The following is a 144179-nucleotide window of genomic DNA, read 5'->3' as shown; positions in this document are numbered from 1 at the left end:
CCCTGAATTCCAGTAGACAGCTTTTGGGCTAGTATCCTCAGACCATAGATTAAGGACACTGAGTTTTTGAAAATGGTGTGAGAGGGGAAATCCCTGTAATCCAATAAAGACTGCAGTTTTAGGGGAAGTGAAAGAAAACAATAGGAAAGACAGACAGCGTTCCTTTAGAGCACTCTGGCTCAGAGAGCTTTGCCTCGGCATTTGTTTGACTTTTATTTTAAGCTGTTTCTGGCTTATCATTTCAACCAGCTATTGAGGCAGCATGGTTTTTGTTCCAATTGTTGCTGTTTCTTTAGGACAAAAAGGTACAACTGATTAAAGGCTTCTATTCTTTTCACCTCAGAAGGTAAAAGAGCTGAGATCTTTAGGAGCAAGTTGTCCTTGGGGAAAATGTCTAATGTGTAGGGCAGGGAACTGGAAGAAAAGAAGGTAATGGCTTGAATAGAAGAAAGGTGAGAAGTTAAGCTTATTTTCACCATTTAATTCCAAACTTGGAGGAGCTTTGCAATCCTTAAAACTTGTCAGTAGAAGTAGGATTGAGTAGGAGCAAGCAAACATGATGAAATATGGAAGAAAAAAGGAAAAAAGAAAAACCAACAAACACAGCAAATGAGATACAGGGGAAAAAAATGTTAAAATTATATGAAAGGCTTAATAGAAGAAACTACTACTTAGAGCGGATATGACATGCTAGCAGTTAGAAATAAAAATATGCTGTGTCTCCAGACTACAGGAACCACTGCAAAGAGTAGATGCTTTGATTGGAGTCACTGTAATTCAGCAAGCCCCAGGGTTTCTTTTTGGTCCCATACAGCCTGCAAGGACACAAAATTTCTTCCTGGAGACTTCCAAAGATTCTGCCTGATTTTCACCACTTACCAACCTAAACAATGACAGGGTGTTATCGTTTATTTAGCACTCCCACTGTGCCGAACATTGGTCCTTATACACGATTTCCCTTAATCCTCGCAACTACTCCAAGAGGCAGGTGGTGGGGGGGGAAATGGAGGATAAGCAAAGGTTAACTTTCTCAAAGTCAAACAGCTGATGAATGCAGAGATGAAAGGATTTCTTCGCCCAGCATGCATGGACCTGGAATGCATTGCAGCCTGAATTAACTTGTTAGCTGGTTAAACTGAGACATGGAGTCTGGAGTGTAAAATGAATTTCCTAGCACTATGACAGGCCAGACAATGAAAATAGTCCAGCAACTAAAAATCATTTCAAAGTAACGTAGATTCTTTATTTGAGTAATGCTGCTTAAGCTCCCATTCCCTCCCACCCATCTTCTTACCATCCTGCAGCTGCTCTGGTCCTGGCTTCCACTAACTACCTAAAAATCCTCCTTTGTCAGTCCTTGCCATCTTCTTTCTGGCCTCTTTCCTTTTTCTTCTCTTGGCTAGACGTTTTATGATTCTCCTGATTTTGAATCCAGAAATCCAACTACACAGATCCTGTGTGACAGTGGGATAAGCATGCCGCCCTGGATGGACCAGCACCTCCTGGTAGGCTGCTCACCCAATAAAGCTCAGGCCCAGGTGGCTTTGGGAAACCTCCAATCTACAGCACTGCCCAGCAGCTGTCACAGGACAGTGGAAGAACTTTCCTGAAAAGAAAAACAAGCCTGGCTGGAGTGGCTCAGTCGTTGAGCATCAACCTATGAACCAGGAGGTCACAGTTCCATTCCCAGTCAGAGCACATGCCCAGGTGCTGATCTTGTGAGGAGTTCTGGAGATAATGGCCTTTCCAAGTTGTCCCATATTGTGCTGAAATGCCTGAGCCTTTATATATCAGTCAGTGAATGTGGGCCACCCCAGGAAGAATATGCACTTAAGTCAGGCAACAACACCGATAGCAGAGGAATGACTTTAAGAGAACAATATCTGTAGTCTAGCTTCTCACCACCTCCAGCAAGACTTCCTTTCAGGGGCATCTGAGTGGTGTGTTTTCATGTCAATCACATATACTTCCTGGTCTCGTGGAAGCTGCACTGTTTTGGACACTTGCTTGGAATCCAAGCACCAGCACTGTGACTGCCCATACTAATAATGCCTTCCGAGGTCTGTAGGCTTGAAAAGTACTGCCTTCCACCCAGTTCTTTTCAAGCCTATAGGCATCAGGTGGGTGATTTTCATGAAGTACTGCTTATTCTAGAGTACATTAGCTGTAGCTTGTACCAGTCCTTTCCACCTTCTGCCCCTGTGTCCATCCTACTGAAAAGAGTCAGTTCTCTTCATTTAACCATATTCTTGCTTTCTGCAGCATTTGCTCCCAGTAAGAGCAGCAAATTCTCTATTTGGAGACTGTTGCTATATACACTCATATGGTCACAGTTAGCCCCAGCATATTCAGGCGCCATTCTTTAATTCTCATAGGCACTACTCAAACATCAGGTTGCAACAGATTGTGTACAGATGATTGGGTCAGATGGACTATGATAGGAAGGGAGAATCTTGTGTCCACTTGGCAGGTTTAGTTACTTTAGGCAGAGTTCATCTTTCTTCTTTTATTTCACTGGACTGTTTGTCAGTAGAACGTTGGATAGGTTAAATTCCACTGGGAATGCTATACAAAATAGAAGTATATTTTATAATGCATTCCCACTTAATATATAACAATAATGTGCTAGCAAAACTGGTACTTTAGGAAAATTGTTTCTCTAAGCAGACCTTTAATGCTATTCATTACCCAACTTCTTTTTTTTTTTTAAATATATTTTATTGATTTTTTTTTTACAGAGAGGAAGAGAGAGGGATAGAGAGTTAGAAACATTGATGAGAGAGAAACATCGATCAGCTGCCTCTTGCACACCCCCTTCTGGGGATATGCCCACAACCAAGGTACATGCCCTTGACCGGAATCATACCCAGGACCTTTCAGTCCGCAGGCTGTCGCTTTATCCACTGAGCCAAACCAGTTTCGGCTCATTACCCAACTTCTAATCCCGTTTTGTTTTTTTGTTTTTTTATCTGGAGGGTGCTTTCCTCCACTTCTTTTGAAGCCTCTCCAATGGCAGGGGCTGGGAACTGGAGGTGAGGAGGATAATGATCTATACTAGGAGGCATCTTGGGCTCTGAGTGTAGGCATTGAGGTATATCAAGCACAGGAGTTTCCAGATTGAGGGACTTTAAAGGCCTGAAAATTTTCCTAAATTAGAACACAAAGATAAAACTGCCTTTTAATTTTGCTAATAAGAATATTAAAATAAAAACTTCTACCTACTATTATTATTTCATAAAATACAGGACATTTTAATAGCAACATAAAAGAAAAACAATTTTTAAAGGCCCAGTTCCCTCCTTAAGGGATGTGAGGAGGTCCTCCAAACCCTGGCACAGATTATCACTATTACACATAGATTAGTGTGGAAACCACAAATCAAAATACTATAGATCATCTTTTCTTCACAGGGGAGAAATGCCACAGATTTTACCTCAATAACATGAAATCACACACACACACACACCCGTCCCCTTATCCTGCATTGCCAGCATTAAGTGGAGACTTCTTATGACTTCTGTTTTGGAGTACTCATTTAAACAAGGGTGAAAAAGATGTGTAACTTTCTTGGGCCGTTGCTAAAAGGATGAACCACAGATATTACAAGCCTGCAATGGAGCAGTCACTCCAGCTAAAGAGGGATTAGAGGAACCTCAGTTACTGTTCTGTTACCCTGATAATTAGCTATTTTATCAATATTAACCAGTGGCCTGGTGCACAAAATTTGTGCACAGAGAAGGGGATTCCCTCAGCCCAACCTGTACCCTCTCTAATCGGTGACCTTTGGGGGATGTCCAACTGCTGGTTTAGGCCTGATCCCACAGTTGGATGTCCCCCTGGCAATCTGGGACTGCTGGCTCCTAAGTACTCACCTGCCTGCCTGCCTAATCATCCATAACTGCCTCTGCCTGCCTGTCTGCCTTATTACCACCAACTGCCTCTGCCTGCCTGATTACCCCCAACTGCCCTCCCCTGTCCACCTGATTTCACCCCCAATTGCCCTCCCCTGCTGCCTGGTTGCCATAAACTTTTCTCCCCTGCTGATCTGATCTTGCCTCCAACTTCCTGGCACTCCCCCACAGGCCTGATCTGCCCCCCAACTTCCCTCCCCTGATGGCCAATTTGGTTCTGATTGGTCAGTTTCTGTGACAGTCAGCATCAAAAGCTCCATCTCCAAGGCAGTGTTGACTCTTCACAGTTGACCCAGATTTGGTTCTGATTGTTTGGTTTCTATGCCAGTCAGCATTTCTGGGCCTATCTCCAGGCCTGATCAGAGAGATGGGGCTGATCAGCAGCCCCTATGGAGGCTCACAGAGAAACAGAGGCACACGCAATAAAATTGGGTGATGTAGAGAAGATGTGTTTCTGTCAGTCTAACCTGGGGAAAGTAATTGGCGAGAGGGGTGGAAGCAATGCAAGTGCACAAAATCTGAAGAATTCATTGCTTAAACTCCTAGTTAAAATTCCCAGACAAAGAGGTCTCCCTCTCTTGTTCCGCTTGCTTTGCTCCTGCTTCCTTGCACTGGTTTGCTCCATGAACACACTAGCCTGCCATGTAGCCCTAGTCCACACAATAGATTACAGCTGGGAACATGAACTAAGCTAGCCACATGCTGGACTGTATTGGATTTTGATGGGGAGTAGAAACTCTGGGCAGTGGCTTTGATTCTAGCTCTGCTAAAGACAAAATGGGGATTTTTCCATAGAGGGACAGAGGAAGACAGTACCTTGGAAGGAGACTGTCTAACTGTTACATCACCATAAATCTTTACATAGTACCTCACTCTCCTGTGAAGGCCTCAGGAGATTCTTGTCCGCAGGGCACCCCAAGAATTCTACTTCCACCAGCAACAGGTAGGGATGCATAGGAGACCCCATGATAACAGTTCCACATGTAAGGGACTTGGAAGTAGTCCTAACTATAAGTGAGGACCTAAACAGACTGAAAAATCAATAACATTTTTGGATCCATAAGAGAAAAGATGTCACAGATCAAACTGCTGCTCCCAAGATTGGAGAAACTGACAGGTGAACAAAGGGAGTCTTGGGAACCAGTGCAGAGTTAGGAACACCTGACCAATAATGGACTATTGCTAGAGGCTCAGTGTGAATAAGGCTGCATTAAAATCTCCAAAGGACTGAGTCAGGGGGTGGGCGTGGGGGGTCGCAATATTGTGAGATTTATTTCCAGGAGTTTGACCAGACTTTCGCAGTGAATATCAAAGGAAACTTCTCCCTTCCCAGGAGGAGCAGGGGAAAGGCACCACTTTGAAATATGCCAGAGCACCTTGATCTTAACAAAGCCTGCCCACAGAGGGATCTAGTTAACCAGAGGATAATCTGCTGGGATTTTATTAGAGCCTAACTGACCCTATGAAGGGAAACACCAACTCCAGGCATCCTGCCCCATCAAGAGGAGGAGAAAACTCTGAAGTTCACAGTCAGGAGTCACAGACTCACTAAAAGACTAAGACCTAATCATAAAAACTTTAATACTTCCCCTACCCCCACACCTCACTATCACATGATTTAAGCCTCTGTACAGCAGTCCCTTGGACCTGGCACATCATGTCTGGCTATTAATTAAAAATTACAAGGCATACCAAAAGGCAAAACCACAATGTGGACAGACAGAGCAAGCATTAAAACTAGACATGGCAAGGAGGTTGGAATTATCAGACTGGGCATTTAAAACAACGATGATTCATATGCTATAGAACTCAGATAGATAATATAGATGTCATGCAAGAACAGATGGGCAATATAAGCAAGCACACGGAAATCCCGAGAAAGAGCCAGATAGGAATGCCACAGATAAAAAGCACTGAAGCAGAAATGAAGAATGCCTTCATGGGCTTATTGGTAGACTGGACATGGATGAGGGAAGAATCTTTGAACTAGAGGACATACCCACTGAATCCTCAAAAACTGAAAAGCAAAAATAACAAAGACCCCTGAAAAAAGAAAGGAAGGAAAGAAGGGAGAAAGCAGAATATCCAAGGACAGTTGGACAGCTGCAAAAGGTATGACAAACACATAATGGGGATACCAGGAGAAGAAAGAAAAATATATATTTGACTATAATAAAAAGGTAAGGGATTGCTAAAAGTGAGGGCAGGGGAGGATAGACGAATAGGCCGAGCACAGAGGATTTTTAGGGCAGTGAGAATACTCTGTATAATTGGGTCTGTTCAGGCTGCTGTAACAAAATATTATAGACTGGGCAGCTTATAAACAACAAAAATTTCTCTCTGGAGGCTGGCAGTCTGAGATCAGGGTGCCAGAATGTACAAGAGAGAATCCTAAGGTAAACTATGAATTTTTTGGAAGACAATAATGTGCCAGTGTAGATTCATCCTTTGGAAAAATATAGCATCCTGGTGAGTGATGTTGAAAATTGGAGATACTATTTATGTGTTGGGGTAGGGGGTAGATGGGAAACTTACCTCCCTCTTAATTTTGTTATAAACCTAAAACTGCTCTAAAAATATTAAGCTTTGCCCAGCCAGCATGGCTCAGCGATTGAGTATCAGCCTATGAACCAGGAGGTCATGGTTTGATTCTGGGTCAGGGCACATGCCCAGGTTTCAGGCTCAATCCCCAGAGTGAATCCCAGAAGGCAGCTGATTGAGGATTCACTCTCATCATTGATGGTTCTATCTCTCTCTCCTCCTACCTTCCTCTCAGAAATCAATTTAAAATATACGTATTTTTTAATTAAAATATTAAGCCTTTTAAAACAAAAGTGTGTTGTTTTTTAAAAAGAAGGATTTAGAGTCCGTCTTCATCTGTCTCTGCAAGAGAAACCACAAGGAACAGAGCAGAACACGTCCCCATTTGTGACACCTAGTGGCTCTGCCTCTGAATGACAACCTCTTAGTCAGAGAAGGAAATTCTGCCCTGAAAAAAACACCACAGCTCTCCTAACTTCCAGAAGAGTTCAGCAGTGCTCCAGTTTAAGAACCAAGTATATTAAAATATAACACGTTTGTCTCTGTGTGGAGCATTTATCTGGGTTCAGCAAAACACAGAAGCCAAAGTGCAGCAAAGTGTAAAAATAATGACAATAGAGAACTCCTGTACTGAAAACCTGCTTCTCATCCTCAGGCTGTTCCTCAGCGCGAGAAAGACGATTAAGGAGCCAGCCATCTGCCATTGCACCGTCTGGCAGAGAGGTGGGAGGCCACCTTCAGAAGGAAGCTTCAGGCAAAATAGCTGGTGTCTTCACGGAGGCTGGCTCCCTGGGAAAGACCTGGGCAACGGACTTGGTCTTAAATCTTTCTGCAACCATGTTGACTTGGCTAGTTGCTATCCTCTTTGTGCTTTGCTAAATGGAGAAACTATTACAAAAATGCATATATTATCTCACTAAATTTGATCCTCATAACAACGCTATAAGGTAGGTCTTTTCACTTCCTATTTTGGTCAGTGAGAGTGCAAAGGCTCAGGGAGGCTAAATAAAACTCACCCTACTTAGAGCTAGGAAGTGGCATTGTTGGCACCTGATGCCTCGTCTCTTTGGCTTCAGGAGTACATTTTTCTCTCTTATCACATTTATCTAGATCGTAGTGTTAATAAACTAACTGATATTCTTTGTTTTGACTCCCTCCCCCAGTATATATTCTGGGTTCATTGCCTCAGGGGAGGGATGTGGCAAAACAGAAAACAAAAAAGAGCCAGGAACTATTTGGGATTTGTATCCCAAAAGTCTGAGTTGGGGTGTTAGAGGATCAGGGCATCAATAAAGACTACAGGGAGAGGGCCAGGAACTGAGGTGGAGGGAAATGGCTCTAATATTGTCTTGTGATTGCAGAGGGGGGTAAAGATGAAACAAGAGATGCAGGTCTGGAGAAAAGAGGCCCCAAAGCCCTCTTCCCCAGCAGAGCCATCGCGGCGATGACACACTCAGTGTGGAAATGCCCAGAACACGTCACTAGGGGCACATGAGTGTAAGAGGCCTGTCTCAGACCCTCCTGCCCTGTGGAGGCTGGAAGTTGCTAGAGTCATCAGAGCTGCAGAAGCCTGGGTTAGGGTTAGCTGTGCTCACCTTGTAGCTGACACAGCCCTGGGGCAGGGGGTGGGGGATGGGGCTAAATTACCTGTGTTGGTCAGTCATTACCCCCTTGAAGAACTGAAGCACAAAATAATGTCATTTTCAAATTCCAGAACCATAAAATCATACTTAGTACAGCCTTGTATTCGTTTCCCAGGGTTGCCACAATGAATGATCACAAAATGGGTGGCTTGAAACAACAGAAACTTATTCTCTCCGTTCCAGAGGCTAGAAGTACAAAATGAAGGCGGCAGCCAGGCTATGCTCCCTCCAGAAAGCCAAGGAGAAACTTCTTCCTTGCCTCCTCCTAGTCTCCGGAGGATGCCTGCATCCTTGGCCCCTGCCTCACTGCAGCCTCTGCCTCCCTCTGTCTCTACATGGCCTTGTTCTCTCTGTGTCCTTTTGAGTCCTCTCTTCTTATAAGAGCATCCATCCGTCACTGACTTAGGACCCACCTAATCCAACAGGACCTCACCGTTACTTGATTCCATCAGAAAAGATCCTATTTCCAAATAAATTCATATTCACTGTTACCAGGGATTAGGACTTGAATATATCTTTTTGAAGGCGCTCAATGCAACCCACTGCAACACCTGAATCTGTGGTCTCGTGGGAGGCAGTTAGGCAGACATGAGCAGAGCAAGGACGATGGACCAGGAACAGAGGGCACCAGGGAGGAAAACCCGGTGCCCAACAACAGGCAGAATTAGAAGAACAGAGACCTCACGCCCAGGTTGACCTTTTCTCCCCTCACATATCCTTGGCCACGTGCTCTAGACCCCTTGACCTTTCAGATCGCTGGTGTTCGCACACCCCTGACCTTTTCTTCCCTGGCAAGTGGCTAGTCCTGTGGTAGACCCCCTTGGAGGAGGGAAAGGGGCCAAAGAGTGGCCTCATGAGATTCCCATTCTTGCCCTTTCAGGACAACTCCCTTAAGCATTAGCCCCTTAGCGATAATATCTAGACCTCCCGTTTGTTTCAGCTCCGCAGACAAGGGATGCCAGGTCAGCCTTAAGGACCAGCTGCATTGACCAATGACCAATCAGTGGAGACCATGACCCTAAAGGACACACCAGGGAAGCTGATGAGGACTCTATTGCAGCGGTCGCCAGCTTTCGGACCTCACAGACCACCAGAGGTCCGAGGACAATCGGTTGGCCACTGCTGCTCTATTGAGATCCTCTCCTGGGGCCTCCCCTAAAATCCCTTAGGAGGGATGGAGAACCCAGCATGGTGTTCTCTCTCTCTCTCTCTCTCTCTCTCTCTCTCTCTCTCTCTCTCTCTCTCTCTCTCTCTTTCCCTCTCTCTCTTTTTCCCTCCCCTCTCACTTCCCACCATCCCCTTTTTGGAAGGCTATTTCTTTGGAGCAGGCCCAGCCTTTCCCCACCCCTTTGCCCAGACACACTTTCCTTGCATCTCTCTTTCTCCTAAGCTCCAAAGGCCCTTCTTTTGCCTCTGTCACTTGTTTCCTGAGCCTGTTTCTTCTATGATTCACTTCAACTACCCCTGTGACTTTCCAGATAAACTTTCTCTTACAGTTTGAGTATTAGCTCTGAATTCTTTCCTAGACAGAACTCAAGCATTGAGGTTGCAGGACCGGGGTCTGGTCTGACTGCACCTGTCTAATACCTGGTGCCATTTGGCTGCCAACAATCTGGGATGTATACCACCTACACGCGTGGGTTTGGTATGGAAGGGGTGACACTTGCAGAGTTAAGAGCACTGATATCAGCATGGCTGGTCCTGCTCAAATGCTAAGGTGATTTGGGACCTTAAGTAAGGCAATCAGCCTCTCGTGGTCTTGATTTCCTCATCTCCACAGGGGCTGGGATGTTACCTATAGTCCTTTCTGGCACTGATATTTAAGGGTCCTACCCTGAGTGAAGGAGTAGATGACTCTGCCTCCTCGCCCCCTTCTGCCCCCAGTGTGGTTTAAGAGTTATCACAAGATTCTGTGATCTGAAAACACTATCCGGCCACCTAGTGCTGCTTCCTTCCCTCCTGGCCTGCTCTGCGCACCATTAGAATCACAGAGATTAAATGACATATAGACAAATACCCTGTTTCCCTGAAAATAAGACAGTGTTTTATATTAATTTTTGCTCCCAAAGATGCGCTAGGTCTTATTTTCAGGGGATGTCTTATTTTTCCATGAAGAAGCATACAATACACATTTATTGTTACCGTAAATGAAAATAAAGGAAATTTATTAACTGTATACGGTACAGTAGTACGGTAGTTGTCAACACAAACCAGACAAATTGTGAATCCTACAGTATCAAGAATTTACTCATTTATTCAATGACAATCATGTCATCATCTTCTGGCACATCATCATAACAATCTAATTCCTGAATTTCCTGGTGAATTTCTTGTGACTCCATTTCTTTCAGAATCAGTAGACCAAATCTCTCATGTTTAGCCTAGGGGGGGCCTTATTTTCGGGGGATGCCTATATTTCACTCAGAAGGAAACCTGTAAGTAGGTCTTATTTTTGGAGGATGTCTTATTTTCGTGGAAACATGGTACATTATCTCCTGAGGCCACTGCAATGATAATCTGATTCTGAATTACAAGCAGTTATATTGACAACAGGGTTCAAATATATTGCTAAAGCTGCAGGTAGACCTGCTTTGGAAGAAGAGATGGGGTAGAGCTACGTGGTTGCCAAGGGAAACCAGGACATGATTTAGAGGAGAGCACACTAAAGAGGCGACACAGGGCTTAGAGTCTGCATGATTTTCTTTGTTATAATTGCAAGAAAGAAATCAATGACAGAGAGCCAGAAGCCAAGGAACAAAGGCTGGCCTAGGTTCCCGCTATTCATCTCCAGAGAGAGCTAGAGGGCTGCTAAAGTGACTGAATCCAGCCTGCACCAGGAGGCCACGGAGATGTCTCACTCTGATAAGGAGACAGTCTCAAGGCCTCCCACTGCAGACAGATCTGGCTGAAATCTGGGCTGCTTTTCAATGCCTATCAGCTTCGTGAGTAAGAAAGCAGCAGCCACTGTGAAAGAGGAGAGGAACTCAGGATCACAGAGCCTTCTTGGTCGGAAGCTTTGTGCCTTGGAGACAAGCAGCCCAGATGCCACATTCACTAACTCTGTGAGTTCAGACCAGTTTTTACCTTTTCTAAGCCTCAGATAAAATGAAGATTATTACTTTGCCATCTACCTAGAGGTGTAGTTGTGAGATTACATGAGATGGCGCAGGTCAAGTGTTCCACTGAGTGCTTGGCTCAAGAGAAGTATCTGTAAGTGTTACCTACGTTACAGTTGCAGAGCCAAAGCTGAGAGGTACTAAATATTAAGTGGCACTAAAACTACACAGGTAAACACCTCTGAGGCCCGACTCCAAGGTTCCTCACTCCTCAGTTCTTTCACAAAACAATAGAGAAACTAAACAGAAATAATCCAGGAATGCTGTATTTACAAACAGTTATCTTGTTTGCCCTGTGCCAGGCCCTATTCTGGGCACTTTATGAATACCAAGACATTTAAGCAACCAAAGAAGAAGGCACTATTATCATCATTTTATAAAAGAGGAAAATGAAGACAAAGTAGGTAAGTGACTTGCCCAGGGTCACTTGGTGTCAGCAGTACTATGCTGTGTCTAGAGGGGTTCTGAAGCAAGTTTACTCTGACATGTAAGAGTATCATTACTTAGACCATTTCTATAGAAATTCTTTAGCTAAAACATAGTGTTATTTTTAGTACATATTTTAATTCTCAAAACATACAATACGCAAAAATCTAAGACTTCCAGTTATCCATGACTAAGAAAAGAGCCTACAATTTTGGCCTATGTAGCGTAAGTTGATAGTCTATAGTATACATTTAGTAGACTCTATACAATTAATAGCAGTTTCACAAATGACTAATACAGTTCTATGAGATGATAACTATTTTCTGTAAGATAGCCTTACAAAATTTACTTAATAACCCACCTCAATAGCCTCCATATTTTTATAGTTTTCTCGACATTATTTAAAAATTAATCATAAATGTCCTAAGCATCTAAAAGAAAGTATAGAGAAGATAAATTAATATTTATTTGATCTTTTCTGTGAATTTCTATATCTACCCTATGCTGAGTTGAGATATGATGACATTTCATGGTTCACAGCCCCTACACCTTCAAATACCCCGGGGCTCCAAAACTATGCATTTGGCCCAGGGCAAAGCAAAGATCAGCCAGCAAAATAAAATATATGCTCATGAAGTTGAAAGTCTGAGCAAAAGATGAGCTGCTAAAGCCTGATGTTTTAAAAATGAGAGGGAAGCCGAAACCGGTTTGGCTCAGTGGATAGAGCATCGGCCTGCAGACTGAAAGGTTTTGGGTTCCATTCCGGTCAAGGGCACGCACCTTGGTTGTGGGCACATCCCCAGTAGGGGGTGTGCAAGAGGCAGCTGATCGATGATTCTCTCTCATTGATGTTTCTAACTCTCTATTCCTCTCTCTTCCTCTCTGTAAAAAATCAATAAAATATATTTAAAAAAATAATAAAAATGAGAGGGAAGAATCAAGGTTATTCCCAAGTGCCCGGCAAGAGTTACAGGTGGGAGAATGGGGGTAGAGAATGGTGTCCTTTACTGAAAAGGAGCCTTTAGAAGAGGGGGTGGGTCAGCACACAGCACAAAAGTAGTTCAGCTTCAGACGTACAAAATTTGAAAATCCTTCAGTCATCCAAGTGGAGATTGCAAGTCAGTCATTAGATCTATGTCAGGAAGCTAAGAAGTATGACCTAGACTGGAAATATAAATGTGAAAGTTTCCAGCTTATTGTGGCAACCATTAGTTTGAATGAGAACCTCCTATGTAGAGGTTGTTGAGTGAGGAGGGAAGAGCACCTACATCTCCCCTCAGAGGAGCTGAGGAACTCCAATATTAAAGTTTGGATAAAGAAGAATTAAGTCAACAAAAATTACTGAGAAAAAACTTGATCACAGAGGTAGAAGTAATATCAAAAGCATAAGGTATGAAAGCCAAAGACAAAAAATAGTTTAACTGTGTTAAGTGTGGCTAAAGAGATAAAGTATCTGAAAAGAATCCGTGGAAGTACCACCATGGAAGCCTTTGTGACTCTAGCAAAAGTGTTTTCAATGGAGTAGTAGGATGGAAATTATATTATAGTACTAGAGGCCCAGTGCACAAAATTTGTGCACTGGAGCAGGGAGGGGGGTCCCCTCAGCCCAGCTTGTGCCTTCTCACAGTCTGGGAGCCCTTGGGGGATATCCAACTGCTGACTTAGGCCCACTTCTCAGCAGTTGGACATCTTTAACGCTTCCAAGGAGGTAGAAGAGGCTCCCGCCACTGCAGCTGAGCTTGCAAGCCATGAGCCCAGCTTCTGGCTGAGCAGCATTCTTTTGTAGGAGCACACTGAGCACCAGGAGGCAGCTTCTGCATCGAGTGTCTGCCCCCTGGTGGTCAGTGTGTGTCATAGTGACCAGTCGTTCTGCCATTCGGTCAATTTGCATATTAGCATTTTATTATATCGGAAGTTGAAGAGAAAAGGGAGACAATTCTGGCCTTGGCAGAGTATCATACTGGCTAATCCTAGGATGAAACTATTACAAAAACTAAATGTACATCTATAAAATATAATAAATATAAGTCACACAAAAATATACAGAACCACTGGTTGGCCCTAAAGAACCAACAACACAAATGCTGTAACCCCTGTGAGAAGAAATCATACACAGTGGGCTCCACATTACCCACCCCTGGCTTTTCCTCTAAGGTAGGTTTCCATGTTCAAACACGGAAAACAGAGCCGAAGCGGAGTGTGACTGATGCAAATTTGAAGTGTGAGAGAAATTCAGGAAAGAAGCCCAGAAAGTGACGTACATATTCCCCACACATTGTTGGACAATGCCTAAGCTGCACATGAGTCAGGTGAAACTCCACAAACCCAGATGAAAACAGCAGCTGGAAAGCTAAAAGCTGATCACAGATTTCAGCAGCATGCAGCCCTGAGACAGAGGTTAGAGTTTAATCCCTACCGAAGAGGAGGTGCGCCAGTAAACATCACAAAATTGTAGTCAGAATCTCAGATGGACATGTCCTAGGAACAGAGGAAACCCAAAAGGAATAAGATCTGCTCAAGAAGGTCAAATAAGGTAAAACAAATTAATAGTCTCTCCCTAACAAAGCCTAAATTCACACCTCAGCAGGATCTATCTGCCTGCCAAAAAAAATAATTAAATAAATAAGACTAGCTCTTTCTGAAAGAAAGTAACAGCCTCTACATTTTTTTTTTTTAATCCACACTATCCAAATTTACGAAGCATGCTAATGCATAGAATGCACTAGGCTTACTAAAAAACAAGAGAGGTGGGGGAAGACCCATGGGTGATTCAGATATTAGGAGAAAACGTTAGTTGAATAGTAGAAAATATGAAATAAGCAAGAGTTGGAATCTATAAAAATCAAATGAACATTTTAGAATGAAAAAAATACAATATTTGAAATTAAGAAATCATTGGATGGGTTTTACAGCAAACTGAATACACTTTTAAGACTGGATTCCAGGTGAACTGGAGAAATAAAAAAAAAAATAGAGGAACTAAAGTAGAAAGAAACATGTAAGGCACAGTCAAAAGACATGCATGGTATAATTGGAGTACCTGAAGAAGGCAAAGGGGGACATGGGAGAGAAGCAATATTTGAAAAGATAATGATCTGTGCTACATTTTTCTCCCTGGTTTTGAAGTCATCATTGTATCCTGAAATGATGTTTTTTTGCTCAAAGTCTGATATCTGGAAAACAGTCTCTTGTATTTTTGAATACCTGCTGTCTTAGTCTGCTTGAGCTGCTATAACAAAATGCCATAGACTGGGTGGCTTGAAACACAGACATTTCTTTCTCACAGTGTTGGTGGCTGGGAAGTCTAAGATCAGTTCCTACTGAGGATCCTTTTCCTGGCTTGCAGCTAGATGGCTGGCTTCTCACTGTGTCCCCAGATGGAGGAGAGAAAGAAAGCTCCGGTCTCCCTTTCTCTTCTTATCGTATAAAGACACTAATCTTATACAAGGTTTTACCTGATGACCTCCTTAAACCTTCCAGGCACCATCACTTTTGGAATTAAGACTTCAACATATGGGGTTTTTTTTGAGGGGAGACACAAACATTCATTTCATAACACTTGCTATGTGCGCTGAGAGAGCTGAGCTTAAGGTCAGGTCTGTCTGATGTCAGAGATTAAGAATTGCTCTTTCTCCTGTGCTTTGATGCACCCTCCTCACATACTTACGGTCCCAGCCCCCAAGCTAATATATTCTCTATCTTCTATCATAAGGGTAAGCAAACCAAAGCTTGTCACAATTGGTCTTCCATGTCATAATACTCCCTCCCTTTCCTACCCAATGAACAGCTAGGTCTCCTGGAGATTTCTGGTGAATGAGATTTTCACAGGTCCAGTCTTCTAAGCAACTCATTAAACAAAATATTACAACAAAGCTAGCACCTAAAAGCTAGAGACTGATATCAGGACACTAGGGTAACGGAGTACTGTGGAACAATAAGTTTAGATATTCTATTTACATCTAAATCTCAAGTTATTAAAAAAAAAAATCACTAGTTGCTGAGACCGGTTTTGCTCAGTGGATAGAGCGTAGGCCTGCGGACTGAAAGGTCCCAGGTTTGATTCCAGTCAGGGGCATGTATCTTGGTTGCAGGCACAGCTTCCAACGTGCAGGAGGCAGCTGGTCAATGTTTCTCTCTCATCTATGTTTCTAGCTCTATCTCTATCCCTCTCCCTTCCTCTCTGTAAAAAATCAATAAAATATATATATTTTTAAAATCACTAGTTGATATTCCCCATTTGTATTAGAGCTGGTTGTTAAGTCAAAATTGTTGGGAGGCTTTTTTCCCCCCTCCGTTCGAGGGTATAATTAGGTTCTTTATGTCTTATTTCTATAAGTATAATAAAAATACATTAACTTCCTGGCTCCAGACCAGGTCTGAATGCAGAAATTGGCACCACAATCATAACAATTACCAACAACAAAGACTTTTTCAAAGTTTTTCTCCTCTATTTCCCTTTCATTACACAAAGGATTAATAACAAAAAAAATTTTTCTATGCTCTAATAAAATCATCCATCTTTAGCTTTTTAACTGATGGAGAAAATTTGTTTTTTTCTATGTAAAAATAGAAAGCATTGATGCTAGCAGATGCATTCATATATAATTATCCACTTCTTAGTGTGGGGAAAAGCAATCCCAGGATATTTAAATTGAAATATTTTCCCTAGAAATCAATGTAATAGAAGCATGGTTTTCTATAGAAAATATTTCTTATTGTTTTGAGTCATATTCCAAATTTCCAAGTGTAAATGTCCACATCTACTCCATTTCAGTATTTAAATATAGTTCTGGCAGAACTGCAGGACTCTCGCAACAAAAACTTAGGTTGATTCTTAGGAACAATTAAATTCTTGCCGATATTAACTTACTGTGTTTCCTTTCCTAGCTTTCAGGTTTAAAACAATTTACCTGGTTTAGTGAAAAATGAATAGGATTTGTTCAAAGCACCTTGTAGGTTCACTTTCTTCTTGGACTCTGAGTCTCCCAGAAGTAATCTATTCTGAGACCTGACCCAGTTTTTCAATCAATCAGATCAGAAATAACAGAGTTGAGTGCTAGGAAAAGACAAAGGAAATTATAGACTCTTCAAATTTGTATTCACACAACTCCCAACGTTATGCATAGTGTGCCAGGAGGGTGGCATATTGATGAAGGACCTGGCATAGGAATGGAGAAAGAACGCAATAATTTGTATGAATTGCCTTTATGAGAGATACTCTTCTGGAAAAGTCCATTCGACATACAAACAATCATTCTGGGCCATAAAAATCATGGATGTGGAATTATTTAGTTTCATCAAGATAGGGAAATGGAGATTTACTCTTTTGTTTTAAACAATCACACTCCCCAGAAAAAAAAAAAAGATAAAATATATAAAATGACGGATTTTAGATATTGAAGAGCAGGCAGCACTAGACAGAAACCCCTGAAAGAGGAAAAACAAATGAAGCAAAAAAAAGATGCCTTCCCATCTGTATACTAGCTGAAAAGTAGAAATAATTCAAAAACTTCATTCTTCTTTCATTTTTAAAATGTGAAAAAGCATCCACTTATTCATCAAATATGTATTGAGTCCTAGTATGCTACATTTATAGACACTCAGGGCTGGTAAGGGAGACAAGCAATAAACAATTAAACCAAAGGCCATGACAGAAGAATAAGATCAAAGTCTGGTAGATAATTAGTCCAGAATGGCAGGTAAAGGCTGGATCATGGAGGGCCTTGAGGGCTGTGGAAGAAGCTTAGTCTTTTATTTCAAGTGGATTTACTTTCAATCTTGGAAAGTTTTGAGCAGTTGAATGACATGACTAAATTTTCATAACAAATAATTCACTTGAACTTCGGTATGGAGAATGTATTGGGATACAGTTGAGTACATAAAGACTAAATAGAAGGCAGTTTTGGGAGCAGAGCAAGAAGTGATGGGGGACCAGAATAGCAGCTCTAGATGTGGTAAGAAGCAATTGATTTCATGATACATGTTCATATTTATATTAAAACTAGAGGCCTAGTCCATGGAATTCATGCATGCGGGGGATTCCCTCAGTCTGGCCTGCACCCTCTCCAATCTGGAACTCCTTGGGGGATGTCTGACTGTTGGTTTAGGCCTGGCGGGATTGGGCCTAAACTGGCAGTAAGTCATCCTGCCTCCCTGCAATCTAGGACCACTGGCTCCTAACTGCTCACCTGTCTGCCTGCCTGATCACCCCTGACCCCTCTGCCTGCCAGCCTGATCACCCCTAACTGCTTCCCTACCAGCTTGATCACTCCTAACCGCCTCTTCCTTGGCCCCCCGCCACCATGGCTTTGTCTAGAAGGAGGACCAGACAACTGGAAGATATCTGGATGACCTGGTCTAATTAGCACATTGCCCTTTTATTAGTATAGATAATTGCCAATACTGTGCTAAGTACATTCATGCAATGGCTTGTTTGATAACACAGCAACCATACAAGGTAGGCATTATAAGTAGTATGCCCATTTTATAGATGAGGAAACTAAAACATGGAATAGTTAAGTACTTAAATATTACAAACTATTAAGAGGTGAGACCTGGATTTGGCCTCATGAGTCTAGCTCTAGAGCTCTAAGCTCTTACCCATTATATCCTTGCTGTAGAACCCATAGGAATTGCCAATTTTTCACCTGTCACACTGCTGTCTTTTGGTTTATCCAACATGTTGTGTAGCTTTTGTTGAAAACAAAATACTGGAGGTTAGGGTTTTCAAGCCCCGACAAAGATATTAATGGGCTAGAACTGTATTTTGTTGCCAGTGCCCCAAGTTGCAAAACAGAAGCTGAGAAAGGTATAAAAGCTGTTATTTTCATAGCAGTATGACATGCCCATACTAGGAAAATGCACACTGCAGATCTCTGGAGTCTTTCCTGCAGCTCACAGAGCTATGTTTACCAACAGCTGATACTTAGATCATGCTTTTAGAAATCTGCACATTTTTTTCTGCTCTTGTACAAGATGTATCGGTATAAGGGATGCTACTACAGGATCCAACACATCAGATGAACAAATTTAGAAGCAAAAACCAAAAAGGAAATTATAGAGACAGAGATAGATAATTTATATCATATCAGTGCATATTTATCATATAAACTATATTATTTATGTTACATATTTATTATATTTACTATAGGGTGTATTTATGAACTTTTGGTGATCTGAACCCCATTGTTCTAAATGAGACATTTTTCCCATTAAAAAAAAAAATAGGTGATCAAATTTTATAAAATAACATTCCATTTAAAATTAAAATACATTTCATATTATTTTAAAAGAGTCACCATTTCCATTGAGGTTTGTGTTTGCAATCTCAGAATATTAATTCCGTAAAGAAAATTAAATATTAATACTAATGTGGGATGGATTATTTTTTTTCTTTCTTGGGTTTAGAGCTTTGTTCTGATTTTCATGCTGAATACATGAGGTGAATGTAGATGAGCCAAAAAAAAAATTAGACATATTAGCATGTCACAATTAATACCAAATGACAAAAAATAATTTCTGCATGCCAACTTGAAATGAGATTTTTTTGGACCCATTTTAATTATCAGTAGTTTCAGTTTTATTATTAACTACCAACTGCTGGAGCTGACTACAATTGGCTTCATTTGCGTTTTAAATAATTAGTGTTTAATAATGTATTATGCGTTACACAGATATTCATAGAGAACCCGAGTTTCAATTACCTGTCACTTCAAATTATACGTTCCCAGTAATTAGCTTCTGTCACATAACCTATAATGGAACCAACCAAAGTTAATAGAAAGTGGGAATAAAACTATATAGCCAGTTAGGCATGAGTAGATTTCAAAATTAACCAATTTGTGTACCTTTTAATATATATCTCTGCAAGAATTAAAGAGTTGTCTGGTTAACCTTTCTAAGTCTCCCTCATTTGTAATAAAAGAGATAATAAAGACAGTGTCTGTCACATACAGATTGTTCATTATCCATACAAAGGAGTCTTGTTCAGTTGTCAGGATTTCATCAGTGATCTGCTTTAAAAGTCTTCTGAGTCATTTCTAAAAGCAGAGATAACGAGTACATATTTAGAATAAAACCTGACGTCCTCATCTGACCTATGAGGCCTTGAGAATGGGGAACCGGGAGTGGGGTAGATGGGGGATGGGGAATGGGGAGGGATGGAGATGCCTAGCCTGAGAATGCTTTGTACGTTTGCCAGATGTGGCCAAGTTTGAGGGTCACCACCATACATGATCATGTCCAGAGCTGTAAAGCACATGTGTCAAACACAAGGCCCGCGGGCCAAATCCGTCCCGCCAGGCCTTGCAATGTGGCCCGCACCGCGCTGTCATCACTGCACTCCGCTGCGTTTCCATCACAATGACAGTTTATGACTGTTCAGTAAACCATTCGGCCCGCGATTTAGGCTGGATTTTAGATTTTGGCCCCTTCTCTGATTGAGTTCGACACCCCTACCAGTGTAAAGCCTGCAAAGCTATTAGAATGCACATCCCGAGGCCCCACCCAAGATGTACCCAATCCGAAACTGAGAGCAGGGCACAATGTCTGTGTTCATTAGCAAGCACCCTGGCGGGTTTGGATGCCCACTGCAGATCTCTGGACCCACCGCTCCAGGATCTTGCTATTCATGATGTGTTTTACCTGCAGCAACATCAGCATCGCCTGGGTGCTTGTCAGACACGCAGAACCTCAGACCCACCCCAGATCTCCGGAAACCAAATGTGCAGTTTAACAAAATCCCTGGGTGATCGGCAGGTACATGGAAGTTTCAAAGCACTTCGCTAAGACAGCGGTTCTCAGTCTTGGCTGCAAACTGGAAGTGTTTGGAGGGGCTGCAAAAATGCAGATGCCTGGTGAGCTGAGCAGGCAGCTCCTGGTTCTCCCCACTTTTATCCACTTTATGTACCTGTGTTTGAGATAAGCTTTCACTGTAAGAAAGGCTCTACCACTACTAACCACTTTTGGCTTCAGCGACTGCCCTTTTCACTGGAACCACCTCAGAGAAAATCATAATCGATAAAATACCTAAATTAGTCTGATCCTGGCCTCTTTAGAGCTCACAGCGTCCTTAGCTCCCACATAGCCTCTGCTTCTTCCTGGGTGTCTGGACATTCTCACTCCTGCTGCAATATGTTCCCTGCAGCCCTCAATGTGCCAGGGCCTCTTTACTCGCCCTGCTTCTCCCCTTAACTACGGGCCACATGTTGTCCCCTTGCCCTAAAGCACAGCACCGCACTGCCTTGGTTTCGGAGTCTCTAATAAAAAGAATCCCTTCAGCTTCTGCCTCAAGTGACAGAGTAGGAGGGGTATGTCCCTGCCCCATTCTCTCACTTCCTCACCATAAGAATGAACCAGGAAAGCCACCCCTTAGTGGGAGCTAAACAAAAACCCATAGGAATGTGTTCATGAAACATGATTCCTGAGAATCATGTCTTCATGCTGCATCTGTCATACCACAGCCTAAGCACCACTTAGGTCCTGCTGGGAGCCAGCTGCATTATGTGAGCAAACTGAGTCTCACAGGGACTGAGTCTCTAGAAGCCCCGTAGACAGTAGATGGAGAGGACTCCTCTGAGTCCTGGTTCAGGCAGATCTGCTTTTCACCACATGAATATGCCCTGTTGCCTGTGACCTGGCATCACTCCCTGCCCCCGGGGCAGTGTATCCTCTGCCTGGAGCAGAGGTAGCCAGTTCCTCACTCCCAGGCAAGAAACTGGGAGGCGGGAGAGAAGTTGCTGCAGCACCATGTCAATAGACTGTAAAAGTCTACATACCATATGGTGGATGACATGCGCTTAAAAGAAATATTTGAGGCAATGTTTTCAAGATTTTTGTGCCACGAAATCATTGCAAACTACTTGTTGCTTGAATAACAAATCTTCCTTTCTACCCCCAAACATTTATTTCCATTCTGAACTTACATGTTATTTCTCGTTTCCAACAAAGCTTGCTTTACTATGAAATGTCATTCATCCTGAGGCCAAAAAAAAAGAAGAAGAAGAATGTAGAGTATTTTCAGGTGAAAGATATTTTCGAATCGTGTGTGGACAGCTGAAAACTTTTCATGTTTCAGGAGCAACAACTGAAAACCACCAGAGCCTTGTCTCATTGTGGTACCAATGTAATAACACTTAAGACATTATTATAAAAACAAGAAAATTTGTGCTTTTACATTAGTTTGCCTAACTCTAGATATCAAAGGTTGTGAAAACTTGGAGCACATTATTTCCATATTTGTTTCTGCTCTACTTTCTTTGAAAGCAAAAAGGTGGATATTTAATCTCTACATTTACTTCAAAAATTCACATATTCACACACTCCCATAAACATTCTCAGGACACATGGTAAGAGCATACCAGTGACTGCTATGAACGCTGTAATGGGGGCTGTATTTGCTAATTTCACACAATAATTTATTGATATCCGGACCAAGTTCAATGGCTGCATGAAAATATGCTACATATTTTCCAATTCTGTTTTGATGGAAATATCTACTTTGCTTAAATAGGCGAGAGTGAAAGTCACAATATACTGACATCCAGCATGAACTGACGCTGACATTCACTCTGACTCTGCAGGCTCAGGTAGGCATAGAGTGCAACTGTGTTTTTCTAAACATTCTCTTGTCTGATGATTTAGAGATCCCAGTCATCAGTATAATTCTCCTCTGCTAAGCCATCTCATCTGCATCAGCCACTGACTTAGGTGACAGACAACTGTGGAAGGCATATTTCTGGAGCAGAGTGGTGAGACAGGGACAAATGCTCCCCCCCTTCCCCTCCCCCCTTTTCTCCCTCTGCTTCTGATATTGCTGGTTCATAGACCTGCTCAATGAATATAACATAACAGGTACTTGATCACACCTGTGGCAAGGAGGTTAGTTTCAGTATGGTGTTATTAACCTCATCTTGCTGACCTCTTTTCAACAGGCTCTCTCTCTAGCTAAGGAGGACCAGCCAAATATATAAAGTCCAAAGTCAGACTTGCTGGGTGTAGATCCTACCCTGTTTCCCAGAAAATAAGACAGTGTCTTATATTAATTTTTTCTCTCAAAGTTGCGCTAGGTCTTATAATATTTTCAGGGGATGTCTTATCTTTCCATGCGCTAGGTCTTATTTTCGGAGGATGTCTTATTTCATTGTAATCTTGTGCATCTGTGTCTCCAGCAGTAAATGGGAATGCCAATAAAATCAACTTGAATAGTAAGACAGGTGATTGAGTCATTCAGTGAGCAATTATCAAGTGCCTGCTGCATGTGGAGCACCATTGCAGGCGTTGGGAACATAGCGATAATAAAAACAGGGGAGTCCCTGTGCTCATAGAGCTTACATTCTTGTGAAAAGAAACAGAGGGCAATCCACGGATGAGCGATATTCTTTTGAATATTTGCTTTTCTACTTGTGCTTTCTGGATTTTCCAACACAATTTCAGGGAACAGGCATCACTTTGGTGAAATATTAACCAATACCTAAATGTGCTTCCGTGATGTCTAATAGATTTGTGATTCAGATAATGATTCAATAGACATTACCTGCCCATGCTGTTTTCAGCCTGGAAGCATATTTTCCAGCTTTAGCACAATGGCCCATTCATTCTGTTATTTCAGCATCTCTCATTCTTTGGTCCAGTCTCTCTCCTGAACCTTCTCCTTTGTGGATGGACCTGACCATCATTGTTGTGTTTCCAAACCCTCATTTAATGAAAAACTATTCTATTTTTCCATCTCTATACAATCAGAAACTCTCAAGCAAACATTATTGCTAGTGAGCTTCACATATTTCTTGTGGTTTTTTTTTTCTTTCAGGTAAACTGTCTCATTTTTAGCATGAATGATTTTTAGTATTTCTGTTTTTCCTAACTCTGTATGTAGAATGTTATAATTAATATTTTTCTTCTTTCCTCCTTTCATAATCTGAGCATCACCAAATCCCGATGCCTGCTTTTTAATGACATGTCTGTCTCTAAATAGATTAGCACAAGCTTCTAAAATCCCAGAAAGTCTTCTTCCTTTCCTAAATCCTTTCCCAAAACCGTGGTATTACTGTATTACTGTCATTCTTCTGGAATTACTTGGCTAATTTTCTTCCATTTATTTTGCTGGGTTATTTTATTTTTTTTGCTTGCTTATGATATTCACTTTTAAATTCCCCAAATACTATTTTTGCCATGCATATCCTTATACAAAATGAAAGTGTCTGTTAATTTACTTCATATTTTAAGAAGAGACTCAAAATTAAAAATCAAAAGTATTACCATATGTTAAGCACGGGAGATGTTACTTACAACAAAGCCTATGTAGGACAGATATTCTCAAATTTAGTTTTAAGAAATTGCACTTCCCTTTAGGCTGAAACAATATTCCCAAGACCACTTGTTACTTGACAAAGGAGTCTCCTGCAGACTCCTTTTCCCAAACATTCCTGGCACGTGGCCCTGTTCCATAAATCTACCTTGAATGTCACTCTGTCCCCAGCCAGCCTCCTGGTACCAGGTATATGATCACATCGCACCATGTGTACTTGGCTTGCTAAGACTACTGCTGATCTCTCTCTCTCTCCACCCCTCCCCCAAGGAGGGCATGGCCCGCCTCTTAATTCTGAAAAGCTCAATAATAAACGTCTTAATAAACGATCCTGAAGACACGAGTAACTGTAAAGCATAGCCAAGCAGCACTTAAAACTGTAAACTTTCTTGGCCTCTACCAGACTCTGTAGGCTCCTCCACAGATCTCTACTAGAGGTCTTCTCTCTCAATTTCCACACATCTGCCATCATGTTGCTGAAGCCAGCTTCTCTCCTCTACAGAGGAAGGCCCTTCTGCCAATATTTTCCATTCCTTGGAATCAAGACCCCAGAGAAAAAAAAATAGAATATCTTTATGTAAAAGTTTACTCTAAAAATACAGCATTTTTAAGAGAAGAGAATAACATCTATTTCATAATGCAGAACAGCTTAGCTCCTTCTTTTACGAATTCTTTCCAAACAAAGTAGGATCTTGATCTTAAACTTGTATAACTTAAAGGTCCCCTGGAACAGCTCCTCCAAACACAAAGGGTGGAAGTCTTCCCTGAAGGATAAAGGCACACCTCTATCTAGAGAAACGAAACAGGCTGGCTGCTTTCAAATATCCATCTCCCTTCCCTCACTTCCCATGTTCCCCACCTACAGCCATAAAGCTTCAAAACTATTGGGATTCATTCCCAGAGAAACGTGTTATGCACATGTATAGCTTGACTCCAACTCTTTGCTCCTAATTATGAAACAGTATTGAAAACCGGACTTGACTGTGATCTCGAGCTGAGGAGTATGACATTCTATTTTGGAAATGTAAGCCAGAGAACACAGCCTCGGGACCAACCAGTCTGCAGTATGGCTATGTTTATGCAAAACTGAGGCTGCAATAATCACCTGTTTAGCATTTAGTGGCTGTAAGGAAGCAGCTAAAGACATGACCTCATAAAACACACAAAAGGATGCTACGGAAGAAACCCAAGAGAACCAAAGTGGAACTTCCAGCCTGTAATGTAGCTTGCCCTTCCTATGATTGGTATGAACTGGGTTTATCTCAAAATGTCCCTATAAAATGCATCAATAAATGCTTTGTCAACTTGGAATCCAGCAGGAAACAGGTGACACAATCAAATTGGATAAATTGAAGAGAGTATAATGAAGGGACTGTTAACAAAGGTGGGCAGCTTGGGGAAATCACAATTTATAGTGCAGCACCCCTGGGCCAGTAACAGTGGAGAGTCTTACTACCCCAGATCTGAAGGGTCAATGTGAGACAGCCATGGTGGAACCAGTAGGCGGAGAGCTCTCTGTGGAGATGGGGGCCTGCTAGGAGCTAATGATGTTTCTGTAGGGATAGAAGCAGCATGTGGCAATCCCACAGGACTGCAAGGGAGCCAAGGGGACCCACGCCGCCATCACTCGTCTCTTCCTCTGATCTCCTGCCTTGTTTGCTCCCCCGTGGCTGAACCCAATAAGAGCAATCTACACAGTCAGCCCACAGGCACAGGCAGGAGAAGGGTGGAGAGAGTACCTGGAGAGGCAAATGTCCCACTCAATAGCATGTCTGGCCTTCCATTTCTGCTTTGTATAAGAGGAGCCTGACATTTGATCAGAAACTGAACAGGAAGTCAAACTGATCTAATTCTAAGAGGAAAAACTAAAACTTAAATTTAATGGCTGATTTATTAAAGATTACTAAATCAATTTATCCATTCTTCTTAAGTGCACATGCCTAGAATAGGTGATCTTACCCTGCCCCAAAAGCATTTTGCTATGCATACGGAATTAAATTTTATGTAGGCAATAGGTTCTGATAAGTTCTGACATAGAGAATGGCAGGCTCTTTTGCATATTAGTTCAAAAGGTTATATCTCTAGATGCATCTAGAAATATTAAACTATGTTAATAATATACCAGATATTAAAGAGAGTGGAATAGAGAGAATATGATGGCTGTGAGAATCTTGGAAGTATAATTAATAGAATTTAATGGCTGATTGAATATTGGTTTTAAATTAGAAGTCCAGAGTGACTTTTAGACTCCTAGATTTTTTAAAATGTGTAGATGCTTAGGAAGAGGTTTAGATAATCATTCAATTTGGAACATACAGAGTTCAATGTACCTGTGAAATCCAACAACTGAATATATATCCACCGCACAAAAGAAAGAGATATGGAAGTTACCATAAGGTAGAAAAGTGTTTAAGGCCATGATTATGAAGGGGTCAGGTAAAGATGGAGAGCAGAACAAAGAGATAGCTAATAATGAAGGCTTTAGCAGAAACATTTTGAGAAATCAGCTCTCTTCCTGCTTTAGTGCCATTGCTAATCTTTCCCATTAGACTGTAAGAGCCATTGAGGACAGGAACTTGGCCTATCTTGTTTGTAACAGGATCCTCAATATCTAGCAGAGTGCCTGGCAGATGGTAAGAACTCAGTATGTGTTACTGAATGAACAGTGAGTACCATCTGGCTAGTGGGAGAGGGTGATTGGATTTAGGAACTGGCGTTATTTAGAGATCAATTCTCTCCCAAGGATGATCCCACCTACACCTCTCTCAGGGCTCCCCACTGAATTGGAAGTCCTTTTTCCTGGCTGACAGTTGCTGGGAATTTACAATATGTTTTTTTTACTTCTATTTCTCAATTCTTAAATGTGTCTTGATTCTTGCATTTCAAACTTTGTTTCAGGACTATCCAGTAAGAAACAATACATTTCAATCATGCTGTTGTATTCAGTTTTCCCTGTAGAAAAGCTTTTCTGACATGTAAAACCAGAGGCCCATTCTAAGTTTGGAAAGCAATCACCACCAACTGATAGGACACATGCTTATAAATACAGATGGATAAGACACTAAAAATCTGAGCGTACTTTAAAGACTTAAAGCAGTAGTCTCCAAACCAAGGGGTACACGGGCTCATAAAGGGAAGCAATTTTTAATGGATGATAGTAGTATTCAAATCATTATGGTATTTAGATTCTACTGAGTGTATTTATAAGTGATATTACATATTTATTTTAGAATGACAATGTTTAAAATGTGCCTCCAAAATGACATCCTTTATAATTATCTAACTTTATGATGAAAACATTTTTGGTTGACAACTTAAAAATAATGGAAATTTTATTTTGGAGCAAACACTTTAAAAAAATCACTTAAGAATTACTGCCTTAAGGCAGCACTTTTAATCTTCAACAGGGAAAATTATATGGAACTCTGAGTTAAATTCCAATTTAAAGCCATCATTTGCTTATTCTGTAAACACCTCAACAAAAACCATTTTTGTTCTTGTTTGGCATTTGCTCTCTCTCTTGTCCAGCTGGGATCCAAGCACACAGAAATGAGTAATAATGGGAAAAGATTATGCCATCTTGAATGACTCATTCAAGGAATTTGATAAACTTTCAATTTAGGCTTGTTTTAGAAGAGACTTATTGGGTGAATGCTGGTTTGTTTAGCAAATGGCAACTGCGGCACAATAAAAAGAGGAGGCACACATATCAGCAAAAAAGCAGCACTGTGGACCTTTTACTCCAATGCATCTGTAATATTAGGAGAGATAAAGAGAAACACATTAAAAGATGTTAAAGGTATCATTGAGTCTTTAGCTATCTGTGATAACATTTCCTTGCCTTCATCTAAGATTACATTTTCTCCTGTGGATTCTTTTCTTGGCAGGTATTCAAGCACAGGTGATGCCCAAAATCAACTTTGCAATTCTGTGTGACCTATTACATTATTTTTCTGTCCATAACTTTATTTTACGTTTTATGACTTCTGGGCTTTTAGTTCAAGGCTAATTCAGTTTTTACTTCCTGCACAGTATTGAAAATTCAGTTAAGATTGACAAAGGTTCACTTGTTATCCCATTAAAATGATGTGCCTTCCCTATAGAATCTCTCTTACCTTTTTTCCATTTCAGTTGCCCTGAAAGGTCACCTCTTTTTAAATAGCCACCTATGTAGGGGCACATTCTCTCCCCCCTTCCCCCCAGGTAACCTTGCTTTTAGACATGAATAGAAAGCCATCTCTAGCTGATATTGAGTAGTGCAGGTCTCCTTAAACTTCTCACTCTGTCCAGTATTTTGGGTGATGGAACATCTCACAGTCTGTATCATGTGCACCTAGAGCAATAAATATTTGCTTGATGAAATTATTAACATGCAAATTCTTATATATTCTTTTGGGTAATTTGTGTTTCAAGTTCTGGGTAAAATATATGACAGATTGCACATGAAAAGGAAAAGCTCAGCAAGGAAAGGAATCTCTTATTTTCTGAATCTATTCCTGCCTTACTCTCCATATACCTTTGACGTTCCCAGAAGGAATCCTTGATATAAGTTTCAACTCACTTTTCTTCTTTATATCTTCTGTACCACTGCGAAGCATATAATAGACTTGTTCTTCCAAGTTATCAATAAAGATGTGGATAGAATTGGCTGTAAAATAAATCCCACAGGTTGTACCCAGTATAAAAATTTATGTAGGCAGAGACCGAATCATTCCCTGACAAGTCTCCAGGGCCTAATACAGTGCCTGACACATAGTAAATACATAATGAATAGTAAATGAATGAAAAATGAAGGAATGGATGGATAGGAACTTGACATCTTCTGATCATTATTTAGATATTATCTTCTAACCAGTCAAATTTACCTTGTAAATGTGTGATTTGGAACAGTATATTTCATAGTTTTCTTGAGAATGTTATTCAGGCTCTAAAGATTACCTGCATCCACTTCAAAGTGATTATGTAACTTTGGAAAATGACTTAAGTTCTCTGCACTGGAACCCTCGTCAATCAGAGTAACGGCTCCTCTCCCACAGGCTTCTTGGGAGAACATGCACAAAAAACACTCAACCTGCTTCATGGGAAGCATTTAATAAATCTAAGCTATCACTTCTTCTACTGCACATTTCTTTCATACTTGAAATTAAAGCATGGGTGTGTAGCTATAAACAGTATTGGAATCATGATGTCAGGGACATATATAACCATCTCTCTGTTAGCCACACAATCACTTCATGTGAGCAGCTTTTCATATGATGGGACCAGAAATGTAAAAATGTTGGTGCACATCAGGACTTAAAGTTGTAAATAACCAGACCAGTCACAGTATAGTAAAAGAAGGACTTTAGGTTTCTTTGGTGAAACAAAAGCAGGTATAAAAAGTTACAAAGTTTTTAGAATTTCATTCACAAAAAAACACACACACAATCATTCACATTTTACACTATACATGGTATAATATAAATACAGGAAGTATTATGTGCATTGTAATAAAAGAGGGAAAAGTAAAACCTAGTAGGTCCACACACTGTGGCTCTGGAACACTTGGCGGTGGACTAGTTAATGCAACAACCCGGGAACTTGCTCAAAGACCCTGTGAATGATTGCAGCCACTGTGGTTCCTTCTCAGCCAAAGAAGGTTTCTTGAAAAGAATCAATGTCGGGGCTATTCCTTTGCTATTTGCATTTCATAAGTTGTCTACTTTTCTCAAGATCGTTCTAACTGAAATTAGGGAAAGACTCCTAAATGCCTTCTTTTCCTTACAGATTTTTATTTAAGCATTAAATTAAGTGGATAATATAGTTCAAAGTCATCTTCGGCAGTCAGTTTATTCAAATAAAGGGGAGAAAACGGGTGGGAAGTGATAGGAAGACATTTTAACACATATACCTAGCTACATATATATATATATATATATATATATATATATATATATATATATATATATGCTCCTTGCTTAGAATTGGCAAACACTATTTGCTGAAAGCTATACACTTTTCCACTCTTTTCATAATAAACACTTGATGCATTCTATCCATCACATTATTGAATCAGGGACAAAGTACCTAAGATTATATGGTTCCAAACTGTGTGAGAGAAGCACAAAGGCTAACACTGAAAAATAACTAGCACACTATGTCAATTTTCAGGTTTAGGAGAAAATAACATCCAATAAATTAAATCAGTATGGCTTACTTCATTTATTTATGTATGCTTCACAGCTGCAGCATTCATACATGAACATTCAAAACTTTATAAAAGATTAAAATGGTTATATATACAAAATTTCTTTCTTTGAACGTGCGTTGTTTTAACAATTCCCCACCCTCCAGAGCCCTGGGTCTATATCCGTTTGAAATGTGTTGATCTGGAACCTTGCAAGTTAGTGTTATGAAAGTCACTAAATAGTAGACCTGGTTGAGTTAATAATTAGCACTTCGACCCCTAAAAAATGCTCCTGATCAGAGAAAAGTCCTCCATTCAGGCCTTTCTTGTAAGTGAAGGAAAAGGAATGCAGCAAAAAAGAGTTCCACATTGCAATCCCTCATCCCATCAGGTCCCGTTAGCCAGGCTTCAGCAGCACGTGAAGCCAACTGCAGCTAAGGCTGAGATGGTGTAGTGTGGCCTACAAGACTTTGTGTTTGTTAGTTGTCCAGGAAAAGCCGTCCTCAGTCTTGCTGACAGGCAAAGGGCATGTGAAACCATTTCCAGCCTAAACAAACTACCCAAAGCAGCCAAACCAATGATTAAAGACCTTGGAGGCTCCATAATCATCATTAAATATGCCAGAACTCAGTGTGACTTCTTATTTTATATACAGGATTAAAATCAACATTAAATCATCTTATTTACATTGCCATTGGTGCTGAAATGGAGCTTTTTAAATAGTACAGTAGGCTGGTATACATTATAGAACGGTCTGCACTGGAGGCAAACAGAAGACTGAAGACCTCGGATAGGCTGCAAATGGTTTCTCTCTGCCCTTGTTCTCTTTCACATCATGTGCTTTCTTTTTGAATGCCAATGCTTTCATTGAAGATGTTTTGTGAGCGCAGCAACCCCAACTGACTGGACGGTGGTCCGTCAATCCAGACCAACGGATAATACTTCTCGAGGTGATAGGAAAGGCACAGGAAGTTAGGACTTTGGCTGAAATGATGAAAACACATGTTCGCCATTATAGGGATCAGCGCCTGGACTCCTGCCACCTCCGGCTCCAACGGTGATCATGTTTTGATGTATTTATTGAATTGTCCTTTGATGAGGAGGAATTTTTTAAGTATTTCTTAGAATAAGTCCTTTGGTATGCAGATGCTACATGGAAGGAAAAAGAAAGAAGGAAAGAAAACACAACAACATTACTTGCTCCATACCCTAAACTACCAGAACCGCAGCTGTAAAATGAAGGTGTCTAGAAGCTGTTATTGCACGGTTGTCCATTCCTTGTAAAGTACCACTTACGGTTCATGCAGGTAATTTTAGGCATAGCCCATCTTCCATTCCCTAGGCAACGAATAGTTGGAAGGTGGCGTTGAATGAAACCATCTTTGCAGTGGTATCTAATCAGGGAGTTGATCTCATAGCGAGGTTTCATCTTTCCAAAGGTCTTGGCATTTTCTACAACAGGGGGCTGGCCGCAAGCAACTAAAGAAAAGTAAATCAAGTTATTTCCAAAGAAACTAAATATTTCCATCAGTATGAGTCTCTTTTTATCTCTTTCACTCCTTAAAAAACCAATCTGGCACCATCATAAAAAGCTACCACTTAGAATTCACAAATTGAAAATATTCAAGAAAAAAAAGTAAATATTGAGGCTCTGGGCCCCTTTTGAATCCCAGATTATGTCATCTTGGATTGCATTTTGTTAAAGAACCATGCGGCTACATGGTCACTTTTCTGGAAAAATTCCAAATTAAAAAGTACCAGTTTCATGTGGCCAGGTGGTATTGTCTTCATCACTATCCCAAAGTTTTTATTTACTCCCCATCTTCACTTGGAGAAATGATGAATTTGTGACAATTAACTATTACTGTCACTTCCCTAAAAATACTTAAAATCTAAAATAACATCATATTTTCAAAATATGGGTAAAACATGGCCAAATATAGACTCTTAAGTATCAATAAAATATCTTTGGTTCTATTTACCCTTTTTTGACTTCCCTATGAGGAAAAAAAAAGGGAAAATCAGGACTTAATATTCCTGGTCAGTTTTATAATTATCTTAAACTTTAAATTATTGAGAAGGGTAATGAAGATTAAATTTTGGAAAATTTATAATTTATAATAAAAATTCTAAATATCAACAAACTTAGCAATAGTAAATAATAAAAAAGCAACAAAAGTAAAAGAAACCTTACAATCTAAAATTCAAGAGGCTGGGCAAATTGATTCAACTAAAATTGAACTTAAAGTTTTATTCAACATTGGTGTACTTGTTCTAAATGACATGCTTTAAAAATTAACATTTGTAATTAGCAGAGAAAGTTGTCTTTAATGAAACACAATCCAAGCATCTCTTTTCACTCACATAAGACCTGTACTCATATAGACATAACCTAAAAATGGATTATAAAATCATACTCTATATAACTAAGAAATTAGAAATATTTGTATATGTATTTTATCTTCACAAATTCCTAAAGCAGAGATTTCTATAATAACATATCATTTTCAATTAATAAACTACACAGTGTATGTGGTTCCATGATAACTCAATCTGGATACCTGCACTTCTTTTTTATACTATGAAAATCCTATACCAAGGTTCAGATACTATCAGATAGAATGAGACCAAACTGACATCGAAGGTGAAAAGTTATGAACTAGATAGTTCATTATACTTAATTTGGTGCTATGCTGACAAATTAGAAGTTATCTTTATAATTATGGGGAAAGCAATGTAGAGATTTCTTTAAAAACTAGTTATATATGAATTCTTTTTTTTTTTTTAACTTTTTTTTTTTTTAAATATATTTTATTGATTTTGTACAGAGAGGAAGGGAGAGAGATAGAGATTTAGAAACATCGATGAGAGAGAGTCATCGATCAGCTGCCTCTTGCACACCCCCTACTGGGGATATGCCCGCAACCAAGGTACATGCCCTTGACCGGAATCGAACCCGGGACCCTTCAGTCCCCAAGCCGACGCTCTATCCATTGAGCCAAACCGGTCTCGGCTATATATGAATTCTTATATGAAAGGTAAAATAGTTCAGTGAGTACAGTACTGGCAAGGACAGCAGATAAACTAGTAGATCCACACATATAAGCATGATATTTGACAGAAGCAACATGGCAAAGCAGTAAGGAAAAGTAGCTTTTGCATTTGGACAATTAGGTATTTTTATGGAAAAAGTTTACTTGTTTTCTTACCTCGGAGAATACAAGGAAAATCAATTCTAGATGGCTTAAATATATAAACATAAAACAAAAAACTATAAAACATTTAGAAAACAACATAGAATATCTTTGTAAGTTTAGGGTAGTAAAGATTTCTTGAGATGAAAAATGGTTTAAACCAAAAATGAAAATGTAATTAATTGAAGAATTCTGTTCATCAAAAATGGGTAAGAGTAAACACAAGCTACAAATTGGGAGAAGGTATTTTTAAAATATCTAATTGTCAAAATATTCATAATCAAAATATAAAAAGAACTCCTACAAATCAATTTATAAAAGAGAAGCAACTGATTTTAAAAAATAAGTTAAAGACATGAACAGAAATTTTACAGAAGAAAATCAGTGAATGACCTATGAGTGTATGAAATAATATTAAAGGGAAAGTATCCAAGAAAATACAATTTAAAATCACAAGAAATAACATTTTATACCCACCAGACTGGCAAAAATTTCAAAGTCCAATAATACCAAATGTTGGAAGATGTGGAATAACAGGACCTTCACACTTTGCTGGTGGGATTGCAAACTGGTACAACCACTTTGGAAAATAATTTGGCTGTTTTCTAGTAAATTTTATGGTACATATATCCTATGACTCAGCACTTCACTCCTGGAAAAATACCCTATGAAAGCTCACAAAAGTCTACCAGGAACAAGTTCAAAAATGCCCACAGAAACATTGCTTACAATAGCAAAAAATACTTACTATAGGCCAAATGTCCACTGACAGGAGAAATGATAAATACAATGTTATATAGTCATACAATGAAATACCATACAGCAGCAAAAATGAAGAAATAGAGCTACATGCATCAACATGGATAAAGATCACAAACATAATACTGAACCAAAAAAAGCAAGGCACAAAATACATACAGTATGATTTCACTTATATAAATTTTAAAAATTTGCCAAGTTAAAAAATGTGTTGTTTACCCATACAAACATATGTGGTAATACCAAAAAGAAAAACAAGGAACTAAGTCATCATAGATGGTTGGAATTGGGGAGTAAATAGATGGGACTGGAAGATGCTACAGGATCTCCAGAGAACTGTGGATAATATTCACTGAAGTGTTCTTTCAAGTGTAAATATGCCTTGTGTATATATTATAATCCTCCTTTATGAGTATTTAATTGAAACTAGAACTATTTTGGTCTGTATGTTTTAAGATGCCTAAATTATCTGAAAGGAGAAATGAGTATGTTTTCATAAAAGTCTATAGACATTTATAAAATTCACATAGTTCCCCAGAGTACTAATTAACAAAGAATTAAATTCACATAAATAAAAAACAGACACTAGGGAGATAAAATACAAAGATCATTTTGCTTTGTTTGTTTTTTCCTTTAACGAGGTAGAGCCAACATTTCATGAATCTCTTTCCCCAGTGGGACATGTAAATGGTGATGCTGGTTTTGTGAATCCTTTATAATTTATAGGACAGTAGTTCTAACCTGGAATCGTTTTCTTCCTCTCCCTCCACAAGGATGGTTGCAATTTCTAGAGGCAATTTTAGTCACAGAGCAGAGGGGCGTGCAGTGGAGAGAATGCTACTGACCTTCAGTGAGTAGAAGGCAGAGGAGATGCCCAACATTCTGCAATGCCCAGAACAGCCCCTCATAACTAAGAATTATTGGACCCAAAATGTCAGTAGTGCTGGTGTTGGGAAACCTTGCTACAGGAAAAATTAACATAACAAATATCAGAATGTTAGCATCATAAAATGAAAAGCATGACTCCAGGGGCCATTTGGAAATCTGAGAATGCAAACATGACATTTGGATAAAGACAAACAGTTCATTAAAGACTTCTTACATTACAAGCAGGGAAAACAGACACTTGATTTGCTATTTTCACAAGTCTCATTGCAGACGTGCTGAGGTAATGCACAAAGGCAGGAAAGCGGCTCATGTGGAAAGGCTATCCACAACAAATTCTACTTTAGATTAGAGAAGAGCAAAGTAATCACAAATAATGGTTGAGTTTTATCTGAGCTTTGTGTATCTTAATGTTCTCTTTGTTCTAATAGCATTTCTCTTTTTTGAAGTTTTCTAAAATATTTACACAGCGTGCATTTGTAGTTTTATTTTTATATTTTAAAAAAATCAAATGGATTTTATATTTTGCATTTGTAATTTGAACTCTTACTTGAGGTCTAGCTCTAGAGACTAAATCTTCATGCTTTGACACCATTGCAAACAGGTTAAAAATGTTTATGGAATTCCTATTTGTTTAAGGAAGAAGTCTATACAGAATGCCTTAGAAATTCACACATACTGGTCAGTGATAAACACAACACATTTTTAAAAAATCAGCATTCTTAACTTTATCTGTTTAATGTCAGCTAAGCAATTTTCCTCATGATGGGACTTATATTACAACTGTTTTTACTTTATTGAATCTAGAGGACATTCAACTATTTCATGGTTTATAAGCATACAACAAGCTTCTAAGGAAATGATTAAAAAACTCAAAGTCTACAGAGACGAGGCATTTAAAAACCGCGAGGCCTGAGGAAAGCCCCCACTGAGGAGAGCAGAGGTTTTTCAGCTCCAATACTTCAATCTATGGACAAATTTGAAAGGGTCAAATGGGTACCAGTTGTTCTTTTCCTTTAGGTAAAAAAAATAAAAAATAAAATAAATCTATAATATTTTATGACATCTTCCACTTTTGAAATGTTGACAACCAATTTTTGTAATCCTTTCTTCACCAAAATAAACAGGTCTTCAACCCTTGTGTTGGCTGATTTTTGTGTGTTTGTGTCTTTAAAGATACGTGGAGGTAATTTTTCTGTGTAAATACTACATTGTTATCTTCAGCACCTGAAATCTATGGTGTCAACACTACAGAAAACAAACGTTTCGATTGCATGGCAAGAATGAAATATTCCAGAGCAACAAGAGATGATGCATGTGACATATCCAGTTCGTATTTTAAAGAAGGAAGCTTAGTGTTCCTGAGTTTACCTGATAATGAAAAGGTGGATTAACCAGACATTATTAATGAGGTAATGATTACCTGTTCCTTTCTTGCAAGTATAGGTAAGATGATAATTGCAGGGAACATCATTCCACTCGCCGTTCTCATGCCAAATGATGACAACACAATCTTCGCCAGCAGAAAAGAAGCTGTCTGGCTGGTTGGGCCTCCAGTTCTCATATTGCTGCAAAAGTGGAGGGAGAAAATGACTACTTGATAATAGCATATTATAAGCATGTCAGTGGCATTGAGTCACAATCAAATTCAAATGGACTAAACAGTTTCAATTTAACCATCTAGCTAAAGTGATTTTGGTGGTAAAGAAAAAGACTTTTATACTTAAATGGATAATATATGTATGTATCTCAATGTCTCTCTTCAACAATTATGTATTTTTCCCTTTGGCAAAGAGATATAGCTGAGGAATTTTATTCTACATTTCTAAATATATACCATATTTTCCGGCATATAAGATGACTTTTGAAATGAAAAAAAGTCAACCGAAAATCGGGGGTTATTCATTAAAAATTTATTAATAATTAAAAAAAGAACTGGTGTTGCCTCAGAAGTGGGGGGGTAGTCTTATAGGCCTAAACCTATGTTTTAACTTTAAAATTGGAGGGTCGTCTTATATGCCAGAAAATACGGTAATCAGTGCTCACTTTAATAACTTAATCATGTTATTATTGTTGTTAATTATAGCAGCATTAATGAAAGTGGAACAAATAAAAAGATCATAATCTCATCCCTCTGATCCATCGTTTCCCTCTACCTTTATCTGCACCTAGAATTTATAGGATTGTGATTATAGTACAAATTTGTATTCTCTCTTTTCTATGTTACCACTAAAAGTACTTTTCTTTGTTTTTTTTAGAGTGATTATTTTATCCAAATTCATTTATTTGGTTAAAAATTGAGACATTTGATGTATATATTTTACGTATTTACCTGCTATACCTGTACACATCATTTTATATTCAAACTTTCTGAGTTACTCTGTTTTAGATGTGACCTTATGTGCACTATACAGTTGAGTTTTGCTTTATGATCTGGAAGTTGTTTTTCTCTTAATAGGAAACATTTATTACATGTATACATGTTGACAAGATAAGAATTTAAAAATGTATCTTGCTATATGCCTCGCCAGAGTGGCTCAGTGATTAAGCATCGACCTTTGAACCAGGAGGTCTTAGTTCAATTACTGAATCAGATTGTAGGCTCAATCTGATCCCCCGTGTGGGGTGTGCAGGAAGCAGCCAATCAATCATTTTCTCTCATCATTGATGTTTCCATCTCTCTCTCTCCCTCCCCCTTCCTTTCTGAAATCAACACAAAAATATATTTAAAAAATATATCTTGCTATAAATATATTTGGTTTTTTTTGTATAATGTATGTTCAGAAACTAATTGAAAATAATTTTATTGATTTGATGTTTTTCTACTGGTACCTTATATCTCTAACTTTAGATGGTATCTATTTTTTAAAATATATTTTATTGATTTTTTACAGAGAGGAAGAGAGAGGGATAGAGAGTTAGAAACATCGATGAGAGAGAATCATCGATCAGCTGCCTCCTGCACACCCCCTACTAGGGATGTGCCTGCAACCAAGGCATATGCCCTTGATCGGAACAGAACCTGTGATCCTTCAGTCTGCAGGCCGACACTCTATCCACTGAGCCATACCGGTTTTGGCAAGATGGTATCTATTGATTCTGAGCAATGATATATAACTGGAAATATATTTTGCCTTGATTATCATAATAAATGCAATTTATTCAGCAACTGTAATGAATGAAGCCCTCTTCTAGATACTTGTTATGCATTGTCTCTTTCAAAGACCTAACAGGATTGGGAGTAATTTCAACCATATAGATATTAAACATCTAGGACTTTTTGGTTTATGTTCAATTCTTTGTTACTTTAAAATACTGCCTCCACATCAACCAATAATTATATGAAAAACACAGCCCCTATCCCTATCCAAAAATAACAATGATGAGATGAAAATATTATTGGACTAAAAACAAGAGTTCTCTTTGCTAGTCCTGAGTCTCCTAACTACCGTAGAATGTGGAATAGGACAATTTTGTTCGTTCAATGTCTTTCTCACTCAAAGTATCACTTTCCCACTATGCTTTGCCACAAATCTAATGCTGACGACAAAATTGTCGGCAAACTTCCTTCCTGTGGTAGAAGTAGCTTTATGTAATAGTGGCTCACATGACTATCTTTTCTGGGACTATAGTTCTGTTAGCCTTTCCTGGAATGAAATTTACATGAAATAAGTCTGTGATCTGAAACAATCAGTTAAGAGATATTATTTGAGAAAGTTAAAGTCAGAGAAGAAAGAACTGTACCTAAGAATTAAGGCAATTGTTCTCAATTCAGACCATGCCAAAAAATAAAAAAATAAAAAATAAAAAAATGGTGCTACTATTTACTCCCAACACACCATGGCTATGTTTATGTGTTTTAAAAATGCATAAATGGCAGAAACTGGTTTGGCTCAGTGGATAGACCGTCAGTCTGCAGACTGAAAGGTCCCAGGTTCGATTGTGGTCAAGAGCATGTACATTGATTGCGGGCACATCTCTGGTAGGGGGTGTGCAGGAGGCAGCTGGTCGATGTTCCTTTCTCATTGATGTTTCTAGCTCTCTATCCCTCTCCCTTCCTCTCTGTGGAAAATCAATAAAATATATTTTTTAAAAATAAAAATGCATAAATGTATTAGAGAATTCCTATATTTTTTTATTTCTTCTCAGTTTTATTTAAAACTTTCATATATGCTATAAAGCTAAATCTTTGGTAAAAGAATTAGTAAGAAGACTAAACTTTGAACACCTCAAGATAAAGAGATCTACTTTTCCTTCCACCTCTTTGCTTAGCTTTGCTTTAAAGTTCTCCTGAGTCATGCCAAAATTAAGATAGGAGATGAGAAATTTTGGCTTGATTGGTTGGTTGATTTTTAAAAGAGTCTTTGAAAAGTGGTAAAATAGCAAATAACCAAGAAAGGCTTAATATATTGTTATTTCTAGGTTTTGCCAAAACACAGAATGAATGTGGTTTTTATTTCTTTGGTGGAAACCAAAATCCAGAAATCAGATGGATTTATTATATATCCAACTCTAGTAGACTTCATCAAACCCTGAGTTTCTCTCCAAGATGGCCCTGGGTAGGAAGCTCTGGCCAAATTCACCAAAGTACTCTGACTGGCAGGTCTCCCTTGCACCAGACCTTTGCTCTGAACTGGGTTTCTAATGATTTACTTATTGTGGACTTTCCTTCCCTTATTATCTTTGTGGACTTCCCTTCCCTTATTATCTTTCACCCTCCACCCAACAACCCTTCTTCCCCCTACTCTCCTTTAATAAATAATAGACAAGGAGCAACAAAGAAGAGATATCAAAGTCATATTATATTAGTTATGCTGATGTATAACTATTATAATTTGTCTTTAACAGGTTAATTAAGGTAGGATAAAAATAATAAACAAAAAAGTTGAAATGTCTTAAAAATAACAAAAATCTATGTTTAATACCTTTTATGATCAAAGATTCCAGACCATCTTAAATATTTAATTTAGATTTTGGAGCTCAGTACTTTCTAGCTTATTTTTAATGAACCTCTTACAAGTAACTAGAAAATGTCCTCAGAGGTGGAAAATGTACAAAGTCCCAATAGTGTCTGTACAATGCTTCCCCTTCCTTTTCCCTACCTACCCACACTGCTCATCTCCCTTTCTTGCTTTATTTTTCTTCATAATACTTATAGTCTAACATCCAACATGATTTACTCATTTATCTTATTCTTTCTCGCTAGTAGATTATAAGCTCATTGAGGACAGGAATTTAGAGTTCTTTTATTTAATACTATACTCTAGATGCCAAGAACGATGCTGGACACATACTGGTGTTGTTTAGTAAATAATCTGACACTTATAAATAATGAATCATAGAGTGTGTTGCATTCTCCTCTACCTACGCCTATCCCGAATTGAAGGTGTTGCTTGCTGCTGGCTAATAATGGGTGAGACAGGCAATCCTAGAAACAACTGATGGAAGTAAATAACTTCTCTGGAAAACAGCTGGCAATCCATATCAAAAGCCTCAAAGAGTTCCTACCCTTGGACGCCACAATTCCACTTCTAAAATCCCATCCTAAAGTAATTGTAGCTGAGCAACACCTTGCCTAAAATACTATTTATACTACTAGTAAATGCAACCTGTAGATGCAGGGGTCCTCAAACTTTTTAAAGTGGGGGCCAGATCACGGTCCCTCAGAGAGCTGGAGGGCCGGACTATATGAACTACTAATTCCTACTGTAACACCTCGGCTGCGCTCACTGCCCAAAAAACCTGGCGGGCCGGATCAGACTCCTCTGCGGGCCGCATGTGGCCCGCGGGCCGTAGTTTGAAGACGCCTGCGAGTGAACACATATTCAATAATTTGGGGTATAGCCAAACTAATAAAATATTGTATAACCATTAAATATCCTATCCTTGAAGAATATATAAAGGGACGGGATATACTTAAGTGTTAAGTTAAAATTCAAAAGAAAAACTCTAAAAACATACAATGATCCCAATTTTACACATACCTTCTGATGCAGCTGTGTGTGTGTGTGTGTGTGTGTGTGTGTGTGTGTGTGTATAAAGGGCCAAAAGGAAATGCCATAAGATATTATAAAGTTTATATCTGGGTGATCTGAGATTGAAATTATATTTTATTTTTTTGTATTCTTACATACTTTCCTACTTCCGTAGAGTGAGCGTGAATTACGTTTCTAATAATTAAAAATGAGTATTGTGAAAGGATCTCTGCAGCTATCAGAAAGAACTGACAGGTTTCTTAGCTAACCCTTTTTTAATCTAACCTCAACCAGTATCCCTTCACGTTACAATCACTGGCTGCCCTGGGTTTTGCAGCTGACATTTCCTCTTGATCTGAACAACAACCATCTCATTTTCACACTGAAATGAGATTCAGATTCTCAGGGTGCACGCTGCCCAGACTCAGCCCTCTGGTAAAAGATTTAATTGTTTTTGGTGGGAATTACATTTGGCTTGCAACAATGATTTAAAACGTGTGTTCTGTGTTGTTGCTTGGCAGAGCTGTGGCTTAATGGTGCAGGACCAAATTTTAGGTCTGCGGTTTTTACAAGAATGTCTGATACCCACAAGCATGTCACACTATTACCTCATATCTGATAGCTCCATTGTGCAGATTTATTTTGGCTGGGATGCTTTGATTCTGCCCTATGTTATTGCCAAAGGAGTTAGCAAAGGGAACTCCAGTTTTCTGAACAACTTTCTTTGTTCCCTCATAAATGCTTTACAGTCTCATTTAATATCACTTGCAGGGAGAAAGAGCACACAAAAAAAATATAAATCTTTGACTTTAGGTTTAATAATAATATATGTGTGTGTGTGTGTGTGTGTGTGTGTGTGTGTGTGTGTGTATTTTCACAACAGTTATATGTGAGGGAGTGATCTCTCCTCAGGAAAGCAGTTCAGAGTTAGAAAAACGTAATAGAGCCTCCTTCACACACACACATACACACACAGGGCTTCATGCACAGAGAAATAAAGATTCTTGGAATGACAGAGAAAAATGCACCACTCCCATATGGATGTTTCCCGCCTTTACTTGGGATTATAAGTGTACATCCTGGCTGAGTTAGCCTGGATTGACTTTCCTCTAGGGCTGGATAAGAAAACTAAGAATTATTCCAGAAAGCTAGCATGATTTGGGGAGAATTCACTTTACCTTCATTGAAAAAAAAAAAATGCTGATCAGTCTTACCCCCTGTTTATCTGTGTCTCAGAGACTCATGTTCCCCACCCCAAGCCCCGAATTCTTGCCATCTATCCCAGAGACCAGGACTAGATCAGTACAACACCAGAAAGAGGACCCTAAGTTACTTTCCATCGCCACTTTCTTCTGATGGCAGAGAAAACAATGGCATGAAACTCAGATTTGAGAAAAGCCAGGTAAGAAGGAACATGTTCTACATGCTCTGTGACAAACTAGCATCTTATTAAGAGGAAATATGTGATAAAGTTACTGTTCTTTAGAGTTCCAATTAAATGACTACCATTTTCTGCCTCTAAAAAAAGTGGCAAAAGAGACAATCATTGCAAATTGTATTCAGTAACTTCTCAATTATTGTTTTCTCTCTGCGCCCCTGTCCCCATTGGATTCAGGCAAGTCAGCTGCCAAAAGCATAAAATGACTAAAAAAATAAAAAATAAAAAATAAAAGCTAGCCAAAATCGAACATCTAAGTGCAGTTTTCTCACATGAAAGTTGTCTCCATAAACCAGAAAACCCATTTTGAACCATTCCTAATACTAAGAAAAACTCAGAGTAGACCAAAGTTATTAATCAAAATCTATTAAACTTTATAAAAGCGTAGGTTACTCCAAATAATCCACATTTTATTGTCAAAAATGTGTTTCTGTCTTACATTGATATAAGAGGGAAGAGTTACTGTGCAGGTCTACGGGTACACAGCACTTCCCTGCCAGACACATTCTTCACTCTCAGAGACTGGCTAGTTCCACAGATCTCACAGGGAATTTACTAATTTTTCTCAAGCAGAATAGCAAGATAGCTATTCTCTCCTTCCTAGCTCTTCACAAGTCTCCAACTTGATTCAATAAACATACTACAGGAAAAGTGTGTGTAGGGGTGGAGTCTCTGCTTTAAAAGTTATGGGCAATCTACTAAAGTCAGACAGGTTTACATCCTTTCAAGGTGAATCTCAGATTATATCGTGACTAGGAGTCCCAGCTGTGATGCAGAGATACCAGACATCTTTTATCTTTAAAATACACATCCCAAGGCCATGATCTCTCCGCAGATAACTAGCATTATGTGTATGAACACCACAGACTGATGTATTTCAGAGGGCGGGGGTGGGGAAGTGAAAAAAGATTAACCAAAGAATTTGTATGTATGTATGCATAGCCTATGAACGAAGAACTGTGGGAGGAAGGCCTGGGGTTGAGAATGAGTTGGGTGAAGGGATCAGTGAGGATGTGGGGAGGGAGGGTGACATCTGTAATACTTTTAATAATAAAGATTAAAAATTTTTTAAAGTCTTTGAAATAGAATATCAATTCAAAAATCATAAACATGAAGATATAAGGTCATGCTTCAACTCTACCAGAGAAAGAATTCCCAGAACATTAGTCGTATTTTTAAATTCCTTTTTTCAGCATCTTAAAGCTAAAAAGTTTTCTATCCAAACTTAATAATTAGTCCTTCTTCATAGTATTTGACCCATTTCAAATCCTTTTCATTGCAATTTTTATCATTTCTTAACTTGATCAAATAATTACCCTATATAATAAAAGCCTAAAACGCTAAGTGTCCTATTGACTGGTTGGCTGTTCAACCAATCAAAGCATAATATGATAATAATATGCTAAAGGCTGCTCAACCACTCACTATGGCATTCACTGACAACGAGGGGCCAGTCAACCAGTTGACCTGTTGCTATGACATGCACTGACCACCAGGAGGCAGATGCTCTGACTTGTAGGTTAGTTTGCTGCCGGGGTCTGGATGATGAGGACTGGGTGAGATGGGCCAGACAAGCCCTGGAGCCCTCCCACAGTCCTTCCCACGCTGGCCAACCTCCTGTGTCCCTCCCTGGCCCCAATCATGCACCGGTGGGGTCCCTTGGCTTGGCCTGCACCATCTCACAATCCAGGACCCCTCTGGGGATGTTAGAGAGCTGGTTTTGGCCAGTTCCCACAGGCCAGGCTGAGGGACCCCATTGGTGCACAAATTTGTGCACCAGGTCTCTAGTCTATACAATAAAAGCCTAAGTGACTGTTACAGTGGAATGACCAGGATAACTGGTTGCTATGATGTGTGCTGACCACCAGAGAGCAGATGCTCAATGCAGGGGCTTCCCCCTGGAGGTCAGTGCACTCCTATAGAGGGAGTGCCGCTCAGCTAGAAGGCAGGCTCATGGTTGGTGAGCACAGCTGCCATGGCAGGAGCCTCTCCTAACTATGTGGCAGCAGGCACAGTGGGCCAGGATGAGCATGAGCAGTGCCCAGCCCCAATTCAGGCTCCTCCCTGGCCACCTGCCACTTGGCACACTGCTACATCCCCTAAGGTGTCCTCAACTGCTGAAGGGTGCAGGCTGGGCTGAGGGATTACCCATCCCCGAACTTCCCCACAATGCACAAATTTAGTGCATCAGGCCTCTAGAAAGGAATAATCAGTGAGCACTACCTAGTTCTTCTAAAGAAACATTCTCTTTAGAACCTCTTGGTTTCTTTTCCTCTACTAAAAGGAAAAAAGAGTCTTGTGGGGGGTTTTTTGTTTTGTTTTGTTTTTTAATATATTTTATTGATTTTGTACAGAGAGGAAGGGAGAGAGATAGAGTTAGAAACATAGATGAGAGAGTTATCGATCAGCTGCCTCTTGCATACCCCCTACCGGGGATATGTCCACAACCAAGGTACATGCCCTTGACCGGAATCGAACCCGGGACCCTTCAGTCCCCAAGCCGATGCTCTATCCATTGAGCCAAACCGGTTTTGGCAGAAAAAAGAGTTTTGATAGATACTAGATAAAATTAAAGGTCATCTTTTTGTGTGTCATAAATTTAAGGTTTACCACCATGTCTGTCTCTGTTTCTGTCTCTCTCTCTCTCTCTCTCTCTCTCTCTCTCTCTCTCTCTCACACACACACACACACACACACACACACACACACCCTGTGTAGTAGATAAGTTCCCACCATAAATACAATAGAGAATATACAAATGGTTAAATGATGAGCATAGTAGACTGCAACAGAGCCCTTAAGAAAACTAGGCTGTGCATTACAGACTTGATAGCTAATCAAACAGTTCTCACACACTAACCAGCCACTGGGTTCCAGCCTGAGCAAAAGGTACCAATCATCTCATGTTGTAGCTCTTCAGGGGCTCTAATATGTAACTGAAACTGCAAGTCTTGAGCCGGCAGCTGCCAAGGTCTACTCCATCTGCCTATGTATCACCTACCTATTTAGATATGGTTTTTCAGCTGAGATGGAGTCACCTTTTACTCTTTAAAATTCACTATAATTTAGATAGCCTTTGATGGTCAATTAAAGACTATATTTTAGAACTATTATTAATATTGTCAAGCACATATGAACAATTAACCACACACATGCCACTGAAAACACTCTTGACATTTGCTCAGGGAAGCTATTCTATGACATCATATATTATTGTAATTTGGGGGAAGAATTTACTAAAGCATCAAGTAAGAATTTGGGTGTGTTTTGTTTTTTTTCCATGAACTATCCAATCACGATTTTCACCTACTCTGCCTCCCCACGAACACTACTAATTTAATTCATTGTAAAACATTTTCATAAGAAAACCAAAATAGTACTCTAGGCTCACATACCAAGGGAACTATCCAAGGAAAACTTTCCACTGGTTTATTATTGTGTATAAGTAAAGATACTGGGAAGACTAGTGCTAATATTTTCCTCAGTTGCTAGGATTTTACTAAGCACGTGACTCCCTGTGTTTGCTTCATGCTGCGCTCGAAAATCACCTTTTTTAGATTTAACTTTCAAGTTTACAATATCAAGCAATTTGTGCTAGAATTTTTAAACTCAAGGCTCTAAGAACTTAATTCACAGAGACTATTATTCCTGTATAGGTTTAGTTGGTGGTCCGGGAATATGAAGTTTTAAAACGCAAAATATGATATGGCCACTAGGTGGAGATAGCCATCCATCAATCTATTGTGCATTACCAACTCACTGTTAACAAAACAGAATTTAGAATACAGCCCCAGAAATCATGTTCATTTACTCCATGGGGCAAAGAAAGATTAAAGGATCATCCGCGATATGTTTGTGAGGGAGAGCAGGAAGGAAACCCTTTGCTGGAAGAGGGGCCTCAGCCAGATTCTATTACTTGCCAACCTGATTGCATTCCATTCTGTTCCAGGCCATTGTAGCCAGAATCAGGATTTTCTATTTGACTAAAATGTTCATCTACAACAGTTTATTATTCTGCATTTAACCTTTTTAAAGTATCCAATCGTGAAATCGTATCAGAAGCAAAGCCAAATCTATAGTATCCACCTAAATAAGATAAGAGATTAACCGAAGGACTTGTAGGCATGCATATAAGCATAATCAATGGACGCAAAACACTGAGGGGTGAGGGCATGTATGGAAGTGGAGTGAAGGGAGGCAAAATGGTAAGATATGTACACATATAATAATTTAATAAAAAATAAAATGAAATAAAGTTTTTAAAAAAGCATGAAATGAAAAAAATAAATAAATAGGATCCTTAGCCCAGGGCAGGCCATGAACACCTCTACACACCCATGGACGTTGGCAGTGCGATTCACATTTCGTTTGGCTTTAGGTACAAACTTATCTGGAGTAGCTGTAACAACATGACACCTGTACTGAAAGCTGGCTTCCCTTGTGTGCAAACTCCTATCACCTGTGCTCCCACAGCTACAAATGACATCCCAATGCAGTGCATGCCATGGGGAAGCAGATAACCACCAAAGTATAAAAGCAAACTCCAAAGAAAAAACACTTTGCCAAGAGGCCAGCTTGCTGATAAGGACCCACACCTCTTCCCTAAATGAGGAACTCAGAATGAGCACGCTGGGTTCCCCCCAGCCTTTCAGAGCACAGGTCAAACGTTTATCTGAAAGAAAGCTCGGGGGAGTACTTATTACAGAAATCAAAACATTTGGGAACTTTAAAATGCCCTTTCGCCCGCTAGATGGCTGTGGGACACAATAGCCGTTTGTTTGCAGTCTGTGGAGGGTACATTAAACTTTGTTTTATTTAACTTGTTTGGGGCAAATGACCTCCCTGCAAGGTAGAGATAGACCCTCTACTGATCCCGGTAGTTGCTTAAGGTTACTCTGGTCTGGATCCTTATTTGTTTATGTTTTAAGGGAGGTTATGATTTTGCTGTTGTCTTTCAGTTGAACAACCGAAGGGAAAAGAGCAGCTTTGTTTCAAAGGAGAAAGACACATTTGTTTTGGTGTCGCTGCCCTAGGTTGGCAGCCGAGAGACAGATCTTGCAAACATGAATATGCCGAAGGGAAGAAAAACGAACTTGGGGTCTCCTGATAGTTGTTAAAGTGGCAGCGTGCCCATTATTTTGCTAGCTGGCAAATCTCTGTGTGGGAGAGCCTATCTGCCAGCTCTTGAGTACAGACAGCACTAATCTTGTGTAATAGCGTGAGCTCACTGGCCTACAGAGGCAGTAATTATCAGCAGCATTTTCCAAAGGATGTGAGTTCCTCCCACTGTGAGACCACTCGGAGACAGGGCCCCAAGCAGAGCCCCTCGTGCCACTCTCTTTCATTCAATCCCCACCACGAATGGGTGGGTGCCAGGGGCTCCTTCACCCCAGGTGTTTGCACAAGTCTTGGGGCAGGAAGTGCTAAGTGATCCAGATGCAGCTGACACTGCCAAAACTCATTCAACATTTTTCTTTTGTCTTTTGGGTGGTGATGCATTGCCTTAGCCTTATTAGCTATGACATTTTTATGTCAGTTATGTGACTTTAAAGTTTCAGGGAGCATGCCGGAAGAACATCTGTGAGAAGGAATGACAATGCATTGGTTATTTACTTATAACCTTCTCAATTAGGACATGATGATCCGGGGATGGGTAAATGTTGTTCTTTCAGTGTTTGACCCGTCACTAGCAACCTGCACTCAAGGAAAGGCAAGGTGGAGATGCAGGTTTTGTGTTCCAGAGCTACTCTGCCGCACCTCATGTTTCCTGTGTAGAATCAGGAGGACCAGGGCTTGGTTTCAAACCAAACTGAGCTGCAACACAATGAAAAATTGTCATTAAGAGCTTGGCGGTCTTCTGCAGAAAAGAGACTGAGAGGTCTACTACTGAGGAATGTGTTCAAGGCTGAGGACACAGCATACGTTTTCCTTGGCTTTTAGGTTAACATAATGAAGCCTGTGAGGTTTGACATAATTCCATTAATGTCGACATGCAGAATGACTTGTTCACAGAGAAGTGGCATTTGGAGCTAAAACCCACACCACAGCTGACACACATCCGTCTGCAAATACTTTCTAGCAAGCCTTCTCAGATTTTCAGGTGGCAAGAGGAAAAGTAAGTTTTGGGTTTGAGGATTTTGTTTTGCATTATTGTTCTGCTAAAGCATGCGCAATCCTTTCAAACAAGCAGAAACCTACAAACAAGCTTAGAAAACACCAGGAATTAGTTAACGCTCCTGATTCTCTTTTCAATGTCCAAGACATCTGGGAGAGGGAGGAGGCCAGGGCCTTGGTGTTTATAAAGGGTAATGACGATTTGTTCCTGCAAGAAAGAGCAACGGTTTATAGCCTGCAATTTGTTCCTACTCCTCTCTGCCCCTTTAAATGTCTCTTCCTGGGGTAAGGGCTATTTCTTTATTGTTTCTACCTTTTTCAAAGCTGGTTTTTCCTCACAATACTTTGCTTGACAGACTGATGTGTTTATTTACGAAAGAAAAAAAGGCCCTCAATTTAAAGTCTGCCGAAACTGGTTTGGCTCAGTGGATAGAGCGTCGGCCTGAAAGGTCTCAGGTTCGATTCTGGTCAAGGGCATGTACCTTGGTTGCGGGCACATCCCCAGTAGAGGCAGCCAATCAATGATTCTCTCTCATTGATGTGTCTAACTCTCTATCCCTCTCTCTTCCTCTCTGTAAAAAATCAATAAAATATATATTTTTTAAATTATAAAAATAAAGTCAAACCCACAACCAGTCTGGCTATTCTTACACATCAACTTCATCCAGGAGGGCGAGTGGGTGCCCCAAATCATAGGTGTGCCAGCTTGCCAATGTTGGACCATGCTTATTCAATGAAACAAAAATTCAGTTATGTTCTAGAAATATTTTAAAGTAGGATATTTTTAAGTAGCAAAGGCTATCCATTAGCATTTTTGTAATCTATATCTTAAATATCAAGGGACAAGATGAGTTGACTAGACATTGATGGATCTGTGAATTAGCAACTTGTTCAAGATTACTGATACAGGAGATTCAGACAGGTGCAGAGGAGAGGGGTAGTGAGGAGGAGGAGGAAGAGAGGAGAGGGGGCCTGCATGGACAGGGATAGTGAGGGGGAGGAAGAGAGGAAAGAGGGCCTGCATGGACAGGGAGAGTGAGGAGGAGGAAGTCGTGACTATTTCCTAGGAAGCCCTCAAGCCAGCAGCCTGGCAGGGGTAAGCGTAAGAGCGAACCAAGTGAGATGACTGAAGGGAAAATGTGCAAGAGATGCAGAAAGTGTCGAAGAATAAATTCAGGATTCGGTGTGTGTTTTTTTTAACCAAACAAATCAAACATCCCTAAAGCTCCTCAGCATTTTTAAACAGGGAACTAACTGGGCTGTCGGTTCTATTCAATCCTGAACCTCTGGACAATGCTATTGAAGGTGACATTTTCCTTTCAAGTCGCTGTGTCTGATCCACTGAAGCAGGGGTCTCCCGTGGTGACGGGTTAGCTTTGAAGGGGCTGGGGAACTCAGTGACAGGATGAGAGGAAGGAATTGCCCTCCTAAAAGCCTCATTCCTGGGGTCAAAAGTAGGGGGGAGCAGGATGGTAACAGCTTTAAATCTCTGACGTACATGGGTTGATTTTAAAGAGGGAGGTAGTGTGATTAGGGCACTCAACTGTTCCCAATATCTCCCTGATTGTGCTGTCCATGGACACACTTTAGTTCAAGGAAATTTCATGTAAAAATGAATTGGCTAGAAAGTAAAAATGTTTCCATAGTGTTTCCTGAAGTCTGCTTAAAAGGACAGTCACAGACAGTAGATGAATAAAGGAAGCTCTGTCCAACCTTAGGCAACAATTCATCCTTGGTCAAACCTGCAGAGGGGCCGCAGTGGAAATGTTTGCTTTCTATCTTTCCTTTCCAAAGCTTGATGTAACACCTATTTCCTTTGCGTTCACAACTTTTGTAAGACACATTATGCTTGGCTATAACTTTCTGTTTGTGAGGAACATTGTTTTCCTGTCACCCTATTTTGAAATTTTACCTATTATGTTTTAATGTTTTTCATATTGGTACAACTTTAAATAAAATAGTTAATTTAGATAAGCAAGAATTGCCACAGAGCGATTCAGCCAAAAGACTTCATTGGTCATTTCAGGATTCAAAAGATAACAGTGAGTTGGTTGAACAATGTATGGATATTGATTACCATTCAAAAAACATTGATTAGGTCTCTATTTTTGTCAACAACTTTGCTAGGTGTTGAACCAATAGAGATGAAAGTTAATCTCTGCCTCAGAAAGTGCGGTGTCAGGAAATTTACCCCACAGGGTCTGAGGCAGGACAGGAAGAGGCACAAGGAACCACAGGAACACAAAAGATGAGCATTTAGTCACACCCAGCTTGGAAGGCTTCCTGGAAGAAGACCTTTAGCTAAGCAAGGTATTTCAATATTTATTAAATAAAATTTAACCAGGGGCATGAACATTCTAAGCAATAGGGCAAGTGTGTGCAAAGACTGCAGGGGTGTGGGGTGCTGGTTTATTCTTTGAGATGGGATTGCTTAGGAAGTGGCAGATGGAATGCATGGACTTGGTATGCCATGCTAATCATTAGAACTTTTACAGAAGGCAATAAGAAGACTGAAGAATTTTAAGAAGGGAGTATCAAGAGTTTAGAGCAAGGAGAAAGGAAGGTCGCAGGCACTGCAAACCAGATCTGAGGCGAAACACTTCAGACTAGTCATTCATTTAACAATTAGTTAAAGCTAGAACTTAAAAGTCTGATAATAGTATGGAAGCTAGATAAGAAATATTTGTTTAACTTTGCCAGCTTTAATCTGTATTTAACTTGGAAGGTTTAATTAGTGTCTTTGAAGACATTACTTGGGTGACAAGTAAAGTAATTCATTATTGAGGTTATTTGTCAAGGTTTCCAACAAAGCACTTGAGGCATTTCACTGTTAGAGATCAATAGTCAAGTTAAAGAATAACTGGTAATAGAAATAACCGTTGGTAGAAATAACTTAGTAGAAACCCAAGTGACATAGTGAAAATGTAAATGTGTTACCAGAAAATAACCTCAATAGAAATCACCAGGGGAAGCCTGTAACCAATTTTATTCATGAGAATTCTTTTGTGAAATTTATTGGGAAAACACATCAAAGAAATTTTGAAAAAGATGTTTAAAATATAACAAAAGCAAGAGTTTTGCATTTTGTTAATTATATCAACATCCTATTATAGAGGCAATAATGTGTAGTGAATTGACCAGGATCTGAAGAAGACAGGCAATTTAGGTAACTTGGGCAAATAACATTGTTAAATTAGTCTGAGCGTGTAAATTGCATTAGTCTAGCTGTAAAGCATGTTAAATATGATATAATTATGCTGCAAGTTGATTGGAAGCAAAGTTTAATTATTTCAAGAGAAGAAATTATTGAAATTGAGACCTAATATAAACTTGTTTTTACTGAATATTAGACTGAGTAACCAAAGATATATACGGTAAATATTAAAGGTTCTTTTTGTTTTAATACTGCTCTACCTCCCAAGAAGGATAAGCAATAATAAATCTTTCAAACAAAAAATGGGGGAGGGGAGCAGGAGCAGTCACTCTAAAACATAAACAAAGTCTTTAAAATTACACACAGTCAAGTTAACACCATTTTCAGGGGTAAGCAGATACCGCTTTCTCCGATGAAGAGTTTACTATTAAGGGTATTTTCAAAAGCAAGACACTTGGAGTAAACAGCGAAACAAAGGAGAACTATTTTATTCAGAGGCCTGTGCACATATGGAACCTGTTAAGGGGATGGTGGCTGTAGAAAGAACTATAAACGAGGGTGAGAGACACCTAGCCTGTCTCAGAAAGGAAGGGATGGAGGCAAGAGTGGTTTCAAAAGCAGACAGTGGGCCAGAGATCAGTCAGATGGGAGGAGGACAGGCTGTTGGGCAGATAGTCTTTTCTGTTCCAAAATGTTCAAAGTTAAGGGACACTCCTTACCACACTTTCATTTCATACAAAGAATGAATTAAGAGGAAACCAAGGGCCAGTCAGAGTTTTTTTCTGGAGTTACTGTGTCATTTCTTTAATAAACTTTGCTTGTCTGTGTAATTCATTTCCTGCCTTGTCAAACCAAGGCCCTCACTTGGGGTGCTCTCCATCACCCTTAGCTTTCAATTAAAAAATGTGAATTAATTAAGAGTAAGGTTCCTGTTTACAATATACAGTTATCAATGGTAGATTATCTTCCTCTGGAAATTCATGGGAAAGATCACTATTTTTCGACTTTGGCTTATTTACCAAGTTTAGGACGGTCTGACTATGAAAATGATCATTTCACAATCCACTGAAAATTAATGGACACAGACAAAAAAAAAATGGTTAAGTTGGCTTGCTTTGGCTACATGGAATAATGGCATCTGATGAGCCAAGCACACTAGACTGGCACCTGACAGGGAAGATAAATTTCCTAAGATATTTTACAGGTCTTACATGCCTGCCAGCTATGTCAATATTCAGTCTCATTAACCAAGTCCACAGAACTTGTAGGACCTTATCATGGACACCAGGAGAAATAAAAATCAAGCAAGAGAAACACTTTTTTGAAGAACTGAACTGCTAATGGAGAAACCAGAATAAACACCTAGTAACATGCAAAAATGGTAAGAATGCAAACATACAAATCCAACCAACGAGAGTGCACATAGTCAGGGACTTGGCCCAATCAGGTGAGCATGTATGTTGCAAATGACAGGCTTTACATACACTCCACCCAGCCAGCTGCAGCTCTTCTAGGCTTAGGGCCAGACATACAGTGAGACTATGCGGTCTGGCTCTGCAGGGCACAAGGAAGTACCAACTTGAATGGCCTCCTGCACCCTTGGCATTCTGGCTTCTGTAACATAGTTGGGAGCTCACAATTACCTGCACTTTTCACTGGGCTACTTATAAAGGGAAGTTTGTGAGAATACCATTGTTGGGTATTCTATAAACCCAGTTTATCCCAAAGAGAAAAATATGCATCCAATAAGAGAAAACACATTAAATACCTATACTATATAATCTGCATTAAGAGAATTATGAAAACAGTTTTAACTATTGTAATACACAGAAAAATGTCATTTTAATTTTTATATTCACTTATAAATGAATAAAAACTAAAGTTTCTCTTCCATAAAAATTAATATATAAGGACTTATGTCATACCAACGGCTAATAATCTAATTGATCAAGATGATTCCCTTAGATCATTGTTTCTCAAAGTGTGGTACACGTACCCCCAGGGGTACGGGAAGAGTTTGGTGAGGGTACGCGTTGCACTGGAGTTTGGTGGGGATATGCACTGCACCGTGCTTAGCTGAGCCTAATTCTACATTCTCATGAGAATGAGGGGTACTCAGCGTTACGAAAATTATAGAAGGGGTACACATGTCAAAAGTTTGGGAAACACTGCCTTAGGTACAACAAAAAGAAAACATACAGATGCAAAAACTGCAGATATACCATTGAGCAAGGACAATTAGAAGAAGACAAGACTAATTGACCCAAGAAGTGTGGTTCATCTATCTTACTGGGAATACGTTTTATGAACAATCTACTTTCCCTATTATTTCTGAATCCTGCCAAAGAACCTACTTATGAACTTGAATGACAAACAGTGCTGATTAAACATAAGGAGTCATGACAAACAAGGGCAAGCTTTATTGCAGGACTGCTAAAGGTCTGTGGCTTTGGAGACAGGTCTGAGTTCAAATCCTGGTTTCACCGCTTACTAGCAATGTGACTGTGGGCAAATATCTCAGCCTCCTGACTTTCCCTGTCTTTTCCTGTCAAACACCCAATGTCTCCCTTAGAGTTTATTGTGAGGCAAAAACAAATGCAAAGTGCTTCATACAGAGATTGACACAGATGAACTAAGGAGTGTATCTACAAGGGCACCAAGAAGCTTTCCTGAACAGAGTACAACTTCCAAAAACAGAGATTGCTCTGGCATTTGTTCTGAGATGAACTTCACATTTTGCCAAGCTCTTTAGACAAATGACAGGTAATGAATGAGCTACAAGCAGCTGAGTGATTCACACCCAAGAAAGAGCTTAACAACTATTCTCAATTTTTCTCCTTATTTATCTAAATTAGAACTAAATTTACATTTACTGTCTATCCCTGCGGGTCCCAACTTTGTCTGCACTTTAGAATCGGAGGTGCTGCCGTAATGACTTTGGGCTGAGGCCTCAGCACTGGCTGTTTAATTGCACTCTCCTGATGATTCTAACAGCCGGGGCCCAGAACCAATAGTATAGCTAACCACGCTGGAACTATTTCTAAAAAGCAGCTTTTCCAATCCTAACTTAAGAACTTATTCCAGCCTACTCAAGACTGTGGCCAGTATAACCAAATCACTCCTTTCTTTATGATGTAGAGAAAGCTAAAAAGCATATAATTAGTCAGCAGCGTTTGAATGGAAGGAAATTCATAAAATCATCATTCAAAAAAAAATTTTTTTTTAAGATGAAAAAAAATAGGGCATTTTGCTTGGATAAAAATTAGTCATGCCTTTTAGCAGATTTACAGTGCAATTATTTAATAGAGAAAGGTATCTTTTAAAGGCATTTTATTTTATAGTTATTCTTCCCCTTTTTATGGTGAAGCTATGCAAAGCCAACATAACTATCTGAAAGACAGATGTGAGGCAATTCTGATTATGTGGCTTCTCAGCTCAATGGAAAGGTGATCTAGTCCTCTTATCAAGAGGGCCACAGTGATTGGAGGACTGGTGGTTGGATCGGTTCTCATGGAACTCTACTCTAACTTCCCTCTGTTTCACTGAGTGACCCTGAGTAAGTCTCTGAACTGGTCTTCAGTTTAAGGTGCCCTCCACACAATGCAATCAGCACACAGTACCACATTCTTAGGAATCATCTTCATCAGCAGCTTACCAGTGTGCTGCCATCAGTCCAACGGAAGTCATGCTCAAACATCTTGTCATTGAGGCCTATCCACTGGTAGTCATGGCCCACACCTGAAAGATGGTAAATAACACGGGGGATATCTTATTACCTTCCCAATATATGGGTGAGACACATAAAAATATTTTCAGAATGAATCATGCATCCTCTTTTCAGGCTGTATTTTTGTTTAGTTATTCATACAAAATTTCCCTAGTCTATCTTTTGTCCTTCTGCCCAATGTGCTTTAAACTAAAAAAGCTACAAACATTGTGAAACATTAAAATAACAGACATAGACATTATTTTTCTAGCAGTTTATATTTATTCCAATGGTTTTCTTCATCCTTACTCATGATAGAAACTTTTGATTTATTTTTTTATTAAGTTATGCCATTGGTGCCCAGTGGTTGAGCATTGGTCTATGAACCAGGAGGTCACCATTTGATTCCTGGTCAGGGTGCATGTGTGGGTTTTGGGCTTGATCCCCATTAGGGGGTGTGCAGGAGGCAGACAATTGATGATGTTTCTCTCTCATCATTGATATTTCTATCTTTCTATCCCTCTCCCTTCCTCTCTGAAATTAATATATATATATGTTACACCATTGGCAAAAATTCAGTGACCCAATAAAACATGACAGATCTTACCCATGCTAGCCTCACTTTGAAAGCCACACATATTTCTTCTCAAAGCAGTTTAGACAGTGAATATCTAGATCAGACAGTCCTGCAAAATTTCCTCAAAATTAATGGCTTTCACCATATAATGAGTCACTGGCAAGAATACTATGCAAAAAAGTTAGGTGAACCTCTATTCAGATTGTAAATTAGCAATCATATTTCTAAAAGATAGGAGGCATCATGAGAACACATTTAACTGAGCATCAAATAATGTCTCATGAGCAAAAAAAAAAAAAGCTACATATTTGTTACATGAAAGCTAGCTGCCCTCATCTTTGCTATAGTTTAAAGAGTAAGTAAACAGCTTAGGTAGTAAGTTTTATTAGCATTGTCTTATCTATTCATGCTCTTAATATGAAGTTGACTTGCTATGGTCTAAAATAATAGAATCTTGGATGAGAACTAATTATGCACAGGGGATAAAAATCAGGTTCTACTAGCAATTCAGTTTGAATTACTGGGACAAAAATAACTGAAAGCAATTTTCTCTTTAACTTTAGACAACATATGCATGTGTTCTAAATAGAGTCTATGAATGTAACCATCAGAATTAGATTGAACCACAGATGCAGCCATTTTTGTAAGTAAAAAACTGATCAAATAGCATACTATTTCACCTCTTATTGCAGGCCAACCAAGAAGTGCCTTCCTATGTTATAGTTGAATATTCCCCCAAATGGGGGACTCATCCCAGATATACGATTTTAAGTAATTCATAGATGAAGGATTTAATAAGTGGAATCACAACTGAGAAAGCTACTTATTCTCGGGAGAGAAAGCTAAGAAGGTGGTGAGAATGAATGAAGCTTCAGGAAACCAGTGTATGCTTGGTACATACGATTCACAAACATTTGTTCTTCGTGAGACAGAATGCTGGTGAGGTGGGCGCCTTGAAGACGGCATTCCCGTTCGGCTGCATCCCATGTGCGTCGATGCGCGAAGTACTTGTAACACTGCCCTTGAAATTTGTGCCAACCGTAGTCACATGTCTCAGTGTCTGGGGAGAAATAAGTAAGAGACTTCTTAAACACATCTACATCATCTAAAATTGGCTACTGATCCAAGGCAATATCAATGCAATATCCCTGCAGTAATGGATCCATCAAATCTGGCATGATGACAAAAACATTATGATAAAGAGGACAAATGATTCCTGCCAAGTGGATGGTTGTACTGCAGGTCCTCGAATAAGATCTTGTTCTGTTTGACTTCATCTTGTTATAACATAGATGGGATGCTGTAGGAACTTAACTGTTGATCATAACAGTCAACCTCTGGTTAGACACAGGCCTGACACACTAATCTGAAATAAAGACATCATTACACTGGAAGTCTCAGAACTTATGGAGGACGTTAAGTGAGAACTTACTGTGCATCTTTGGACTGAAAAGCCAGCATCTAACTGCAGTGTCCTCTCTTAGAGCCAGCGTTAGCAGGAGAGAAGGCTGGATGAGAGGCCAGCCAAACCTCTCAGGCTGCAGTGTCTACTGACTACCTGGTGAAGCAGTTGGGGCTAATTCCTTACCAATGCACCTTTTCTAAAGAGCATCATTTAGTGAAAAGAATTTGGCTAATAGGATTCTGGATGCTTGCAGGAGGACTTCAAATGTCTGGAAGTAGGAGCAGTCCTTTCCCACTTCCCAGAGAGATTTACAAAGAGAAAGGAATTCTCCATCAGTAGGCAGCTTCTGGGATACAGCTAAGGCTGTGTGCTTTCTTCCCAAAAGGACAGAAATATAGGTAACTGCAAGTGCAAATGTATCTGGATTTAACTTTATTACAAATTATAAAACTTGAGTTCTTTGACTTCATTCCCAGTATCCCTCTAAGCTATATATATATTGGTAAGATGAAAATATTTTTCCAATATATCTAGGTTATACACTGGCAGTGAGAGTCAGCTATTCTTTCTAGATTGCCAGTTTTGATGTGTTTTCATAGGAAAGCAGCCTTATTCATAGCACTGCATTTTCAGTGGTAATCTTCCTTCAGACTCACCCACTGGCAAATGAGGTCAAATTCTGTATTTAATCATAATTAATTGAAATAATTTTTTTTTTTTATTTCTACAAAGCAATTTTCACAAATATATTTAGTTACATGCAAAAACTAGCAAAACTGTCAAGGTGGTAGCATTTTAAGCACCAAGAAACCTTTCTAGATCACCTAATGACTACCCATTCCTCCCCTCACTTTCCTGATCTAGGAAGAAAACAAATGAAATCAATGAAATCAATGCTTGTTTTATCTACCAGACTTGGTGGCCAAATTGAAAGTCAGATTGCCTCTGGGCTGTCACTCCATTTACTCCACTTTCCACAATTGTGGGAAAGCCTGTGGCCTGAGAGATTACATTTACTTTTCCCTGGCTTCAGTGACTTAGGCCATAATCACACAACAGATGCAACTGATCTCTGAGAACAGTCTTTAGTTCAGTTTAGTCTAACCAGCCTGTTGTTTAGTTACAGCCAGCTGACTAATTGATTTAAATCATGTGCACTGGAAGCCTTGGGTCTTATTAAAGTGCTGTACGGAGACCACCAAATCTCATGGGAAAGGACACAGGACACAGCGAGCTCACTTGGAAGGAAAGTAGCAACCAGTACCCATGAATGAAGCATATTTTGTCACTTGGATGCAGCAATTTTCTTTTTGGGGAATTCTCGTGGAAGCACTCAGAGCTATGAGAGGTGGGGAAGAAACCGATCTTCATATATGAAGGGTTAGTTTACATGGGAGGAGAACTGGAGAAGTTTTTAGAACATTCTTTCTGCCAAAGGCAATAACGTGATATTATAATAGCACAGTGTTCCTTACCCTTGGAAATCATCATTTATTTTAAGAGACACAGCTTAAAATCCTGGAGGATCCCTAACTTATTTATTTTCTGTGAATAATGCATCACAAAAAAATTCTTCTATAAGCTCTTTCTTATCTTCTATTAACCCAAGTGATTTTCGTCTGTTTTATCTTTTATCATTAAAATATATTACCACTATATTTCTTTTAACCCCCCCCCAAAAAAAAAACCATACATGATCATACTCTTCTAAAAGCAGGTATCAAAAGCAATCTGTCTATCCCATCTTACCTGAAAATAATGTAACACAGATTTCATTTCTTAAAAGACATCTCTTTTGGGTATATAGTCTTAAATTCATCTGATTTTAATACTTCTTGTTTTAAAACTCCTATAATGCATAGGTTGTATCACAAAGTGTCAGATTTTTGTTGTGCCTGTGCATGTTTGGATTGGGTTGGGGGAGGGTATGACAATTCCTGCTCATGGTCACGGAACATGAAATTATTATTCAAACAATCTCACACACAAAAAATCGATTTGGCTTATGATACGCAGGCAACGTTTTCAACAGCTCTGACATGTATCTGTAAAGTCTTAAGAAGTTGTCAACACTTGGGCACTTCTCCCTGGCAAGCTGTCCTTGATGTTAGCGGAAAGCGGGGGGGGGGGGGGGGGGGGTTACCAATGTGCACAGAACTGTCTCTCCTCGGTTCTAAGACCCCCTAGACTCCCTTCCAGGGCTCAGATCTATTATCATTCCACCAAGTTGCAGCCCCGATTCCAGAGTTACTGGGAGTTGGGATGTTACTAATGAGAGAACAGAAAAGGTCAGCTGAAGAAACAACAACACAGTCATCACTGAGTTTGGACAGAAAACTGTTTAGACAACAATGCTGCTGTGAATGAAGAAAACATTTGCTCTTAGGCAACCTGAAAAGAGCAGAAAAACTCCTTCAGAGTCCTGCCAATAAATCACAGGAGCACAGCTGCATTTGGTAAACAGACCAGGATGAATGTTGCTCATCGTGTGGATGGAAGTTTAACTCACTGTAAGAAAGTAGGGAATGCACCTGAAAGTTAGGTGGCACCGGAAAGGAGAGAAAACCCAAAACCATTTCTTTCTGATACTCCTTTAAAGAGATGGGAAAGGTAACTGGCCCCAAAGTCCCTCTCAAGGATGCATTACCACATCACGTACAGACTTAAATAAAATGCTTACCTGTGAGAGTTACTTTAGATGGGATAAGAGATTGAGAAAAACCTAGGCTTTCAAAGGCAACTTAGGTTCATGTTCCCCACTCAAATTTACTAGCTGTGTGATCTTGAACACACATATATTTATTTCTCTCTAAGCCTCAATTTCTAACCCATTTACTCATAGAAATACTGTGTGAACTAAATGAAATGATGTATCTGGAAGCATTTGATAAACTATAAAGTATCCCACAAGTAGTATATCCTTTTATTCTCTGACAAGAATTATGCCGAGTCGCCAAGGTCAAGGCTGTGATCATGGTGTTCAGAGCTCTATCTCCAGTGCCCAGGACAGTGCCTTGAAAACAGTGGGTGTGCCATAAACCCGGCTGAACAAATGATTTTTTTAATTGCTCCGTGTATTTGGAATAAATGGAGCAAGAATCATGTAAACAAATTTTAATAACTCAAGTATATTACCCTTGTTTTCTTTAACAAATAGCATTTTCCTCACTGTTTTCATCTAAGAAGGGAAACAGTGAGAAATTGCTTGGTCAATTTTCATATTTACCTTTTAAAATTCTAAAATAAATAGATTCCTCCTTTGCAATGAAGAGAAAAGGGAAAAAATCTAAAAACTCAGCCATCAGATATCCCCTTCCATTAGCAGTTTAATACAGGCTCCTTTTAGTTTTGTTTTTTTAATTGTGGTGATGTCTGTATTAACACTGAGAAGTAAAATGTAGGGCTATCCCAATGTATCTGAGTGTTTAACACATTTTCATTTTGTCTGGTGGAATGGACGTTTGGCACTACGCACTTTTGTCAAAGCCAAATCACTGTATGACTTTAAGTAGAGGGAACTTGCATTCCATAGCTTAGTGTGCTGAGCATGTGATCTGTTTCTGATGCACAGACTAAAAAATGTTACCTTTAACCACCCAACACGTACTCTCAGGTGGGCCATAAAACGCAAATTACAGGGATCGGGAGATTTAAGCCATCATGAACAGAGGCCTTTCTTTCATTCAGAAAAAGTAAATGCTTCTTCAGTAGGAAAATTCCCTGTTGAGCAGATTCACAATATCTTTTTCGTAGTGTTTGCCAAGTCCAAGTCAATGTGCTCTAACAACTATATAAACTCATTCTCCGGAGATGATTGACTATGAAAAATAAGGCCCTGGAGTCTCAAGTGCGTAAGGGGAGAAAATAAAGGCAACTAACATTGAATGCAATACTACTTGGAACAAACCATAAACATGGATTAAGGTCTATTCCTAATTTGTCCTTTGGAATAATACATATAGCAATGTTCCTTTTGTTGGCTGGATGGTTTTAAATTTGCTCAGCGTGCCTGTCTGCAATTGTATGATATCAGTGAAATAAAAATGATCAAGTCAACTCTATTGTTCAGGTGTTGTGAACTATGGACACATAAGAAAACCCAGCGTAGTTAGGAAACCTGTGAATTTTCTCTGCAGGAAAGAATACGTAGTATGGCCAAATGACTAAAAATATCCAAGTCATTATGACAAAAGACTTTCTAGAAGTGACATTAGAAGTGAAATCAATAAAGTTCATCCTACAAATGTTGCAATAGCTCTTACCTTGCTCACAAAGTGCACCAACATAGCTGGGAAGGCAGAGGCACCTGAATGTATTAAAGCCGTCAACACACGTGGCTCCATTGCGACAGGGGTTAGAGTGACATTCATCAAAGTCTGAAATAAAATCATAAAAGGCCACAAAAAAACTTTCAAAAAACAATCCAAGGATTCTAATTACTGTGAGGCTGCTAAGTAAAATACGAGATAGCCAGTTAAGTTTGAATTTCAGATTTAAAAGGAAAAGGTTTTTAGTATAAGTATGCCCCATTTTATATTTAGGACATACTTAGAGTGAAAAATTTTCTTTTTTTAATCTAAGATTAAAATGTAACTAACCTTCTTATATTTTTATTTGCTAAATATCTGGGAACTCTAAGAAAATTTCACCAATTTAGAGGAGGATCACTGTGTCCGTTTCTTTTAGATGAGTCACATGAGTCCTAAAATGGATCAAGTTTTAATCTAGCCTACCCACTCCCTATCCTGGTTCATGCTCCAATTTCCTCACTCCTGAAATACTGAAAATACCTGGCAGGCCTCCTACATCCTGGGCCCTTCCCTCTCCAATATATCCCTCACTCTGAGATGATCGCCTTCTTTGGACACAGTCATAATTTTACTCCTTGGCTTTCAAACATCCCATAGATCCCAGCTGCCCAGGACAGGTGTCCTCAGAGTGTGGTCCTGGGACCAGCTACAGCAGCATCACCTGAGGATGGTAGAAATTCACACCCCCAGGCTCACCCCAAATCCACTGAATCAGATAATAACAGTCTGTATTTACCCAGCCCTCCAGGAGACTCTGATGCACACTAAAGTCTCGGAATCACACAACCAAAGTATGAGGTACAACTACTGAGCTATTATTTTAAGACAAGCACTCTTTCAATACGAATGTTGGAGATTTTATCCCAATATTTCTGTGAGCCTTCTTTACTCAATCATTAAGAGAAAAGCATCCTGTTACCTCCAAAAGAAGCACCTGACTGATATAATATTCCATCATTTCTTTAATCAGACATCTGGTCTACAATTAGCCAAATTTAAAAGCCATCAACACACGTGGCCATCAGAGACAGTCTTGCCCTAGCTGGTTTGGCTCAGGGGCTAGAACATCGGCCTGGGGACTGAAGGATCCCAGTTTCAATTCCAGTCGAGGGCACATGCTGGGGTTACCAGCTCAGTTCCCATTGGGGGGCCTGCAGGAGGCAGCCGATCAATGATTCTTTCTCATCATTGATGCTTCTATCTCTCTCTCTCTCTCTCTCTCTCCCCCCCTTCCTCTCTGAAATCAATAAAAATATATATATATATACATATTTTTTTTAATGGAGTCTTTAAAAAAAAAAAAAGGAAATCTAAATAAGAATGAGAACAAAAGGAACTGATTTGGTAAGAACACAGTTATATTCTTTGGAACTAGAAAGAGAGGAGGAGGCCTGCAATCCATACCTCCTGGAGGTGAAGGCAGGGGAGGCTGGCTGCTGGGGACAGCCAGGAAAGGCTTTCTCCATTTCACAGCAGAGGAGCAAGTCATCTCAAAATGTTACAGCCAAACTCCCTCATTTCAGCTTTGGAAAAATTTGCTGTATTTACATTGATTATTTATTGATATTCAGATTTGGGGGATAAAGTAAAAAAAGTTGTTAATATTTATGCAACTTTACATTTGTAGGAAGCCTATCTGTAAAATTCACAGAAAGACATAGCTGACCTGAGTAAGCTTCACTGAGTCTTGGGTATATTAACAAAATTCAGTCACCATTTGGTCCCATTTCCCAGAATCTGCTTATTAAATCTCTATGACTTTAACTTCATTGAACATATAATTCATCTACACATGGATTTCTCTGAAATCCTCTGATTGATTCAAGCAATATAAATACCCCCCAATATATATTTGTAAAAGCACTACACCCTTTCAGGCAAGGACATCTTACCAAGTTCACACTGGTCCCCAGTGAATCCCGGCACACAGGTACACACATAGGAAGTTTCAGTAGCATAGCAGGTGCCTCCATTGAGGCACGGGTTTGTTTTGCAATGATCAAGTCCTATTGTGTTCAGGAAAATAAGAAACATAATTAGGCCCATCTCTGACTCTCAAATGTATTTTAGCATAAAATGCCACTTATTGCTACCCTGACATATAAGCTTTACTGTAGCAATTTAGAGATACTACACACAAAACTTAATATTAACTTTACTCTCTGGAGTGTTTCTTGGCATAACTAATTATTACAAATTGGATCTAGTCATTTCTAGGATTCAATCATCATTCTTTTTCAACAATATTTTTTTGCACAGTACCTGGCAACTAAGATAGTCTACTGCAGATTTAGTTGGCATGATAATGGCAATTGATTTTAGTAAAAAATGATTACATGTATGTGCACAGTGAATGGAAATGTATTCTTTTACACAAGGTTAGTTCATGTGAAATGGCTGGATAACACAGAACATGCATTCTTTTTAGCAGATTGGCTTGTTACCATCATTTGAATTATTATTGCCTTTTACCACTTAATGCTCAGAAACTTTTTCTTCGAAAGTGTGCACTGAAGTCTCTTCTGCTACATTAATATGCTTTTTCCAAAAACACGTTCCAAATGTACTCCTTTAGACTATACTTAAAGAAAAGCAACACATGGATTAAACTCTACTGTATAAAAACAACCCCAAACACAAAAACCTCATCTAACACGAAACCCCCAATTTTTATTAAAATTTTTCTCATTAAAACAGAAATAAAGTCAGCACTCCTAGCTGATAAATATAAAGACCAGAGCCACAAATTTATGAGGAAAAACAGTTTTAAAAAATGTTTTTATACGGCAAATTCGAATACTTTTACACTTTTTGAAGCACATATATTATTCTGTAACAATTCTTGAATAATTGTCTTTATATTAATAGCTTATATTTATTAGAGTTTGAGTATTTTTCTAGAGTTGCCTGTTCCAAAATGTTCAAGAATCCAAATAACGGTTTAAAGTTTTACAAAGTAATTGTGATAAATAGGTTACATATGAGCTACAAGTTATGTTCAAGAATCTTAAGACCCATAACCCTGAAATCATTTCACATGAAAAGAAGACCGTCTACTTATGAAACATGAACTTCAGGAACATTAGGACAAAGAAGGTACTGCTAGTAGTATAAGATAACTGAGTCTCTTTCATATAGGAAACTCAAACAAACTGAGTGTTAAGTAAATTCTAGACTGCTAGAAAGATTTGACAAATTCATATTTGCATGTGTGGGTTCAACTTTAGGTTAATTCAGATGCTTATACCAACTTCAAAAACTACCCCAATTCTTCTAAGATTCTTTCTCATGCAGTCCTAAAAATATTTAAAAGCTCCCTAGCCATTTTAGCCTTCTGTCTTTCAAAGTACTCTGCATAGATGACGAGGCTATGGTCAACAGCACATCTACACACTGCCCTCAATGCAAAATCAACATGACACTTGGGAGAAGGTGCTTGGTGAAACTGTCATGTGCCATATAAACGTGATGCACTATTATTATGTCCTCCCCAGACACCAGATACCACGCTGAGAGTATGAGACAAGGGCTTGGCAAGAAAGTGGGTCTTTCTGTAAACACAAAGTAGCTTAAATTAGAAAAAAAACACCTATGTTTATGATTTTTATTCTTCTGTACACAGTTCGAATTAATCTCTGAAAGTTATATCTGCAACAGATAGAACAGGCAATACAATACGATCATCCAGTTACTGAATTAACCTAATGTGATGATCTGTTTTACAATGAAGACGCAACATTAATTCTAGTTAAACACTGTGGACTGGATAAGTGGTACATATTTCTTAACCATTTGTCAAACTTAATTCTCTCTCAACATTACCAATGACTCCTATAACATATTTTCACAAACCTGAAGTATATTGAAACTAAATTACAAAAGGATAAATGTTGGCCAGATTACTTGCTGATCATTTACTGGTTAAATATAGAATGACAACAAATGCATCGGACACCTTTGATCAATTTTATTCATAAAACAGTTCAAGTCGTTTATAAAAAGTTGCATGCTATGACTATTTTACTCTATCTGAAGCACAACAAACTGAATTGGCACAAAAGATAATACTGCAATGTTCAGAAGAAGAATTCTAAGTGTAGCCAAGCTGTAAAGCATATTCATTAAAATAAAATTTATTTTGAACCAACATAGCCTTTGAAGTGCTGATTTTTTTGTTGTTGTTGTTTGTAGTGGCTAGGTGGTGATGGTTACTTTTGGATTCCACTGAAAATGTTATTTAAATGATGCTCCAGAAAACACCATTGCAGCAGACTTCTCAACATTATTAGGCTAGAGTAAAATGAAAATAAGTTCTACAAAATGAACAATCTAAGATTTCTGGTTTACATATCATTAACTAACAATTATCCACTTTTGTGCTATAATAATAGGAAAGCAGCTAAGAGCAATGGAAAGACCGTGGACTTTGAATGGGGCTGATGTTGGTTTAAATCCCACTTTCCCATGTTTGTGGCTGTGCAACCCTCGGCAAATTAAACAACTCTTAAAATGAGGGAGATCTGTACATGCTGTATAGCCTTTTCATGAAGATCATACGAGACAGTCTATATGACCTAGTATAAAATTCATGCCTTCTGTTCATTCATTAAAAAAAAACAAACCACAAAACAGAAATCCTCTCTTGACTGACGGAGCTCGAATAAACACTAAATAAATACCCACTGAGTTAGAAGCATTATGTGGACTATCTGAGGAAAGAAAATTGAATAAAAGTATAAATGGATAACTGATATTGCATGAACTATGTGAAATGTTTATTAGCGCTATTTACTACTGTCAAATTTTAAAGGCCTGACAAATTTTGATATTATCATAATAGCACTTTTAATTAATAGATTTTTAAGAATATATTTTGTTTCTGTGTTTAAAACTAAGATGTGTGACTATGGTACATATGACAAAACAATACTTGTGAGTAGAACGACAATGAATTTTTACACCACCAATATGACATTTTTCCATGGTGCAATTATACATTGTTTCTAAAACCCAGGAAAATAAAAGGAACATCTATAAAGCTCGAAAATGATCTATTCTTGCTTCCTTTGCCCCTCATTATGGACTCAAAACTGTGTGCTGATCTACTGTTATGTGAACAATACAGAAATCTCCACTGATTTAACATCACAATAAAAATTATATAGATATACATATTTTAGGACCAAGGGACTCTTTCCACATTTGGAAACAGATTTATCAATGTCGTGACCTTACCTGGTAAATAGACTGCTGTGCCTTCCACTGACTCTTCATTCATGTCAATCAGGAAGCCGGTTTCATTAGAAGCTTCCAGAAGGTAAAGTGGTGGTGTTGGAAGTGAAATCTTTAACTCTGCAGTGCGCACTGTTGTTGCTTGAGAGTTGGAATCAAGAATTCTTGTTGACGCTTGCTGTCCCCATGCTGTCACTGTGGAATCCTGCCCTCTAGTCAAAGCTGCCTGCGTTTCAGAGTTTATTTCCAGAGAAGGAACCGTGGGCTTCTCAGAAGTCTGTGGGCTGGTCTGAGGCACCACACCTGCCCCAGTCCCAGTGGTTGCAGAAGCTGAAGTAGGGTGTGGCCCCAGTGTAGCACCTTCTGACTTAATTTCACCTGCAGCTGTGACAATGGTTTCAGCCTCAGGGGTTCTCACACTAGAAAATACTTCGGTTGTTTCTCCAGAAAGTTGAACATTGGTTTTGTTTGGGGAATCCTGGAGAATCTCAGATCCTTGTTCAACAATTAGTTCTGTGGGAAAAGCTTCCATTTGTTCTAAAAAGTTGGGTTTCGTTTCATCTTCTGAAGATTCTGGCTCTGTAGCAACAGGTGAGAATGGAGGCCCAGTTATGTGACTGTACACTTCACTTGATGGTTGGAAAGTCACCTCAATATTTGCCAGTTTTCCTGGGGACATTTGAGATGTGCCAGGATCTACACTGGGCAGAGCACTTGACTGGGGGCTCTCTGTGTGTTCAGACGCTCCACTGCCTAAGGGCACAGTGAACGGAGATGATGTCTCAGGGGACAGCTTCACAAAGGCCAACACTGCTGATGTTGTATCTGTGTAATCTGGGGGATTTGATCCTTCCACCACATGAGATGCTTCTGTTAAACTCTGAGACGTGAGGTGGACAGTACCAATACTTACATGGGGTGTAGAATCTATTAGTGCTTCCCCAGCTCCTGAAGACAATTCTGGCTGAAAAGAAGGACCAACATATTTCTTCTCTTCATACTCTTCCTGTGTCCTTTCCAAATGACCTGATGTTGATATTACTTCACTTTGGTCAGCAATAGCTTGACCATCAGACAAAGTGCTTGATTCAAATATGTCTTCCAGGGCTTTAACTTCAGTGTTTAGTTCTTCGATATTTGGGCCAACTGTGGCAGACTTACTAGGAATGGGCAGGGATGTTGCTGTGGGAAGAAAAATATCTAATTCTGTTTCTGTGCTTGGGATGGGGATCCCAGTTGTGAAGATAAAGCCCATGTGATTGAACTGGCTTCTGTCTTCAGAAGTCATGGATTCGTTATGTGCCACCTGTGTGTAGCTAGCCAGAAGAGCATCACCAGAACTTTCAAATGGTTCCACAGTTAAGGATAGGTTGGCAGCTGCTTCGTGCTTCTGTTGAGTTTGAGCACTGTCTTCGTTATTGACCTGTAGTCCTGACGGTGTCTCTGGGTCTATGTCCGTTTGCATTCCAAGGATGTCTTCATACATGGGTTTAGTGTGATCAATATCTATGATAGTATTTTTATCTGACGTGAGCTCAGGTAGAATTTCAAGTATGGTACTCTCTGTAATTGTCAATAACAAATCCTTGTCCTCTTTGTCCAGATCTATAATAATATTTTCAGTGGCTTTTTTTCTGTCAGGTTTTAAGGTGGAATCCTCAAATCCCCCCAAGTGGTGATGGAAACTATCTGCACTCTCAGTGGACCTCTTATATGACACTGTGTTGGACACTATGATAGTTGGATCTGGGGAGCTTTCATTCTGCTCTAGATGAAGAGGTGGCACCATTGAGCCTGTTGGAAACCCATCAACAGTAATGGTTTTAGCACTTGGATCCTCAGGATGTTTCTCCAGGGGCCTATTAGGAACAAATGTGGTGCTTCCTTTTCTGGTTGCCTGAGTGGTTCCAGAAGTGTGGACTAAGTCAACTATATCCAGTTCCCCAGATCCTTCTCCGGAATATTCATGGAACAAGTCAGATGGTTTTGTTGTGGGTGTAACAGATCCTCTGGCCATTCCAATACCAGAAGTTCTAGCCAGAAAGTCAGTAGAAGAGGTTGCTGTTTCTCTAGTTTCTGCTACTGAAGAATTCTTGTTAGAGATTTGCTCAGTGGTAGGTTGTGGTTGACTAGTCTGAATTTCTTCTTCCCAACTCTGAGTCTGATTTTGAGGCTGTTCAGTGTCTGCAGAGAAGGTGAGAGTTGCTAAAGACGGTCCTTCCGTTCTGGTGTCCCTTAAAATTTCTAGTAATGTTGTGCTGGATGCTGTCTCACTATATTCAGAGATGTGGTCTGTTTTAGAAATGAGTAGTCCAATTTCACTTGCCACATTTTCCATTCCCTCATAGTCTTCAGTGGGATCACTTGAGATGCTAGTTTCTAAGCTGTCCACTTGAGAAGCCTTGGGATATAATGTGCTAATGATTTGTTCCATTTCAGTAAAATTCATTGACACTGTGGTAGGCAAAACTTCTTCTCCTGATCCCAGGCCAGAGAATAAATTAGTATCTGACTCTTTAATTACTGGCTTCATAACTTTGGGGAAGGGTTTTATATTTTCTTTCTCTTTGATTAATGAATCTGTAACTATACTTCCATCTAGTATAGATTCAGTCACTGAGGTAGTAGCCAAGAAAAAATGGGATTTTTCAGTAACTTCAGGGAGAGTAGTGTAGGGTTCCACATCCTTTACTCCTGGATCTCGAGTAGACATGTCAACTACGGAAATGCCTTCCTTTTCCATTTCCTCATCAGCATCATAAGTTTTCTTTGTTGTTAGTATAGAGTAATCTGTGGTTGGAAACCCAGTTTCATAAAAAATGGTTTGCTCTGGTGCAACAGAGCTTTGGGGGGATTCAAAATATTTTTGTTCTTGAATCTTTTCCTCTGATGTTGTTTTGATTTCAATTTCTTGTCCTATAGTAGTAACTCCTTGCCTGGACCACAGTTTGGTTGGCTCTATCATCTGGGAAAAGTCCACTGAAACTGTGCCATCAACCTTCACATCCCCCTTTTCTGTTAGAGCTTCAGTGCCTTCAGCTTCTGCTGTTGGTAAACTGGTGGCTCTCTTATCAGCTTCTTGGGTAGTACCTTCTTCTCCCAAAACTTGGTCAACAAATGGAGATTCTGTACCAAAAACATTTCCCACAGCACTGGGAAACACTTGGTCAGCAGAGCTGCTGGCTGAGACCACTTGCTCACCTGAGCCCTCACCTGAGGCTGTGAACTCTTCCCAAGGGAAGGCTGAAGTGCTGACAAAGCTGCCACCAGGTCCTTCTGGGTCAGCTGTGTGATTGATGTGGCCTGAAGTAGGGATTAACGATGGTGAAACCTGGGTATCTTTAAATACTGCATCCCCTGAGCCTTCCATCATTACTGTTTCTTCTTTTGTTACAATTTTAGAAACCGTCGAGTATTCTCTGAAATCACCACTGAAGTCTTCCTCCAATGGAAAATCTGTAGAGAAGCCCTTTATTTCTGTCCCATGATTTGATTCTACTGAAACCTCTGACATAAGGCTTTCCTTGGATGTTTGGCTTATAACTTCAATAACCTCTCTGTCCGTTACATTACTCAAATCTAGTCCTGGTGGCTCAAAAGGTAATACAGTTTCCACAAGGGGAGACATAGTACTAGCTATTTCCTTTTTAACTTGAATTTCAGGCTCTACTTTTAATGAAAATGAAGGAACGGTAGTTGCTGGGTCAGTGGCAGCTTCTCTTGAGCCCTGCTCCATAGAGAGAGAGCCGGGGCTACCTGACACAGTGGCCTGTCCTTCCTGAACCCCAGGTTGACTGCTACTGCTGGTCTTGGTGGTCTGTGTCCCCAGATTGTCTAAAACATCCGTTTCTGGAAAGAAAGAATTAGAACTTGTCATTTCTCTTTCAGACTGTGTGGATGTTGTTAAGTACATGACACTGTTCCTGGTAGCAGATGCTGAATCACTAGATGTAGCTTCATTTGTGTTTTCTAATGCAGAGGATAAAACTAACTGGTCTGATCTCTGTGTAGGCATATGTAGCTGAACTGTAGAAGCTGTAGTTCCCTCCTCCTCACCTTTCCTTTGCTTTCCCTCAAGAGATGTACTAAAAGCCCACTCAATCGTGTCTGTTTCCTGTACCAATTTTGTGGGCACTACTTCTGTAGAAGGTTGTTCAGAAACCAAGTAAATGGCAGTTGCAGGGACACCAAAAAAGTTGTCTGTGGTCATTGTTTTGCCAGTGTCTAAAGTAACCAGTGTACTGGTAGTATTTCTTTGTGATGAATGGGTTACCACGGTGAACATTTTATCTTTATCTTCTTCTTCCCCAGAGCCTTCTGGAATCAGAATTGAAGGATTCCCAGAGAGCTCTACAATTTTTCCAGGGGTTGTTTCTACCCAGTTTTCCATAGTGGCCAATGGGTCAACAGGCCTGTGGTTTCCTGTTAACGTGACTGATACTTCCTCCAACACATTTGCTGACATAGAACTTGGAACTGTACTTGGAATATAGGTGGTAGAAGTACTTTTTTCTGCCTCTTCACCAAGTGTTACTTCCATGGTCCTTGAAAAGATCATTTCTGAGGATTCTTGGCTGACCTCAGCATCTCCTGAAGACTCTTCAGAAGAGAGGGATCCAGGTTCAGTATGTTCAAGCACCAGACTATAATGCTCAGGCTCAGGACCTTTATCCGAGACTGATTCTGGTCCCTCTGTGGCTTGGCCCTTGTGTGATGATGGGACTGTGGGGAAAATATCAGGCTCACCACTTGAAAAATGTTCTGGTGTTTCAGGGTAAGTCTCAGGCTTCCATGTCATTTCAAGCGATTCTGTGGTTTCTTTAAATTCACTTGGCTGCACAGCAATAGATGATTCCCTTTCAGACATGGGAAACTCAGGGGTGTCACTCTCACTGCTGTCTGAAAAATTCTGAGAAGGTGCAACACTTTCAAACTGGCCACGCCTGGCTTCTGCCGCCTCTGGGTCCTTGGGCACAGTGGTGACTAGGTGTTTCCCATTTATGTACTGCACTGATGGGGTGGTCGTGACGTCAGTAGCATTTGCACAGTCTTCGTCTTCCTCCTCGTCCTCCTCACTGTGGTATATATCTATGTCAATTAACTCAGGTAAAATGGCAGCAATTAGGTCGTGCTCTGAATCTGTTTCTTCACTACAAGGTTCATCTTCTTTAGATTCTGAATCTATTGGATGACCAATTACACTCAAATCACTCATTCGACCTGAAAAAAACAAAGAGTTTTCACAATACTTAAATAGAACAGTTGGCAGCGTATGACAGAAGAAACTGATAGCAAGGCTTGCAGATCACTCACACACAAGGGAGGATTCAAATCTTTTAACATTAAGTACAATCACCCTTCTATACATAATTATTGGTCTTCAGATTCGCTGTTTTACATTAACAATGGGAAAAAATAAATAATCCAACTTAAGATGATAGAAACAGGGTATAAAAATTCTTTAACACATTTAACAATGCAGCATTGTAAAATGAGACAAGAAAGCACATATATACATTGTAATTGTAATCGTGACATGCGGAAATTCATCTTTGTGTGAACTGGGGGAAAAAAAGAAAAATTTCACCAAATCATACAGAAAAAAGTAACTGATTATTGTCGTTCATATAAAGGGATGCACAGACACCCTTACTCAGTGAGGAAAAGAGAAGAAATTGCTTCTGGCCCCTTGTCATGATTTTTCCTAAAGAAGACCTTTTAGAAAATTAGAGGCAATATAGCCCTTTCACAGCGCAGTGACCACCCCTCTCAAAGCAAGGGAGGCTAAAGTTAGCTGCCACCTCCCAGACACAAGTGGGGGGGGGGGGGAGCCTGGGATGGGGCGCCGTGTACATGCGCACAGAGAGTTCCCAGAAGCTTAAGAGAGGAAAAGCCCTCCACACTTTTACACCTTTATCCTTCATGACATGACAGAGAATGGGTCTATGACAGTTCTTTTTAAAACATTTCCTCCAAAGGAAGTTTAAGGGTCCCATCTAAACATTTGAGCTAGCATATTTTAATAACAACTGTCCTTAGAATATTCCCTAGATCACAAATTGCCAGGGGGTACAAACTACCTGGTTGACTTTTCTGCCTCCAGCGAAGGTCCTTGTCTGGGCACCAGGAAGGAGGAAATTCTGGGGCCTCACTCTCATTAGAGTGGAACTCAGTTGTCCTGGGAAAGGGTCCTGTCCCTACAGCTGCTCTACTCCTAGCATCACAGCCACTTGCAAAGGTGCCCATGTGTGCATTGACCCATGAAGAAGACAGAGCAAAGCAAGGAGGATTGCACAGTCTCACTCCCAACCCTCAGAAATACTGTTGCAAATTATTTTCAGCCTCGCCCTGATCCATGCCACAAATGCTCAGGCTGAACCTGAGAAGCTTACAGGGAAAATAATGACGGAGCCACACCTGTTCCCATTGGTAAGGAGATCCTTGCTATTGTAAGACGCTGCTCCCTTCTACATATGGAAGACCAACATTTAGCATTTACTGACAGTCAGAAAAGAGGGGAGCAATGGAGGGGGGGGGGGAGAGGAACATTTGTAATAATCTGAACAATAAAGATTTATTTTAAAAAATAATATATAAATAAATAAATAATAAAACTAAAAAGAAAAGCCCAATCGAGAGGAAACCAATGTTGCTTACATCAACATAAACACAGACATATATGAACTATCAATAAAAATTCTACAAAGTTTCTTGTTTTTAACTATGATTTGTAAAAAAAAAAAAAAAAAAAAAATGCACAAGACCTTTATGTAGCTAAAAGACATCTACTATATTTACATTTATCCTTTTCACTCCAATAAAAACAAAAAAGAAAGCTTCTCTGTATCCCATCTTCACTGTATGATCTCCATAAAATACTATTGTGTAGGTTTGACTTATTCTTACCCCAATTACACATCCTTACTCATTAACTGTCACATATTACAGTTCATTTCTTATATCTCAATCCCATCCTATACCATACATCCAGCCTTTTAACTATATAAGTGATGGCTTATGGATATTCAAATAAATGAAAAAAGTATTTCATTGGAGAAGTGAAGTCAATGCATAAAGCTAGTGTATTATAAAAAGATAAATGGAATACAGATGATTTCTGGCATAGGTTTTGCAACTACTCTTACTGCCAAACAAGAAAATGACTAAATGCCTTACCTTTTTCCAAAAAGCATAATCTGAGTAAGATTGGTCAATACTGCGTCACTAATGATACAGTGATCTCATAGTGCCTCATATGTATATGTTTTAAAAGAGGACACAATAAAATTTTCAGGTAATAACACTTTAAATGACTTGTGGTAAAAGCTACCTTTTCACTATGAAAAACGAAATGCGAGGGAAACAGGCACACGTGTGAGAGAGAATACATTTTAAATGCCTTTTGTAGGAATTAATCTCTTGAAATATTACATCAATAATTTTATCTAATCATCAAATTATGTAGCCTCTCACTGCTAATACTATTTGAACATAGTTGAATTACACTATTTTGCACTTTATAGATTTAACTGGAGCCTCAAAAACATGCCTGTATTCATGTTTGTATCTTCAACCCTGTCTTCATGTTTATATCTTTATTTAGGTATAAATAAAGCTAAAATTCACACCACAGGCACTAAATTCACACAGTAACTTTCACTTGAATACAGAAAGAATTTTAAATAAGAAACATGTATCTGTGTCAAGAATACAAAGAATCCCCACCACATTCTGTACCTTTTTATCAATAAGGAGATAAAACTAACACTTTAAATGACCTGTGGTAAAGGCTACCTTTAATGACCTGTGGTAAAGGCGCCAGCCAAATGCAAGGATCAATAAAAAAAATAACTGTTCAATATTGTTTATTTGTAAATTCTTGGGCCAGGAATAGGAAAACGTATTGTTATTATAGAATTTGTATGGGTTTCTAAATAAATTCCTTACATTAAAAAATAATATTTAAGAAAACAAAACATATAAACATATACCATGAATGTCTTGGTGAATACCGTATTTTTCGGACCATAAGACGCACCAGTTTTTAGAGAAGGGAAATGAAGAAAAAAAGATTCTAAAACAAAAAGTTCAGTGTTACCACTACAATGTGTAAACCCATAAATCATGCAGAGACTTTCTATGCTTTCTTTGCATAGTTTATGGGTATCTACACATTGTAGTGGTGAGAGAAGAGGCTGGAGAGTGTTTTACATTATGGTAAATGTTATTGGTTTGGTATCACAGAAAGTCTCTGCATACAATATACCGGTATGAAGTTTGTTGCAGTACAAACATTTTGACAGTTACCGGTATAATAGTATGAAGAGAAATTCTGACTTAGCGGCGTTATCAATCAGGGCATCCAGCGGAGGGTGGAGTTTACTGGTGGGCGGAGATCTACAGTACGCCTACCCAGTAGTCAAGCACGGCAACAGAGGGCGGAGAGGAATGATTGGGGGAATAGACACGGTATTCTTCCGGGCACGGAGTACGGGCCAGCAAGGGGTACAGGCGATGATTACGTTTTGGATTACGCAGTTACCGTACACTGCACCTGGGCTGACATGGAGATATGGCTGCAGCGAGGGCATGGAGGCTGACTACCATACATGGGAACTCCTCTACCACTCGGGGTTTACAGAGCGGGGCAGACACTCTGGGCACGGAGGAATGGACAGTGGCTGCAGCAAGCACACAGAGCCGGGCAAGCACACAGAGACCACACAGAGCCAGGCAAGTAAAAATACTTTTTTTTTAAAGTATATGTGTAGGCTATATTTGGACCATAAGATGCAGGGACTTTTTCCCCCCACTTCTGGGGGGAAAAAAGTGCATCTTATGGTCCGAAAAATACGGTAATTATAGAGGAGGTTCCATCAACTATGATGTTGGTATCTCTAAAAATAAGTAGAGTGAAGAAAAGCAGAGAAAAAATACTAAGGTTATCAGGGTGTCAAATATTAACTTGTCAAAGAAACTGACACATTATGATGTTTGCTTAAATGTTCTACCAAAGAATCAATAACTTTTTTTTTAAAGGTGTTTTTCTAGAAGAACTCTAATTGATAATGAACAACTTATGTAATAATTTGATTGGCTATCAACTCTTATTAATTCATTTAAATAAAGACCCTAGCATTCACTTTACATTCTCTACTTTTAGCTCCAATGAACAAAGTATAACATTCCTTGAGTCCATTTTCCACTTGGATCATGAATTCTAACATTTCTGATTATTCATTAAACTATAAAGATTTCCCCTAGCACGTTAAGCCATCATATCAGAATATTTCACCAAAGACTCAATCGTTAGGTGTAGTATATTCCATTTCCTAATCTAAATAAACATCACAATATTTCAAACACAGTAATATAAACATTGCATATTCTTCATACACACTCAGCTTCATACTTGTTTTGCACACAGTTTTAATTCACTACCAAAACCATGCATGTCACCCAACTGTATTATCTCTTCAGGAGCCAACTGATTGCACAAAATTTACTGAGTACCTCTTATCTACCAGATGGTATAACAGACATTTGCCTACTAACTTTATAGAGACCTAAGACTTCCAAGGTATCTTCCAACTCTCTCTCGCCCTCTTGGAACAAATGCTATTGCCAATAGATTAGAGAAAGGACCTTACTAAACTCTTCTCAAGCTATTTTAAAAGGGAACGTTTGAGTGTACATATTGCAAATGCTCCAAACATTACATTTAAACTGTAATTTCTTTTTCCATCTGCCTCCAAAGTATCAGCTCTCACTTGCCTTTACAATAGTATAAAACACTGAATCATTTTAAGCTCTTTTATCTTATTCTTCTCACTCTACCACAAAGCTGGCAATGACTAAAGAACTATCAGCACATCATAATGGTGATTTAAGAGAAAAGATTTTTAAAAGTGTTCCATTTAGAAATTCTTAAATAAAAGAAATAAAATGAGAGCTGAAAATATTTTGTGTCCTTTTTCTTAAAGGAATATTCTCACAATTAAGCAACATTTTTGTCAACTTCCAAATGGTTCCATTGGATTTCTTAATATCGGTTTTAGGGTTCAGGAACTGTTGATTGCCTAGGGCTAATTAATTTTTTTCTGCCAAAAGATTCTCTACAGGTCAATTTATATTTTATTATCTCAGTATAGCCAATTTGTTCTCATACTTTTAAAAGTTTTTAAATTATGAAATCTTTCTAGTGGAGACAGGTGAATTCTTTCTGCCACTGGTCTCCTGTCATTACTGCCTTTCGTCTATCCCCAACTACTATTTGCTCTCCTTAGTTTATTCAGCTGCTGAAATTACTTCTTCATTCCCGTCTTATCACTACACCACCCACCCACCACACACATTATCCGAAAGCTGCAAGAGCTATAATCATTGCAAACTAGCAAAGTCTCTTTGTAGTGTGTGGCAGGAGGGGAGGGGGGCACCTGTGATAGTGTAAATGAAGGTATATCATTGAAAATTGTGATCTGCTCTCCGTTATACTAATAGTGCACCCTAACAGAGTAATTAACATTCCCACCTCTTGGGTGGACAAGTTCTTATAAAAGGCTGCTGTATTTTAGAGCTTTATTCTAAGAGTAATATAACTTTTATTTGGATTTCAAGAGTTAAACCACAGAACTCTACACAGTGTAAGTATAATCTTTTCTATGTTTATATGAGTGTATTTTAACAGCTTGACTTGAATATACTGGTACCACGGTTAATGGATTTTTTTAGTGTCCTTTCACACAAAGCTTTATTGCTAGCTGACCTCAAATTATTCAGCCAGTATTTTGAAGTACTTCATGGTAGAGTTTTGTAGACATAGCACAAGTCTCCCTGTCATTCTGTTAGCAGACACAAAACATAATTGCTAAGATGCATAGGCAGCTGGCTCAAGTTCATGTTCTCTTCAGGGGATTTTACAATTTAAGTTTAAGAGCTTTCAGTGAAATGTAAGCATATAGCAATCTACTCAGCAGGAATATATTAGTATCGCATTTCTTTATTAAAATTGATTTTATTTTAATGAACAACAAAAAATATTTTGTTTCCTTATTTTAAAAATACAACAGACAGCCATACTGCAGTGTGTGAGAAATACTTATGGCATTTAAATAGAAAAAGCTTGAAGCTCTTTAATAAGTTTGGATACGTACCTGTAGATCCAAAAACCAGTCTGAAACAAATGCTTCTATTTAATTCATCTTTGAGATGTTCTTAATTAAAATAAAAACACACTGGCTTCATATGAAGCAAAGAAAACCACCTAATGTGAATTTCAACCAGATTATCTCAGACATCCTTTCCTCAACATTTTCAAAATTTGAGACCCTAAAAACAGTGCCAATTTGGGATATAAAATTTTTTGACATTAGTAATCAAGATATAAATACCCTCACAAAATGTTATCAGATATTTTTGCACCTTTAATCACCATAATGATTGGAAATCATGTGGTACTATAACAATACTCAATGTCCCTAGCAGTGAAAGAGACTGAACTAAAGATTGGGGGATCAATAATGGATTACGTGACCCATCTCTCTCTATTACCTCTGCTAGCTGGAGTATGCTTGGTGTGCCACCTAAGCATGTTATCTTACACTGACAGCCCCCTTCTTGCTGAGTGAGCAGCTCAATATTTCTCAACTTATCAGGAATTACACCCAGAAAGGGTAAAATATAAGTATGAGCAATAGAAGCATTTCTGATGACCTTACTCTTTCGAGGCAAACATATTATGGGGATGATAAATGGGAATCCTCTCCTTTCCCAAATTCAGATAATTCTCTAATAATGCTGTTCCCTCAAGTGGAAAGAATGAGTTTGGGTACAGCCATCTGGTCTAAGTGTGCTTAAGGAGATGTCTCTGAGAGTGAGCTTGGGCTTACAGGAAAGGCCCAGCCACTTCGTGACTTCCAATTGAACAGTAAGGGCTTTGCTGGAGAGCATAATCAAGTAATTTTGGGAGCTTCAAGCATTTCAGAACAACAGCACAAAGAGCTACATGAAAGGGAAGCGAGCCACATTATTTGGTTTTTAAATGTTTCCTTAAAAACAGAATAAATAAAAAATAATCAACCAAGGGCAATACTTTTCATATCTTTTTCACTTTAGTTATCTAACATTGTCAAAGCCCGTTATAGTTGATAGATGATAGATAGATATACAGATAGATAGATAGATAGATAGATAACCAGATATCCTAACACCAGAAAAACGCTTTGGTCAGATTCATGGATTTATAATTTAAATAAAAACTTTGACTAATGTAAAATAACTGCCTCATAAATAAATATGGGGGGGGGGGGCAAAGTAGGTTTATAGTTGTGAGTAAAAAAACACAAGAGTTTATTATTGTATTATTACTTATTACTTATATATTTTCTATTGAAATAACTGTAAACTTATTTTTGCCCCATCATGTATACTAGTATAAATTTATTTTCTAAGCTTCCCAAATTATGGCTACTAAGTAAAACTTCACCAAATACAATTTTTTTTTTTTAATTATGCCACTTCTTTCTCCAAAAGTTAGTAGTAGTTTCTGGTCACCTACCATCTGACTTCTTCAAAATAGTGTTCAAACATCTCCATTAACTCCCCACATGTATCCTCTTCCTTCCGTTCTCTGTTATTCTCTGCTCTCCCTGGAGACCAACAGCTCCATGCCCTTATCTCAACATCCTCGCTCCCTTCTCAGATGTCCACTCAAGAAGAGCCCTCTTCCCCCTACGTGGAATGCTTTCTAAATCCTCCTGTGTTCATCTCCCATGCATTTAGTAGTATGAAAGATCCAGCTAAAGCCCTCCCTTCTCCAACATATCTTCTCTAAAATTCCTCAGCCCAAATTGGTGCTGTTTTTGATTTGTATGTCAAAGGACTCTGATATATTGTTTCTTATATATAAATCCCCTCATTGTCAATGGGGTTGGGGGGAGGGCGTGGAGAGACATATGTAAAACTTTCAACAATCAAGATTTTTTTTTTAAATCCCCTAGTTTTTATATTTTTTTCTCACCTCCCTTACTAAATTATATATTCCATAATTAAAATGAAAGGTTCCTTTAAATATGTAATGCTCCTCAGACTCTGGCCACTTAGCCCCTCTTTGGGGAATTTTGTTGGAAGAATGTCTACACAGTTATTTATCATCAGGAATGAAAAATTTCATTCTACTTGTTTGATGCTCCCTTGAGAAGATTTACATTTTAGCCCGAAGCAATGGTTATTCTTTGGCTGCAGTAACAGCTCCAATTCGAAACTATAACTAAAGAACCATACAGATGACACAAACACTAAAAACTCTGAGAGTTACAAAAATTCAGGTAATCTAAAGGTGCAGGCATAGTCTCAATACTTTTTAATCATTCATTTTCTTTCGAAGTCCAGCATTCTACATAGGTTTATATCAGGGTGATAATTCCTGTTTTCCTCAAATTAAAATATGTACTTGTAATATGTACACAGATAATAATTTAATAAAAAAAAAACACTATGTACTTGTATACTATATACATCATCCTTACACCAAAGCATAGTTCCTTTTAATTTCCATGTTGATAGAGAGAAGGTAACGTGGGTACAGCCAAGTGAGGTATGCAGTTCTGGGTAATTCGAGATATATTCTCCACCCTTCAATATTACTTTGACTCAATTACAGCTAATCCTGAAACTTTAAAAACATAGGTCAATGCTATACGAAATATGTTTCATATATTCCTCACTTACAGATGCCAAGATTCGTTTAACATTTGTGACAAAAGCTACACTTCCCACAATATGCTCAAAGACCACCATTTTGTTCAGACATAATTTTTTTTCCTCCTTAAATTTGGCCAAGTACATTTTAAACGGGCAGAGTCTTAAAGCAACTCCCCTCCCGGAGAATTTTTGTATTTCAGCCGCTTCCTGTAGGTAGAAAGCCTTCAGTTTATCAATGGTCTCCCTGTGCATCAGAACTCCTGGGGCACTTTAAGAAATACAGATATTAGTTTTAAAATGAAGCAAAATTAAGAAAAATGGCAATGCCTGAGCCCCACCACTAGAAATCCAGATTCAAGTTGTCTGAAGGGAGGTCAGGTGGAGGGTGTTTTTGGAGATTTTGAGACAGCCAGGGTTGAAAAGCAGTGTGGGTAATACTGATGTACTGGGTGCTTCCCTGCATCCTGGCTGGTTAGATGCGGGGGCCTGGCTGCTGCAGCTCTGCAGCCTCCCAGGTAAGCTGTGTGGTTGCCTAGTGAGGGGACAAATGCTCAGAGTTTCCTGGGAGACCCATTCTGTGACTTGCCAGCTAAAGATGCTTTTTATACTACTCAGTTCTTATTACTTCTATTTTTCCTTTTACTACAGCAAGCAATTTTCCTTCATTACATGCTCTCTTGCTTACTAATTATTTCAAGTTGCCTTCTCAAGTAGTCTATAGATAGTATTATTTTCTTTCCCCTAGCCACATTGTAGCATGACTATTTCAATAACCCTCTAAAATATGTCCTTGAGGGTGGGTATGAAGAGATAGGCAGAGAATGTTTTATCTTCAGGTAGTAAAATGACTCCCCTAAAGAGCAGAGGAAGGGTAAAATCGCAAACTACTGAAATATGATCATTATACTATATTTCATTAAGCTACACAGAGTTATACATTAGTACATTTCCTTTTCCTGTTCTCAATTTAGAAAAGTCAACTTTCAGAAACCTAGTATATGCATCATATGGTCAAAGCGACAACATTGTCCTGTGAGAGACTGGGAATGCTGTGGTACAATGCCCAACAGTGAGGACACTAGAGGTCAGTTGAGGTGGTGTATACCAATTATACGTGTGCACAAGCAGGTCTGGGTATAATACCATGACACAATAAGTCAAATGTTCATGGACATAGATGCTGAAACATAATTAAACTTTCCCTCTCCCTCCAGGGATTCTTTCCAGTTTAAAATCTCATACTTAAAATTCTAGCAAGTATTTAGAAGGTTCTTCATAATTTATTTTCTTCTCAAGAATAAAATTACTCTTTTGAAGAATAAATATAGTCTTCTTGTTAATAGCTAGATGTTTCCCTCCGAATTCATATTCAAAGGTATAGACACTGGCAAATCTCTCTAAGGAACATCATTTTTAATGCAATAAAGTAGATTTTCGGTTGTCCACATGACGCCTTAGGATGAATGTTTTACATTTTTCTATCACTTCCATTATGTTGTAAAAAAAAAAAAAAAAATTCGAAGCACTTCAATATAAATGAAAAAATGTACAACAGTTTTCACCAAAACACATCACCATCCTTACAGCCCCCCAACTAGGGTCATTCTTATCATCATTCCATCCATAAAAGCACTGAATAACCAATTATTTTTTTGTACTTGACAAACCAATCTAAAATGATCACTTTTTTAAAAACATAAAATTTTCAGCTTTATCTTATTACAATGAAACCTCAGACAATATTTCTTTTATCCCCATTGCTCCTCTCCCCATGCACGTCTGTCCCACCAACCCACCCCCCTCCAAAAAAGTGCTGAACACTGTCTGGGCCTGTGAATACATTTTTTATTCATCGCACAAATGAATGATCTAAGAGCTATTAAGAAAGAAGAATGTAATCCCTGTGTAGAAAACTGGAGGGTTTCCTTGACAACAACAAAAAGACAGCAGGGAATGCCCATGTGTTCTATGAATATGCAAGGAGAGGCTAGGCCCAGTACCTGCAAAAATTCATAAAGAATTCAGAAAAAGCTCTTTTTCTCTGTAAAAAAAAAAATAAAAAAAAAATGGAATTGGTAGTTATGAAAGTCATAAGCCCTTTTTTCACACACGAAAAAGCTAATGAACTGTATGTGCCAGCCCTATAGAATCAAAACTATATTCAAATACTATATTATAAGGGCTACAGCTGCTTCTGATCGGCACCCTCCCAGCATCACCCACACAGACACTGTCCTTAGAGGATTAAGATGCTAACAAGCTCCTGCAGTCGAGCAGATACTGCCGTTTAATTACAGTTGGCTCCCCGAGGTATAAAGCATATTGAGTTTTAACTGGCTTTTTATCTATTTAGTACAAGACAGTCTACATTTTCCTATATTTAGAAGTTTAGCAAAAGTAATTCCTACAGCGGAGAGGTGGCTGATTTGTGCCACGTGGTTCTCTTGTGCCAGTCACTGTGCTTGCAACAGCGTTCTCATGGGAGTCACTTCTGAGCAAGATAAGCAATAGGTAAGCATGACTTTCAACAGGGAAACCGAGCAAAGAAAGTTCTGATTTAGTGGCAAAATTATCTTACTTAATATCTCATTGATTTTTGACATCATTACATTAATCATTTTATATATCTTGATATCTATATCATTTTAGTTTCATACTGGCTTTACACTTGCCTTACACTCAGATTTAGAATTATATAAATGATAAAATGAGAAGAAAAAAACCATATGGCAAGACAAATAAGATCAAGCTGGCCTGACAAATAGTATGTAGTTTATATGCACTTGTTTAAAAACAAAACAAAACACTAATAAGCCACCTAGTTTAAGGCTATCACTGTGAGCATCTGCATAATCATGTTTGCATATGTCCAAGGTATTTTTGATTTAAAGATACCAGTATATCATTGCTTTAAAAAACATTCACAGTTGTTACACCAACTTGTGACATTTCATATGATTTAGGGGGGGAAAGCATTCTTTAAAAAATAAATAAAAGCCCAGAATTGAAGGAACTCTTCCTACACCATTAAACCCCATAAACTTCATACATGTTCACAAAGAAAACCTTTTAATCATTTTTCAAAATGCAGGTGTGCAAATTACTCCTGAAATAGACAGGAGTCATGTTTTCAGTATCCCCCAAACCACTGTTAAATACACCCCATAGCATTTTTCAGCTCATAAAACTTTTATGAGCTGAAAAGTTCCTTCAGATTTTTTAACTGCTAACTCTAGCTGCCCTCTGGCAACAGCACCCTACGTTGCCATTAAGATCCATTTGAACAAATATAACATAAACATGTCCTGAGTAGCATGTTTTGTTTCATAGTAGTAAAAAATATATATAAAGATTTATAAGATTTGCTGAGTGCAGAGAAAAATTATGAATGTCTTGGTTGAGTGTAGCATGGGTGGTATTTTTGCTTACTTGGATATACAGTATACATAGAGATTGAGTCTATGTTTGTGAATAGATTTATACAAGTTCATACATAGACCAAGGATTTTCCAGTCTGGAAAAAGGTGCCTTGATACATAAAAAAGGGTTGCTTTTTTTAGGCGCGAATGTATTTTTTTTCTTTGTTAACGTACACCTGCCTTAGAACTCATTAATTTAACATCTGCTTTAGGGCTTTCCCTTGCCAAAGTTCAAAATGCTTGAAAAATTAAGTTTCTCATAGGAAACAAATAAAAGTAAGCAGTTGTATCTGAGCTAACCTCATTGTCTTAATAAGGCCATAAATAATGCTTTTAGTCATAAAGAGAATGGCATATATAAACTCTACAAAAATAATAAAGGGGGGGAGAGGGAGGAAGAGAGAGGGAGGGAGCAAACTAGGTAGATGTAGGCTTACCCCACGCACCCGCCCATCCACGCTGACCCTGAAATCCTGTCCTGATGAAGGTAGCCACCGCATCTCTTTCCCCAGAGTTTCCTGACCATTTATTCTCAGTGCTGAACAAAAATTAATTTTAAGACAAATCTTGGTCCTATGCTTTAAACGTGGAAGAAAGAAAAGGAACATCGAGTCATGTCTCCCAGACTCAGCTAAATTAAGTTCACTAGTCAAATATAAATATGCACCTTTGTATAAATGGCTGCTGGTGAGGTTACTAGACCCTCCATTTCGAGTAACTGTTTATAGACTTAGATTTTTTTTTTTTTTTTGCAACTGCCAATTCTTCCAGGGAGATAGGGTTTCACTTTTCCATTTTTGTAATATGATCACTCTAACTTTAACAGTTTCCCATTTAGAAGACTTTTTAAATGTAGAACATTCTTTACTGTTTTCTAGATGATTTGATTCAATTTAATAATCTCCACTAACAAAAAAGAAATATAAATTTGGAAAAACTGCTGTGTAGTCAGTCATTCACTAAGTGCTGGCAGTAGCTCCTTTTCATTTCTCTTCCCTTTCTATTCATACCTTCTTTTCAGCTTTCCAAGCTGCTAACAGCAATCCTCCTTCCCTCTACTTGGCATCTCCTCTTCGCTCTCCAACTCCAGTTCCCAGAGGCAGGAAAGGCATGTGGGAAAAAGCTACGACCTCCAAGAAACAGCATTGTCACTAGGCAGATAATGCTCCAATCCTGGCCTCTTTCAACTGTATTAGAAAGTGAAGATTAACTTCAAAACTCTGGGAATGTATTCCCTTCTCTCCTATTTACTGTCCCGGCAAGAGTTTGCACACTGAGAGAATTCTGGACAGCAGAGCTGTGAAGACGGTAGACCTGTAAAATCTCCATCTACAGAGCTGATGTGACCACAGAGCGACCTGTTTGTTCCCCAAAAGTGCCATCTAATGAAGATAGACTCACTCTTAAGAAAAAATAACACCTTGAGGGGACTCTCTCAAGAGTAAGAGAACACACCACATTCTTCTAGTCTGACTTCCCAGGGCCATGTCAAAGAAAAACAAGTAGCTATTCATTTCATTCACATATTAGCACTAGAATATAGTAACTTGACTAAAATCAAGGATCTTGACTCCTAACTTAGAAAGAGACAAACTTGATCTATTGAACTGTGTAGTAGTCTAAAATCAGCTTACCAAAATTAAAAGATGATATGGTTTTTAAAAAGGAGCACCTATGTTTGATAATGAAAATTGCAAGTATTAATCAATGTAAAAAACAAACAAACAGCTTTTAAACATTTTCCCAGAGAAATAAATAAGGCATTCCTACAGATGAAACAATTAAATCATAAAATAATAAAACAATAACCTGGTTTTAGGAAACAGAGATAACACTGCCATAGCCACCTTCTGAAATAATATTTGATACAATGAGTTATAGCAATTCCTACAACTGAGCCAGATTGTATTTGTTCTAAATATTTAAAGCCTCATTAAAATGCCCAAGGACAATAACTTAAAGACATTTGGAACTTGCATGAAATAACATTTAAGCAGCAGACTTTTACTCACCCCTCAAGTCATAAAACAAAGAAAACCCATAGCAAACCTTTAGGTGTCTTTTTGTCAGGCCTAGAATGCAAAAAGGGTTTTAGCTGTCCACAATGTAAGTACTGAAGGTTAATATAGTTAAAGACCAATGGAATGTTAACACAGTCTAGTACTACATTGAGTGGTAATGCATGGAAAGACACTGAAATTAACACACTTTGTTCTGCATGTTCTGAAGTGATGTCACGGAATGATTTGGTTATATTAGATGACAAAGCAGGGCTTCTTATAACCTTTAAAATACAATTGTATCTAACATTCTTCCAAACTCTTTAACATATTCTTCCAATGCTTGTACAAACATGTGAAGCTAAAACACAGAACTTTTTCACACTCCAGTTATCTTCTAATGGCAGCATTTGGTAAGTTGACTGTTTTTCCCCCCAAAATACATTTTCAAGATAAAATGCTGATTGCCTTGACTGGTATGTCTAAAAAGCAAAGACTTACCTGTCTTGTTTTCTCTGACCTCAATAATGTAAATATTTATGTCAGAGTGGAATTTTGTCCCCGTTGGGGGTTCTGGAGTGGAAAGTGCCTGAGGACCCAAGGCCTCTTTGCCTTCCACAGTGGGTGGCCTCGCTGGCTGTGTGACAGAAGGAGGACTTGACGTTGTGAAATACTCTCTATCGATATCGGTTTCTGTTTCCTTATCCTCAAGGGTAGTGGTAGGAACACGTGCTGTTGATTCTGCAAGGATTACCATGCCACCGGTTGTCTCTGCACCGGGTTCTCTGTCGATGAGGGGCGGTTCCTCAGTGGGTGCTGAAGAGGGCTTCACTGCTGAAGTTGTGTGAAGTCTGTCTACTGAGCTGAAGGCAGTAGTCATCTCACTTGGAACTGTGGCTTTAATTGTTGAAAATTCTGGGAGTGCTGTGACTTTGGGCTTCTCGAATAATTCTGAACCTAACTCAATATAATCTCTTTCCTCAGTAGTGGCTTCTTCTTCTGTTTCATATTTTTGTTCAACCCCAGGACTTAAAAATACTGTTGGCCCCATGCTTGGTGTTAGCCTTACCACTTCATCTGTTTTCGCTTTGTGCTCAGTGTCAGCACCAGGTAGATAAGACAGAGTGTACTCAACTTTCCCAATTGGAGTTGTTTCTAAAATTGGGACTCTCTCAGAACTCGTCACCCATCGGTCTTCAGCAGCAGTGTATGCTGACCCGTCACTTTCGTGTTTATCCAAAGGCGGTGCTGCCTCCTTGGCTGTGCCAGCTGCAGAACCAAGGGCAGGGACTGGTTTTTCTGAAGTCTGATCTTCCCAAGGAAATTCTTCCCGAGTGGTTCTCTGTGCAATTTCTGTTGTCGTTCTTATAGTTTTAGGAGAAATTGTTGCTTCCAGGTGAGTCTGATCAATGGCACGGATGTCTTGAGAGGGCTCACCTAGAACTTCACCTTCTGAGGGCACAGAAGGTACCAACACTCCCCATTCTGCCTTGGGACTTACAGAAAGAAGAACAGTATGGGAAGTGCTCACATAAGTAGACTCCTGGGTGCTACTATAATGAACGAATGTTGATCCTTCCATATCTGAAGTGTGTGCAAACTGAGGGGCAGTAGACACAGGCTCAGAGACATCCATATCTTCTGCTTTAGCCAAAGCACTTCCTTCTACAGTTGCATGAGCAGCTCGATCTTCCATGCTTGTGACAGGGGGAACTCTTTCTTCAGCTGTAGACTTTTCTGTAATGCCAGTTGATGTAGTTGGCTGAAATCTAATTGTGAATTTCCCACGGTCTGTGGATTCTTCTTCAGTAAACTTCTCTAATGGCATTTGAGTACTATCTGGGACAAGATTAAACTCATCTCCTTCATCCTTAGTAAAACCTGGGGTTTCTTTATCCTTTCTACTCACTCCTATAGTGGTGAGTAAGGCCGGGGGCAATTTTGGAGAATGTGCATGTTCTGTGGACTCTAACGACTCTGAGGTTATATTATCTTCATCCCATGACCATTTTGATACAGTGACTACCTCCACACTTGAAGTGCTGTGGGTTGAATGCACTTTTGTCATCCCCTCATCATACTGTGTAGTGTCTTGATAGCCATTTGTTTCTAATCCAATTGGCGTTCTTGTAAAGTCTTCCTCCACATCTCTTGCCCCTGTTGGCACAACGCTTAGCTTTGCTGTTGTCAGTGTTGGTGAATCAAAGGATTTGGTCGTTTCTACCAAAGGCTCTGAGGAAGCTGTAGAGAACGTCATTTCAGAGAAGTCTTCTTCCTCTATTTTTCCTATAAATGGGTCGATGGTGACCTTTTCCTGTATTTCATCATTGGTATAAGTACCTGTTCTCAATGCTGGTATTAGTTGACTGGGGGTGGTGTCTTCTGAAGTCTTTGACACTGTAATGACTTCAGGTATTTGGCTGAAGACCAAGGTGCTATGGCCAGATCTAACTGTAGATGTTCTGTCTTCACCACCATCACCAGCTTCTCCCAAGGTGAAATAGCGGGTTGTGGTCACTAATTCAGAAGCAGTGCTTACTCTTTTCTTTTCAGTTTTGGGTTCCATTGTAGATACAAAAGGTGTTTCAGTTACAGAGAATCCTGTGGAAGGAATGTGCTTTGAGATTTCCATAGCAGTTACCAAGGGACCCACTTCTATTTGTTCAATTTGTGTAACTGATTCTTGTGTTGGCATATATTCCATGATATCATTCCATGAATCAGTAGCATGACGGGAGGTGGCAGTTGTACTCTGGGGCACTTCTTCCTTAATTTCAGATATGGTTCTCCCAGGAGGTGTGGGTGGATCAGTGGCTAATCTGTGTGTGACCACTGGAGACTGAGCAGTGGATTTCTGCTCAAAACTGGCTATGTTTCCCACAGCAGGGAACTTAGCTGTAATGACAGGTAAGTCAGTGGGTAAGGGGGTGATTGGTGTAGTTCTGTCAGGTACTGTTTGCAGTTCTTTGGATAAACTGTGTGATGCAGTTTCTGTAAGGATATTCATATCGATGGTTGTAGTTTCTGATATATTCTGTTTGGCTAGAAAATAATTTCAAAGAGTTGATTAGACAAGGCACTAATAAAAAGTTGCACTCCAGTGTTTGTTAAATGCTGCTGTGTATTTTGGGGTGACCCAAATGTGTTCTGTGGTGGAGGGGAATCTAAAAACTATACTTAAATGAACCCAAAGGCAACTGAACATTTAATAGTCACCAATTGTTTTAGAGTGTAAGGGTTATCACTGCTTTTACCCAGAGGGTGAATGGTTCTTGGTTAAAGAAAAATGAGTGCTATCTGGTTTTAAAATACAGAGATGTCCAAAAAAAAAAATACATGAATGCAGAGTTTGGAAGTAGTAGATAGATGATTTATCAAAAACTACAGCAGCAACTTGAAGCTTAGTAGGAGAACTTAATGTTACTCTTCTGGAAGCTTCTATACCCAGCCTCCAGGTTTCTCTCTTCTTCTCCGGCTGCACAGTGACTCAGGAGAGAGGGAGTGCCTCAGATTGCAAAACAACCAAAAGTCACATCAAATGTCCCCAAGTTACACATAAACTATCACATTGTCCATAATGCGGACGAGTTTCATAAAAACAGGATATTAAACTCTTAAAACCACTCTTCCCTTGATTCCAGGTGTTGGACATTTGTCTTCCTCCTCCTTTCAACTCTAGCAGAGCCTCGTTCTAATAAACAATAAAATGTTTTTGGCAGAGGCTACTTGGCGTTTGTTGTATTTCTACATTTTGTTCTAATGTTCTACACAATGTGCTTGTAACATTTAAACCCTGGTCTTAGTTCCAGGGTTACTTTGGCATGAAACACAAATGTAGAACAGGAAGTAAAGTACCCACATGTTATATTTTAGGTCTGTAATTACAAATCACTGGAAACAACTCTGAGCATCAGAAAGAATAGGCTCGGGCAATAAAAAGTAACATGTCATCAGAAAACGCTAAGTTAGAAAGCATCCAGATTTACAGAGAGTGGCTTGGCCTGCTTAAAGACATTTAAATTGTGAGTAACAGCGACAGTGTTGGAGACAGGATTCCTTCTTAACATAGAGGGAAAGCAGCAGCTTAATACAGAAAGATTCTGAGTTGCATTAGCAGGTATGGCTCAGTGGATAGGGTGTCGTGTCAGCCTGCAGGTTTAATTCAAGTCAAGGTCGCATGCCGGGGTTGTGGACTCGATCCCCAGTAGGGGGCATGCAGGAGGCAGCCAATCAAAGATTTTCTCTCATCATTGATATTTCTATCTCTCCCTCTCTCCCTTCTTCTCTGAAATTGATCAAATATATTTGATTAAAAAAAAAGAAAGATTAGATTCTGGGTTATTTGTGTGCTGTTTGTTAGTTCAAAGTCAGACTTTCAAAAGTCAAAAATTAGTTGCCACTATACTCAGAAAGAACTGTTCTGAGGAAACCTTAGTCATTGGTTTGCTATATTTTGTACAACTTAAAGCTAGTTGTATGGGTAATGCCTGTTCCCCCTGATAAGAGTTGTAATATCTGTAGTATTTATAATATCTTGTGCCTTACTCTTAATCCTAAAACAGGAGTCCTTGGAAAATGAAATTGTATATCTTTGGGCTCCATCTAGTCTGTCAAAATGTAATGATATTAAATCAGTGCAATTGTTCTAATACTAGAATGGTAAATACATGTCATTATATATGTGCCCAAAATATAAAATGTACAGCACAGAAAGTAAGCTTTAATATAAGCTATATACTGTGAGTGATTATGATGTGACATGTGGGTCTGCAACTGTAACAAACATAAGGGGAATGCTAATAACGGGGGAGGTGTGCCTGTGGGGGCGGGGGTAGATGGGAAATCACTGCATTGCCTACTCAATTTTGCTGTGAACCTAAAACTGCTCTAAAAAGTATTCTATTTTTAAAATTTCATGATAAAATGATGTCTTTTTGTTTAAATCGAACTTCAGCTATAATAGCCCAGATTAATCAACTTCATAATAAAAACTTGGTGACTATATTACAGTGCATTTAAACAATCTTTAAAGTCTGTATCCTCCTATAGTAAAACAAAACTAACTTTAAAAACAGAATTGAACTCTGCAAAATATATGAAATATCCTTTTTCTCCTTTCCTTTTTTTTTTTTTTTAAAGATTAGCTCTTTCTAAATTCATTTATTAGAAGAAGCTTTAATCTATTTTGATTGACATGAGCGACTTAAGGAGCCAAAGCGTGGTTGACTATTTTTCTTTTGATTCAATTCTCTGTAGCCTCTGAAATTCCATCACTGTTACCTCATTTAACTGCTAAATATCATTTTTGTCTTATAACCACATTCTTTGGGAAAATAGTAAAATGTACATTCAAAGAAAGTTACCATGGAAACATAATAAAAACACTTATACTACACTGCATATTAGAAAAAAATTAATCATATTATTAACAACAGAAAAAGGAAATTTTGCTTTTTCCTCTGAGTATTTCATGGCTGATGAGATTACTTTTACAAGAGGTGATAACTGCATTAGGGCCAAACAGAGCCTGTGAATCTGGTCTCCTTAGGTTCCAACCCTAGCTCTGTTCTAGCAACTTCTACAATGCTATGAAAAACACTTTGGCAGTGTTTGAAAATGAAGGACTCATTTAAAAAATTAGCTATGTCATTGTCAATTAGGACGATACCATTTGGTGTTGGCTTCATTTAAGTCTGGAACACAGTGAAGAGAGTCTGAGAGAATCTCCCCTACAAAGCCAGGATTTATGTGATTTTTAAAAAGAAAAAGGTTTTCAATAATTTTAGAGCCCTGTTAAAATGTCTGCTTATAATTATCTTAATTAATTATACTACTTGGAATGGAAAACCTCAGACTTCCTTTTTGGGGTTGGGTAGATTTTTCATCAGTGTAACAGCCGGTTCCCATCATAACTCAGCATAGCTCCTCTTCTGGGCCATTTGTTTCAACCACTTGCCCCACCCCCCAAAAAAATCTCTTTTTAAAAATGCAAATATCTTTGAAGAAGGTTGAAAGTGTCACTGTATGAATGGCGATCATTATGAAGGTGAGAACACAGCTCTGGGCTATCCTTTCAGTGTCATTCCAGAAGCACTCATATGGAGACGTTTACGTCTTGGAAAACTACCAGCGTCCCCTCGGCTTCATTGCCAGGGGAGCCAACAGAAACCAGCATGCTTCTCTTCCCACAAAAGCTCCTTTCCAACCTTGCAGCTGTCTACCACACAGACGTTTCACATCACTGTCCTGACGGCATTTTATGTTCTATGGACTCTCTTCTCCATGCCTCTGTGGGGAGACATCTGGCAGATTTTTCTAATAAAATATAAGAACCCTATTACCAGTGTGATAGTCAATTTAACTCATACCCATTAGCCTACATTATAAGGAAAAGACTAGCTTCAAATTAGTTCTTCTAGATTAAATGTTTTATACAGAAATAACTATTTAAACATTGGAATCACAAATAAAGTAGATTCTCAGTGAGTTGATTCTATGTAACAGTTGGGGGGGAAAGTAAAGGTGGAAACAATGAGATTAAAATGCAAAACTTTTTAAAAAGCTTTATAAGTGAGTGAATGCTAACATGTTTAAATTCAATAAACAGAAAACATGTTAAACATATCAATAAGGGAAGAATACGTTTTGGTGCCTATACTCATTATGATCTAGGTCACACAAAAAATAAGCTGACCAAAGGTTAGAAGGGCAGGCCAAATTTAAAAGTAAATAAATATTGGGCCTGGCTGGAGTGTCGGCCAGTGGACCAAAGAGTTAGGTTTGATACTGGTCAAGAGCACATACCTCGGTTGCAGGCTCAATCCTAAATCCCCAGTCTGTGCACATGTGGGAGGCGACCAATCTATGTCTCTCTCACATTGCTGTTTTTCTCTCTCTCTCCCACTCCTCCCTACCCCTCCATTCTCTCTAAAACGATCAATGAAAAAAAAATATCCTTGGGTGAGGATTTATAAAAATAAAAGTAAACAAATATGGAAGAAATAGCATATGAAGTGATGGGTACTTATCTAGCCTTCTTTAGGCCACTAATTTAAGTTCCATAGTTAATCAAACAGATGGCTATAAAAAAATAAATAAATAAATAAATAAGGAGGGCTCAAAGCAAGATCAGATAGATGATTAAAGGCTCAGACACTGAAATTTCAAAACAAGGAAATTATTTCAGTTAAGGAAGAAACTGAGGGACAATTGAACTATGTTCAATAAGAGAAACAGCTGTTATTTAGGTTTTGGTCTCCAATTTAAAAAGGAAAAATGGGCTCTAATTCTAATCCAATGGATTTATATAATTAGAAAAACTATCTGGGTGACGGTAATAAGATATTAGAATGGGTTTTCTAGGAAACATGTTCAACTACCTGTCTAGAGAGCATTAATAACATCAAATGAGAGATTATCATGAGTCTTGAATGCTTTTGATTCATTTAAGTTTGGGGATGTATTGGGTGAGCTTTCAAAGCCCTGTATAACCCTCTAACTTTCACGGAACTCACTGAACTCTGAGGTCAGAGAAAGATCAAAAGTGCACAGTTTAGTTTAATTATTACAGGGGAAAACAAAGGAAAACTTTATTTTTACAACATAAATTTACTTGTATTTAAAATTTATTTGACAAGAATAGATTCTAACTATATTTATCACCAGCCATTATTAATGTTCTAATCAATTATTTTTAAAGGAAAAGGAAATTATAGCAAAGTAAGGTTGGGTACTGTTCATTCACCAGGAAATAGCTAAAAAAAAAACACTTCCTACATTTGGTAAAAGTAAACAAAAAATATGGTGATATTTCTACATTCCTCTACCAACCAACCAACTGTACATCTTTGAAATCACTTTTGGAACTGTCACTAGAGCCACAATGCCTACAAAATTTACCCTACAGAATTTAGCCACTACTCAACTATGTGTGAAAAGTGAATGACAGTCAAGTTATTTGAGAATATTTTTAAGATTAATGTGTGTGTGTGTGTGTGGGTGGGTGGGTGTGTGTACACATCTCTATACAGGGTGGGGCAAAAGTAGGTTTATAGCTGTTCATACGGAAAATAATATAATAATCAATAAATAATAATACAATAATTATTAATTATTAATTAATAAATAATAATATTTTAAGTACTCACAACTGTAAACCTACTTCTGCTATACCGTGTATATTAAAAGAATTTTTGAAAAATATATTAGCAATTTGGTAAAGCTGTTGGTATTTCATGTGCTTTAAGAAAGGTTTTTATGTCATGATAACATTCTAAGATTTTTATGCACTGAATAAATTTTGAATATGATAGGGTCTTAAAGGTAGGTAAGAAATAAAGAAGAACCTAGCCTTTAGCTTAGGTTGGACAAAACCCAAAATTTGAACCATTATATTTGCAATATTTGCAAGTTATATATTCCCAAGTTATATATATTCAATTGAATTAGAGAGAAAACAATAGACCTAAACTTTCCAATTTTTTAAAATATTTTCATGTAGAGTTTTAGTAGGTGGTGTTTCTATTTGAATCCAATTAGCTTGTTATTTCATACATTCGTGTGAATTCCTCATTTAAACAAATAATTTAAAACATATCAGGATGGATTATTCGTAGGTACAGACAGGCTTTGGTTTAAATTTACCTCTTGGAGAAAAAAATGTTTAAAAGTTTTCTAGTGCCACAAGAAATATTTGTAATCAAGGAATGTAGTGAAGTTGAAGAATTCTACTCTTTCCCTGATTTAACCTCTCTAACCCCTCTATCCCAACACACACCAATCCAATTTTGTTCCTTAATAATGTCAGTCACAATGTAAAACTGATCATTGAGCCGGAACTACTTGAAAATCACTGTTATGAGAATGTGACTTAAAAGAATGTTTATCTTTCTACTTTTAGGAATAGGTTTTGTCATCATTGTTTGTTTTCCCAAAAATTAGCAAGAAAGACTTTCCTTTCGTTTCAGGGTTTAGAAACCAAAGCTAGTATGTTCAGTGGCTTTTCATTGCCCATTTGTACTGTGCTAATACACAACATGTGGCTTTACCACTCAGAAAGTTGAGGAGATCCAAGCAGAGGCCTCATAGTGGGAGGCAGTAATGTGTGAAATCACACCTTTCAATTGTACCAATATCTATTCTGCCAACTACTCAGATCCCAGCTATCTTTTTGATTGATGAAGAATGCCTGTGTATTTCACTTTAGAAACCAATTACATTAGCTATTTTCTACTCATTTCAGTTACATATTGCTATAACAAGATGTATTAAAAGCTTGGTAAAAAAATTTTTCACTCTATTTCAATATAACATAGCTTAATTCAAGGTCACCCAAATTTTTGGGAGATCTTTGTTTAGCTGTCACAATATACTAGTAGACCTGACAGTAAATACTACCAGATTCTGGATTACTTCCTGGTTTAATTAAACATTCTACAAGTATGATATTATATCATGAAACTACTATTGATAAAATCATTTAAGATCACTTGAAATTTTTAAATAAATATATCATGAATATTGAAAATTGTTATTTAACACCAATTTAAGTAGCAAACCTAATGAAGATAGCAAAAACCATATATTGTATGTCAATACGATTCTAGAGAATTATTATAAGACACATTTCCCTTACTTGAAACAAAATGGGATAAAAGAAGATTTTAATTTATAGCATGGTTCATTTTCAGACATTAATTGAATGCTATGATTATCTACATCAGTTCCAAGTACTCACCTGCAATTACTGAAATTTCAGTTCTCCACCATTTCAAAGAAAGACATACCAAACAAAGACAAAATAAACAGACTCAAGGTCTCAACTCAGCCACAGTTGGCCTCAGCATTATAGCACCAATTATCTAATTGCATTTAAGGACTGAAATTAATATAAAATAATGACTCATACATGTGTTCTGTGGTGCAATGGGGCACCATTAAGACCTTAACTTGACATTTCTTCATCCCCTTTAAAAAATCATTTGTCTAACTCCCCGATGTTTTAACCCTGTCAGTGCTGTTCCATTTGCATGCTATGCTTTTGAGCATTACTGTACTGCTTCCATTTCATGCACACACTGCAAGATATGGGATCCATCCCATTGGCTAGGTGAACATCAATGCATGCCTTCGAAGTATGTTTTTAAAGTCTGTAACTTTTAAAAAGGTATCAAACACTTACGTTTAAAGCAGTAGGCATCAAATCTGCTATCAGGGGAAGGGAAGCCTGTCTGGTTCTCAAAACGATACAGGGTTCTCACCCCAAGTAAACCACCTCCACACTGGGCCTTGGCCACAGTCACAGGGTGGCGAACGCTGGCATCCATCAGCCACCCGTAATCGCACTGGTCAAAGCCATTCCTCCACGCCGCGTGGAGCTCCCCCACTGTCGCCAGCCGGGCATCCTGGTTTTCACACTCTTCCTCGGCCTCCTTATAGGAGAACTTATTGGGAGCCGTGATGTGGAACACATCACCTGAAATGAGAAGAGGAGAAAAAGCCCTAAGTTTCATTATTCATTCCTTTACAGTCTAGGGCAGTAGTCGGCAAACTCATTAGTCAACAGAGCCGAATATCAACAGTACAACAATTGAAATTTCTTTTGAGAGCCACATTTTTTAAACTTAAACTTCTTCTAACGTCACTTCTTCAAAATAGACTTGCCCAGGCCGTGGTATTTTGTGAAAGAGTCACACTCAAGGAGCCAAAGAGCCCCATGTGGCTCGAGAGCCGCGGTTTGCCAACCACTGGTTTAAAGTAATGGCAGGGGTGTGGGGAGGGAAGGGAAACATGTAATACTTTCCTATGGCATGGTACCAGCTTCTGACACTTTAAAGCAGCAGACATAACGGTTATTTAATTTTGTTACCATTCACGCATGATAAGAAATAGCATAGCACATAAGGGAAAAGTTTCATATGTACACTTTCGTATCCAATGACTGGATAGGAAAGTGTACATATGAAACTTTTGGCCTATGGGCATGCAGAAGCAGTTATTTGATAACAATGTCATGATCATGAAGATGGACAAACCTTTCCAAGTGGACCTTTGGAGTGTTGTCTAGGAAACGAGTTTCCTCTTTAAGGAAACAGCCAGTGATGTACTTACTAACACTGCACGCTGGGCGGGGAACGCTGTATTGAACTGTCACTGAGGCTGTTTCACTTCGTTTACCCTAAAATCAGTCATTCTCTGACCCTCCTTCTCATGTGCCACTACCATCAAAGCGGATTAACTCCCACCCAATCAACTAACAAAATAAGAAAACCTCTAGGGTTTGAAGTCAGGAAGGGAAAGAAGCAGAGGGGAGTGCCCTTGCCTGCCCTCCTGTCCCAGGCACAGGACTTCAGGGTTTGGCATGGGGGTCATTGCTGCACATGGTCAGAACCAAGACCAAATGGGGACCATTAGCTCCCACTCAGCCACCCAAAGGCACGAAAGGCCCCCCAGGAGGAAGGGGAATCTTTTTTCCAACCTGCTCTGCGCAGGGCAGATACCTTGCAATCTGTCTGCCCAGAGAACTCCTTTCTCCGGTTCTCACAAAGACCCCACACGTTCTAGCTAGCAGGGGCTCTCACGAGATTTGAGAGACTCTTCTATCTGCTTACTGACTAACAACGAAAGAATGAACATTTACTTTGTTCATCCCCGGGCCCAATTAGTGGGGAATATGTTCATTGTCATTTTACGTGCATTAGTAAAATACTCTAGAAATGCCAGTTTCTTATATTGACATTTTCCTTGGATAAACTAACAAACCAATTGGCTGGAATCAATTCAATTCAAATGAAACGATGCTTTCCAGGCTTGACCACAAGTGGCCTTTTAAAAGACAGAGGCAGGATTAGAGAACAGCTAAGCAAATACAGCAGGCAGGAGGGAGAACATAAAATGAAAGGGAGAAGGAGCTAAAATATTGATAGCCCATCATTGTCGCAGCTGTGGATCCTGTTTCCATCTCACTGAGGCCGTGTGCTGAGCCCAGGAGATATTAGACAACAGGGACTTCAGGGCTCTCACAATTTGGATCTTCTTCACCTGAAGATCCATATTGTGAGAGCCCTGAACTTAGCTATAACAAGCAGTTGTTTAAAATGCATAGAGCCATCGCTCTCTCTGTGTGACAGCTTTATAAAACAAGAAAAATCAGTCGTAGGAAAAATAGCCAAATCACACATATCAGCTTTTCTCACTATAAATCTAAAATTGCTACTGATGAAATTCGGCCAAATCCAAATAAGAGCTATTTGAAGAAGAGAAAGAAAAATGACTTCTAGCGGACTGAAAAAAATAAGGTGGGAGGTGATTATGTTTGTCCTTAATGATCTAGTCTAGCAAATTCAAAAATACACTAGCCCAGCTTGCTGTCTCAGTGATTGAGCATTGACCTATTAACCAGGAGGTCGCAGTTCAATTCCTGGTCAGGGCATATGCCAGGGTTGTAGGCTCCATCACAGAAAGGGTGGGGGATAAGGGGGTGAAGGAGAATGCAGGAGGCAGCCAACCAATGATTCTCTCTCATCATTGATGTTTCTACCTCTCTCTCCCTCTCCCTTCCTCTCTGAAATCAATAAAAATATATTTTATCAATCAATAAATTAAAAAAACAGTATAAGAATATAAGTTCCCCCTGCCTTCCTTCAATATCACTCTCCTTAGTAAGGTTTAAGAGCATAAGGGTCACAATGCCAGTTACAGAGTACGCATTCCGCCTATTTGTTAAATAAGTGCCATTTCAAGTTCTCGTTAAGGAACAAGGTGCTCTTTCTCTCCTCTCCTTCCCAAGCAGCACATTAACTAAGGCTAATCCTGCGGCAGGGCTGCGGGGAGCTGCTGTCTGGGCAGGTGATTGATCTCACCTATGGGTTTGGCTCAGAGCTACAGGGGGGAAGGCAGACGGAGAGGCTGGTCTGAGCTGCCCTGAGCAACCTGGTTCACTTTGCATTACACTTGCAGTAAGCCTGAAAGGAATGCAAGTGTGAAAGAGGGCAGCGTGCCAGCCCACTTCCCTCCGAGGTGGGATGCCTGGCTCTGTTATTACAGCTGGCGTATCATTTGTGCTGCCTTCGTTTCCTGCAGGGCCAGGGGCTTCTACTCTGAGGCCAGACTACTGTTCCTCTTAGGTAACAGGAGTGGTCAGCCAACCAGAGCAGGGCCACCAAATATAATTAATTGAGTCAAACTGTTTCTCCAAACAGCTATGTTAGTCGATCTGTTAGGGGAAATCAACTTCTCCAAAGGTGGCCAGACCAAAGGGCTAATGAAGAAGAATGACGGCATGATCTCAGGGGTAACTGGTTTCCCCGTCTCAAACAGCATCAGTGTTTGGGGTATGAAAGGAAAGAAAGGTTTCAGAAGGGGATGGCAGGTTAAAAGGAGAATTCTCTTATTATTATTATTATTATTATTATTATTATTTCATAAAAGTCTACTTAATGAAACTATATAGAAACTCTTGTTAAATCTGACTTTATGTCAAAATAATAATTATATAATTCTTTTTTTTTTGAGGATACAATTTCCATCTACCTATCCAATACCCATAAAATAAAAATTGTATGCATTTAATTGAATTTTGTTATTCCTTACAGCCACTTTTTTTATTTTTATTTTTCAACCTTTAAAAATGAAATTTTAAAAATATATATTGAAAGATACATTGCCATTGGGTTTCATGTATCTCACACAAAAAAAGAGGAAGGTTTAACTGGCACTGAGTTTACTTTAAGGTGAGAATTAATATATGCCCTAATGGTAGTTTCATTTCAAAATAATATTAAAAAAAAACATTTCCTTTAACTCAACTCCAAAAAAATAAATATCTAAGACTCCTAAATCATAATTGCTTAACAAGAACATTACCTTGCCCACTTAAAAAAACCAATGATATAGTGAGGTATCCACATTATAGAATTATCTTGCTATAACTTGATATTCTTATGATTAATACTAAATCAATATTCAAAGTGATAAATCCAAGTGTCCAAACTATTAAGGCCAGGACATTTTGTGCTTTTCTAAAATATGCCAGACCCTCTTGGCATCAGTTTCATTCTAAAACTTAAACCACACACACACACACACACACACACAAACACACACTCAAGTAAATCAATGGATAATGCACAGATAGCAGTAACTGAACTAATTTATATTACTAAGAGTTCTGGATTTCTAAGTCATCTATAACTTTCTGTCAAGTTTTTTGTGTGTGATTTTATTCATTAGATGCCTGAATTTGCTTAGATAACCCTTTGACGTTGCATGATTTTTATCTAACATAATGCAAATGTAGATGACCTGCTGTTTAAGTCAGAAATAATCTATTAAAAACTTGTTGCTGAAGATGTAGATCGGGAATATTGTTAACCTACAGTTTAAATTCTAAGAACATAACTTCCAAAAATGTCTTCCACAGAAAACTGGTGAGCTTTGACCTGTAACTAGGTATTCCAAAATGAAAAGTGCCATGCACAATTGCATTTAGAAAAACAAATACAAGTCATTTGACAGGTTTCATTTAAAATGCTACAGTATTAATTGGGAGACCCATGCCATTTGACCAGGTAATTCTTTTTTTCACAGAATACTACTCAATAGTCCATGATCTGTCTCATGCAGTAGTTGAAAAACATTGCTCTAGAAACATATGTGTTTCCATGAAGAGGAACCTCAATTGATCCATAACTATAACTTAGTTATAAATCTGGTTGCCTATCTGTCAACCTGCTCAAGATGGGAGCAGAGTAAGTGGATCAGGTAACCACACACAATCAAAGCAGGAAACAAAGAAACTGAGGGGAGTACAAAGCGAAGGGCATATTAAGTCCATTGCCTCCCAGGGTTGCTTCAAAGACTGCAAGTGAGCAAAGCTGGGGGTGGGGGCAAGGCACTGGGGCGGAGTGGTGATGAAGCCTCTAAGACAGCTTTAAAGCCAAACACAGAAGAAACTCATTTTCTAAAAAGAAGATCTTTCTGCAAAAATCAAAACAAGATACAACCAATAAAAGCATTAGACTTTCTCCTCTATAATAAACCATTGGCACATCTTTCCATACCAAATCACACACACACACACACACACACACACACACACACAAAAAAAAAAAATGCAGGTTGTGGGCTAATACTGACTGCTTTTATACAGTCAAAATATTAAGATTTTCAAAAATTTTATTCATCTACTTTCAGTGTTTAAGTCCATAGTCAGAAATTATATACAGCTCAAATTATATGTTCTAAACTACAGCACAGTGAAATGGAATTAGACAGATATTAAGTCTGGGTCCGTAACAATAAAGTAACTCCTGTCTTGGCCCAAAAATGAATGAGCACAAGAGGATGCATGAAGAAATAAAAATCTAAGGTCCAGAGGCAAAGCCAATTCAGAGACCAATGAATAAGAGAAAGAGAAAGCAAACATCTGAGAGGCAAGTAAAGCAACTCACCACCTTTGCTTAATTTCTCTCCAGCATGACTTAATTGGCCATGTTGTGTAAATTCCTACCCTAAGGGTATCTTAAAGGCACCTTTTTGCCTCTGATGTAGGCAATAAACGTTCCCTCTGAGTTTTTATCCCAGTACCACCTGCAGAGCGAGAAGGGGGGACTTTCTGTGAAAGAAAATCCTGCTTTATTAGCACAAGACAAGGCTGTGTTCTGTGTCTACACCTGAATACTTATAACTAAACAATTTCATGTTATTTTGGATTTACTAGATAATTGCCTTTTGAAAGGAAGCAACACTTTCATAAGTTGAACCCACCATTAAGTTCCAGAAGCGACCTCATCAAAGCAGCTAACACCTATAGAACACTTTTACAAAATCTGTAACTGGAGTACAGATTTGGAACATATCTCTAAACGTTGTCTACCTATGAGATAATATTTCATTTTCCTCTGGATACAGAGAGCAAATAAAATGTCAGAAAAGAAATACAAAAAATATATTTTGTAAGTAAGAATTCATCCAGGTGTAAACATATGCATTCATATTAATATACATAAAGTATAATGTAGAACAGAAGCTTTCACACACAGACAATTTGCATATTTCATATAAAACATATGTGCAGTATTCTTAACCCATACTTTTCCACATTTTCTAATAAAATACTGTGACTCTGAATTACTCCCCTTATTTCAACTTTCCAGGGATATCCTGGGAGAAACTGGAAGACATTGCTGCTGAGACATTAATATCTGTTGACTCCCACAAACTCAATTCATCTTAATCATAGGAATTAGCATCATCAGAATCATTAAATGTTAGGGGGGGAAAAAAGACACACTTTAATTTGACAACTAACTGCTCTAAGACCCCCTAGAAATTTGACCACGCATATTCTTTTTCAGCACTTCTGATTGCTACATGAAAAGCTGTTTCCTGGCCAACTCAAAAATTACACATACTGAAAGGGCAAGCAGTGATAACAAACAAATCAAAACATAAAAAGTGGCACACACTGTTCAAAAGTATGAGTTTATACCCAGGAGTAAAACAGGCCAGGTTTTAGCAAAAGTGAGATAGCCTCTCTCCTCTGCTGACAATCCCTTGTGGTCACTCACAAGGTGAAAGGGGGAGTTGGCATTAGCAGACAGATAATACTCAATTCTTTCCTGGCCTGAAGCTGAGAGGCTGCTTTCTATGGCAGTCCAAGCTGAGACCTCACCAGTCTTCCAGCTGGATATATTTGCTAGGTAGTGTGATAAATGTTTATGCTTCTTCTGTTTATCTGGGCTCATACGCCTTCTTGCCTGAATTATCTGGTCTGAGACTTAGTTTTTATAAACTAATCATGAGTCCCTTTGTCCATCTGAGAACAGAAATCCCTGATTTTTTTTTTTCCAATATAAGGAAGTTCAAGGTTTGTACATTTCCTTGCTATTTGGATCAAAAGGGTATGTAAGTAGTGAATGTATACAAAAGTGCATATGGGGTGAGCTGCAAGTAGTCACATGCAATGAGCTTCTAAATGCCATGCAGTAAAACCACTTACAGTATATGGCAAGTACCTCAATGATAAAAACAATTCAACATAATTATTATTTGCTTTGAAGTTCTGGACTTTTAAGTTTTTTTCAAAGGAGGTTTCCTTTTCTTTTCTTCCTCTTTCTTTCTCTCTGTCTCGTTTTTGCCTGAGTCAACATACACAGATCAAAGCAATGAACGCTAATGCTCATTATCCTCTGGATCATGAAACCCATCCGCTATACATGTTTGGTGAACACCTAACACACACACTATAGAACCTTTCAAGGGCCAATATTTGTAGATGATTCAAGAGCATGTCAATCCCCCTCAGATTTGATCTTCTCACTTTCACAGAGAACACCAACCTTTTGTTAACAGTCACAAGAAAACCTCCGAGTTCCCTCCATTTCTAGTGTTGGGCTGGTGATGTTTTTGATTTGAGGGGCAATGAGACTAGGAAGGTAGGCCAGCACCTTTTCAGCTTCTCCTTTGCTTTAGGCTGAAGCAGAAACATAATGTGGCTTAAAGAGTAGACTTTGGGTTCTGAAATTTGTAACCTCTAATTAATTATTGGAGAATTGTCATTAGTCAACCTTGGTAGCCAGTTAACATTATCTGCATCAGATAACATTCATGGGGGAAAGGGATTCAGGTATTTGTCAATGTGCTACTACACAAGAGCTCATGTGTGTCGATTTGAAGGGCTGAAAGACACAGGAAAGCCCCACTAAATTTTAAACATACCTGTATTTGTATGTTTTCCAGGATGTTATCTCATTCTTTCCCATTGACAGAGCAGTTAAGATTTTAATTAAGGTGAGAAAGAAGTTCTAAAAAAATGTCTGGGTGTCTGAGTCTTCAAAATATATGACAGATTGAACATGTTATTTGGTCTGACAGGCACAGTATAGCTGCAGGCCAACACAGGAGGATCAGCCTTGGTTTTTTGTTTGTTTGTTTGTTTGTTTGTTTGTTTTGTGTGTGTGTTTGTGTGTGTTATGTGTTTTGTTTTGTTTTTAAGTTTCATAGTTGAGAGGTAAATAGCCACTGTATTTTCAAAGAAGCTCTTTGAATTCAGAACTCCAGGAGACCTTGACATCAAAACCTTAAAGCAAATGACTATCATATGCTTTAAGGAGTTTGTCAAGCATTTATACTTTTTTAAATGTAACATTATAAAATGGGAAAAAAACTATTATAGAAAATTCTAAGGATTCCATTAAAGAACTATTAGAACTAATAAATTCAGCAAGGTTACAAGATACCAGATACAATATCAATATATAAAAATCAATTGTATTTCTATACTTGCAACAAACAGAAAAAGAAATGAAGAAAAATTCATTTACATTTGCATCAAAAAGCTAAAATTTTTAGGACTAAATTTAATAAAAATATTGCAAAATTTACACTCTGAAAGCTAAAAACATAATTGAAATAAATTAAAGAAGATCTAATAAATATAGGAAAACATGTTCATGAATCTAAAGAATTAATATTGGTGAGATGGCAATACATCTCAAATGGACCTAGAAATTCAATGCAATCCCTATTAGAATCACAGCTGGCTTCTTTATGGAAATTGACAAACTGATCCTAAAATTAATATGGGAACTAAAGGGACCAGGAATGGCTAAAACAATTTTTAAAAGAAAAGAACACAATTGGTGGTCTCACATTTTTCAATTTCAAAATATACTACAAAGCAATAGTAATTAAGACAATGAGGTACTGACATAGAGATCAATAGAATGGAATGGAGAGTTCAGAAATAAAGCCATATATTTATGATCATTTGATTTTCAAGGGGGTGGCCATTAAATGGGAAATAAATAATCTTTTCAATAGATGGTGCTGGGATAAGTGGACATATACATACAAAATAATGAATTTGGACTCTCAACTCACACCATGTATAAAAATCTGAGAATCTACAGGCAGGAAATCACATAATTTCCAGATTTGATATCCCATTCAACGACATTCAGGCCTTTACCTAAAGTTTTGCTTTTCACATCTACACGAGCTCATACAATAACAAAACAAAAAGGTTATGTTTGATTCTAGGTCAGTCACATGGACGAGATGGAAGCATTAGACAAGTCCAGAGCTATCCTGGATTTTGACACGATGGAGAAGTAGAAAAATCAACCAATAATTCGTGAATAGGTACAAAGGAACCAATCCCAGAGAGGACAGCTCCAGAAAGGGAAATTATTGTGAGAGGCTGGAAAGGAGGAAAGAGGGTCTCTGGGAAGGAATTCTTTCTGAGACATCACAGAAAAGAGTGAGAGGAGATATTTAAAGAGAAAAATTAGTATCATGATGATACAATAAAAGTGAAAAAAATTCGGTGAACAAAGCTTGGCACTTTTTCGAGATATTAAAGAAATGTAAGGGTGGTGGAGGCATTCTCAAAAAAGACAGTTTGGGGAAATACCGTAATTACCACCAAGTATTTCTTGAGTAATTATTATGTATCTATTACGGGAATGGGTCCTTCATTGTGGTTGAAAGTTATAGAGGACATTTCTTGCCAGGAGTTTACAGAAGTTTTGCAGAAATAAAACTAGTAGGTAATATTTTGTGTCTGATGACTATGAAGCAATTAGGGGGTAATTAAAGACCAAAAATATGTGGAACTCGGTCTAAGAAAAGTGGGAGTTCAGAGCCAGGAATCCTTCATGTGAACTGGGAGGGCCAAAGATGGGCTCTTGGAACCAGTGTTGACAGGCACAGGGACAAGCAGAATGTTGGGAAGTCCAGGGGCATACTATGTTCTCTGAGGACCAAAGAAGAGGTGTGGGGAGGAGCAAGCCCAGAGTCTGTAAAGGATATTGTATTCATTTGCATAACTGTGTTATAATCACCACCTTAGAGTAAGAACCAGATTCACTTTCCTCTTTTATAAAGAAATACATGTCAGGATGAACATGGTATTATAAAACAAGAAATAAGAAAAAAACAAAAGGTTGACATCCTGTCAACTAAATATCTTTGGTAATAAGTAACTACATTAAAACAAAATTAATTTTCCTTTTGAACTATCAATAGATTTCATTTTATACTTCACTGGATTTTTCATCAGACCATCTAGAATAATATAGCTTCTAATTTGAAAATTGTACCTTATTTGTAACTGTGTCCGTGTTCCATGACACACATTCTGAATACATCGATATCTCTCATCCTTACTGTCCTCACCACCTCTCTCACTCACACATAGCTACAATATAATATAGGTGGGAATTATACTACCCATGAATATAGCAATTAATATATCTAAGGAAGAATGTTGGCTTTACTTCAAATAATCTTTTATCAATGTGGCACTGAAATACCAGATATAATTTTATATTGTTAATTTTCCACAAGAATGTTTATCAGTGCACAATTTAGCCAGTAGTTTTTACTTCTGAGGGAAGACACATCCTTCAGTAAAAGAAGGAGAGAGGCCTCACAAGAATGGTCTTGCTATCTTCTTACATCATCAGTCACAAAAGTACTCGTTAACCTCCTCACCCTACCAGTCCAATTTCAAGTTAAAAGAGAAAAGCCCAGTGACCCAAAACTGGCGAATTATTTCGAGGGACAGAAAACAAGGATGAAAACATTTCAATTACAACATGTCATTGTAAATATACTGACTATCTCCCAACTTTGTTGAGTTCCTTCTATGGAACAAATAAAAACTTTGTCACTCTGCTAGTACAACCTTCAGTCAGTGCTTGAATTAGTAATTATACTGATTCTTTTATCTTTTCTTCCAACTTTTGTGGACTAAACCAAGAAGGTTCAGATTCTGTTGCTTTGATATAAATACCCAAACTAAATGTATGCAATATTGCACATATAAAATTTCAGCTATCACTATGTGCAGCATCTGTCCCAAGAAACTGTATAAAATACATCTGGGTTACATTCAGGCATAGACTACTTTTACGAATAACAGTTGCCTTCGAAGTGCTGTTTATGGAGGTGGAAAAGAACTCCTGTAGACTGGTAAATCCCTCTGTTTGTAGTGTATATGCACACTCTCAGAGCTACTCTCCCCACAGGGCCCAGTTCCCCTCACACACGAGTTGCAATATCTGAGCAGACAGTGGGGAAGCCAGCTCTCAATGGTTCAGGGTGGCTAAGAATCCCCAGTGGTCCTGTCAAAAGTACCGCAAACAGTATATTTGTAGAGGGCATGGAATTTTTAGGACTCCTGGAGAAATAGAAAGTCCTCTGGTCTCTAAAAAAATGTAAGGAGTCTGTAGCCTTAGAGAGTGGGGTTTCAGTTATCCTGTTCCATCAGGATAAGACTGAAGAATAGACACACAGAGAGACCCTTATGTACTCACAGTGCTACCTAGCACTGTGAGTACATAAGCCTGTTTCTCCATCAAGAGAGGCTGGCTTGTGATCATTTTTTTTAAATATATTTTTATTTATTTCAGAGAGGGGAGAAAGAGAGATAGAAACATCAATGAGAGAGAATCATGAATTGGCTGACTCCTGCACGCCCCCCCACCCTGGGGATTGAGCCTGAAACGTGGGCATGTACCCGGACCTGGAATGGAACTGTGACCTCCGTGTTCATAGGTCAAAGCTCGGTCACTGAGCCAGGCCAGCTAGGCTTGTGATGATTATTCCTGTTTGGATCCGGCCATGGATTTGTACCTGAAAGCCACCATTTCAATGATGTTTGGTAAAGCTGTTTTAGGTAATTAGAACTTATGTATACTTTGATTCAGTTCTAGTTTTACCACCATTCCAGAAATTTTTATAATTATCACTTTGATAGATACTATTCTAAATTAAAACAACAGTGATTTAAAAATTCCACCTTACCGAATTTGGATACAAATTTCCATCTTTCTGAAATAGCAATAGCCAAATTCATTTCCTAGAACTAGATTCTCCTACCAACTTAAAATAAAGGAAGAAAAAACAACAACAACTATGTCATAGTTTGGACATGGATTTTTTTCCTCCTTGTCCCTATATAAAAGGGAACTTTTAGCATCTGAAGTTCTGGTTTAGAAAATACATTTATCAGCCTAAAATTAGAGTTACAATAAGAGTGTTAAGATGCTGGGGAAACACACTTCTTGTAGGCAGCCCCTCTGATTCAAAATTAGTCAGAGCATCAGGAAAATGTAAGTTGCTTCTTTTCAAGCTCTCAGTCTCTAAGTTTGTTTATTCAATTCATAAAATCATAGAATTATAATTTTGGAAGAGACCATGTCCATTGTCTAGTCTAGGGGTGTCTAAATCTAAAATCCAGCCTAAATCGCGGGCAGAATGGTTTACTGAACAGTCATAAACTGTCATTGTGATGGAAACGCAGCGGAGTGCAGTGATGACAGCGCGGTGCGGGCCACATTGCAAGGCCTGGCGGGACGGATTTGGCCCGCGGGCCTTGTGTTTGACACATGTGGTCTAGTGCATTCTCTTAATTTTACAGATAAGAATAAAGAGATCATTCTTTTTATGCGTACCCAGCCAAAATTAAATGTATCACTCAATTCAATACTTCCATTTACATATTTGGGCTTCTAAGATATCTGTTGATATAAATGAAACTCCATTTCTAAAGTCACAGAAACTTGTATTCCGTATGTTTAATAATAAAACTTCATTGCTTTCCTAAGATAATGTTGACCACTATTGAACTTGCCTTTGTCTTTAGGGAACTCTAACTAATGCTAAGTGAGATATGATGGTCTAAGCATCTTTAAAGCAATGCTTATAACTTACCTGGCTTCACCTCCCTAACAACTAGCAGAGTACCTATCACAAAGTAGGTAGCTTTTTTAATATGTTGATTGGCCAAATGAATGGATGATTGCTCTGAATATCTGCGTAGCAAAATAAACAGAAGTGTAACATGACCACCCTCCTGGGCTATTTAAGGTTATTTAGTTGAGCTTTAGGTTGTTTATCAGCACTTGGATTCACAATGGTTTGGCATCACAGGATTTTACCTGAAGTTCTCATAAAAATAAGTACCATCATCCTTACAGCTTTCTATTCTTAATACTCTAAAAGTGTATTGGAAATGGTCCAATAGCAGCATGACTGAAAGAAAACCTGCTATTAACTGAAGACATTTCTAACCTGCATAAGCATTTACATACTCCTCCTTCTCTTTCCACTTTAAGCTTATATCACCACAGAATCATATGGTCATTTAAACTAAATGGTGCTGTTTGGAATTCAAACAAGCGTAAAGACTTATTTTACTCTAACATGCTCTCTGTCTTTCCTCAATTTTCTTAGTTCAGATGACACTAGATAAATGTAAACATCTTACCATCCAGATGGTCCACGTAGCAATACACGTCATAAGTTTCATGAGGAGAACGGAATCCATAGGTCCTGACACCTTCCTTCCCCATCATATCTCCATAACAGCCTTCTCGAGGAGTCCGGATGGGATACCTGGGGAAAGAAAGGAATAATAATTAGTACTTTATTCTCACTCCCAAATTGATGAATTAAAAACCGTGTCTCCCAGACATCTTACCTAACGGTCTGATCAGACAGCCAACCTGCATCACACTGCTCAAATCCATCTTCATAGGCAGCATTGAGCTCCTCTGGACTTGCTATGACTGCCCCAACATCCAAACAAGCCTGCTGTGCATTCTCAAAATTCAGAGTGTACCTGCTGGTTGCCGCCCTGTAGTGAAACACAACCCCTGCAAAGATAGCAGCAAACCATCACTGGCATGTTCAAATCTTCCACAACAATGTGCAAAGTTTCTCACTGGAGCAGTATATCAGATTAATTGCTAACATGGTAATAACACCATGATAATTCTTTATTTTTACTTTATGTGAAATTATGCAAAATTGTGGTGATCTGAGGAGCCCCAGAATTGCCATTCACCTAGGTGTTCCACTTTGCTCCATTAGAAAGTTTCCTAGCCACAAATTCTCTGTTCATACATAAACAATCTAAGATTTAAGCCACTAAATCCCAACAGGTGCATAGTAGTCTTAATGCATATAGTATTTAGGCTATCACGGGAACACTGGACAACTAAAGGGAGTAGGTATTGCAATAGATACAAAGAATTAAGGGGTCACAAGACCAGCTTCTACTTCATGACTTTTCTCAGGGCCAACTCAAGAAACAAACAAACAAAAAAAATACAAAAAAACCACACACACACACAAACAAACAAACAAAAACAAAAAAACCACACATGGAACATTCAATAACATAACTTCATAAATACTCTAGACATAAAACATGAGATATTTACTTCCATGACACTGTGTATAAGTGATAAGTCTTGTTTTAACTCCTAATTAGCTCCTTGATCATAAACAAGTCTCTACTCATATATTGAGCCTCATTTTCCTCCCCTTAAAGCATAATTAATATTGCTTATGTTATTTGACTAATATAACAGTCAACTTAGGTAAAGGATTTTAAAATGTTGGATAGGCTACTAAGTACTATTCAAATGTGTATCATGTTCCCTAACTGACCAGTATAATTTAGGATCTCCTCTATTACAAATAAAATGTAGGACTTTTATCCCAAGGAAGTCCTGAAATAAAGTTCTCCCAATTCAATGGGTAGAAGTCAAGAATCCTGGTACTTGCCTCAAATTCCATTTTGTTGCAGTTTAGGAGCTGCATAAATTAGTAGCTCTTGCTGAGGACAGAGGGCTGAGGAGAGAACAGCTGGGGATAAAGCTGGGGGTCCTCTCCTCCCACTTCAGCAAAAGCATCTCCATTTAAAAAAAATATGTTTTCATTGATTTTTAGAGAGGAATGGAGAAGGAGAGAGAAAGAAACATCAACGATGAGAGAGAATCATTGATCGGCTGCCTCCTGCATGCCCCACACTGGGGGGGGGGAGGGGGGGGTGTCAAGCCTGCAACCTGAGCATATGCCCTGACCGGGAATCGAACTTGACCTCCTCATTCATAGGTTGATGCTTAACCACTGAGTCATGATAGCCAGGTGAGCATCTCCATTTTTAACTGGAGTAAATATGATGACTTATTTCTATAAGTCTGCAAAGTGACTCAAGCTAATGTGCCTGAGAAGTCACTGGAAAATAGAAATTGGGGCAGCTGGGTCTCGGGTCATCGAGAATGAATTTGGTTTCTGAACTATCTTCCTCTCTCCTTTTATTCCTAGTAGTTTACTGGGGTTGACAAGAGTCTATTGTTCCCAGTCTGACTTCTATTTATAAGAATCTCCCATATGCCCATCCTTAGATTCTCTCTGAGGCATGTGCCAATAAAATAACTATGGGGCAACAGACTAGCCATGTCATAGATAAGCACATCTGGTCAAGATCAACACGAAAAGACCTGCATAGATGCACTGACATCTAACATTTGTTTTTGCATTTCTAATAGTGTAAAATAAAAAAAGTCATCAAATGCCTTTCAGAAAATTTGTACCTTTGTAGAGCTACTCTGAAATCGCCAAGAAGTATATATGGTGGTATGGGCTAAGTATGAGACATACCCTGTTTTCCCGAAAGTAAGACAATGTCTTATACTAATTTTTTCTCCCAAAGTTGCCCTAGGTCTTATTTTCAGGGGATGTCTTATCTGTCCATGCCCTAGGTCTTATTTTAGGAGGATGCCTTATTTTCGGTGAAACACGGTAGTTGATAATAATCCTTAAGACTTAAGCAAGAATTTGAATAGTTTTAGATTAGTCTTATGTTGACTGAAGCTTCAAATAGTCTTCTTGCTAATTAAAAATCTTCCATGTGCACTGACGATTGCCAGTAAGGGGGCACAACAGGGCCTGCATGACCAAGGCAGGGAATATCAGCCTGTACAAGTATCTGTAATTGTTGGGATAATTTGAAGATCTCATGGGGCTAAGGAGATTAAGCAAAGGATTTTCATTGTTTCAGAAGGGCAAAGGGCAAATCCATTGGTAATTCTTTTTTTTCTTTTTTTTTTAATTTTTTACAGAGAGGAAGGGAGATAGTCAGAAACATCGATGAGAGAGAGTCATCGATCAGCTGCCTCCTGCACACCCCCGACTGGGGATGTGCCCACAACCCAGGCACACACCCCTGACCAGAATCGAACCCGGGACCCCTCAGTCCTCAGGCCTACACTCCATCCACTGAGCCAAACCGGCCTCGCCATTGCTAATTCTTTAATGATAAAAATTATAAGAAGTTGTTAAACTCCTTTGTGAAATATATATATATATATATATATATATATATATATATACACACACACACACACACAATACATTTATATTTATGTAGTGTATATTTATATATATTATTGTATAAGTTTATATATAACATGCATCTTACACTATTATCCACCTATCTAGAGAAACAGTAATAGAACAAAACAATTCTATGCTAACTAAAATAAATGATAAAAAGCTTAAAAGATGGAAGAGCCCATTGTATTTAGTCTATGCTAGGTTAACATAAAAATAGATTTATGGGAGAGAGCTATAGAATCTGATTGTAAAAGGATGTCCAGAAAATTAACTTGTTGCATCTGAAATTTAAAGTATTTCCTTTTGGCTATACTAGAAAGAGTTTTAATAAAGCCCTTTGTATATATTTCTAAAAGGTAAATATAGGGAAATGGAGGGTTGGAAGAAAAATATGTTCCATCATGTCTGGGTATGAGAATTTTGCTTAGTAACTTGCCAAAATATTCTTCTTCTAAGAGCTATGGCATTATGAGTGTACCCAATTAAAACAATTTTTCTTTGCCTTGTCTCCTAACTTAAATTCAAATGACACATAAACCACTACTGAAAGAAGGCTAAAACCCAAATGTTTCATTGCAGGATTTAATGGATAACTAATGTATTAACCTTAAAAAAAAATTCACTGAGTTCTTGTTTTGATCCAATTCAAATATTTATTGAGCCCTGACTTTTTAAGGCACTGTGATATGTACCATGGTACTTATTAAGTGCCTTCTATCTTCAACGTAAATTAAGATAGAATTTATATTTCTTACATGTGAACTCAGAGATTTTAAATCATGTTAGGAGTGTGAGGAATAAAAGAAGGAAAGGGGGTTTTATCATGTGTGTATATACATGTATATGTTTATATGCATATGTGTATAGGTATATGTGCATACATACACACACAAGTAAAAATTAAAACAAAATAGATTAGCCTTTAGTCTTAAAAAGCTATCATTGATAGGTCTCAAAAACAAAGTAATGATCTTGAACTATATACTATGTCTTCATATTCATTATTTCCAGAGTACAGTGAATCATTGCACATCATTTACAGATTACATAGAATCATTGAAGATGCTGTGGGAAATGTCACCTTACAGGCTTCTCTACCCCAGATAAATAAGTTTGTTTTTGGTGAAAAACATGGACTTTTTGGGTGACTGATGGTTTTTCCACTTGCCCAAAACCCAAACAATAGTTACTACATTTGAGTTACTGTTTCATAACACTTCTGAACCAGGTATCATGTTTTACCACCTTCTTATAGATTCCAAAAGCCTTACCATCCACGGTCAATGGCACCGCCTCCTGTGTGTCTTCAATCCCGTACATGACATCGCAGCGGTAGAGGCCCGCATCACTGGCAAGCAGTTTGGCCATGGTGAGTGAGGCATCACCCTCGTCCTCAGGATGTGTAGGCACCGACACTCTCCCCTTGTAGCCCTGGCCAATCTTGATATTCCCATCTTGAGCCACAAGAACAGTAGTCTCCTTTAAGTCCTTTCCACTCTTGTCCAATTCAATCTTAGACCATTTGATTCGGAGGAATTCACTGCTGTTATAATTAGGTGGTAAGGTAGGCACGGTTGAGAAATGACAAGGTAAGTTGACTTTTCCAGAGAGGGAGCCCTTCACAGGTGGGCTTTTTTCCATTTTGACTACAAGAAGGAGAAAATACCAAATTAACATTCCTAAAAAAGCCCAAACTGAGTCTATTTAATATGTGAGCGGATAAGAAACTCTTATCCATATCTTATATAATAAAAGCCTAATATGCTATGTGTCCATTTGTCTGGTCATCCTCTCAACCAATCAAAAGTGTAATATGCTAATAATATGCTAAGGCCGTTCAATTGCTCACTGACCACCAGGAGCCAGACAATCAGTTGACCAGTCACTATGTCATGCACTTTCCACCAGGGGGCAGATGCTCTGACTGGTAGGTTAGCTTGCTGCTGGGGTCTGGACCTTCAGAACTGAGCAAGATGGGCTGGATATGCCCTGGAGCCCTCCCACAGTCCCTCCCCAGCTGGCAAACCTCCTGCACCCCTTCCAGGCTCCAATGGGGCCCCTTGACCTGACCTGCACCCTCTTGCAATCTGGGACTCCTCGGGAGATGCCTGAGAGTCAGTTTTGGCTGATCCCACTGGCATAAAATGCTAATATGCAAATCAACTGAATGGCAGAACAACAGGTTGCAATGATGTGCACTGACCACCACGGGGGAGACACTCAATGCAGGAGCTGCCTCTTGGTGGTCAGTGTGCTTCCACAGGGGTGTGCCACTCAGCCAGAAGCTCTGAGCCAACCTCACAGCCGGCAAGTGCAGTGGCAGTGGCAGAAGCCTCTCCTGCCTCTGCAGTAACGCTAAGGATGTCTGACTGCCAACTTAGGGCCCGCCCCCCCCCCCCCCGCCAGTGCATGAATTTTGTGCACTAGCCCTCTAGGATGAAATAATGAGAAAGATTTTCTGCACAGAGAATAGTATATAATTTCAATAATGTTCATAACAAAAACAGGGATAAATAATGCTCATTTTATCCACCAAAAATATGACATTAATTTTAAATTTGTAATTCAGTGCTTAACATGAACAAATAGTGATACTATAAGGCAATTATAGAAGAGCAAGCCATCAAGGCCAAAATAAGACTAGAATGAGCCATGCAGGTTTAAAGGACTAAAACAATTGCAGAAAGAGCAGTTAAAAGGTAAATTTATGTCACAGGTCAGAGGATGAAAAATGTTTGTTAAGATAACTGCCACATTATCTTAAAGGATATGAAAATAAAACTCAAAGAGGAAGTGAAAATTAAAAAAGTACTTCTGTAGACTGGAGCAGGGGGAAGTCTAACACTTGGAGGGACCCTTTTTGGTTCAGGGTTTGAACCAAAGGCTTTCATCATAATGACAAAACCAGCTGCAATCACTTTGCAGTGAAACATTACCTCTAGATTATATCCTGGGGGAAAGTTGGCAGCTGTTCACATAACCGTCCTAAAGTATTAATCAGCACAATGTCTTTCTATTTAAGCCCTTAAACTCTTAATGAGAAAGAAGGCATTGGCTATAATTTAACACTATTACATGCAACAGAAATTTTCTTTAACTCCCTCCCCACCCAGCCCCTTCTTCCAGTGTCTACTAATTGGCTAGACAACATTTTGGTAATAACAATAGAAATTATCATTAATATACAAGCAACTTACACTTAATGAAAATATGATAAACAATAGTAGTCTCCAGGTAGAGTGAAATAATGATTTTTAATTAACCAAATGATGTATATCTAAGAGTATGTTAATAGTCAAAGGTGTTGTTATCTTACATGTGAATATGGACATGCATCAGAAATGATATAGCTGTCAATATAGCCCTGTGGATTCAGTTTGGGATAATTCATTTTGAAAATTGCAGGAGATATTACGATCTTTAAGAAAAAAATACTCCCTATTGCTAGAGATTGAAATTTAACTTCAGAAGGACTGGCCTATAAAATCCTTCATGTGACACAATTAAATATAAAATAACTAATACAGTTTTATATTTACTGTATTGATGATAGAAACCAGTAACCATTCCAAATTTATAATAATCATTGCTGTCATAACTTTCTTTATCACTTTGTCAAATTATATTAAGCTTGTTCAAAACAGGATTGAAGGCACTTAAGATTAAATAAACATTAAATGAAGTGTGTTATTAGCTGAACTAACTTAATCACTAAAATGTTACAAACACTATTAATATTTTAGAATCTAATAGCAATGGAATAATCCTATTTTAATGGCCTCTTTGACTTACAAAATAAATTATCTTACTTAAAGCTCATCCTGAGTGAAAATGGTCCAATCTTTTACTAAGGATGCTCCACTAAGAGGAAGTGACACTGGAGATTGCAGCTGGCTGGTGACACACGTGGGCCAGAAGACAGGTCTCCTTACAGCTAATCAAGGAATCTTTCAGCTTTGGTATCTAGTGGGTTCTTCCGCTGTCCCTGAATTAGTTTTGTTTCCTTTACAGAGTCTGTACCTAGCCTATTTCTAATCTATCCTGGGTTTGTTTGTTTGTTTGTTTGTTTGTTTTTAAATATATTTTATTGATTTCTTACAAAGAGGAAGAGAGAGGGATAGAAAGTTAGAAACATCGATGAGAGAGAAACATTGATCAGCGGCCTCCTGTACACAACCCCCCCCCAACTGGGGATGTGCCTGCAACCAAGATGCATCCCTTGACAGGAATTAAACCTGGGACCTTTCAGTCTGCAGGCTGACGCTTTATCCACTGAGCCAAACCGGTTTTGGCCCATCCTGTTTTTTAAATTGCTTTCATAACCAAAAACTGTTAGTAATTCCATGATCTTTAAAATAAATCTATAAAGTCCACAGAAGACTCCCAGAGAGAAACTACTACCTGGTGCATAGACCTCTAAGTCAGAACCCATTAGGGAGATAATGACTACATTATTTTTATTACTATTTATTTATTTTTTGCCAAGAATAGGGGTCCTGAGAAGGGAAGTGATGAGAATTCTGTGACCTAAGAATCTCCTAATTGATATTTATCATATGTTCTAGGAAATCTTATCTTCCTTTCTGAAGAATTATTATATGATTGACTTCACCAGAAATAAAGTATTGCTTTTTATAATGGAGAATAAACAACTTATCATCAACCTCAAGGATGGTATGTTATAAGATTCTTTATCACCTCCTTAAAAATGATTCTAGGGTAAGTGACTTACAGTTTCTTAATATTTATTACTAAATGATAGTTCTTTCCACAGTTTTAGATGTGTAGTGGCAGATATGAGATTCAGCCCAATCTACCCGATCAGGAGGTTTCAAAAAACAGAGCATTCCTTAATAACTCTGCTGTAATGAAAAGACATACTGGAACAAAATTATGTCAAAAGGCAAACTTCCCAAGGGCTATGTATAGACCTGCATGTTAATAGGTACACGAAAATTAAAAGCTCTGGTTAGATATAAATATATATCCCATATAGAATCCAGGATTAACAAAAAGCTGTGTGGTCAGCTCTTTTGTATATGAAATGCTGGGTCTTAATGTACTGGGTCACAATAACTAAGTTCACTAAATCTAAATATTTTAAGAAAGAAATTAAGTAGTTCAGAAGATAATGTTTATAGACTATTCCTGTTTAAAAAATAAAATTGCTACCTGCAAGAACTAGTCTGAAATTCTGACAATCCAAGTAATAAAAATGAATGCTAAAAAAAGTTCACTATTCCCACCAGATGGTTAGTGATCTAAACGAATACAGTAAGAGAGAAATAAATAAATAATGAATAATCAATTACCTTTCATTCTCTGTTAGTAAATTTGCAGAAGAAGGCTGATGTGAATTCCATCTGCATCATTATATCAAACACACATATAAACACAGAGACCTTGGCCAAAAACATGTCAGATTGAGAGTATGGGAAGTTATTTCTTTCTCGGGTGATAAACATTATTCTCTTGTTCATTTACTTACTCATGACTATGCATGACTCCATTTATTAATATTAGGAGAATATTCAAATAACTAGATCAGTGCTAGATAATCAATATAATGGGTGTTGTTAAAGCAAAGGGCTCTTTGGATATTAAAATAAAGTCAATAACCGGTACACAAGATGTTCCTTAATGTTAGTTATTGTCTTTTTGATGGCCTAAGAATAAACAGAAAAAACTCAAGGTGTAAGTACTTGTGTTGACTCACAACTATGCACTGCTGTGTGCCTAAATATGAACTTGGTAATTATGTTTTATGCAGATTTTATGTTTTCAACTTTTGCCTCTCATATAAAAAATTAAGTTCTTGCCCTAGCCAGCTTGGCTCAGAGGATAGAGTGTCAGCCTGTGGACTGAAGGGTCTTGGGTTCGATTCTGGTTAAGGGCATATCTGGGTTGGGGACTCAGTTCCCAGTGGGGGCATGCAGGAGGTGGCCAATCAATGATTCTTTCTCATCATTGATGTTTCTATCTCTCTCTTCCTCTCCCTTCCTTTCTGAAATCAATAAAAATATATATTTTTAAAAAACTAAATTCTTCTGAAATTAGCCCCAACTAATTGCATCTCCTAATTCTGATAACAGATTTACAAAAAAAAAAAAAAAAAAAAAAAAAAAAAAAAAAAAAAAAAAAAAAAAAAAAAAAAAAAAAAACACACTTATTTTTGGAGTAAAGTATATAACACAGTGGTAGATATATATGAGTAGATGGGGGTGGATGGGTGAATAAATAGGTGGATGGAGTGATACCTTAAATTTTGACTCTTGATAAGTTGAAGTAGAACTGTAGAGAACAAGAGAATGAACTATCAAACAGAAAAAATTACATGTGAAAAAACATGTAATATGAAAGTCTGATGGAATTATAAATTAGTTCAGAGAGTCTGAAGTGTAGAATGAGTTGAGAAAAAAGTGGAAGTTAACTCTGGAGAGGTACAATAGGCAGGAGTAGATCACTGAAGTTCAAGGCAGTATCATTCTACATGGGCCATAGTCCACAAATTTGGGATTATAAAACATTCATTTAGGGGGTAATTAATCTAAAGCTAAGAAAAACAGTGCATGTGAACTTATCCAGTTACAGAGGGAAGGAGGAGGAAGAGAGGGAAAAAGGGGGGGAGGGGAAGAGGGAGGAAAGGAAGGAGGGAGGGAAAGAAAGAAAGAGAAAAAAGAGAGAGAAGAAAGGAGGTAGGGGCAAATACTTGGCTCTCAGTCTTTTCTTTATTTTCCTGGTCTTTCTCAAAATCTAGTCTTCTGAGAGTTTGCTATTTTTTTTAGTAGGAAAGTCTTTGAGTAATATTGAAGAAGATGGAAAAGTTGCTTAATGGCATAGATAGTTGGCCCTCCATAACTGTAGGTTCTGCATCCACAGACCCAACCAACTGAAAATTGAAAATTTTTAAATCTTATATTGTTGCTGATGTGTACTATGTGGTTAAATTTAGATGGTTGTCTCTGTACTGAACATGTACAGACTTTTTTTCTTGTCATTATTCCCTAAACCATACAGTTTAACTATTTACATAGCATTTACATTATATTATATTAGCAATTATAAAAAATCTATACATGATTTAAAGTATTGTATATGGGAGGATGTATATACCCGTATTTTTCGGACCATAAGACGCACTTTTTTTCCCCCAGAAATGGGGGGGGGGAAAGTCCCTGCATCTTATGGTCCAAATATAGCCTACACATATACTTTAAAAAAAAAAGGTTTTTTTACTTGCCCGGCTCTGTGTGGTCTCTGTGTGCTTGCCCGGCTCTAAAATGGTTCTAAATGCTGCTGTTTACTTTACAGGGTTGATTACATGTGTTTATGACTGTGATGTTGGGTTTTAATGCACATAAAATATTTTAGGACACTATTTGTTTCAGAATCTTTTTTTCTTCATTTCCCTTCTCTAAAAACTGGTGCGTCTTATGGTCCGAAGCGTCTTATGGTCCCAAAAATATGGTAGGTTATATGCAAATACTATGCCATCCTATATAATAAAAGGGTAATATGCAAACTGACCTTAGCGGAGGACCAACCAGAACAACCGGTCACTATGACACACACTGACGACCAGGAGGCAGATGCTCAACGCAGGAGCTGCCCCCTGATGGTCAGTACACTTCCACAGGGGGACCGCCGCTCATCCAGAAGCTGGCTCATAGCTGGCCAGCTTAGAGGCAGCAGCGGCGGGATCCTCTCCCACTCCACAGCAGCACTAAGGATGTACGACTAAAGGCTTAGGCCCGATAAGCCTTTAATCGGATATCCCCTGAGGGCTCCGGGGCTGCCTGATCCACTGGGCTGTAGGCCTAAGCTGTCAGAGTCAGACATGCTCTGAGGGATCCCGGACTGAAAGAGGGTGCAGGCTGGGCTGAAGGACTCCCCCTGAGTGCATGAATTTTCATTTACTGGGCCTCTAGTTATATATAAGGGAATTGAACATTCTCAGATTTTGGTATCTGTGGAGGGTCCTGGAACCAATCCCCTGTGGATACCAAAGGATGGCTGTAGGAGTCTTTTTTTTGCACAGTCCACCAAGTCATCTGGGACATTTATGAAAGCCCACCTGTTTCTTTTCATTGTTTTGTTTTGGTTGATTCATGGATTGAAAACCAGTTTTCAGCCTAATAATATTTTAACGAAACATTTTCAGCACTGAATAGATTTGTTTTTAAAATTCATCCTTTATTCTAGTGATTTCACATTGCCATTTCATGCCCCAATACTCAACTTTTTATTTTGCTTAGCAATAAGGAAAATGTTACCGAACACTCACCTTTACGTAGTGCATGGGTTGCTATTAAGGTAGAGCACATCCATAAGATGCTCTTTATATTAATCAACATCTTGTCCTGAAAATGAAGACAAATACAAAGTAAATCATAAGCATTCAGGCTTAGCATGGGCCATAAATCACATGCTATTTGTACACTATATGTAATAAGAGTACAAGAAGGCACTCCCCCTGGATTGTAAAAACAGAAGAGAAATTATAATAGGAGAAGCTGTCCCAACACTTTAATGATTAGTTTGACTCTCTCCCAGTGCAGTAGTTACCAAAATAATCCCAGATTTGGGGGACATAAGAATATGAATGTGTGGAACAAACACAACTGGATAGGCTGTAGGAAGAACAGTAAGGACCACAGCCTTCATTATTAGTGGCTAGGAACTGGCACAAGAGAGAAGGTGGACCACAAAGTCTATTTAGAAACAGGAAATTGGTCATAGATGGAACAAAAGAAGGTAGGGAAGCAATAGGGATTCATCTTTTTTTTTTTTTAATATATTTTATTGATTTTTTACAGAGAGGAAGGGAGACAGATAGAGAGCTAGAAACGTCGACGAGAGAGAAACATTGACCAGCTGCCTCCTGCACACCCCCTACTGGGGATGTGCCCGCAACCAACATACATGCCCCTGACCGGAATCGAACCTGGGACCTTTCAGTCCGCAGACCGACGCTCTACCACTGAGCCAAACCAGTTTCGGCAATATGGAGACATCTTGAAAGAAGAGGATCTGCATCAAATGTGAGGTGAGCCTGGTGGTTCATGCACATGATATCAAAGCAGAATAAAGACTTCAGCAGGTTTTTTTAAATAACAGACTCAATTTAGTTTCTAGGAAGCTAAACAAACAAAATACATGTATTTGAGGAACTGTTAATTGAGAGAGAGAGAGAGAGAGAGAGAGAGAGAGAGAGAGAGAGCACAGAGCTTGCAATTCTAATAGTTCTAAAGTGTGAGGGGTAAAGAATGAAAGAAAATACCCTGTTCTAAGTCAAGAAACCTACCCTTGCTTTGACATGAATTTACTGTGTGACTTTGGAGAAGTCATTTTAACAAACAGACTCAAATGGTCTCTTCCAGCTCAAATTTCTAAGAAGCTGTAATTATGAAGAGGGTAAGTACTGGTGTTGGGGACCATCCAGAAATCAAAAAGCCAATCTCTGAAGAATTTCGAAGATTATTTGATCTCCACAGTCATTCCATTCTTAGCCACATTTAGAACTATTCTATAGGAGGCCATGCCAGTCAGCTAACAAGTAGCCATTCTCCTTTCTCCTTTCCAACAATAATTTGCTTTCATTCTAGTATCTATGCTCCTTCACACAGACATAAATTTTAGAGACCCTGGGTCAAACCCCAGCCAAGAGATGATCCTGACTGTCCTAAGGAAATCCAATTCCTGTCACCAATGATCAGTTTTGAAATAAGTATAATGCGATTGTGGCCAATGAAATGTGAGGAGATCTCTGCAGGGGTTAGAGCAGGTGCTCCTGGGAAAGGTATATTCATCTTAAGAGAACAAAAAGAAAAGATGGTTGCTTTTCTTCACAGCACATTATCATGATAGGCTAATTCTTCTCAAATTGTTGTAGCCATTCTTTATCCAGGAGTGTGTAAGATAGCCTTAGGGAGTGAAGCTCAGAAAGACTCAGGAGAAACAGAGTTTAAGCCTAGCGTGAGCCATTCCTTTGAACTTTCTTTTATAGGCGATAATAAAATCCTTTCTTATTTAAACCCAGTAAAATCAGGAAATTTTGTTACTTGTAACTGAAGGCATCCTACTGACACATATTTGAGTTGGTATCCTAAATAATTTCCTAACACTTTCCTTACAAAACATCTAAAATCTGTGTTATTTAGGAAACCTAGATTGAAAACAACCAAATGCTATAAGAATCCAAGTCCAATTTAAGCTCAGTTTCAATCTCATAATTTATGCCTGCTATTTATTTTTCCTGGATGTTATTCTCCATTTGATTGCTTTATTTTATATACCTTGAAATAAGTGTGGAAACAAAGCTATAAGATTCCAGATATTTCCTAAAGAGCATTTTTAACCTAATACATTACATGTGTATTTTTCATCTATAGACCATTTGACAAATTACAATCAACAGTTGATAATTTTAAAGTTACCTTGACAATTAAATTTACAATTTGGCATATAATTGCTGGGATATGCTAATAAACAGTGTCTAACACTAACTGAGAAATTTCATTTCTTCATTTCTGGAATTATTATAAGATACCACAGCAAACAGAAAGTATACATTTATATCTCAGTGCCATTACAATATTTCAGGTAAAAATAAAGATATCAATTTCACATACTCTATAGTTAAAGTTTCCATAAAAATGAAATTTTAAATCCTATCTAATAAAATAGTAATATGCAGATTGACTGTCACTCCAACACACAAGCTGGCTGCCCCTTGTGGTCAAAGATAGCTGCTCCCATGTGGACACAAGATGACCACCACAAGATGACCATCAGGGAAGGGTAGTTGGGAGGGACCAGGCCTGCAAGGGGAAGTAGTGGGGGTGATCAGGCCTGCAAGGGAGGGCAGTTGGGGGTGACCAGGCCTGCAGGAAAGGGCAGATAGAGGCAATCAGGCTGGCAGGGGAGCAGATAGGCATCAATCAGGCTGATAGGGGAGTGATACACTGTGTACTCAGTACTCAATATTATTGAAATTACTCATTCAGTCTTTCTACGGGTGTTCTTTCCTTGGTTTCATATTACTAATAATAAGAAAAGTATTTGAAGCTATTAGATTTGATTATTATAACCTGGGTTACTACTATAGGAGATGTGTGCAATTCTATGCTTACAATAAATTGTCCTATGTGCTTTGAATCAGCACTTGGAAACATGTTTTATCTCCTTTGTAGACCTCACTCTGGCAGGTAGAGCTAGTACCATATTCAATTTACCAATACCCACAATATTTCCACAGTGCCAATTCTAGAGTAGGCCCCTGAAGGAGATTCACACATCAACCAAATGCATAATTAATGCTTCCATATTCTATTCAGAAACACACTTTTAAGCAGCAAAGTGCCAACAATCCCTTATGAATATGGGCAAGTAGGCTAATTAATATTTGAATATTTACCATGACACAATAATATCTGATGTTTGTCAATATCTATACTATTGGATCTCATAACAAACCCAGAGTAGAGATGTGATCCTGCCCCAGGAATAGATCTTCTGCATCCTAATCTATTCCAAGACAGATACTCAAAGTCTAACTCCATGTATCATACTTCATCTACCAGGGGTCCTCAAACTTTTTAAAGTGGGGGCCAGATCACGGTCCCTCAGAGAGCTGGAGGGCCGGACTATATGAACTACTAATTCCTACTGTAACACCTCAGCTGCACTCACTGCCCAAAAAACCTGGCAGGCTGGATCAGACTCCTCTGAGGGCCGCATGTGGCCTGCGGGCCGTAGTTTGAAGACGCATGATCTACACAAATAAAAGAGATATATGCAAATTGACCGTACCATCACGACGCCCACCAGCCAATCAGGAGTGGGTATAAAATTAACCCAACAAAGATGGCATACACAGGCTCTGAGTGGCTGGGAGCGGAACGCTTGCATCATCACTGTGGTGATGATGCAGGTGTTCTGTAGCGCCCCAGCCTCTCTGGGCCTCCGGGCAGTGTGAGAAGATGGAAAGGTGGCTCTGGGCCAGAGCTAAGGCAAAAAGGGGGCTCTGGCCGGAGGGAAGACAGTACCAGCAGCCAGGGGAAGGAAGGCCCATTCTTGCATAAATCTTGTACATTGGGCCTCTAGTCCTTAAAATAAAAAGTATACTCACCACTTGCCTTAAAATTGCCCCTAAGACAAGGATAAGGAATGAAACTAGTGCACTGAAAATATAAGGGAGAGACACATTGGTCACATTTTAACTACATTTGTAAAATAATGTTTAAATAAGTTGCCAACATGTAAAACTTTGAATTTTCATACTAAGTCTCACATTTCTGACTTTTTTTTTTTTTCTTTTAATTCAGATCATCTTCCAGCTGGCCAGTCATTAGCTTTAAGCAATCAGCAGCCTCCCACCTTGGCTCTGTGTGCCCAAGATTATCACTGACCCCATTTGGCTTCTCGTCCATTTCTACTACCCACATTTACAACCCCATGATCTAAATAAGGATGGTCATTATCTCTTTAGTAAATATCTCAGAGTGGTTTACTGAGATAGTTGTCTCAGACCATGGGTGTTCATTCATTTCTCTAACTTTCTTAAGGCTACCTCCAAGAGCATGGTTATTAAGGCACACTATTTCCCTTCTGTGTTTGATCCTGCTAATTGAGAAACTTATAAAGTCTTTTTTTTTTTTTTTTCCCCAGTACCACTCAAACCACCATTTCTATTTCTCTGCTCTTCCTGTCAGGCTTGTAAGCGTAATCTATTAGTGATAACGAGTCTGTCTACATAGAAAGGCCTGGGAGATAGGGGAACCAGTGCTTATATTTAGCATTCTACTCCAGTAAAGTCAATGAGAAGAGGAAAAAGTCTTTGAACAATCAAGACACAGCTGACTGTGGCTGTTTAATTGCCTGGGAGACACAAGAGACAAGGTCAACCAGACTCCTATCCATGAGAAATGACTGCAGTGAAAAAAGGTCACTCCAGGAATGGGCTGCCTCAGAGAAAGAGAGAGCCAAAGTTCAGACTTTTAGTATTCTCCCTCGATCCTAGGGAAGCCCCACTGAGCAAAGGGTGACTTGAGGACACAGATAGTGATTTTGTCTTCCAGTCTTTGAATTAGTTACCTCAGACAACCAACTGTCTAGGACACTTCAGCCACAAAGTGGATGTAATGAGCATTGCCTATTACATTGATCCTGGGTGCTTTCTTGCAGGAGGAGTTGTAATACAGAGAGAAATCACTCATGGTTTAAACATGAACTCGCATGAATTTACTTCACTAGAGTAAATTCACTAACCTGTGACTGGACTCCTGAACCTGGACTTGGCTAAGCTTTGTCATGTCACTGCTTGCCCCTTAGTGCTGCTCTGTTCTCTGCCTGGAGAACTTTTTTTTATCAGTCTATGGAAAATAGACAGCACTTTCTATTCCATTTTCTCTGCTCAAGTTTCATCATTGCCCTTTATCAACATTTTAGGTTATGTATTTGGAAATTGCTTTTTTCTCCACACCATAATATAAGCTCCAGGAGAGCAGTCTTTGGTGTTGGTTTACATACACTTTTTGGTATATTACTTTCTTTTTTTTTTTAACATATTTTATTGATATTTTACAGAGAGGAGGAAGGGAGAGAGATAGAGAGCTAGAAACGTCGATGAGAGAGAAACATCGACCAGCCGCCTCTTGCACACCCCCTACCGGGGATGTGCCTGCAACCAAGGTACATGCTCTTGACCAGAATCAAACATGGGGCCCTTCAGTCCTCAGACCAACGCTCTACCACTGAGCCAAACCGGTTTTGGCGGTATATTACTTTCTTTACGTAATATTCAACGTATCTTGGAGAATGCTCCAAGTCAGCAAATATAGCTTTCTGTTATTTTTAGCTACATAATACTTCATTAGATAAATGTAGCATCTTTTGTTTCACCAATTCCATGATGATTCCTTAAACACCTTAAAACTTTTTGTTATTAGAAAAGGTACTGCAAAGGTTATCCCTGTGACATTTGTTCCAATATCTATATGACAATATCTAGGAGAGGAATTGCTGGATCAAAGGTTATAGGCATTTTTTTCAAAATTTGATAGTTATTACCAAATTATTTTCTAAAAAGATAAACCTACTTACAATGCCATAGTAGTATATAAGATCCAATTGTCCCACAACCTGGCCAACACACACTTCTATCTAACTTTTTATTTTTATTGCTCTGATTGATGAAAAATGGTATAGTAGATCATTATTGTTTTAATTGCTTTTAATTATGAATGAAGCTGAGCAATTTCTCATAATTAAAAAACATTTATGCATATTTCTATTTCTTCCAATTGCCCATATATATTTGCCTTTATGTTACAGATAGTTTCCAAATGTGCTATTTGTTTTAGTGTAAATAATTTGTTACTTAATCAGACTTGTCAATTTTTTTTAGAATTGCTTCTGGGTTTCATCTTTTGTTTAGAACAGGTTTATCTACTCCTACCCTATAATTTTAAATGTCCCATGATTTCCTCTGGTTTTTTTCTTTAAATGTAATTCCCCACGTTTCATATTTGATCCATTTTAACTTTATTTTAAGACTAGAGGCCCAGTGCACAAAATGGGTGCACGGGTGTGTGTGTGTGTGTGTGTGTGTGTGTGTGTGTGTGTGTCCCAGCCCAGCCTGCACCCTCTCCAATCTGGGACCCCTCAAGGATGTCTGACTGCCCATTTAGGCCTAGTCACCCCTAACTGCCCTCCCCTGCAGGCTTGATTGCCCCCAACTGCCCTCCCTTGCAGGCCTGGTCCCTCCCAACTGTCCTCCCTTGCTGGCCATCTTGTGGTTCCCATCTTGTATCCACATGGAGGCAGACATCTTTGACCACATGGGGACAGCCATCTTGTGTGTTGGAGTGATAGTCAATTTGCATATTACTCTTTTATTATATAGGATAAGAAATGAGGTAGAAATTGACTCTGACTTTGAATGAACTGATCAATTGTCCCCAGGCCATTTATTGAATAATCCTTTTCCACTTAATTTTCATGTCATTTCAGTGTATTTCTGGACTCTGTCTTCTGTTCAATGAAACTTGACAGTTCTTAAAACAATATACCTCTATCTAACTCATTTTATATATTTAGTAGGAAACACATGATTTATGAAATACTGTCATTATTGAAGTTATACAATCAAATCAATCTGAATCCCCCATATATACTATAATAACACCACTTATTTTTATAGTTTTCCATTTGCAAAAGCCTTCCCACAGGTATTCATCCTTTTAATGTTTATAGCTGTATATTCATTTAATTGATTCTGACACTAAAGGTCTAGAAATTGTGTCTTAATCTGGTTTTCTCAGTCTACTGGTCATCCCACTACACCACAGGTTTTATCAATTCAGTGATTTAATAATAAAAAGATTATAACTTACATATTATGTGTATTTATCATAAGTGATATAATCTCATTTTTATAGACATAAGGACCTCTTAAAATTCTTAAGAGAATCAGGTAGAACATATATATATTCTGTATACATATGAGCTGTCCAGAGGAATTTCAGGAAACATAATTGACAAACATATTAAACAAAGGTAATTTTCACTAACCACTGAAATTTAACCACGACTGACATATTCAATGATAAGAACTTAGCAAAGTAAAAAAATATATATCCTGGAGAACATATGCATATACATGTAATTTACCAAGTCTAGGCTACCAGAGGAAACTGGCAAAAATTCACTCATTGAAGTGGAGCGCAGCCAAGTCATTAGTCTCTACATCTCCTTGTTCTGATTCCAAACCAGAGAGAGTATGGGCCTTGTGTTTTCTGGTAAAGTACAGACCTATGCAACAATCAGCATGTTTTCTTAGACCAGCGCTAGTAACCCCCAACAATGAGGGTTTGTGAGTTCAAACTGGTTTCTCTAGGTGGGTGGTGAAATAATAGCCTACTACAGTCATTCATTCTTTCCCTCAAATGAACCATGTGTCTTGAAAAGTTCTGCTCAGTCACAGGGTAAAATCTTATTTTAAATACAGTGTCTAGGTATGTTTGCCCATGAAGAAGGTCAATAAACATGTGTAAACCCCACTAGGAAAGGCGAGCTTAGTTTTACAACTGTTGGGAGACAGCCTTGGTTGATCTTTGTGTTCTCAAAGGCTTTGATGCTCGATTAGTGACCAATCATTAACCATGAAGTACTTAAACATAAAATGTGAGGAAAGAGAAAGCAATAACTGTCTTTAATATCAATTGATTCAGCCTTAATTTAGGTCTTTTCCAAACAGAATTTACAAGGATGCAGATATAGATATCTTAGGATATTAGAAGCATTCCCCTCCATTTTGTAAGCGTAAAGTTAAAGAAATCTATATCTGTAAACATGTAAATCCAGGAGGGCTCTTTTCAAACTTCATTTTTTAAAAGCCAGAAATGTAGGAATAGCTTTTTATTTCTTTTTAATCTACCAAGAAAAAACAATAACTTTGAATTTTTACATAAATTCTTAAGGATTATCTTGACTCTTCATCCCTCTTCCCACCACCCACAAAGAAGATTAAGGACTGTGGACTTCCTGCTGGAGGAAGTAATTGCTCAATCACTTTGGAATCCACTGGAACCCTTTGCAGTATTAATTAGCGAAGACAGGCATATGCAATTGTAAAATATTCCTTTCTTTACTCAGACCTCAGAACTAGAAGTCAGTGTCTGATGCCTTCTGCCTGATATGCTGACATTCCAAGTTACACGTTGCCCAAACTGGGAACAGATCTTATCTCTGAAAACTAATTGTGGCTTCCATGAGTGCCTTCCTATTTTTATATTAAACTCACCATATACTTTATATGAATATTTGCAGGATAGATTTGGCATCATTGCCAAGCAGCACTTAACATAATCTACGTCACGGCTTTTAGGAGTCAAAAAGAGAAAGAGGGTTAATTAGATGCCAGCATATGTGACTGAAGAGACCACTAAAACCCTGCAAAGAAATAGAGATTCACATACAGCTCTAAGTGGCAGTGTCTCTCATCTGCGCCACATTCCCTCAAGTCACCAGTTCAGTCATTTCATAAATATGCGCTCAGCTCCCTCTATGGGAAGGGCCCACGATAAGGCCCCTGATACTCCTAGACCGCCCCTACACCCACTCAGCCCCAAAGGATCTGCGTTCATGACATTCTCTAAGTTCTGTCAAAAATGGCAATTGCTTGTTATTCCAGACGAGCTCTGCATGACGGTCTAGAGACCGTGATTATCCTTGTAGCAACAACAGAAAGTGGTCTTTAAAACGACCCCAGAAGTACTGAATTCAGGAGTCTCATTTTTCTGCCCAATACAAAAGAGTGTGCTTGGAGTAGGTCTTTGATTCTTCCCAGACGCAAAGCAAAAACTCCTACCGCTCCAAAGAACCAGGAAAACACACACACACACACACACACAAAAAAAAACCCACAAGCCAGTCTTTCAATAAGAGTGTTCAGCGCCGTCTGGACAGGAGCCGGTTGCCTACAGCAGAGCAGCCAGCACAGGGGCTGGGGGCTCAGACGCGGAGCTCCCACCACATAGTCAGCCCCGCCTCCCCAGCTCCGCCAAGCCCCGCCCCCGCCCCTAAAGCCCCGCCCCTGGGTCTGTGGGCGGGGACTTGGGAGGCGCCCCGCCAGCCTCCGGGCTGAGCTGAGCGCCGGTTCGCAGAGCCGCTGTCTCCGAGCCCGAGCAGTCGCACCCGCCTCCGGCCGCCGCTGCAGCCCCAGCCCACGTGGCGGCGGAGAGGGAACTCCCTGTCGGGGACCACCCCAAACCCTGATGCTGTAAGAGGCTAGTTCCTCCCCTCCTGTCCCACCCAGCACGCGTTTCTGGTCTCTCGTGAGATTTAAAACAAAACTATTTTAACAAGAGACCTGAAATTCAGCCCAAAACTTAGAAACCTTGCCCGTCCGCTCCCAGCTGTTGGTGTGCCTCAGCCCCATCGCCGGTCCTGCCTCCTTCCCCTCGCTCCACCGTCCCCTTCCTTTCTCTTTTTTCCCCTCTGGCTCCCTCTTTCCACACCTCCGACTTCCGTGGAGGCCCTGAAGCTGAGGAGGTTTAGACTTTGGATTAGGGACCCTTCTGTTGCAATGTCCTGGGGCAGGGTCCTGGCATTGGGTTCAAATGGTCATGGGACTTGGTAAAATTCCCAAAAGGAAGGCATTCTGTGTTACCTTCCTTAAAGCTCTACGGCCCAAACTGAACATCAGCCCTCATCTTCCCCCCCCCCCCCCTCCGCAAACCTGGATCCTGTAGATCCTCAGCTAAAGACTCGCCTAACGAACTCGGAAAAAGGCACTTCGGGGCTCGCAGTCAAGGTCCTTCAAACCCTAAGATTTATGTCTCAGACCTTAACGACTGAAGAGGAAGATAGCGTCCTCCATCCGCTCCTTCCCCTGGGTGGGTGGGTGGGTGGGTGGGTGGGTAGGAAGACGAGAAACTCGCTTTTTTCCCCTCCACCTTGCTGGATTTCTCCATCAGGGGGCGCCCACACCCGCCACAAAGCCCCCTATTCCTAGACGTCTGGGTTCGGCGAGTCCCTTGCTCGCCGCCCCCCTCGCTCCTAGCTCCTCCCTCCAGGCCTGCCCTGGCGGGCACGGGAGGCAGGGGGTTCACCCCAGCCATTCATTCGTCAGCCTTGGGGGAGGGGACGCAGGAGGGAGAGAGAGAGAGAGACGAAGCAGCAGAGGCTGGGAGAGGGGAAGGGAGGCAGAGAAGATGGAGACAGAGGGAGAGACAAAGATGAGCCCAGGGACTTGTCTTTCCGTCTGTGAGCGCGCGCCGGGCGGGACCGCTCCCAGGCTCCGCGTCCCTCCCTCCTCCCTCCCGCAGCATCTCCCCGGGACCAGCCGGACTGGCTGCGGCGCGGCTGGATCCCAGAGCAGAGAGTGTAGGCTCTGACACTATTTTCCTCCCTCGTTGTCCTCTGCCGCACACGCTGACCACTCCACGCCCAGGGACACAGACAGCGAGCCGGGCACAGCCCTGATGTCCCCTCGTCCGCGAGCACCGGGGCTGCCGCCCGCAGCACCCACGCCTCCGCGGGGCGGCGGGACGCTCAGCCCGGGGCGTCCCGCGGGGCTCCCCGCGCTTGCTCTCTCCGCGGCCGCGGGACCCGCCAGCAAAGTTGCTCAACTTTAGGGCCGCGAGCTGGGAGGGGGTGGGGAGGTGGAAGCAAAAGGAGGGCGAGAGGGCTGGTCCGGGAGGCTCCAGATTCGAGTCCCCCCGCCCCGCGCCACCTTTGTCTGCGGAGCGCTCGGAGCGCAGGTTTGCGCGCTGAGACGGGAGCGGCAGCCTCCGCTTGGCTCTCAGGGAGATAACATCCCCGCACATCCCATCCCCGCTGGTTCAGGGCGAGCTTTTCCGGCCCAGGCGCCTGCCTCGCAGACCTCCGCGGCGCCCCCACAACCCCACCCCCATCCCCGGCTCCTTCTCTGCCGGGCGCTGCGCACAGCGCGCAGGACAAAAGGACCCGGAGGCACAGGGGAGCGCCTTGACAGCCCCCCAGTTACCAAGGAGACGCAGCCCCGGGGCCCGGGACCTCCCCCGGCCGGACCTCCCCCAGACTGCCTGCGGGCTGAGGGCGATCAGGTCCGCACACAGGTCCCGGGCTGCTGGGGCGCGGGGTCCCCTTGACAGGAGCTGCCGGGAGCAGCTTTCCAGGAACGCAGGGGATGGACCGCACACCCCGGGCTGGCAACCAGGTGGCCGGCACCGAAGCAGCTCCGGGGACTTGGATGTGGGCAAGTCTCGGAGTCCCCATTCAAACTTTTGCCTCCGCAGGTTAATTAAAAAAGATCAAGATGCACCAGGGTCCCCTCTGTCCTCTCCAGCTTAAGACCCAACGACTTTTCTCGGGGTTCTCCACAATTCTCCTCCCTCCCTCCCCCCAAATCAGTTTGTACTTCTTCCCCCACCCCACCTCGGGCTTCTTTTGTCTGCATCTTTTCCAGCACCCTGGTCCCTCCGCACTCTCTGCAGGCGTCCCTCTGAAAGTTACCTGCATTGTTCAAAGTGCATAGATTTTCTGAACGTCGTCCCACACCTAGTTCTTCTCTTCGCCTTCCTTAAAGCCTTCTACCTATGGCCATGTATCTGGTTTTTTCTAAGCTTGCTTTCTTTCCATAAGTTTTTTTCTTTCTTTCTTTTTAAGGGGAACAAAAGAAACGTGATTACCTTGAGAGGCGGCTTAGTGCAGTTTGTGGGCTGCGATTCCCCGCAGCGCTGCGCGGACGGGCTCGGCGCGCCCGGGCGGGTCACATAGGAAGCGCGGTGGCCGGGGAAGGGTGCGGAGGGCGCGGGACGGTGCCGGACGATGCGGGAGGTTGCGGGGTTGACCACCGATCCAAGTCCCAGCGCCTGACGGCGCTTAATGTTCGCGGCTGTTTCGCCCGGCCCCGCCTGGAGTTCCTCCCCAGAAAGGCTTTGGGGCAGCTCGCCTGCAAGTTCAAATGCGGGTTGTGACACCCGTCGTCATCCTATCACTGTACCGTCAGCGCCGAGGAGGAGACTCCGCGAGGAGGAGGAGGAGGAGGAGGAGGAGGAGGAGGAGGAGGAGGAGGAGGAGGGAGAGGAGGAGGGCTCATGCACAGGCTCCTGAAGGCTCCGCTGCTCCAGCCACTGCGAGGAGCCCAGGCTGGGAAAGCAGCGGAGGGGCGGAAAGGCAGCTCCCCGCGCCCGCTGCAGGGACCGCCTGCCTCCCTCCCTCCCCAGGCACTCCCACCTCTCGGCGTTTCCTCCAGACCAGTACCAATCGGCTAGGGGACAGCAGCGCTCCCCATTCAGCGACTCACCAAGTACCATCGCGCTGGCTGTGCGCAAGGAACCCGCTGCCCTCCCGCCCCGTCCCCACCCCCACGTCCCCGCCCCCGCGCTGCCAGCTCGGGGGGGGGGGGGGGGGGGGACGAGCCCCAGGCTCCGGTGGAGCAGGCCAGCACTAGACCATTGAGTGCCGTCAGCTCTTGGGAGCAAAGGAAACTTGGAAAATCAGCAGAGAACTTGGCTGCAGCGCGTTTACGCAGCCCCCGAGCCTCCCCGTCCCACCTGAGGGAAGTGTCAGGCTCTCGGCTCCTGCCAGCCTGACACGCAGAAAGGGGATCCTTCTGAAACGTGGAGGGAGAGCAGAAGAATGGCCCGCTGTCTTCCGCGGGACCTGCCCAATGGGAACCCCCGGCGGCGTTGTGCAATCTACAAAGACCCTGGGCAGTAGGGGGCTGAACAGGAAATCCTCGCGTTGGATTCCAACAGATCCTCTTCCTGGGACACAAACCTATCTATGTCTAGAGTCTGCGTTCTTCCTTCTTCTCTCCCTCCCTCTTTCAAAGTGTCCCTCAAGGGAGAGTATTTAATAATTTTTCTGAGTGACAGGGACTCCTTGAGTATATCATATCAATCACCTGCCTTGTGATCAGAAACCATAATCATTCATATTGGTGTGATTTTTGTTTTCAGCCAGGCCCACCCAACTAGGTAAATAGCACCAACACAGGGAAGAGTGGTCCGCATTGTGTTACAAAAGAGTTCCAACAGGATCCTAGAGAGCAAAGGGTCAACCAGTTGACACAAAGGATTCTGCCCCTTAGAAAAAGAGGGACTTTGTCTTTTCCTTTTCTTTGAAGTCAAGTATGCCCATATACAATGGGAACAAACTAAGTCCTAGGGTGCACATCAGTTTAACTCTGAGATTACTGAAAGGATAGCAAATACTTCTTTCTGCACAGATAGGGAAGATCTTCCTAATTCTCTCTGGTCTCTACTTAGAAATTTATATCAAACACAATACCTCACAACAGTGATGTTTGAAGAAGATCTTTTTTCACTCTCAATTCTCTGAGTAGGTTGGCTGAAGCTCATATTTTAAAACTTGTAGTAACCAAGGCATTTGTCCCATGCACAATTATGATATTTCTTTTATGAATTTCTTTTGCAAGTTGTATGTGTCCTGCATTACAGTTTTTAAGTAATAAAAGATAGGTTTCAATCTTCAAAATGGACATGTTTCATTTCTTTATCAGTGAATGACATGACTATTAATTATAGGGCGTAGAAATCAATTTGTTTCCAGAATGATTTATTCTTATGGTTATTACACTACCATTCCTAACATTGAAATTCTATTTCATTAAATATTTAGAATAACAGTTATACCACAGAATTGGACTTCAACCTTCACATTTAACAGATAAGGAAACCTAGGCCCAGAATGTGACTTTCCTTAAGTCACATGTCTAATGGCAGAGCTGGAACAAGAATGTAAATCCTGACTGACTCCTGGTCCAGTGATCTTTTCAGTGCTCCTCATATCAATGTCATAATCAAGATGACTTCACTCAGAAAGGGAGAAAAATGAAATAAAAGGATTGTTACTGAAATTTATATTCCAGAATCAGCGTAGAACTTTCTCTGAAACACTTCAAGGTATGCATCATTCTCATTCTTAAATTTTAGAAAACTTAGTCAAGTTCCAAAGAGTTACATTTCTTGCCCAAGGCCACTTTCTAAATGGTAGATCTGTCAACCTGAAAAGCTCATTTTCTCTCTGGTTCCCTGCTCTCCCTTCATAATAGAGTTAAATAAAACATTTCTCCAAAGGAGATCAACAGTAGAAACCAGCAACTAATAGCAGATTATATCCATTTTCAGGAAAACATTAATAGTTAACATTCAGTATAAATGTCAACTGTTTATGATGGAACATGATGAAAAATTATGGGTCAGATACTCCTTACATCCTGAGATACTTTCCTTTATCTTGCCAAATATGTTTCTATAGTCATCCAACATTTATGGATCTCCATAATGTCCTTCCATAGACATTACAACTATTGACCAAGTAGTTCTACAGGACAAAGACATTTTCTCAGACTTAAATAGTCAGAACATGGATCTTGTTGAAAAGCTTTATGCTACCTGCCCTTGCTCTGACTTGTTACATTATTATTTAGGAAACCAGACACTTCTTCAGGCTGTTTTATAACTGCAATGGAATGACATCCCTGAATATCTGATTTCTTTCTCTAAGGCATATTTTCACCTCTAGCTACCTATAATAGTGAAAAAATAAAAAAAAAAGGAATACTAGGTACATTCAGAATAGAGACTACAGCTGTATTATTTCTGTGTAACTGTCCTTGAGCGCGCGTTTTCTCTCTCTCTCTCTCTCTCTCTCTCTCTCTCTCTCTCTCTCTCTCTCTCTCTCTCTCTCCTTTCCTTCCTCCCTCGCTTTTTCCCATCTTCTTTTTTATCAACTAAAGAGAATAAGAGAAGAGTTATTTCTGATTGCCCCATGTCTGAAAAATCATCAAACATTTTTGAATGGGAACATATATTGTTTGTTTTTAACCAAAACTGTGGTTGCCCAAGTCAAAATCAAACAGTAATTCAAATAGCCCCTTTATATCCTGTGCATTCCCTTTATATCCTGTCCTTGTACTGGGGACGTTCCCTATGTAAACTCCACAGTCTAGGTGTAGATAAAGCAAGATCTTCACTCTTGGTGCTGGTGGCGACAAGAAACCAGAAGCCAGAAAGTATGTGCCTTGCTTCCTTGCCTTGATCTTGTCTTCAGGAACTTGGCTGCGGTTGGTGGCAGCCAGCCAGGGACGTGAAGAAGGGAGGTGTAGTTGGCAGGTTTGTCTCCAGGGAATTTCATTATCTCCGTCTAAAGCTCCACCTGAGGGCCTTTGGGATCGCATGTCAGTCTTCTCCTTTTTTATTGATCAGGTGAAGTGTTCTGAGACACGGTATTATCTGTTGCTGCACTAGGGACAACAAGGTTTCAGTCTCATCTGCATTCAGACAGCAGAGTTCACATTTCAAGTCCCTGATCTGGCTGGTCCTAGGTACAAGCAAACATCCTCTCTGGATGGGGAAAGAATGTGACTGGTTAAAAATGCACCTTTAATGAACTCCAAAGACCCTAGAAAGAAGAAGCCAACCCTCTAAAATTGCTTCATTTAAAATAAATAAATAAATAAATAAATAAATAAATAAATAAATAAACATGTATTTTTTAATTTACATATTAGGGACAGATATTATATCCAACATTTTAAATCTTCTTTGGTTTTTGAGAGAGTGAAGAAGTAATGTAAGGTTTTTGTTGTCTTCTTTAAAAATTAAAAGAAACCCTTCAAGAAGCAAAGCATGGTGACAATCTCATTACACTCTCGCCTGAAGTATATAAATCACTTAGAGAAATTATACACAGGCAAATATCCTTGAAAGCCACAAAAAAAAAAAAATTGATTTCTTTCCCAGAAATCAGATACGAAGTTTTTGCTCCCCAACCCCCAAATCAAAATGTTACAGTAAAATGTTTCTTTCAATATAAGAAGATTCCTCCTCCCCTCTCCCTTCTCTGTTGTAAATGTCTTGTTCATGGTTGGGCAGATTTCTCCAGGACTTAACTGGAAGACCATCTACATCACGGCAGAACTATGCAAGCCAAAGCCAAGTTCCAACATGGAGTGATGGGAAAAAGGCTGGGCTGCTGTGAGATGACTTCATTAGGGAGAAAGAGGCTCTCTGATTCTGTCCACAGGGCAGCCAAATGGCCCAGCACATCTGCACTCACCCCTGGGAGGCTGCCTGGAGCACAGTATCAAAAATGCCATCATTTTTATAAGGAAAAGACCAAGGCGTAAATAAAGCAGCCCCACTAAAGTGAATCAGCCTTACTGCACTTCTTAGTCACTTTCTCAAACTCTTTTTTTCCTCCTCCCCTTCGCCTGAACAATATAGGTCATGTTTTATAAATCATTTGGCTGAACCGTGACAAAATGAAGAATCTGTTTTCAGAACACAAGGAAGCGGCAGAGATCTCCAATCTATGTGGCAGGGCAGAACAATGCCGAGACTTTCTTAAGAGGCAAAACTTTCGCAGTTGCTGTTTATTTTCAGTGAGTACCAGACTCCATTTATTTAATCAGAGGACAATGGGACCCAGGGACAAGAAGCTTAATGAAAGCACCATGGAGGCTGCAAGAAAGGGCCACGGTGGCATCATTAGTTTCTCTGGGGAGCAAAAGTGGAAGGCAAGACAGGAAGCAAGGAAGTTCTAAATAGTGAGAAGCATGTTTGGAGAGCTCTAATATGGGAATCCAAACAGGGCGTAGAACCAACACACAGGGGCTTCCTTTTATTTCATCAGTAAAAGGAATTGCAGGACTAGTTGAACATTAGAGACTTTCTGCTCTTACCACAACATATGAGTGATCACATTTTAACCCTATGACTCAAAGGAGATCAAATATTTGTTATAACTCAAAAAAAAAAAAAAAAGGAGAGAAATATGACTCAGCAAATACCACAAACAGACTGCACTCAATTTTATTTATATTTTCTTTGTTCAATCCAATATTTATTGGGCACGTTCTACATGCCCTGTTTAGACCTTAGGCCTGAAGGCATTATTCAACAGGTAAAATACTCCTGTCCTAAAGGAGTTTATAATCTCTATAGAAAAATTAACTTATTAAAGTAACCAAGGTTATGATTTATCTACATAGCGACTAATGAATTTAGAGGGAAAACATATTTTGTGTTGAGTCCATTGGTTGGTCTAGTCAACCACCTTTTACAAACATGCCACTGACTATAAATGGATGAGGGAGAATGGTTGCTCAGCGAATCTTTCTTTACTGGGAAATCTCTTTCACGTACATATCCTACCAATGTTAAATCCCAAGCATTAATCGTGTTGTATATGATGAAACTGGGTTTCTTCTTTTCCCCTAATAGAAATGTTTGCTTAGATGACATACTCAGGGTTCAGTTTAAGTTTCCAGAACTCTTCCAGAATTGGTAAATCAAACCAAAGTTGAATGATGGAAGGAAAGCATTAAATTCCATCCCAACAAGGAAAGGTCAGAGACACTGATCATTCCAAGGACGCCAGGGTCTCTGTCTGCGGGGCCTGAGGATCAGATGTGCCCATTAGAAGACAAGAGGAAAGAAGAACGTGCTAAAATTATTATTATTCTTAGTCATCATAAAGCTGAAACAAATTGATTAAAACATGGTATTGAATTTACTGACTCCTCTCAAAACTGCAGTTGTCAATGGATAATGGCCCTTCCTAGGCCCTGTTTCTGTGACACCTTTGAGGCTTTTTTGTCTATTTTTTCTCTTTGGTGGTAGCTTCCTCCTCCCTCCCATATGTATCCCCACCTCATTTTTATTGATATACAATATAATTAACATGTGACATTGTGTAAGTTTACAGTGTAAATGTGATAATTTAATACAAATATATATTGTGAAATGTTTACCACAATATAAGTTGTTTACGACATCCTTGCCTCACACAATTACCTTTTTGGTGTTGTTTTGGTGAGAACATTAAAGCTCTGCTCTCAGAGCTGCTTTCAAGTATATAATACGGTATTGTTAACCATAGTCACCATGCTGTATGTTAGGTCTCTGGAGCTTACTCATCTTATAACTGAAACTTTGTACCCTTTGATCAACATCTCCTTATGTCCCCCACATCTTCAGCCCCTGACAATCATCATTCTATTCTCAACACATTAAAAAGGCCATATATGACAAGCCCAGAGCTAAAATCATACTCAATGGTGAAAGGTTGACGGATTATCCAAAAAGATCAGAAACAAGACAAAGGTGCCCACTCTTGATAATATTAGAAGTCCTGGCCAGTGCAATTAGGGAAGAAAAGGGAAATAAAAGATGTTTATATCAGAAAGAAAGAAAAATTGTCTTTGATTGCTGATGACATGATTTTATAGAAAGAAAATCCTAAAGACTTCATGAAAAAATTGTTCGACCTGATAAATTTAGTACTGGTTCAGGCTACAAAATCAACATACAAAAATTATTTGCATTTTTATACAATAACAACTATCTAAAAAAGAACTAAAGAAGGCAATCCCATTTACAGTAGCAGTGAAACAATACAATTCTTAGAGATAAATTTAACCAAGAAAGTGAAAGATCTATGCACTGAGAACGGATAGACACCATAGAAAGAAATTGAAGAAAATACAAGTGGGGCATCATCACATATGCCATATTCCCAATCTTGTAGTCACCATCAAGGCTGACGAGGATTGTGGGACTGGCTACAACAGGTTTCCTACCTTAGTTGAGACAAGATGAGCATATCAGGGAGGAGTGTGAACCTGTTCTGGGGCTCTTCCCTGCTTCCCAGGGCATCTTCCCAGCTCCACACCCAGGACTGCCCTTCAGCAGGGTCCTCAGCCTGAATCTCAGTGCCTCTTCTCCCACACAGATCTGGTTTGACTCCCTCACATACACCTCCACTCCTAGAAAGAACCAGCCAAATGAGGCTTGAAAACTCTTGTCCTGAGAATCATAAAGGAACCTTAAATTTATGGAAATTAAAGAACAGAAAGGCTGTAAATGTATCTAATACAAAGCCATCTTACCTCAGACCGTGGTCCCTGGTGGAAGCTCCGTGATGATGCCTGTGCTTCCTTAGCCCAGGCCGGTCCGGGCGAGGTGCTGAAGTACGTGTTGAACAGAAGTGGAATGCCTACATCTGTCAAGTGTTTTCTATGTCCTGAGAATATCAATAGAAAATAGAGGTAGAAGTAGAAATAGGAATACAACATACTTTCTGCTTCAAAAAATGTGGCAAACTCAACTGCATTACCAAGGTCATGAGGATACCATAAAGAGTGAAACAGGCAAAGAATTAACAATAGAGAATGGTGAGGAGTGTGATAAGCAAGAGAGCCCACTGCTACTTAGTTCCAGCCACCGATGAGGTGGGACTGTTGGTTCAGTGCTTCCAACTCTTAAAACATCAAATAGGCCAAACAAAAATGGTCTTTGGGCTGAATTCCACCGGAAGGATCCTAAGATTGTCCCCACATATTCAAATGCTCAAAGGGAAGGCTGATGTCAAGCAATTGTATGTTGATTTTGTAGCCTTTATCTACTCTTTCCTTTCCTTCTTCTTTTTTTATTTCCTATCAGTAAATACCCTTATGAGCTCTCAGGAGGCCAAAGTGTTCTCCCAGAGGCTTAGGGAAGGGAAGAAGCAATGACAGGAAGAGTTCAAGAAAGGAAGGGGACTGGTACCTGGGAATTTCTGAAGAAACAAGGAAGGCTGAGGCCAAACTGTGGCAGACAGGCAAGAACCCCCCCCCCCGCCCCCTACTTCCCAGCTCCCTCCCTTGAGCCATCTGACCTCACCACATGCCACCAGCAGCCCTGACTACACTGGAGCCCCCATTACAGGGCCAAGAAAGTCAACTTTCCCCTTTGGTGGAGGGATCCACACCTCCATCATCCCAGTGGCAACAGTGATAGCATTTGCCTAAGGGGTCTGGAACAACAGCTCTGCTGACCCTGCACAGCTTCCATCAGTAGGCTCCACAGAATTTGATATCTTGAGACAATGTATTCTGAATCTAAAAACAATGTGAAACTGCCACATGAGGCTGCAAATAAGATAGAAAACAATACCTATGGTGGCCAAGACTATTGCATTTTGGAGGGGAAAGAAGTGGGGAGCAGATTTCACAGTACTCACACCTGAGGAACAGCCAGGAACTTGATAATGATTAGGAATTATTTCCTAAAGGGACCCAAGTAAAATTTCAATAATCTGTGGCAGAAATTTTGATCATTGTCTTCCCCACCAACACTCAAAATGAAGAAAGGAGGCTCCTCCGCGGCAAGTATCTAAAAGCTGGAGAATCCACCAACCATTCGGATCAGATTTCACCTTTCACACCTCAACCCCAGCCATTTCTTTTACAGTTTCCTAAATCAGAATAAAAGTTTGTGGTGAGGGATGTTAATCCCAACTACAGGACACAAGGGACATTAAGATTTGAAATTATCATATTAAAGGTCTACTCTTGGGTTGCATAACTGTCTTTACATTGGGGTAGAACATTAGTATTTTCAAAGTTAATATATATTAAGTCACAAAATTAGTAATCTCTAGTTTACTTAGTCCTTGAACTGTCCCTGTGTAGTATATGTGGAAAATATTAATAGGTCCTCTGACAGATACTTCTAGTTGCTCCCTATGTTAAAAATATACCCAGGATTTGTTTTAATCAGGCTTGGTAAGACAGCAGACATGGAAATGCACAGCATGCCACATCGGGCCATATGCATAAGGGCCAGGGACAGTCAGGGGCCAGAAGAGGTATGAAAGCAGAGCCTGACCCAGAACCTTTATTGGGGTTTGGGGGTAACCCATACCATTGAGTTGCCATGTACAATTATGCAAGCATCTTTCACATTTTACAGTGCAGCACAACCTCTGTACTGTACATGGCAGCCCTGAAAACAGTCCCATTTCCTAGATGAGGACAAGAACTCTCAAGGAGGTTTGGTAGATCCAAAGCCCTATAAGGATTATAGAGTCAAAAACAGATAATTTGCCAGTTTCAGTATAATATGAAATACAGTAGTACATCAACCTTCTTAGGCAAAGGTAAAAATATGTTAAGTACTAGAATATTTACTTACTTAAAAGTAATAAATTGAAAGAAAAATGGATACAAAGGAACAGGATACACTGTCTCCTTAAATCCAATAGCCAAGTGCCAGGCCCTGCACAGGGGCAGTTATAAGCCTGTGTGTGGGTCTATCATTTGCATGCATTAAGATGGAAATTGAGCATCCATATTTTCCTTACACGTCCCAGTGAAATGATTGCACTTCCCAACATCCCTTTGTACTCATAATTACTTGATTTGTGAACCAAATGTGTGGTTTGAGGATGGAAATAGGTATACAGTAACTCCATTTGGGAGGTCCAATTTTGACCTCACTGATGAGAATTTTTTATAAAAGAAAATTATATATAGGATTCAAATGTAGCTTATGTAAGACAATCGGTATTTTGGAATTCATTTACTTTAAGAGTCCATTTGATTTTCTGCACTTAAAATTGCTGGGAGATGCAGTTAAGTAATAATTGAAATATTTAATTTTCAATAAGGAAACAAGTACAAAGTATCATTTTTATCAGTAGGATATATCATATCAATTCTGCAGCCTTAATAAAAATAGTGTCAAAATTTTGTATTTAAGTAAATCATAACAACATTCTATTATTATCTGCTAGTTGTTCTATAACATATGTGCATGATACTAACCATTGCAAAATTGAATTGTACCTCCACAGACCTAACAGATTCTTTTTAAAAACCACCTGGGATTCATAGTTTAATTCACAACAGTTTTTCCCTTCCTTGAAAAGTCATTTTTTTCCCCTTGTGCAAGTATGTTCCATAGGAAATGGAATAGTCTTAACAGCAAGTATTCTTTATTGATTCAGATGTTGTCCTACCCATAACTAGTGCTATATTACCATAAACATAAACTGTTCTATCTACTACACCACAAGTTGTAATTAGTAGAGGGCTTTCAACTGCTCCCTTATTGCTTAAAAATTTGCTGTGCATTTGCAAGGCAGAGATGGCCTCCACCCTCCTCTGAGAGCTAGAAGTGAGGCCACCTGTGGTCTGTGGGGAAGACCCCTGGGGGTGCTGGGCTCCCATGACTGCTGGTGGCTGACATGGGGCATTGCTGGGGCCATCTTGAAATAATGATTTTGGAACAATTTCAAGTTAAAATGCTGGGTAAAGTTACATTCAAAAAGTTTGCAGCCAGCAGACATTTTTAAATTGAATAGGACAACCACCATTAGGTTTTTTCAAAGGATGTTTTCATTTGACAAAGTGAATGCACAAGGCTGGCCATTGATTTTTAACTTCTGTTTTGGAGACAAATCTAATCTTAAAATGATCTCTCCGTTATGGAGACCAAAACATTTTGCTTCCAGGAAGCATTTATCCAAAAGATGCTACAATCTCAAAGGTGCTTGTTTTAAACTTCTCTTTCCTTCACCAAATATGATTATGAAAGCATAAACATAATGACAATAATAGAAATAATAGCCACCAATTGTTGACCAGGATCTGATCGATTCCCACGGCTCCTTCCCTGTACACTGTACCGTATTAGTCTTGTATACAGTCATCTATTGCCACGTGTTTTGGAAAAGGTGAGAGAAAGGGGCTGAGGTACAGAAAACAAGAGCCAGATTTAGCACACAAGCTCAGATACGTCTTAGGAGAGCATAACAGTGTGGATTTAGTGTGATGAATGTTTTTCTTATGGTCAGACCTGAGATATCATCTGGTATAAAGCATAATGCACTCTAGGCCAGCGATTCCCAACCTTTTTTCTTCCGGCACACATAAACTAATTACTAAATTTTGTGGCATACCAAAAAATGTATATTTTGTCAATCTGAAGAAAAGAATAGGTATCATTTTGATGCATTCACACCAGACAGCAATTGTGTTGGCTGTTGTCATTTCTTTTTTCTGTTTCTTTTTTATATTTTATTGATTTTTTACAGAGAGGAAGGGAGTGGGATAGAACGTTAGAAACATCAATGAGAGAGAAACATCGATCAGCCGCCTCCTGCACACTCTCCCCCGGGGGATGTGCCCACAACCAAGGTACATGCCCTTGACCAGAATCGAACCTGGGACCCTTCTGTCCGCAGGCTGATGCTCTATCCACTGAGCCAAACCGGTTTCGGCTGATGTCATTTCTTTATTTGGCAACCGAAGGGGAAAGAGGCCAGTGTCCCTGACTAAATAGTCAGATATTGAACGTTTTAAAAATTCTTGAGGCTGAGGATCAATCACCCTTCAAGAAAAAGGTTGCTTCTGAATTTCCAAAGAATAGATAGCTGTAACTTCCCAGGGTGTTGTTGCTATTTGGGGAAGGGGCCACTTTCCCCCTCTCTCTTTGCTAAGCTGAAGCTGAACAGAACATGGACTGCCCAGCCTCCACTCTCTTAAAAACAAAACCAAGAGGGGAGGGGGCGGGGGGGAGAGGGAGTGTGTGGCAAAACTACTTATCACACTCAAGTGGCCTCAGACTTAGTTAAGTGCTCTGCCAATCCTTACCATCCTGGACGTTCAGATAAACACTGTTCTGGGGACATTTTATTTTTATTTTGATAATGTGTCTTATACCTCATGCA

At 39.4% G+C, this 144179-nt stretch overlaps 1 protein-coding gene across 4 annotated transcripts; it reads right to left on the bottom strand.

Annotated features, from left to right (window-relative positions):
* Positions 1–30127: 30127 nt before the first annotated feature.
* On the bottom strand, positions 30128–132921 carry VCAN (versican). Of its 4 annotated transcripts, XM_036409531.2 has the most exons (15): positions 132344–132917; positions 120454–120529; positions 113441–113815; positions 109465–109639; positions 109252–109379; positions 96157–96450; positions 86478–89018; positions 66860–72076; positions 63517–63630; positions 61577–61690; positions 56811–56969; positions 55282–55364; positions 36369–36513; positions 31404–31586; positions 30128–31256 (listed from the first exon to the last, which is right to left on the bottom strand). In XM_036409531.2, exons 2-15 carry the CDS (start codon positions 120521–120523, stop codon positions 31129–31131), a joined length of 9726 nt encoding a protein of 3241 aa, XP_036265424.1. In that variant the 5' UTR covers positions 120524–120529; positions 132344–132917; the 3' UTR covers positions 30128–31128. The 4 variants fall into 4 exon arrangements, with proteins under 4 accessions (XP_036265424.1, XP_045427651.1, XP_036265426.1 ...); XM_045571695.1 differs by lacking the exon at positions 66860–72076 and having other exon boundaries at positions 132344–132921; XM_036409533.2 differs by lacking the exon at positions 86478–89018 and having other exon boundaries at positions 132344–132731.
* Between the last annotated feature and the right edge of the window lie 11258 nt (positions 132922–144179).

This window comes from Pipistrellus kuhlii, unplaced genomic scaffold, assembly GCF_014108245.1.
Source record: "Pipistrellus kuhlii isolate mPipKuh1 unplaced genomic scaffold, mPipKuh1.p scaffold_m20_p_4, whole genome shotgun sequence".
Taxonomy (NCBI): Eukaryota; Metazoa; Chordata; class Mammalia; order Chiroptera; family Vespertilionidae; genus Pipistrellus; species Pipistrellus kuhlii.
Note: the sequence above shows the minus strand (reverse complement) of the source record. Positions and strands in the feature narration are given on the sequence as shown.

Coding starts and splice junctions, on each gene's coding strand:
- VCAN (XM_036409531.2), bottom strand. CDS start 120,523: ATGTTGATTAATATAAAGAGCATCTTATGGATGTGCTCTACCTTAATA. Junction 96,451..109,251: donor CTACGTGGACCATCTGGATG/GTAAGATGTTTA, acceptor TTCTCATTTCAG/GTGATGTGTTCCACATCACG. Junction 72,077..86,477: donor GGTCAGAGAAAACAAGACAG/GTAAGTCTTTGC, acceptor TGTTTTTTTCAG/GTCGAATGAGTGATTTGAGT.